The sequence below is a fragment of the Alosa alosa genome, chromosome 1, assembly GCF_017589495.1.
Source record: "Alosa alosa isolate M-15738 ecotype Scorff River chromosome 1, AALO_Geno_1.1, whole genome shotgun sequence".
Lineage (NCBI taxonomy): Eukaryota > Metazoa > Chordata > Actinopteri > Clupeiformes > Clupeidae > Alosa > Alosa alosa.
In genome coordinates, this window is record NC_063189.1 from 35,181,862 (window position 1) to 35,302,530 (window position 120,669).

Here is a 120,669-nt window from a genome sequence, read left to right on the forward strand (position 1 = left end):
GGGTACCATGATCAATGCCAAGCTGACCTTCTCTGACCATGTATCCTCTGTCTCCCGGTCATACTGCCTCACACTATTCAATATAAGAAAAATCAGGTCGTGCCTAACTAAACATGCCACCCACAGCTCTTGGTCCTGACCATATGACCTACTGGAGTCATATGACAAAGGTCTTGATTCTAGGGTGCTGGACTACGCCACCTGGGGGCTTTCACACCAAGATGTACTTTAGCTAGACCTCCAATACCTTAATTAAGACAAGAGGGCCCTCACACACACATACTTGAGTAAGAGTAAGACAGAGACGTGGTATTTCAGTATAAAAGTAAACAATATTTATTAATGAATAGTTCAATAAAAATGCAAGCTTTGGTTTGCTTCTCAGGATATTGCCAAATGATATATCCCAATAGGCCAGCAAGAAGAAGGTAATGGCTGCCACCAGGACTACCAGAATTTAATTAGTTATTGGTTTAGATGGATCAGCTGTTCGGGAGGAGTTACCTGTCCTGGAGGAGGAGTGAGACCAACACACCACCCGTGCTCCTAATTCTGCCTAGTCACACACACACACACTCATAGGCACAGGTACTGCAAAGAGTGATCACTGCAAATAGTGAGGTGCACATTACCACTACAAATACTGTGTGCAACACGCGAAGAAGAGGACTCAGATCCGGCGACCTGCCCTGCGGTACAACGGCAACACTCTGTTTCTCTGGAGGGGAGAGGGAAGGATAGAGTTGCTATTAGCACTAGCTGGCTGGGTGAGGAATAAGCAAAGCTAGATGTTAACGTTACCACAGCAGAATACTGGGGCAGCCAATACCACACCTATGGCCCCACACCGCGATGGAGAGGGGCAAATAAGTGAACACAGCCACGCCTATGCTTAGGCCCAATCAAATCAACAAACAAAAGGAACGAAATAAAGAAAGCAAAATGAGGCAAGAGTTAGGCTACATTAAAGGAACAAACACAGTTCAAATCCATTGTCCATGGTAAAATACAGCATAAACCAGTATCAATCAATGATAAGTGATAAATACATGTACAATAAACAGGGTTTCATCTTACCTCTATGAATATAACACCCAACATAAATGGAAATGGGACTCCCTGGTATCTCTCCAGTACGCAAACCTACACATCACACACCAGCATAGTTCACATACAAAATAGCCCATCATGCAATAATGTTATTGGCTGGTTAAATCACAAGGACTTACAGACTTCACATTATAGTAGATTCAATAACTAAACATACATGCACATTACAAGGCTAAAATTACTCTATTGCTGTGAGCCATACACCATTACCACAATGGGTCTCCCAGTAAACAGTAGTTAAATAGTTATCTCTCATGTTCTCTCAGATGGTCTCGTCCAGAATGTTCAACCCCATTGTTCATTGATCTCCACTGGTTATCCTCAGCTGCATCCTGCATGCATCAAATTCAAGTCACTAATACCTACCTAAAAAGGGACTGCTGAGTTTGCACCCACTTACTTAAAAATGTTCTCAAGGCTTATGCTACACCTCGACCACTGTGTTTTAACTAGGGACATTGTCTGGCACTGCCACCCCTACACACACGGTAATCCAGACTGTTTTCATGTGTTGTTTCCCTATGGTGACAGGTTGGGTGAAATGACCTCCCAAGTGCCACCAGAGCAGGTCTGGTTGCATTGGCAAAGTAGTATTGGTTGTCATCTTAGTATGGTTGTGTTTGCAAAGTAGTATTTATTTGTTACCTACGCCCTAATTTGCAATGCACCTTGTATGTTATTCCTCATATTGTGAGCTTTTGATAAAAGCATCTGCTAAATTAATCTGTGTAATGTAAATTCAGGAGAGAGAAGCAGTGAGGAGTAGCAGGAGACAGCGAGCTAGGCTAACACACTGACCCAGTGGCACTGGCCTGAGGTCATGGCAGATTACTGCTCGGTGGAGAGCGAGGGGGATTTGAGTGCTTTTGAAAGCAGAGAAAGGAGAGGGATTAATGGAATGAGAGCGAAGTGGGAGAGGGATTACTCTGCTGGGAACAGGATTGTAATGTAATCCATGTGGAATATGGCGCTTTCAGTCCATACAGGGGTCTGAGAGCAGGAGATGGTGCTGAGGAGTATTGCTCAGTCATTCGGCCGACATTTTGTGTTCCCTTGTGTGTGTGTGTGTGTGTGTGTGTGTGTGTGTGTGTGTGTGTGTGTGTGTGTGTGTGTGTGTGTGTGTGTGTGTGTCTATTGGGTCCATTTGTTTCTTTCTTCTCGTCTTTCTGTTTTTCTCATCTGACTGTTTTTCTACTCAGATCAGTCACCTGCTTTTGTATATCTCCTGGCCTTCTCTTATCTTATCTATGCCATTTTTCATTCTCTGCTCAGCGCCTGCAAATTACTCAACAACCACTCTTCCTTTTTATAGTAACGAAAAGCAGCTGCTTATTACCTATTACATTACATGCCTGTTAGTGCTTGCTCTCTCTCTCTTTCTCTCTCTCTCATTTTGCTTCTCTCTATTTCAGTCTGTCAGTGGTTATGTAAGGGTTAGGGTCAAAGTGTCACCATGGTTGCTAGTGGTAACAGTGAGCTGAGAGAGGCTGCAAAGAGGGGAACAAATGATTTAAAAAGAAGCGAGAATGTGTACTCACTGAAATAAAAAACAAAAAAAACAATTTCTTCTGTCTTCTACTGAGACAGAAGAAATTGTTTTGTTTTTACCAGATTCTTTAAAAAAACATACAATGCTTATTTCTCTATTATTCCTTATGAGTTGAGCCGACAGACTTGAAGAGGAGCAAGAAGGGACAGGAACCCAAGAAATGGCCCAATGGATAGACCTTCAAAAATAAACATACCCCGAAGAAATGGAAAGAGAGACAATGGGAAATTATATAACTTAACATGAAGGACACTGTACATGGACAAAAATAATGTTAGGAGGGAAGTCATGGTGTGTGTGTGTGTGTGTGTGTGTGTGTGTGTGTGTGTGTGTGTGTGTGTGTGTGTGTGTGTGTGCGCACGCGCGTGTGTGTGTGCGCGCGTGTGTGTGTGTGCGTGCGCGTGTGCATGCAGGGAGGGCGAGTGTGAGGAAGAGGGAGAGGGGAGGGAGGGACCATAGAATGGGAGTGCTTGGTGTAGCCTGCTGTGTACTCCTTAGCTGCTCTACTAACCTACTTACTGTAATCTCCCCTTCTCCTTGTTTCATAACTCAGTCTGCCAGTGAATTGCATCATTAAATCCCACGACCCGTGGTTGCAGAGTTATCATCTATCACCAAATACAAATCAATGCTGGTTTTCATACTGAAACAAAATAGGAATTTAAATGTGAAATTATAACACTTAGTCACCAAATGAGACTATCCATGGCTACTCCCTTAGCACTAAATCAGATGGGCTACACTGACAGCAGACTGAACAGTCACAAAACGTTTTTTTTTTTTACAAATCAAAACAGTACTGTCATGAGACAATCTGGGTTCCATTCTCCAGATGTCCACACAAGGAGCCAGAAGCACACGTTATATGATTCCAATTCTGATTACATAATCAGTGTTGACAAACACTGATCACTGAAAGCCTTGTATTAATCTACATCGTTAAAACGTAATATTGTAATCCAGATTTATCTACAAAACTATTAATTATTAACCACTTAATAAAAATATTATGGCATTAATTTACACAAGGAGAATTACCCTGCTTACAGACTGTCTTCGGATTTATCTATTTAACTAGGCTATGGTGACATCCAAAAACATTGTTTTTAACTATTTGAAGCCAGATTATGCTCAATTTTGGGCAGCTTTGCGGTGACTATAGAATTATTAGTACACAAAGCAAGAGCATTGGAGCACACTCTTAAGTTATTGTGTTTATTTTTTAGGCATATCGTCTTGCCAAAATGTGGTCTACGCGAAAGCAGAACCTATGCGTAAAACTAGAAAGAACGGATCCACCTTAAGAGCGGGGAAGGATGCGCGTCCCCGTGTGGAGTCTGTATGGGCCAGCAGAGTGAGATCATGTGAGAGTCCACGCGTCGAAAAGTAGGTTAGCAGGGTAGACTGAGAGGAAGGCACAGAGAGGGAAGGATTGACTAGGAAAGGGAGGAGAAATCGGAACGACGACAACGACGTTGCTCTTGAGTGCCGTACATTATAGAAATCGTATATCAAAAGTTGCATGAATTATCTCGACGGCTGAAAAACAAAGATCAGGAGATATTTGCGGTTATATTTACTCTCGATAATGCTCCACTTTGGAGCTAAAAGGTTATATTCTGCTAGCTATCTGAGGCTAGCCACCTAGCTGGCCAACTTGGCATTTTTTTCACATTGAGGAGTTCAACCCAAAGAAACAATCAAAATGAGAGGTGAGTAAATCATTATGATATTTCATGTAAATGGGCCAACAAATATTGTTGAGATATTCAGCTGTGTCTGGTGCATATATTTTTTTATAATCTGTATAGACATTTAATAATAATTATGCATAGCCATTCTGTTCTTTGCATATACATTCAGTTTGCACTGCTAAACATGCACGATGGGTGCAATGTTGAAGTTTCATTTGCAGGAGGACTTACATAATTTTCTGCGTATCACAGTAATCCTCCATTCTATCTCTGTGATGGGCTTGCCAGTTCGCACTGACCATGAGGTGGACTCCTGCACTGCTGAGTAACAGCGAAGTCTAGCCACCTATAGTTTGAATAGGTGTGCAGTAATTTGTCGTGGAGACATGTTCCCCTCAGCATTTGTAGAAATAGTTACGACGTTGTATTTCTATTGCGATTTGCAAACCATAACTGTGACCATATATATTAGGGTATTGTATTTTACAGATTCTTGCCTGTGTTTACGTGTGTGTAGTTTGTTTAAGGTAATCTTTAGAGGACGCCTTATGGTCTGATTTTTATGACAAGGCGTACGTTGTAATGGGAGGGGGGACAATAGACCCACTCTATGTATCTTTAACAATAATCAATGAAATGTTCCTATTGTAGCAATCAATGTTACTTTGTAACAATTCGTCATGTTAAATATGTAGCGTGAATTCTGCCACAATTGTTGCAACTGGTTAGTAGCATAACGGTCATGGTTTCTGTCAAATATTGACAACTTGGCTCAACTGATTGGCCACAATGATATTTCATGGACGAAAACTTGCAGATCTGTTTCCTGTTAATGTCAGTGGTATCAGTCGCGTGTTGTGAGCATGTTGTTGTTTTCAGGTTCCAGCATGGCCGGTTGTGTGAGCTGTAGAGAGTTAACTGTTCTACTGACCTAGTTATGTCACCGAACATTACGCCACACCCGCGGGAGGGGGAGGGGGAGGGGGGCAAGCTAAGAGAGGGAGAGGGGAGGAAAGGGGCGGGTCTTAGGTAGGACGTGTAAACCCACGCGGTTTGTTTGCAAAGTAGCGCTGTTGGTGGTGGGTGTTTGAACTTGAGATACTGACTAGAGGACTACTAAAGAGTTCTTGGATTAAGTTAGGGATAATGTATGGTATAATACTATGTGGATTTTATGCAAATGCATGTTTTCATTTAGACTAGCCTATGTCACCTGATACAATAGATAACATGTTATGTTTGGTTTGTGTGGTTACTATTTTCACATTTGACTGCTGTTGGAATGCTTCCTATAACACTGGTTATTATAGGCCTATTAACATGTCAGCAGCCGAGCCTATTTGTACATTACGTAAGGAAGCAACTAGTTAGTTGTAAAGTTGTGTATTTTCTGTTAGCAGCTGTAAACAGTAAGGCAGTGTGTTTTTTGTTTGAAAAGGATACTGAATGAGACTGGGATTTTTTTTAGATCTGCAGAGTTCAATAAGTTCAGTTGGCCTGTCTCCTAACCCAACTCTTTTCCCCATAGACTTTTCTAGGAAATTACATATCCTCACAACTTGCTGGGATTGCATTTCCAAAGTGTTTCTCAGGAGCACCGATAACAAAGCATGAACTAGAAAGCAGTGTTTCTCCTTAGATATCCCCAATTACAGCATATCTCACAGAAATAAGGAGTCAGCACAAATAATCAGTTCATGTGTAGAGGGAAGATGACCTATAGAAGTTCGGTAGATGATGGATAAAGTTGAAAGTTCCTCATTCGTGAATGTGTGACCTTTGCACGGCACAAGGTGGGGAGCAAAAACGGGTGGTGCAATAATAACGGAACAGGGCTAACTAGTAAAGCTACGTGGACACGATGCACTCTTACAAACAGAGATTAAAAAGCTGGTAGTACTTAACGTGCCTTGCGTTTAATGGGAGCCTGGTTGTGCTTGCTGTTCAGCATTTGGACACCATTACACATAAATCTTGTTTTTCCTGGACATTACTATTGGCTCAGGAACATGCCTGGGCATGCTTATACATCGCATGACATTATGGCAACATGGTTGTGGTTACCCATACTCAAAGTGGCAGAACAAAATAATTAAATCTCAGGTTGTCTTTACCATGGCTGTTAACAGTCTTAAAAATAATCTCTTTAGGTTTTATGAGTTCCATAATGGGTTGTAAAAGTCACCCTTCAATGATAGGTCATTGGCTTTCTGTTCTTTCTACCCCAACAACTGTCTGCCTTAGCTATGACATAACAGGCACTCAGCTAAACTAAACATTTCGATTGGCAGTTCCTTCATTCTGCATGTACTTAGTCATGTAGTGTCTTTGTGTCCATGTGGGCATATAGTGCCTCTCCCTCTGTGCGTCAGTAGAGTTAACGATTGCTTTGTAGTCTGTAGTCAGGTACGTGCCACTGTGTGAATTCATAATTGTAGATTTGTCCACTATAGGAAACCACTATCTGGTTTAATTGTGTTAAAAGTGTTATTGTGACTTGTCTTCTTTGTCTTGTCTTGTAGTTTAATAGTAGGTTTAGGTCCTATGGTCTGTAGCCTAATTCAAGCCAGATGTAATAGACAGTTTATGAACATGCGCATATCCTTATAATGTGTATTAAAGTGTAGTGCTTTGGTTTGTAAAGTGTATAACGGAGTATGTTTTAGGTTGTGTATTAGGCTGACTTGGTATAGGTTTGTTTTATGCATAACCTCAATGCGAAGTCTTTTGCTGTTCCACCTTAAAAGATGAAAAAAGGAAAAGGCTTTGCAAATGGTGAACACTCCGCTGCCTCCCACACCCTCCCCTTTTCAATGGGAAAGTGTGTCAGTAGGACAGCTCATCCAGATGGGCTGACAGCCCAGTCAAGTTAAATGACATTTTGCGCAGCCACTCAGAAATCCACTCACTCTGGAGCCAGCCAATACCTGGTGAAAAGGCGGAGCGGTAGCATTACTAGACTGGCCGCCCCTCAGTGACTGTGTTTGTGGAATGTTAGCAGACGGCAGTTATATAACCAGAGCACAGGAGGGGGAGGGGGAGCGCTTATGGGATTACAGATTTTTCCATTGCATGCCTCAATATATCCTGGTCATTGCTTTCGGCTGACAGAGGGAACGAGGAGTACAAAATGGAGGACAAAGATATTTTTTTCCAGCTATTATCTCTGTGTTATATTGCAGAGAGAGAGAGAGAGCTGTTAAAAGTTAATGCTGATTAATCATCCTGCATGTAGGAAAATGCATGTTCAGCAAACTATTCTGACTAACTTTATTGAGCTAGTTATGTTGTGCGCTTTATGATTGAGCTGCAGATTGAGCTCTATATATTTGTGAATGAGAGAGAGATAGAAAAGTCTTCCTGATTACCTTGTTACCTAACTGGTAGCTCAGCTCTTGATATACAGTACAGTCTGCCGGTGTTAAGGCACAGGATACTGCACTGACTGACACATGACTCCAGGCTATTCCTGTCACAGAGGAAAGGGCACAGTGTCTTCAGTTGGAGCAGCGTAGCACACACACACACACACACACACACACACACACACATACTTAAAAGCAACCAACATAATGCACTCTCCATCTTGATGGGTATAGTTGCATAAGGATAACCTAGTGATCTCATTGTGTTGTTGATTTTCCTTTTGTATGAGAAGATGAGGGGTGCAATATTATTACCTCTTAACATATCACACAATCAAGGTAGAGGGCCTAAGTAAATATTAAAAGTGCTTCACAAAGTATAGCCTTAATGTTTCAATGGTTAATTGCTCCTCCAGAATCACTCAACAATCTCTGTGTAGTGAGTGCACTGCTCATTTGCATAACTTCTACATAAATGGGTGTCTTCTGGAAAGTATTCTGTTTTTGTCACAACCTTATTTGTTGTGCTTCTGTAGTCCTCAAGATTACACCACATGTCTGTCAGGTATGCTTATATTGCGTGAATTGTGTTGTAATGTGTCAAATCTCTGTCTTTGCAGCCCAAATTGAGGTGATACCTTGTAAAATCTGTGGGGACAAATCTTCAGGGATCCACTATGGCGTGATCACATGTGAAGGCTGCAAGGTAAGCAGGAAAAAGCACCTGGCAAACTTATCAAGTGGAGAGGCTTTTGGCAGTTTTGATACCAATTTTGCCATTGGCAGACCGCTTTAAACTCAGTCGGCGCTGTATGAAACTAGACAAAAGAAATTCCAGGCTGACCGTTTGATTAAACATTCATAGAGCAGCACTCCAGTTCCTGGACTAGCTTTCTGAGGCCTTACATAACTCTCTCTTTTCCTTCATTAAAACTCGGCGTCGGTTGATGGCAATACTCTTGGCTCATAATTGTTAGGGGCTTTGAACATGACGCGTGCCCATGCAGCCCTTCTGAATCCACATGGAGGAAACGGCTCACATCTGCTCAGATGATGTCTGTACTATAGCGCTCTAATGAAGAGGCTGAGCCAAGCTGACAGCAGGCCAGTGTTTTATGTCGGCTAACCCACCCCCTCCTCTCTCTCTCCTCTTGCAGGGCTTCTTCCGCCGCAGCCAGCAAAACAATGCCATGTACTCGTGCTCACGGCAGAGGAACTGCCTCATCGACCGCACCAACCGTAACCGCTGCCAGCACTGCCGTTTGCAGAAGTGCCTGACACTGGGCATGAGCCGTGATGGTGAGTACGGGCTGTTGATGTGTCCTTGTGTGTTTGCGTGGTGTCAGAGATATTCTGCACACACTCGTAAATCCAGGGAGATGGTAATATAATGTAACATAATGTAACAATACGTGTGGCCTTTTTTACTCTCAAAGCTAAAGAAGTGGACAGGTCTGATATTACATATACCCCATTATGTAATGCATTTTTAACTAGCATTTTAACATAAGCTATCTATTCAGTCTGTCCATCATTCAAACAATCAATCAAACAATGTTCTCACCTCCTCATCATCTATGCAACCAAGATTAAGTACAATAATATGTAACATTTTTATTTTATAATAATGAAAATTCAGAGATTATATTAGATGAACACAACAAGAGCAGTCAGTTGCCCTGCCACATGCACTGCAACTCTGCCTACATACAGTACAACACAAGCAGGGATTTACCTTAAAGATCTAATCATAACATTTTACCCTCACAGCGGTGAAGTTCGGCCGCATGTCCAAGAAGCAGCGCGACAGCCTGTACGCCGAGGTGCAGAAGCACCAGAAGTCTCAGTCCGAGTGCCTGAGTGGAGGCGCGGTGATGGCGGGCGGCCAGGGGGGCCGCGAGGACAGCGGGGAGGAGGGCGGCAACAGCCGCTCCTACAGCAGTGGAGGCTCCAGCACCACCACCCTCAGCGACCTGGACGACATCGCCGCACTGCCCGACATGCTGTTCGACCTGCCGCTGACGCCCGAGGAGGCCAGCGAGTACTGCAGTGGCCTGGAGATGCTGGGCGGAGGCGGTTACGGAGGAGGAGGAGGGGGCAGCGCTGGCAGCGGCTCCTCCAACCAGAGCTCGCCTGAGCCCAGCAGCATGGACTCGGGAGACGGAGGGAGTCCGCTGGTCAAGCACGAGTACCAGATGCTGGCGGAAACGGGCGTGCTCACACACTCCCCCCTGGGGTCCCTGCCGGACGACTGCTCCCTGCTGGATATAGGTAAGACTGAGAGGGGCCGTGAGACGGGATGGAGGGACTGTAAGGTGTTGGCAGGGCTGATGGGACAGATGGGGCAAAGGTGGTTGGATAGACACCACTGTTGGATAGATGAGTGGACGCCAGGGCAGGTGACTGGATGAGTGGGGATTGGACTGTGAGGAAAATGGATGAATTGAAGGATTGAAGGCACAGTGGAGTTTAGGTTTAGAAATGAGAGTTAATAAACTTGATTGATCAATCTAAGAATTGTAGGAATTGTAGCAGGATATTGTATAATACTGTGGTAATAATTTGTTTGTATGTGTGTGTGTGTTGTTATAGAGCGAATCACACAAAATGTGGTCAAGTCCCACCTGGAAACATGTCAGTACGGCACAGAGGAGCTGAAGAGGCTCACTTGGAGTCAGTACACGCCCGAGGAGACGCGCCACTTCCAGTGCAAGGTGAGCCCCCTAGCTGCCACTCACTCACTCACTTACTCACTTACTCTCACACACACACACACACACACACACACACACACACACACACACACACACATACACGCACGCACTCACTCACTCACACACTCACACACTCACTCACTTACTCACTTACTCTCACACACACACACACACACACACACACACACACACACATACACACACTCACACACTCACTCACTCACTCACTCACTCACTCACTCACTCACTCACTCACGCACGCACGCACGCACGCACGCACGCACGCACTCACTCACTCACTCACAAAAGCACAAGCCCATTTTGCTGTGTGGACATATGAGGAAATGTGTCCCCCCCTCCCGCCCTCCCTCTTCACATGTTTGTTTGTGTGTCTTCCTCCGTCGTGTCCTCAGTCTGCCGAGTGGATGTGGCCCCGCTGTGCCCTGCACATCACCCACGCCGTCCAGTACGTGGTGGAGTTTGCCAAGCGCATCAGCGGCTTCATGGACCTTTGCCAGAACGACCAGATCATCCTACTCAAAGCAGGTCAGTAATCATCACCGTCTCACATGCACAGGCTTATACACACACACACACACACACACACACACACACACACACACACACACACACACACACACACACACTATTACAAAACGAAAGATGACACACTCAGAGGAATGATACCTGTTAGTCTAGTTGTGCACAGACTGGAAAAGCGGGCGTCATATTTGTTCTGGGACTCAACGGGTGTCTCTCTCTGTCACACATCTGAACACGTCAGCAAACAAACATGCATATTTGGGACCAGGGTGCCAGTCTGTGTCTGACCATTTGTAGCTGCCTAACCGGGCAACAGGTAGGTGACAACTACAAATGGAGAAAACATTAGAGCACACACACACACGCATGCACGCGCGCGCACACACACACACACACACACACACACACAACTCCCTCATTCTCTCTCTCTCCCCTCTACATACAGACTTACCAGTATACACTCTCACCTGCGCATATTGACACCAACAGCCTGCTCAGTACTGCATAGCCATTTAATGTAGTTGAACATTTTTGTCTTGTTCATGAGCTAACTTTTTGCTCTTTTGTCCCTTTGTCTCTCCAATCTTCTCTCTCTATGTGCTCTCTGTTGCACTTTTATCAATCTCATAACTAAATCCCTTTGGCGGGATAATCAAACCCAAAATGAACCTAAATCCGTCAAACATTACTCATCAAACAATTCTCTATTTATATAAATTCCTTTTATATAAATATTCAATTTTGTTGAAATATAAATGTTTGGAATGTGTTTTGGTTGAATGCAATTCTGATCTTTATCCTGGTGTTGTTCAAATGACATTCCCTTTGCACATCTACTTGGATCAAAATTGCACCTTGTATGTTATTGCACGGTGGAGCATCTCCCCCCTCCCTCCTCCCTCCCTTCCCCCTTCTTCTCTCTGTTTATGGTCGTCCTCTCCAGGCTGCCTGGAGGTGCTGCTGATCCGTGTGTGTCGTGCATACAACTCCTCTAACAACACTATGTTTTTCGATGGCAAGTTTGCCAGTCCCCAGCTCTTCAAGGCTCTAGGTGAGTGCTCTCCGCCTGAATCTAATAACAACTTAATCAGCTTGATGGGTTGATGGTTCAGGATCTAGTCATCTATTTATATATTTGTGTGGTAACACTTTTATTGAACTCTGTAGCAGTGTAATGTGTTGTGTATTCTGCATAACAATGTCATCCCTTATACATGGGACAACTTTTTGATGAATGTTGCTGGGCAACCACATAACCAATTCCATTTATTCTTGATCATGATGGATCATAATGATTTACCTACTGATGATTAAATTAAAATTTGGAATTCATGCCAGAACCACAATAATGAGGAAAATTGCCCAGCAGCCTTGCTCAAAAAGTTGCCCCAGGTGTCATTAGCTTTAAAAAGGTGTTCTTTATAGTCACCATTGGCTCCCTTCTCTAATACTGCAATATAACCTATGCCCAACTGCACATAGATAGATAGATAGATAGATAGATAGATAGATAGATAGATAGATAGATAGATTGATAGATACTTTGTTGATCCCCAAGGGGAAATTCATACACAGGGAGATTACACTGAGGGGGTTATGCTGTATCTTAGGAAGTCTGTTTACTTTGGCCCACGTTATTACACCTGAGTTGATTTAAAAATACCCGACTAATGTCAACATCTGATAATAGACAGCACACATTTTATTTTGTGGATACCTTGCCAATGGGTTATGCATGAGTCAGTGAATCCATTCAAATTGTTACCTCAGCTATTTGTGTAACAAGTCCTTGTAGCAGAACATCTAGAAGACAGAACACATGCAGAGTTTGTGTTTCTTTTGTGTTGGATGTTAACCTCTTCTGTACTCTCTCTTGCTCTCTCTGTATGTGTGTGTGTGTGTACAGGCTGTGATGACCTTGTAAACGCTGTCTTTGACTTGGCCAAAGGCCTGAGCCGTCTTCAGCTGTCGGAGGAGGAGATGGCGTTGTTTAGTGCTGCTGTTCTGCTATCCCCAGGTTAGTTGCAACAGCCATTTACCTAACAGCTATGCAAGCTTTTGCATTTTGAATGCAATGTACAGCATAGACATCATCATCATCATCATCATCAACCGTTGTTTATTCAGGGGAAATTGACTGAGCATTAAGCTCTTTTACAGCAACGCCCTGAGTTTACAAACAAAGAATCAAACAAAAACAACTATGTGATGGACTTGAGTGCCGTGACTCGCCAGCATACCCAAGACCTAGCACAGACAGACGAACAAACAAATTATACAACAAACAACAAACAAATCATTAATCAAACAAAAATAGGCCAAAAGGAGCGGCACATCTGGCCAGCGTCCCCATTACTAGGCAACCTGACATACAAGACATTGACACACAGAATAAAAGGTGCCGGACGGAGCGGCATAGTCGCCTGCATACCCGCGACACCAAGACATGACAAATATATTTTAAAAAATAACAATAACAAACACAAGACAAAAGATGCCGGACAGAGCGGCGTAGTCGTCAGCGTACCCGTGACACCAAGACATGACAAATATATTTAAAAAACTAGATGTACCGCAGAGCGGTACAAAATATGACCGCTGCCCAGTCCAGCACATTTTTTCCACAAAAATAAATCACGCTGAAAGGCCTATATGGTTCTAACTGTCTCACTAAATTGCATTATCCACACTCAATTCTCACTGGTATCTGCTAGACAACAAGTACCAAAACATGATTAGTTCATAGATTTCACATGTAAAATTCATTTTATACAACCCCATCTTGCTTGTTCATAATTCTGAGAAATTCTTGAATTGTGTGCATGTGTGCGTGTACACGTTTATGTTTATGTGTGTGGGTGTGTGTGTGTGTGTGTATGTGCGTGCTTGTGTGTTTGCCTGCGTATGTGTGTTTGTGCGTACATATGTCTACTGTGTGAGTATGTGTCATACGTATGATTACTGTGAATGTATGTGTGTGCGTGTGTATCTGTTTATGCACATGTGTGCACATGGAATGGGTTAACATGACCCCTGGAGGCAAACATACGGAAAAAAATTGGTCATCCTAGGCCCTCACGGTTCTCAAGATATTCACAGAAAACTGTGTCTGCCCTACCCTCCTTTTCAGGGGGTCCAGTACAGAGGGGGCTACAGATCAAAACGAAAAACGATGGTTCCATGCTATCCATGTGGGGTTACATGCCCACCAAGTTTCGATGTACCCGGTCTTTCAGTGTCCCGAATCCTTGTTGGTATCACGGTCACTAAATGTACACATAAATTATTTTATTGTAAGGCCCCCATGAACGAAAGTTCACAAAACTTGGCATGCATTCGGAGGGTGTCATAATGATCCTACACTTTCAATTTCATTTTTAGTTTTGACCATGTCAGCCAGAGATATTGTGATGAAAACACCTAATTTTTGCTTTTAATTTTTAACTAGGTGGTGATATACATGAAATAAGTGGTAATGGGATGGGTTGACATGCCCCTTAAGACCAACATACAAAAAAAGGTGGACCTCCTAGGCCCCACGGTTCTCGAGATATTCACAGAAAACTGTCTCCGGCCACCTACAGGCCAGTTGGTGTATAGTAACATAAATTAATTTATTGTGTGGCCCCCATGAACGAATTCCACGAAACTTGGCGTGCATTCAGAGGGTGTCATAATGATCCTACACTTCCAATTTCGTGCAGTTTTGACTATGTTAGGTCACAGATACCTCGCGATTACAACACCTCATTTTTACTTTTTGTGTTTAACTAGGTGGCTTTGCTACATGAAATGAGTGGTTATGGAATGGGTTGACATGGCCCCTTGAGATCAACATACAAAAAAAAATGGTCCTCGTAAACCTTACGGTTCTCGAGATATTCACAGAAAACTGTGTCTGCCCTTCCCTCCTTTCGGGGGGTGCAGTCCAGCGGGGGGGCTACAGATCAAAATGAAAAACGATGGTTCCATGCTATCCATATGGGGTTACATGCCCACCCAGTTTCGTCTACCCCGGTCTTTCAGTGTCCCGGGAATCCTTGACGGAAATTTGGACATGCTGCGCGGCGGTTATAATAACAATAACAAACACAAGACAAAAGATGCCGGACAGAGCGGCATAGTCGTCAGCATACCCGTGACACCAAGACATGACAAATATGTGACCCTGTAAGGCGAAACCAGTCGTTTGGCGCACGGTGCTATTTTGAGAAAATCCACGATAAACAAATGTACAGGTTAAAATGTCGAATTTCACGTTTTCGCATAATTAGACAGTATACAGTCTAGACTTTCATTTTGTGAACAAATTTCACGGATAAACATAAGTTTTGACTGTTAAACCCTTACTTTATTTAGGTGAAGATTCAACACATTCCCTTTGTCCACACCGCTATAAGGTTTTACAGTAGGGTACGGTAGAGCTAATTTACTCATTAGGCTACTCATTACTCGTTACTCAATGTGTCAGCTCTATATCGTTCATGGCAGATGTAACCAAATATGAATGTGAAAGACTTGCCTTTCAGGGCACGAACGGTCAAAAGCACGAACTTTTAGAAATATCCTGGCGTCATTTTAGGGACCAGGAGAAGTTTTGCATTGAAGTAGGCTAGCGCATTTTAAAAGTAGGCTAGGCTATACACAATCTGTGTACACAGAACTTCCTCTCCCCTTACTTCCCCCGAAATACATTAATCATATTCTTTAGTGACACCTTATGACCGTCCCAGGTATTAACTACGGGGCAGAAAAAGACTCATTGCACGGTTGAAACTATGGTAGTCAGTCATCCGCTTCAAAGTCACGCTACCGTAAGGCTAATCATAGCTGTGCCCTCACACTATCTCATGCGGATAATTTACTTAAAAGGTGATTTTGTCCTCTTCTGGCGTGCTCGTGACAGGAGAACCATGCCAACTTTGGATCGCGGTTATCTTAGCGATACTTTTTGCAATACATATCGTTGGAAAGCTTAGTTTATGGTCGTTCGTGTGAGTACAATAACTTAATTTTGTAAATTTTACCAAAACGACTGGTTTCGCCTTGCAGGGTCACATATATTTAAAAATAACAATAACAAACAAAGACAAAAGATGCCAGCGGCGTAATCGCCAGCGTACCCGTGACACCAAGACATACAAGACAGACAATGAACAAATAATAAAAAGGAAAAAAGAAAATAAATAGCCAATTATGCCATGCTCATGAGACTATAATGAATGTCATAGCAGCAACGAACTGTTCATGTTTACATATGCTGAATTTGAATGCAGTGTGTGAATATAGCATGTTTGTGTTTTGTAGATCGGCCCTGGCTGACAGACACCCAGCAGGTTCATAAACTGCAGGAGAAAGTTTACCTGGCATTGCAGCACAGTCTACACATGTCCGGAGCATCTGCTGAAAAACTGGATAAGGTATGTGCAGCAACTGGACCATCTCTAGTCTTACTTGAGTCATTCTGTTACTCTTCAGGAAGTAAGAGGCAGGAAGCCTAGAGACTTAGTAGTAAGACTGAAGATAGTAAAGTAGTAGTTACTAGTTACTTACTAGTAACTTAGTAGTAAGACTGAAGATAGTAAAGCTCATTTGACCATTCTGTGGATCTCATGTGTGCATAATTTAAACAAAGAGAGCAAGTGCATCTTTTTGATCATAAGATATGGTAGTGCTTGTCTCATCAAGCTTTGCTAGGTTGATAATGAACTTATGCCTTGCTTGAAACAAAAAAGTACATATTTTCATGTCTTTGAATCATGAGAGCGTGTACTAATTATCCTCTCTCTAACCCCCATCTATATTTCAGATGGTTTCGAAGCTTCCTCAGATGAAGTCGATCTGCAATCTCCACATTGACAAGCTGGAGTTTTTCCGTCTGCTTCACCCTGAGACAGCCCACAGCTTTCCTCCACTCTACCGGGAAGTGTTTGGCAGTGAAATCACCTTTCCCGATTCCACCAACAGCTAAACACAAAGAGAGAAAGAGAGAAAATAAAATAAGAAAGGGAGATAGGGTTAGGAAGGAGAGAGTATGACAGAGAGGTTGTGTTTGGAGGATAGGGGAAATTAAAAGAAAAAAGACTTTAAATTGAGTGAAACTCAGCTAACCAGCAGCAGTTCTGCGACAATCCAGCACTTATTCACTGTCAAGAAGCCCCTTCTTACCATGCCCCTCTTGTCTGTCTGTCCCAGCACCAATCACTGTTGCAAGGGGCCAACACATTATCCATCAATGTTGTGTCTAATAGTTCCATTGACCACACAGGACATTGGACTCTCGCTCCATCAGCACACGCTGACTTGTGTTGTCTAGCCCTTGCATGTTCTTGAGATGCCCAGCTCTCGTGATGGGACAGACCCCAGTTCTCTCGCCTCCCCTGCTCCCCGCTCCTCAGTTTGATCATGAATGTAATCCCCCGGCCGTAGCACTTTCTCCCCAGAGAGGCCGAATGTACAGACTCTACTTTTGGCCCTGCATCGTACTTTATGAACCCTGTCGGCCAGAGTATTTTTAGCAGTTCAGATATCATTGAATTATCTGGGCACAGCACTGGAGCCTAATATTACCGGTGTTAAGGGACCAAGATCAACTCTCAGTATTCCCTTTTTCACAAAATGGACAAACAGACAGGGGTGATGCAGAGCTGAGAGGCTCACTATACACACATTGAGGTGGCACACATCTACAAAATAACAAGAGAAATCCTCATTCTCATACACATACACACACACACACACACACACACATTCAAATATTGCTCCCGTGTTTAAAGCACTTATAACTCATGTCGTGTACTTGTTTGTACAGGCACTTGTTTATTCAGTGTTTGGTGCTGTTACTATGTTTCTTTTTAATGCAATGTAAAACCTCAGTCCCATATCCCTTTCCCCTCAAAATGCCACTTAGAGAAAGAGTGAGAAATGACTATGTTTGTTTAATTTATACATACATTTATACATGATTATTTTAAAGAATGTATATAAATAAATATATATTAGGAGATACACAGAGAGAGAGAAAGCAACAGAGAGAGAGAGAAAGAAAGAAAGGAAGAGTCATTGAGGTAAAATGGAGGACAGCTGGTCAGTTTTTGAGAGAAATACCAAGAGAGACAGATCCAAATCAGGGTGGTCACCTGTCAATTGGCCTCCGGTTCCAGGGAAATGATGTACAAATGAGGCATGACAGCACAGACAAACTAAAGATGTGGAAACTGTCCAAAGAGGCTTCCGACGACCTCTTGGGAAAGTTGTGATTTTCGTCGCCATGTTGAACTTGGCTCTCAGGGTTTTCCTCTCTACAGTGTGCAGACTCCACCCTCCAGAACCCTCCAGAGAGACTCTGTAGCAGAGTCACTTCCAGGGCCAAATGGGGACGGAGTTTTACGTCTTGAGCAGAACTCCTCTGTTGAACGTTTTTTTTTACATGAAGGCGAAGGGGTCAGTGCTGCTTGAGTCTGTGTATGGACCTATCAGAAGCCCAAATGAAGGGCCCCAGACCTCACAGCCTGACCCTGTTGGACAATCCTGAGATGATCTGAGCGGAAGAGGAACTCTGCTAGGAGAAGAAGCATTTATATTAGTTTGTGTTCTCAGAAACAATGTTATACTAACCTTCGATCTGCAGGAATTGGACACAGATATACTCCTGTACAGTCTCCACCATCAGACTTGGACAGGACACACCCAATGTAAAAACACTGCAGGATTTTCAATGTAATATTTTGTAAATTGAGGCTCCTTTCTCCTTTAGCTTGTTTGACCACTTCCTGTCCTTCCGTCCTGTTGTTCTTTTATATGTACTTCGGCACAACTCAAGAGTTGACAGAGATCTCAGCTACCCCCCTGATTTTGCATTCGCAATTCCATCAGCAGCACTCTACGGAACATGTAACAGCACTGTTTAAATATAGGGGATAGCTGTAGGCCATAACAGCTTTTGATACGGATGTATTGGTGCAGTACATTATGTTTCCCGTGTTATGCCCGACATAGGATAGAGAACAGTTAAATTATCATTGGAATTATTTAACAAAAATCTCCACAGTATCTCTAAGTAACGCTAAAGTACCTGAATCTGATTGTATATACTTACAGTGCAATTGCCATTACTTTATATTATCCATCTAACAATCTGCCACGGGCCTTGGACGTTTGCTCTCTGACAGTCTCAGTAAGAACACAGCACAGCCTGTCCGACGCCTCAGTTTCTCCATAGAGCACCTTGTTTTTTGTTTGTTTCTTTGTTTGTTTTTGTTTTGTTTTTAATCTGAATATTCTGGATGCATCAAGTAAAGCATCAACCAAACGTAGACACTCAGGGAGATAGCTGGTCTCTGTCTCACCAGGCTTCACGTAGTCTACTCCACACTTTGCACCGAGTAGGAGACCCTTTATCCTTGATCACTGTGTCCAGTAGCTAGATATATATATATATATATATATATATTTTTTGTGAATGTCAATCACAAAGTGTCAAAGACCTTTCCTCTTTTCTCTGCATATATTACAGGATCTTTGAGCCTGAATTATATAAGACATAGGATACTTTAAAACAAATAAAAAAATAAATGAATAAAATTTAATGAAATTGTGAGTTTTATTGAAATTAAATGTTGGGTTTATCATGAGTTAATTTTTATCTACACAAAGTGCATCCTTTACATCGAGTCTGATTACGATGAAGCTGGTTATTATTATTATTATTATTAGGCTATTATTATTATTATTATTATTAGGCTATTATTATTATTATTATTATTATTATTATAGTCTAGTTGCAGTAGACTAGGTCCATATCCTTTTGAAATTTCAGTGTAGGCAATGGCATACCTACACCCATTTGGATTTTTGTTTTTTAGTAAATGTTATAAACTACAGAATTTATTTGAACGAACACAATACATATTGTGAAATTGGTTGTCACATGTAGCCAGAAAAAACAAAATCATTTAGGCCAAGTGACCCGGAAGTGTCTTCTGTTTCGGAACCGTAACTTATTTGCCTGGCGCTGAAGTTGAAGACGCGGAGACTAGACACTAGTGCGGTGGTGAAGAAGTGGGAAAATTATCGGAAACATTGTGGAAGTTGAAAAACAATCTGCCTATCAGGCGCAGTCTTGGCTTTATAGACTAGGCTACAAGTTATCTGAGCTACGCATACAGAGAAGTTAAACAAAACTTTGGCGAAGATGTCTGTGGCTGGCTTTAAGAAACAGTTTTATAAAGCAAGTCAGGTAAGAAAAATCACTTTTCAATGTTACGTCGCAATATGTAGCTAAGCAAACTTCAACATAATGTAGGCTATTGGCACACATTAGGCCTACGTTTGTCAACTTCTCACGCTTTAATTTCTACTTTTTTTACATTAATTAAATGGTCAATCCACAGGCATACGTGTCTGATTAGTTGTGAAAATGTTAACGGTATGGCAACCGTGCAGGATTTTTTTGTCAAAAACTGAATGTTTCAAAGTAGCGTTAGCCTATCACCCTTACCCGTAACACCCCCAATTACCACTTTTGTTCAGAACTTCTAAAACAACGATGTTTTTAACACTTCAGAATAACATTTGCTAAATTAACCTTACATTTTTCAGTAGCCATAGGTGTGTAGATTTGAACAAAATCTGGTTTGGTTCTTAACGGGAGCATTTACTGCCTGAAATATCCGATTTTGTTTACCACGCTCAGAGTTATAGTGCTGGCCTGATGGGTCGCCTATTTACGCCGTTTCAATGGCACATGAACGGTTAGACCGAGTATTCTCGTCATGAAATTAAAGTTCCACTGGAGCTCCAACCGGTTGTGTACACGCAGCCTTACAACACTGTTTACAGCTCTTCGAGTCACGGTAAAATGTAATTTTTGGTACATAGCTAATTTTGATACAACTATGGTGTGGGTGGTTGCGTTTCTTTAGGGGTCCGCCGTCTTGGTTTGTATAGAAATGGATATTAAGTGACACATACACGGAAGACGGCGGAAATACGGGACCGACGGTAATAGGGGGAGTTCCGGATAATACTTTGCGACCGAAATGTCCACTTGCGCAAGTCCTTAGAATTGTTTGTCGTTCTTATGCAGACTTAACGCGATTTTGGGTAGCTCTTGGTTTCATCGCTTATGTAGACACCCACCGTCCTGGCGATGTTGTAGCTAGTGAGGTGAACATGTCATATGATTATCGATAACTTGCACTGATTAAACGTTGTTTGTGTTGTCCCTGTATAGCTTGGTAGTGCATGCTCTGTTAATGCTTTGGGTTCTATCCTCTAGTCACCTCTACCACATGGAAGTAGTCCACACAGCAGTAGCCTATTCTAGCTTTGCCTACAGTAGGTACAGAAGGCTGCCAACATACTGGACCACCACAATAATGTTGAGAGTGGCTATGATTAAACATGAAGGCACATTATATCACAGTTTTTGTCAACATTACATTAACACATAGGGTGACCGTTTGGACGTGTAGCCTATGAGATCAGTCTGACAAGAAAGTTGTGTAACTGATGTTTTGCCCCCCTGTGTTGATTTGTGCGCTTGTCATGCAATAGGGGTCTGTTTGGGAAAAACAAAGGTAGAGGATAGTAAGCACAGAACAAAGTGTGGGCTATCCAATGCATTGTCCCTCCCTGGTCTCTGTGCTGTGTCTTTAACCTGGGTGTTGGTCCATAGGGTTAGGGACACATTGAAATGTCAAAGTTGTCAAACCAGATTCCGATATAAAGCAGTAGGCTACCTGCCTGGTTAGGAGAGATATTAGTCAACATTCTCTCTCGCTCTCTATTTCACCTATGCACTCACTTACACACACACACACACACACACACATACACACACACACACACACACAAATCTTGACAATTCTCTGTAGCCTAGCCTCTGGGAGAACTAGGATTGCTTGTTAACACAAAGGGCCAACAATCATGCACATCCTTAAATAGAAATTCATCATTTTTTTAGGTGTATAAACACCACTAGACCATAGTGCCCCTATGAAATAGTTTTGAGTTGTTTTTGTGAAACAATCTATTTGCACATAGCCAGTCAGGGGCCTGCTGGACAGCTGCACTGAGTTACACTGTGAGGCGTTACACAATGGAGTCAGTGTTTCAGTCCGATCTTCAGTCAAGTGCATATGAGCAACTGTACTCCCCAGATTGAGTGTCAGTGTGGGGCTGTTGGCCAGAACAGTGCCAGGTAGATCGGCTGTGCAAATAAACAGACGTCTGCACAGCCTCACCACCATCAGGCCCAGTTCTCCTGCGCTGCTTCCTCTGGGTCTCATGGCTGATTTCGATCACTTGCACTGCTTCTATAAAAGGCTTGTGTTCAGATCAATGTTTGAAGATGATGTTTGCAAACAAAAAAATACTGTTCATATTGGACAGAGTGGATAGTCACTAGGCTCGCCTGGTAGAGAGGAAGCGCTATGCTTCCTTTAGTGTGTGTGTGTGTGTGTGTGTGTGTGTGTGTGTGTGTGTGTGTGTGTGTGTGTGAGAGAGAAAGAGAGGGAGAGGGGAGTAAGGGCCTATGCGAGTCAGTTCTGCTGATCCGAGGGAAATTTTTCTGATGAGATCTGGGGAAAGAAAATGAGAACTACGCAGAGGGAGCCATCTCAATTTTTCTAGCAGAACTGTTCCCCTTGGCAAACTTGGCGCATATAGTTATATTGTAGTTCAGAGATTTTTAGTGCCATATCCTCACCATTTTGGCCTATTTGAAATGCTATGATGAGGTACAGTCTATTCTTTTCAGAATGTCAAACTTGTTTTCAGAGCTCTTCTCCATCATGGTGTAGTGGATGGAGTATTTAAAGGCACACTATGCAGGTTTTTTAGCTTAATATGCAAGTTTTTTCGCTTAATTTACCCTCATTTAACAGCTTCAGAGTCATTGGAATGGTTATATGACTTTTTTTTTCGAGTTGAATGGTGGCCGTCTCGCTTCCCCCTAGCGCCTGTGAGCGGAAAAACCACCCTTGTAACTGTCGGCCGGCGGGCCGACGGCCTCAGTGTCAGGAAATATAACGAGTGTAACGAATTGCTTTACTGCATTCAAATACACATACACGCCAGGCACCGGCTAGAAAAAGGTAGCGATGGAGTTTCTCAGACATTTGCCATGACAAAGCCAGCGAAAAAGAAGCAAAAACCGAGAAAACAGTAAGGAAATTGCCAATACTGCATAGTTTACCTTTAAAGAGCAACTTGCAGGTTAACAACCACTTTTGATGCACGGTGTTGCACTATGCACATTTACATTTATTTGAGTTGAACTGCGTTTATGAACATTCCAAAACAGAATTAGGCCATGATGAAAGAGAGCCTAGCTAAGGCAGGTCAATTGAAACAATAAGGAATGATTGATCATAGCAACAGTTTTGACACTGGTGAGGAGGAATGTAAATTCACAGGCATGTGGCTTACCTCAGCCCTGTAATTACACTACTCACAAAAAGTCAGGGGTATTTGGATTTTGGGTGAAATTTCAGAATGAACCTAAAATCCACTATAACCTTTATAGGTGAACTTGAGACCTTATCTAAACTTTTGAATGCACATGACCAACAGTTCAGTGTTTCAGTACTTTCTGTACTGAAACATTAAATTTCACCCGAAAGCCAGATATCCCTTACTTTTTGTGAGTAGTGTATGTCCTGTCTGATATCAAAGAGGAAAAGAGTAATGCCTGTCAGTTAGAAATGAAGTTATAAAGGAGTGGAGTGGGTATGTGTCTTGGTGAGTATACAGTTATAGAATCACCATGGAATTGTGTGGAATTGTGACATATGGATATTTATTATTCATATTATTTATTTATTTATTTATTATTCATATGTCTATATTCAATGCCATTTAAAGCTGGTCTTACATTGTATGATTTTGGTGTGATTTCACAGTCGGCGACCAAATTTTTGTCCAAGTCGGACAGAAATTATGGGAGTTGTGGCGCGCTCCCGCTAACTAGATCGGTTTTAGGCCTGTTTCACACCGGGAACGTAGCGTGAACGTTGCGTGGCGTTTATCTTTTTTCACTGTTTTGAGTGGAAACGCTTCCAACACGCTTGCGTGTGGCGTCAAAAATAGGCGAGTCCTATTCCTAGCGTTCACACATTTTCGGCGCGGCTCATGAAACGTGCGTGTCACGCAGGCGGTGTGCAAGGTCTAACCTGTTAACATGGGAGTCGAAATAAAAATGGACACGCTACGCAGCTGACACACTCACACCACGCACCCGGTGTGAAACAGGCCTTAGACGGGGATCACACTGGCCAGCGGCAAGCGGCAGGTTTCCTATTGTTCTCTATGGTTTGTCAGCGGATGGTGGCAGCGCTAGCGTAACGCTAGCGTTGAAGAAGCTGAGCGTTAAACTTGGTTCAACTTTCAAAGCGCAACGCGAGTGTACTCAATTGTCAGTTTAGGCAAACCGTTTCTGTTACTTAGGAACGAGATAAAACTTATTATGGTCTGAGCGTTGCGTTACGCTTAGGCGGGGATCACATTGGCCAGCGGCAAGCGTAATGCAAGTCAGTCTTTTTCTAGTTTTGCCGTTAAGACAATTGTTTTGCAAGTGTTTTAGTTGTCGCTCATGCAAATAGAGACGTAAACAATATAAAAACCAATAGTGACCTCGATCCAACACCAAACAGGAAGGGATAAAGTAGGCGACAGCCAGGGGCACTAGACCCTTATTACTGGGGTCTCAAGTCCAGGTTCACCTAATTGCTCGTGGAGTACTCGTCAGACAGATATACAGATACCACATGAACAAGCGGAATCTAAGCTTCCCAATGATATTAGCGCCATTATAGTTGCTGTGATAAATGGTTCACAAGAAAATTACCATTGAATTAACATTGAACCCATTACTCTCGGTGAAATATCTCACGAACTCTTCACTCAACGCATGGCAAACTATGTGCATGTATCTGTACAGCAAGCAGTTCCCGAGTAATCCGGTTTTGAAATTGCAACAAATTTCTACATGGTCTCCAACTTTGGGCCGAAATTATAATGTATTCTCATCTAAACTATTTATGTCAGTATAATATAATATATTGCTTCCTAGTGACATTAATGCAAAAAATATGAAGAAAAAAATAATGAAACACAAATGTTTTTTTCTTGATCATAAAGGCTGACATAAGACATATTACATAAGACAAATATTATATAAATTATTACTTTGCCCAGATATAGGTAGCCCAGGCTGTCCTGAAAAAGGAAGATATAGCATGTATAGATGGCCATTACAATGACTAATATAACTCAATGACCAATATAACTAGCTTGTCTTAGATTAACTAGCTGAACAGCACAGGTGACCACTAGGCTATACTGCATAATTTCATGGAGTGCTGAAATGTACACTATTTTTGACCATTTCTGAATTGTGAAACTCAGCAAATGCTTTGTGGTTGTGGACTTATTGCAGTATCATCATAACTAGTCCACCTGTGTGTGCACAGTTAAAATTCTGAAGCGCAAAATAATTTAGGCTACAGCACAAATATTTCCATCCATATATAAAAAAATAATTAAGGCTAAACTTTGAATTTCTTTTCAAAGTGCACCAGATTAATGCATTTAAATGTTAAAATATACAAAATCTTCTTACAGGGGAGCATGCCCCCCGACACCCCAAAGGTGCTTGTGCCCCAGTGCAGCTCTAGATCTAGTGACGCCCCTGGTGACGGCTGTAACCTATTCAGGGGTTTCATCAGGTCCCTTGCCACAGGTGCATTAATCAAGCACCATGCAGTCTGCATTCATAATCTAGGGAATTGATGAAACCCATGAATATGATAATTTGTTATTTTGTTTTTTATAAATTAGTCGGCTATTCCACATGATAGGACAAATCTATATTGGTTAGGGATGTCACGCAGAAACACAAAAATGTTTTCTTATTATTTATCATTTGAGTTCCTATGGATATCTATTGCACGATGGGAAATATTTTTTTGCAGTTAGTTGCAGTCTAGGGTCTAGACCCTGCAAGATCCCTAGTCGTTGGAAAATCATAGTCTGTGACTTAAAACTTTAGATGTGAGAAGGTCTGAAACTGTAGTCTTTCAAAAATGTTTTCAAATCTTTAATAAGTCTTTCAGTGTAAGGAGGGCTTTAAAAAATAGGCAGTATAGGTCATGATCCTAGCCTATCAACAATGTTACATAGTGCAATATCAAGTGTTCCGGGCATGTTTTGGCAATGTTAGAGACTTTATTCTCTGTAATACAAGTTATTGTAGCATCAAAGTGAGTTTAAAGCCTTTATTGTAAGGTAAAAGAATTGTGTTGCTTTATGGCATCATCCTTGCAAATTATTCTTGTTAATTCACCACTTGTGCTAACATATGGAAGATGGCATATTTATCATGCATTACTTACTTATGTTAACAAGAAGAGATTGGGAGCTGTAACCTGCTTTTGCTTTTGGCATGAAAGACTTGAAAAACATGCTGTCTTTCATTCCAATCCATATTGGATCAGAGACCCATTTGTTAAATTGCCAAGTGGTTTCAGCAATCAACAATCTTACACTGTGTTTTGTTTCTCTCTCTCTCTCTCTCTCTCTCTCTCTCTCTCTCTCTCTCTCTCTCTCTCTCTCTCTCTCTCTCTCTCTCTCTCTCTCTCTCTCTCTCTCTCTCTCTCTCTCTCTCTCTCTCTCTCTCTCTTTGTCTCTCTCTCTCTCTCTCTTTGTCTCTCTCTCTGAACTTATGTAGAAGGTCAGTGAGAAAGTGGGGACTGCAGAAGGAACCAAACTCGATGAAGACTTCAAAGACCTTGAGCGTGTACGTGGTGACCCATGACCAACACTTGATAACACTGTCTTTCCCAGATGATGTTGCTAATCGTAGCAGCCTAGAGCCACTAAACAGAATCAAATTTGAACATTCCCTAAACATTTTAATATGTTACTATAATATTCTAATATTTACTTTCATATTGTATAGATATCAAGTGGATGCACACATTACTTGAATTCATTCATCTGCTATTTAATTAAGAGAGCTGCTGTTGATAGCTGTATTGACCAGTGACATCCATGGCAGCTTTGTAGATGGATAATCAAATGTAATCATATTTCTGCCATTTAGAATTGGGTTTCAGAATGGAAATTGAGAAATTGCTTAACTCTTTGTACTCGTTTAACAGAAGGCAGACATCACAAGCAAAGCCATACAGGATGTCCTCGCTAAAACCACAGAGTTCCTCCAGCCGAACCCAGGTGAAATGCACTCCTGTTGCCTTCTTACGCTCTCCGCTCTGATCTCCCATCCTCTGTCCTGCATCCTCTGACCCCTGATTGTCTTGTGCCGCAGCATCTCGGGCGAAGCTTTCCATGATGACCTCGGTTTCAAAAATCCGGGGCCAGGCCCGCAGCACAGGCTACCCACAGGCAGAGGGGCTTCTGGGAGAATGTATGATGAAGTACGGCACTGAGATGGGAGCCAGCACCAACTTTGGTAAGGGGACAGAGAGAGAGAGACTGAGACTGTGACTGTGACCCATCTATACCAAGTAATGGCAAATGTTTTGTATCGGTTCTCTTTTGCGCTCAAGCATGAAGATGATTGGGGATTGGATTTGGACAGAGGGCAGGCATGATTTCAGACAGTAGTGTCTGTAGCATTGAAGCTATGAGCGCCAACCCTACAGGGCCTCAATGCCATCACAGTCTTTTTTTCTGAGCTGCAGCTTGCTCTCTTTTAAATGCCCCACATTTTTGTTCCGAGACATTATATGCTTGAATGGAATTGATGTCATGATGTACAGTATATCAAATGGCTTTTCTGCAGCTCTGTCACAAGATTAAATGAGTTGAAGTGAAGTTTCTTAACTTCATTAACAACCCAGCCTTGCTGTATTAATAGGATATTATGTTGTCTTTGCCTCATGTATCTTAGGGGGTGCTCTCCTTGAGGTTGGCGAGTCAATGAGGAGATTGGCTGAGGTGAAGGACTCTTTGGATATTGATGTCAAGCAGAACTTCATTGACCCGTTCCAGACCCTAGTGGACAAAGACCTGAAAGACATTCAGGTGCAGAGTTGGGATTGAGTCTTTGTACTTTTATTGACTGTTCATGTCCATCTTTGTGTAAATCTCAGGGGAGGAAAAAAAAAGTAGATGCGAGTACAATTGACTAGCTGTCCGGCTCTGTTTACTGCTCATGTCCTCACAGCATCACCTGAAGAAGATGGAGAGCAGGCGGCTGGACTATGATTACAAGAAAAAGCGCCAAGGGAAGATCCCGGACGAGGAGCTCCGTCAGGCAATGGAGAAGTTTGAGGAGTCCCGCGAGGCAGCAGAGAGCAGCATGCACAACCTGCTGGAGACTGACGTAAACACACACACACACACACACACACACACACACACACAGAGAGAGAATATGTATGTATCAATTGCATTGGACGTTAATATTTGTTCATGTAAATCACTGACGTGACCTGCCAAGCCTTCTGAGGAATGATCCTAGACTTCCACAAATCTGTGTTTAGCTTCATGTGGACTTGGACCGAAGGATCATGATGCTGTCCTCAGAGCACATAGGGCACATTTCCTCTACGGGGTAAACCCCCAGTGCGTCTAGTCTGTTTAAAAATACTCTGACACACTGACACTGCGTCCATTCTGAATTGGAGGGGCAGCCGTGGCCTACTGGTTAGGGCTTCAGGCTTGTAACCGAAGGGTTGCCGGTTCGATCCCTGATCAGTAGGAAAAATGTCGGCGGGGGAAGTGGTTGAGCACTGCTCTCCCATGCCCACATCCACAGCTGAAGTGTGAAGTGAAGCTGTGCACCTTGAGCAAGGCACCTAACCCCTCACTGCTCCCTGAGCGCTGCTGTAGCAGGCAGCTCACTGCTCTGGGTTAGTGTGTGCTTCACCTCACTGTGTGTTCACTGTGTGCTGTGTGTGCTTCACTAATTCACGGATTGGGATAAATGCAGAGACCAAATTTCCCTCATGGGATCAAAAGAGTATATATACTTATACTTATACTTAATTGTTCTGTGAAGTTTCACGTGAGCGTATGCAGTCCATACAAGACCTGCTGCAGTGGGTGCACGAGAGCGCTGGGAAACAGAGCCACTTTGGAAATGTAAGGTTGTTTGATGGTCGTAAGCTTAATGAATGACCAGTACGCTTTTGCATGGTCCAGTTCTTTTGTCAATTTCCTCCTCATCTGGTCTAATGAAAATCAATTGGTTTCAGTTAGTTGATTGCTATACCTTGGAGTGAGTATGTATAATTAATGTGGAAGGTCCTTGATCGTTCCCTCCCCAGTGCCTTCATATTTGATGGAGGATGGAGTAGTAGTAGCCAGTCCAAATTGTGACTGCTGTTTCTGAGAATCCACATAGCCAGCCTGACATAGCCAGCCTGATTTGTATTTACATGTGGGACTCAGAGTGTTCGTTTTCACAAAACAATTTTGAATAAAGATACACAAATAGCTTTCACGTCAGCAGTTTGATTTGTGATGTGGGGAAGAGGTTATGTATTGTGTGTGTTTTTTAATAATGTGTGTGTGTGTGTGTGTGTGTGTGTGTAGTCTGAACAGGTCAGTCAGCTGGCAGCCCTGGTGGATTCCCAGCTGCAGTATCACAAACAAGCCACTCAAGTCCTGGAGGAGCTTACTGAAAGGATGAGGGAAAGGTAAGAATCCTCTCTCTCCCTGTCACCAAGTCACTGTTTGGCAAGTCACAAGTAAGTCCCAAGTCTTAGCAGTCAAGTCCAAGTCAAGTCCGAAGTAAAGACAGAGAAGGGCAAGTCAAGTCCAAGTCCAAGTCACATCAAAGTCCAAGTCCAAGTCCCAATCTTTTGTCCTGAACAAGTCCAAGTCCCAATCTTTTGTCCTGAACAAGTCATCAGGTACTCTTCACTTAATGTCATTGTTAGACTATCGGCCATAATTATCAATCTAATCTACAGTATTTTTAAAATGCAGATTAAAATATGTTCAATGTTTCTGTCTTGAAATCTTTTACGATATATGCATGCCCACACCTGTGAAATATACGCATGAGTATACCTGAGTAATCTGTACGAAACGGATAGCTACATGACACTCAGCACAGCAGCAAATATATATTGTTTTTCCAAATTGCGGCGTCCACTGTAAGGATGAGTAATAATTTGACTGATGGCATTTCACTGCGCTAGGCCACAGATTTGCCTGCAAACAATATATTAGGCTGTCTGCCAGTGGCGACTCATAAGCTAAGCTAAGGTCATGGTTAATGATTACAATAAATGGTGACGAGAAGAATCGTCACATAGGCTACATTAGTAAATTGCTGCGGTTAAATATTTTATGTTTTTATTAGGGCAATCAAACGATTAAAAAAATAACTAATTAATCTCATATTTTGAAATGAATTAATCTAGATTAATTGTGATTTAAAAAGTAAAAAGCTTCTTATATGGCATTTTAAATACGGCATAAGTCACAAAATTACTGAGTAACCAACCACAAAGGTAAAAGTAAAACACTTCTATATTATTTAAATGATAATAATGACACAGTAATTTTGTTTTAAAGTATTATTTTTTTAAGTACTACACATGTGATGCTGTTTAACTCATTTGTAAATGGTGCACTGTCACTTTAAGCCCATTGTGTGCCACTGTCCACATGTTCTCCTAATGATCTTTTTTTACCAGCTCCATTCAAATATAGCCTATGGCTAGTCCACAAACTGTAGCACAATGTTAACAATGATAAGCAGGATATTAATTTGGCACAAAAAGCTTTCATTCCTTTGGAAATAAAAGCATGTAATGACATGATGCTTGCTAGACATTTTCTGTTTGCAATTAAAAGTGAATTATGAGCCTGGTAGCCAGTAGCCACCTAGCTAAGTGGAATGCGTTTCAATCAGCATAATGTCATGTGCTTCATGTAAACGAACTATTGAAGACTCACCAGTTCCATTACACAAAGGCAAAGACAACTCATATTCTTGTCCATTTTCCATCACAGTCAGTGCAGCCTATGTCAAAGTGCCCTGGCTCTCACAGTTTATAACAGTAGTAACAGTAGATAAATCCGCAATTTCCTCTAATCTCGTCTTTGTTGCCTTCATGATTTCCTTTTATACGTTTTTTTATATTTAAAAGGAGATATCAATCATCATCAACAATGACAAGCCAGCTGAAACCTGCCACTCTTTTCTCTCCCTTTTGTGCGTGCTGATACGCATTCTCAATTAGTATAAGTATAAGTATATATCTTTTTTTGATCCCGTGAGGGAAATTTAGTCTCTGCATTTAACCCAATCGGTGAATTAGTGAAACACAAACAGCACACAGTGATCACACAGTGAGGTGAAGCACACACTTATCCCGGCGCAGTGAGCTGCCTGCTACAACGGCGGCGCTCGGGGAGCAGTGAGGTGCCTTGCTCAAGGGCACTTCAGCCACGGCCCACTGGTCGGGGCTCGAACTGGCAACCCTCCGGGTACAAGTCCAGAGTGCTAACCACATGCTGTTGGGGCATTTTGACATTGTAAACGTTCTCTAACAAGAATGCAAATCAGTTTGCAGTAAAGCTACTATTTATTTAATGTTGGCCCTTTCTCTGTCTCTTGGTGCCCTACACAGTGTGTGATGCATGTGGTGGTAACAGCAGCAGTGATCACTGTGCTCTGCCCGTTTGTGTCCACTATGTGTGTTGTTTTTTTCGTCACGGAAGTGAAAGCATCTTTGGGGTGACTGGTCCACGATCAGGACATTTATTTTTTGACTCGAGACATGTCAAGTCATTACAAGACAAAGAGGCAAAGTCCGAGTCAAGTCTCGAGTGAATAGTATTCAAGTCCAAGTCGAGTCGCAAGTCATGCTGAATTTTATCAAATCAAGTCTGAAGTCATTAAAATCATGACTCGCGTCTGACTCGAGTCCAAGTCATGTGACTCAAGTCCACATGTCTGACACACATACACACACACGCACACACACACACACACACAGTCTGACCGGGAGAACCACAACAAAATACACAAAACAAGTGTGTGTGTGTGTGTGTGTGTGTGTGTGTGTGTGTGTGTGTGTGTGTGTGTGTGTGTGTGTGTGGCAGGGTGAACGAGGCGCAGTCCCAGCCCCGTCAGCCCCGTGCTGTGCGGCCCAGGCTGGCCTACAGCTACTCAGAAGAGGATACCTCCAACGGGGGCTACGCCCCCACGGCTGCACCGCCCACTTACGCTCCAGGTAACCATCCGCAGCAGCCACTCTCTCCTACTGTCTCTCACACACGTCTCTCATGCTCGTTCAGTAAGACTGAGTCCGCAGGGCATTAACCATTGGGGAATTGGTGGACAGCTGGACCCTCATTCCCTGCCTGGCTGTATTGCATTCTTATACAACTCTATTTCCAGGTTGCGATTCTCACTGATCAAAACAAGCTGTTTAAAGTGTACATTTTCCATAATGCTACTTTGAGTTGCTTTTAGCTTTCATTTTATATGTTCATAACTGTTATAAGTAGGGGTCTGATGGGTCACCCTTTTTATTTTCATTCAACTGTGGTGACTTGAATAGCATTAAAAGGCTTCCTTTGAAGATTAGCATACAGGTCACATGTTGTTCTCTCCATAAAAAGAAACTCTTTCTGAATGCCTTAGCTCTGATGGGGACATAAACGTGAGTTGAGGTGTTGTGTTTGGCAGCACATTTGTGTATGTGTTAATGTGTTTCCCCCCTCCATGGGCACAGGGTACATGGGGGCAGCACCTCCCTCCTTCAACAGAAGCTCTGTGCGCCAGCGCTGTGAGTGCCCCACACCGGCCCACGATGACCACGAAAGGACTGCAGGTTCTCATCAGACAGGCAGTGACACAGGCTTTATCATTCACAGTCGATTGGCTACAGCAATAAAAATAATAAAATGATTCATCAATTGTCAGAAAGGATAGCCAAATTGCAATGGGGACGAGTTATTGGTTTTACAGAGGTGAGAACCTTTTAAACCTTTAAAATATCTTCCAGAATGAAGCCAAATTCCACTTGCCTGTCTGATTCAGACCTGATGCAGCAGTCCGGTGAAAAGGATTAGAAAGGACTCTCTCTCTCTCTCTCTGTGTGCGTGTGTGTGTGAACTTGCAGCATTACATAATTGACATTTTCATTTCATTGCATGACAAAGCTGCTATGTTATATCTGGTTCACACACACACACACACACACACACACACAGGTGAATAGTACTGCTGTGGGAGTGGCTACCACCTCTCTGTTATTCTTTCACTGGTATGCAAACCATCTGACCGGACTCCCCCCTGGGGCCTGCCTGCCCTGGGACATCAGGAACTCATTACGAAGGCTGCAGCAGTTGCATGGAGTCAAACGACTCATCTCGCACATCAAACCCCCAATGGTATCTACACCTCAAAGATAGAGCTGTAGTTCTTGCTGTTATGGAGATAGGCCACTGATGACTATTAATCATAGTTTTCATATGCTCCATGAAGTTGCATTATTTGAACTACTTGTTCAGAAGAAAGAATGAAGGCCAACTGATTTTAAGTTCTAACAGCCGGGCTACACCAGATGCACAATTAAAGCACTCTGTTCGTAAAAATAGTTTTAGAAGACGGGTCTAATTTCTTTGAATGTTTGTGCCGCTATCACATCTGGTGTAGCATGCCTGCGCTGGTGTAGCATGCCTGTGAGTTTCAGGCTTTTCCACATGGGAAGGGTGGAGACAGTTTGACAAATTGCAGGAAAAGAAAATGGAGGGGAAAGGAAAAAAGAGGAGAGGAAACATAAGGCTTACAGAGCAAGACCATTCTATTCACTCCGTTTTCCATTGGGCCCAAAGAAACTTGAGCTCTAGGAATTTTAAAGCCAGACTGTAGACATTATCCACATATCTGAACATCTTTACAGTAGGCTATAAAACAGTGGAGTCTGCAAGCGTGTGTGTGTGTGCTACTGTTTTGCATGTGGACTGGACACACTCTGGCCGTTTTATAGCAGGCTTTGTGAAGAGACCATGTGTGTCACTTGTCACACCCCAGCATGACTGATTGACATTTAAATGCTGGAGGGGTCTCAGTCACTGGCTTTATAGACCTGAGCTGTCATTCGGATTGGCTAAGCTCTTTCCAATCACGCTTGCTGTCCATCACACTGCTGTGTCTGGTCACCTGCAATAGCGAAAGGAGGAAACAGAGATTCAAGTGACTGAATGACCTCCTCATTGTTATGGATTGTTGCCTTTTCTCTTACCCATAGCTGCTCATATCTGTGCTGTAATGTCATAAATGTGGGCATGAAAAAAGGTTCTAAAATAGGTTCCATCCCAGAGCAACACCCCTGTTCTAAAATACATTGTTGGTGATGGCCGGTGTGGGCGAACGTTAAACTGTCTTGACTCCTTTTATTCCTTTAATCCAGCCTAGTTGGAGAAAGGGCTTCAGCACCCTCCCATATTCCAGTTGTGTTTTTCTGTCTCCTCTCTCCTGCTGTGCCCCTCCCTCACCTCTCCTCCTCTCCTCTCCTCTCCTCTCCACCCCTCCATCATGTCCGCTCTCACTGTGTCGTTTTGTGTCCTCCCCTCTTGTCTCTTATAGCGACAGAGCCGCCATGCTGCAAGGCCCTGTATGACTTTGAGCCAGAGAATGCCGGCGAGCTGGCCTTCCAGGAGGGGGACGTCATAACGCTGACCAATCAGATCGACGAGAACTGGTTCGAGGGCTTGTTGCGTGGCCAGTCAGGTTTCTTCCCCTGCAACTATGTGGAGGTGGTGGTGCCTCTGCCACGCTAATGGAGAGAGAGTGGCGGAGGAGGGGAGTGGGAGGAGGAGTGGAGGTTGGAGGTGTACATCCTATTATATCTGCACTTTGCCACTTCAAAGACAAAACATTACAATCCCAAAAAATATCTAACTATTGGTGTCTTTTCATGAACAAAATGTCGTTTGGTGTTTTTAGTGACGTGGGTGAGGGTATTCTGCACCAATGTTAACCAATATTAAGTGTCACCTGAAATGTTCAGCAATATTTTACCATTGATTACTTTTACATGCTGCTATTATTTCTTGCGAGTTGGCTTATCATTCTTTATTTACACTCTTGTTTTTTTTTTTTTTTCAAAAACACTTTTAGTATTTATCTAATTTCTAACTCACACCTGCACTACTGTTCATCCTCTCATCCTTTTTTGCAAACGACTACCTCCCTCTAGTGGCCAAATTTAAAAGTGCAGCAGGGACGTAGACTCACAACAGGAAAACAATGAGCAGCTGTCTAATAATTTACTCATTCACATGACTCTACCACTCTGCATCTCCGTACACTGTACAGTTGTTACAGATTTTGTGACACAACTCTGTATTGCAGATTTTATCTTATATAGAGAGTCAGATGCGTGTTTGGTGTATTTTTTTTAAAAAATAGTTAGTCTTGAAAGCGAAGGAACACTACTTCAGAATTGGTTAGGAAATGATAACCTGGTTAAATGTAGTCTCTGTTACCTTGAGTCGGTCAGTTAGACAGTGGTGGGAATGAGTCTGTCCTTCTCAGCCGGAGTGACTCACGCCCCTCTGGGTGCTGCAGTGTTTGACTGCGTCTAGCCCGGCGTGGCCTGCGCCTGCTGCTCCTGCTGCTGCAAGACTGCAGCCTCACAGGCCAGCTCCTATCAGAATGCAAGCAGGCTGAGTCACAGCAGAGCAGCTGCTGTAGTTTAATTTCTCTCTCTCTCTCTTTCACACTTTGCCTGTACTCTCTCTTTTTTGCTCTTGTGTGCTTTTTTGAGCAAGGAGGCAAAGCACACAAAACAAGTGGATAAAAGCAAAACAGAAAGGAGATGGTGGAAATGGTTTATGCAGCTTTTTTTTTGACAATCCATATCAGCATTTTTATGAAGGGACTAAGAGGACAGAGCTTAGGTAGATTGAGAAAGCAGAACAAGCTTTTTGGAGAGCCATGATTTCGGGCTGTTTGAATGAATCCCATGCGTGATCAGTCAGCCCCCTCTGCTCCAGGTCCCCTGTTTTTAATATGAATATGAGCTTCTCTCCTGCCCTGCTCTCTGTTCATGGCCAAATAAGCTTCATTGGCGTAGCTTTCCCACAGCACTGCCAGTGGCCTTGTGAAAATGATAATTTGATACTCAAATAATATGTTGGTGAATGACAATAGAAAGGGAATAGGAAGCAAGGCAGAGCCTCTGTTTCGGCTATTTAGCCCTCTCATTTCTGAACATTTTGAGCTTTAGAACATTTGTCTTATCAATAGGGACACACTTAACCTAACCTAAATGTTTACATATGTCCCTATTGTTATTTATGCTGTGTGTGTGTGCGTGCGTGCATGCACGTTTGTTTGTTTGTTTGATTTGTGTGTGTGTGTGTTTGTTTTCTGTGTTTTTTTCTGAAGTGATCAATATCATCTCAGAGCTTGCTCAGCATGTAGTTGGCTTTTAAATCCACCTTGCAGTTTATGCTTGCCTGCATGTTTCTGCATGTATCTGCAAGGCCTTTGGCATGCGTCTGTTTCAGCAGTTGTGCTGTTCTTCTCAGTAATGCCATAAAACCATAGGGAAGTGCAGATGATGGGTCTCACTCTGGTTATTTGGTACACCGCTCTTTATATTAGCAGGAAATCAGCTTAAAGGGTCCTGGGTTGAAGGTTGTTTTCATTATGCTGTAGACTTTTCAGATGTCTTATAATGTGAAAAAACTGAAAACCACTCATGATTTACATGTATGACCACACTAAACCCAAGTACTTGCATGCTGATACTAGGGTAATGTTATAGGTATTACACTTTTGTGGGGACCATAACATTTTATTAAACAGTTAAACAACATCCAAATGTTGTGTGTATTTAGCATTCCTAGATACTCTATTAATGACAATGTTACATAGAAAATGTTATTCATGTTACTAATGATTTTCACTATAGCTGTGGTGTGTTTTGGTTGCACAGATATTTGTAGGCTACAATCTGTGAAATGTTTTTATTTACACATTGTATAGGGGCAATTGAATCATGAAATAAATACAGATGTACTTAAATGTCTTGATTATACTTAACTTGTTAGTTTATTCTGTCCAGGCTGTCACTAAATTAAATGTTTTGTTAAGAAATAAGAAAATCTCATTTCTATGATTTAAGAAACGCTCAGGTATACTGTAGGCTACGCGCAAGGTGTTGTCCATACTGCCTTTTACGAATACCTTTTTATGCATTAAACTGATACCCATTGAACCCTATTACTATCGCTGTGCCGAGACGTGGGTATAGGACCCCGTTCGGAATACTATTCACGGATATCCCCAGTGATCTCTCATCAGAAAAAGGCGTGTCATTTCCCAAATCACTGTAGCAGCCTCTTTGTCCTGTTAATCCGTTGCTGGCGGTACATATGGCGGCTGCTCCAGTCAAGCAGCGTACCGGTGGATCCAGAGCGCAACTGCCGCCGTGTTATTACGAGGGATACCTCGAAAAAAGAGGGCCGAAAGAGAAGGTGAGCCACTTCAGTCGTGCATTTCTTCTGTCTACATAGACAATAAATATAGTTGATGGGCTACTCCCGGAATGCTGAGTATTAATTCCACATGGTTTCTATAAGTAACCATGGGTAGCCTGAGAGTTCACTGCATGGGCGAGGCGGGCTTTAAATCCCCTGCTTTTTACAGATGAATGCAATATTAAGTCCATCCCTGTTATCCTAATGATAATGTTGCTTCAATTAAACACTTTTTTTCTTATCGAGGAAAATGCAACATTCGTCTCTGGCACTGGCAGAAGCACTTGCTATTTAGGCTAGACCATTTTCGAACACCTTTCGGTCTTTGTAAGTGCGGCACTACTCGTTAATTCAATTATTTTTTTAAATAATTATTATTATTTGATTGGTGCAATTAATTGATGTCGAATTGCAATCGGTCACATTCGCTGTCGTTCATTCCTTGCCATTCCAGTGACTTTGCCAGTGAGAAGACGCCACTGTCTCCGACTCCGCGTCAATGGAACAATCGGACGCATTGTAGCCTATATTATCTACTGCCAAGAGAATTTGGTGTTGTCATCCTTAAAACGATCCCACATTTCCTGACATGCCTATATAGGCTATGTGTGTGTCTTAGTGCCCTATTCAGCGCTAAAACATTCTACAGACTATATAAGGAGACGCTGACATGATTGTATCATCTTTATCTGAACATACCCAAGTGTCATGGACTGCGTTACACGCGGGATCAATGTGTAATATTACAGCTACTGTAAACATTTTCTATACGTAGTGTCATGACTGTCTTAACTGACAGACTGAGCGCGTTTAGCTAAAGGCATGGCAAGGACGTCCATTTCACAAAAACAGCTGATATTGGGCCAAAGGGGGTTCAGGTGCAGGATGTGTAAGGAGGCTGGGCCTGGGTCAGATTGGGAACAGCTGTGGCCCAGCGACGAGTGTGCTCGGAGCCCCTAAGGGAGCTGTTTGGGCCTTTTGTCCAAGAGAGATGCAGATTACAGAGAGCTTCATGGGACTGGAGGAGATGATTTATGATTGGGTGCTTTAGATATTTACAGCGTTTTAGCTAGCTTTGGAGTGTGTGACCGTCAATGTAACTCTGCAAACGCATTTAACCCTTAATGTTATGTAGCACATACTATGATTCAAGCAAACAAAGTTAGGACGTAATACGCCTATAAACATCTGGTCAGTGTCAGTTGTTTTATTTATTTACTTAGTATGCCACTTTTTGTAGTGACTCGGCAGAAGTGATGGCTCTCGCAGATAGGCTAGGTAATGCCCTCACCATCTCTCTCTCTCTCTCTCTCTCTCTCTCTCTCTCTCTCTCTCTCTCTCTCTCTCTCTCTCTCTCTCTCTCGCTCTGTATAACAGGGCCATAGTCATGATGTCAACATTGCGGGGGTCTGGGAGACCCCCAAACAGAATTTCAATACATTTCCTGCTATGCAAAATAATGACTAAAAACCACAAGTTAAGTTAGTCCACGCCGCTAACAAAAAATGCAAAACCACCAGGACAGGCTATGCATGGGGTGAGGTGAGGCAGAAAGAAGAGGTGCCTGTCTTAGTAGTCTATTCCTGAATCCTGTCCCTTTCAAACTATGTTAAAATTGTGTGATTAGCTAGCCTAGAAACCTAGACGCACGCTAGCGGCAGCCAGGGCTAGTCTAGCAACTCTCCGTTGGCTTGTGAGGTTGGAAAATTAAACTTCTATCAGGCCAATCAAATCGTGTATAGAGTCGTTAGGCGGGCTTAACATAATGATTGATGGCAGAGTTGCAACGGTTTGGCTTGAATTCCCTGCTACTTGAAAACAAATAATATAATGTTGCTGTTGGCAAACAGTGTGACATGAGTTAATCTTTTATTAAGTTGGCAAAAGTTTGAACTAGCCAACTAGCTCTGGTGGGAAACGCATGGGACTCCTCGCGCTGTCCTATTGCCTGCTGAGGGAATTTGAAAGACAACTGATTATCCCGCCCCTCGCACTGAGCACTGCGAACGGTGAGTGCCCAGACCCTACATTTTAATGTGGGTCTGGCTCGTCAGGCTAGTGATTAGCCGCATGCACAATACAATCAAAATAGGCCTACAAATACAAATCTTATAGACTACAGGTCCAAACCGTCTTAGTTAAAAAAAAAGAAGTAATTAGTCAAAGAGCCATTGCATGTAATGTGTGTGTGTGTGTGTATGTGTAATATAGAGGTTAACAAAGATACTCTAGTTTGTCATTTATTTTAAGATATACATTTTGGAGACAAATGGAGTCATACCATAGGTTTACTGTATATCCAGGGATGGATTACTGAATGGGCCTACTGGGCCCAAGGGCTCAGGGGGCCCTGAAGCCCAAGCCTCTGCGTGAAGTTGCTTCTTCTCCACCCTTCTCTTCTCTTCCACAAAACTCACAAGAAGTCATCATTTTAAAGGGTAATTTTTCTAATTAAAAATGTTCTGGGGGAGCATGCCCCGGACCCCCTTACATCTTAACTGGGGGGCCTTTTTGCATCTGTGCCCAGGGGTTCATAATCTATCCATGCCTATGTCTGTCAAAAGTTTGGAATACCCTAATTGACTTAACAATTGATTTGTGGTTTTTAGTAATGATTTTGCATGGCAAGAAATGTATTGAAATTCTGTTTGGGGGTCTCCCAAACCCCACCACAGCTTTGGTCCCCCCGAAAGGACTACGGCCTTGCTGTGCTACACCTTTCAAACAAGTTTTGTGAGAACTGTACCGGTAGCTTTTGCGATATTGTTGACAAGCCTACCGCACCACAGGCGTATGGTGCAGATGGAAGCTTTTGATAGCGCACATCAACTAACGACTACGGGCCTGCTGTATAAAAGGGATTGTGTTGTGCAAGTCAGCTAATAGACTGCTGGATGAAATGTTGAAAATATGACTGACAGTTCTCAGATGATGAGGTATTTTGCTTATTGTTGAATCTGTCTGTTGTCATGCAGGTGTCTCGACGGCTGTGGACATGTCTGTGTGGAAATTCACTGTATTTCTTCAACAACACCAAGGACACACATGTGAGTTAGAGAGGGTGTCCAAAACAGGTCTTAAAGAGTGCAATGGCTTTTACCAGGGTCTCAAACTTTTTTAGCATTATTGCAGCTGCATTGGTAGGAATTCGGAAAGGCCACTTTTCATTTACCTGTTCATATGTGATTTAAATCTATGATTATGTATCTCGGCGCATAATTATATGCCTCTCTGTGTGAAATAGTATGTGGAGAAGCTGGACCTGAGTGGCTTTATCTCATTAGCGGATGACTGTGGTCGGGACAGAAACCTGGAAGCAGCGCGCCTCAGTCTGCGCTTGAAGGATGGAGAGACCAAACTGACAGTAAGGCTCTGATCCATCAGGACTGATTACCACTCTGGTGCAGGGATGAGAGAAGACATGCCATCATACCATTGCCAAGGGCTCTCTCTCTTTTTCACTCTCACTCACTCACTCACTCTCTCACTTTCTGTCTTTGTCTCTCACACACTTTGTCTTTGTCTCTCTCTCTCTCACTCACTCACTCACTCACTCACTCACTTACTTTCTGTCTTTGTCTCTCACTCACTCATTCACTCACTCACTCTCACTCACTCTGTCTTTCTCTCTCCCTCTCTACTTCCACTCATAGCTCTTTGTGTTGTGTTTTGTCTCCTCACATGAAACCCATAAATGTATCTTTCATGTAGCAATCCTTACTTAATGTCTCTTTGTTTTGTCTTTCCCTAATATCCTCTGTCACAGGCATCAAATCTGGAAGCACGTGAGCTCTGGAAGGGATTCCTCTATGCAGTTGTGGAGGTCAGTAAATGCTTACTCTGTTTTCAAATACCTTCAGATATTTTAGTTGCTCAAAAGTTTGTACTTTTAATAGTTGTTGCGATTTTGGAAGTGGAAGTAGTATAGAATTGTTATTTTTTTGGAATATTTAAAGACATGAGAGTATTAGGGCCACACATGAAGGAAAAAAAGAATTGTGCCATGACGAGATTAAACTCAACATGTCGACTTTACAGTTGACATGTCGACATTAAATTCAAAATTTCGAGAAAAATCATGTCAATTTTAATCTCGATGTATCAACATTAAACTCGAAATTTCAAGAATAAAGTTGACATCATATTTAATCTCGACATTTCATCTTGACATGTCCATCAAAACTAGTTTGGAGAGAGAGCGACCGTTCCAAAATCCACTCCACTGAATCCGGACTGTCAGTCTCAGACTCAACAAAATGCCTTGTGTAGCCCAGATGATTTTGGTGAAATTGTACCAGAATTGTTCCGGGTTTAGCAACAACTATACTAACTATTTTTGAATGTCGGGAATAATGACAAAATGATATTTCAACTTTATTCTCAATTTCGAATTTAATGTTGACATGTTTAATCTTGTCATGGCAAAAATATTTTTTTCTTCATGTGTGGCCCTAATACTCCGTCGGAGTATTTGGCCTTGGTCAAACATTGTAACATTTTTTATTCTAGCTTGAGGTTGGGTGTGTAGCTTCTCTAGTGATGTTCAGGGTTAAGCCTCTTGCCCTGTGCCAGAAATGAATTTGCCAACTGGTAGTAAACATGTTTTTTTTTATGGGCAGTCATGGGGACAGCCTCTATTCTCTGATATTGCTCTGTTGACATTCTGGTATTGGGCTTGACTAATCTACATCAGACGAGCTTTTCATCCTCTATTATGACTTTGCAAGCCATTCAATCAGCTTTTTTCTCTCTCTCTCTCTCTCTCTAGCTTTCTATACCCAGCTCTCTGACTCTTCTTCCCGGCCAGCTGCACATGCTGAAGGAGGTGGTGGAGAAGGAGAAGCTCCGGCGAAAGACACGCTCCCTCTCCCGTGCGCCCTCCTCCCCCCTCTCCCTGCCCCTGGTGGGGGAGATCCCTCCGTGAGTCTGCTCTCACCCTCATCTCCTTAGCCTCCTCAGGGTGTGTGTGAGACTATGGTACTCTGAGAGCTTTCCAGAAGCGCTTACTAGAAAAACGGTTTGTTACGGTCATATATCACTGTTTTATTGCATTTGAAACCAGCATGCTGGCTTATCATTCACCCATAGCACGTGAACTTTGTCTCACGTTGCGGTTGTGACTGACTGTGTGCGAGCGCGCGCATGTGTGTGTGAGTGCACATGCGCGCATGTGCGTTTTGTGTTTTGAGTGTAGATGCAGCTCAAAATAAAACTAACAGGGCACTCAGGCTCTAAGCACTTATAAAACACAAAGTTGTTTTATTATTGACCCAGTCCAATGTGCCTGCTGTATTGACATCAGTGTCTGATTGTACATGCAGCAGCATGTCTGTCTGTCTGTCTGTCTGTGTGTGTGTGTGTTATATTGTAGACTGTAGAGGAGCTGTCGTGCATGTGTGGTGGTGAGGTTGTGTGACAGCTGTGTGCTGCCTAGGTGTTTTCGGCCTGTGTCGCGTGTGGAGGCAGAGGTTTTGCTGGAGAGGTACCCTGACTGTGGGAACATGGTGCTCAGACCGGGTCGAGACGGAACCTCACTGGCTGTCACCACTAGACAAGATCTCAACGGGTAATGCCCTCACCATTTCTCTCTCTCTTTCTTTCTTTCTTTCTTTCTTTCTTTCTTTCTTTCTTTCTTTCTTTCTCTCTCTCTCTCTCTCTCTCTCTCTCTCTCTCTCTCTCTCTCTCTCTCTCTCTCTCTCTCTCTCAGCTGCAGTCTCTTAATTCTATTTGGTTATATCTATAATGCATTTTATCAATCATTTTGTCAAATTTACCACAATATATTTTGCGGCCATTTCCTCATATCATCATATCAACAGTGACTTAATTATATACTGAGACAGACCAGAGTGTTGGCCTCTCCTCCTGGTCTCATTTTCTCGTGGCTTCCTCCCCTAGGTCTGTCTTCAGGCACTATCGGGTTACTCAGAAGCAGCAGGGAGGATATGTAATTGATGTGGAGAATCCGGTATGTGCGGTTGTTTCACCCGAGTTGTATGCAAATAGTATCAAATCATCTTCTTGACTATATTGCTGTTGTAGACAAAGACCATATTTTCTGATTAGGTTACACTGCTGTCCATTTTTTAACCCTTTCAACTGATTATTGACATTATTTAGATAATGCTTTGTAGGTTACTTCATAGAATAGGTAATGTTGTTGAAGCTATCATTAGACACTAATGTGTAGTTATGGATTATTTACTATGCATGACATCTTCGCTCCATAATATCATTTAGGCTAACTAATTCTCTGTTTTCTTAGATCCCGTGTGAAACACTCTATGATGTTATAAACGCTCTTGTGGAGAAAACATCAGGGACCCTGCAGCCATTCCTACTGGAGGAGCCTTACGAAGAGAATATCAGTAAGCCACAATACATATGCACCAATGCAGATCTCATTCTACACAGAGTACATTCATACATGCACACAATTGCATGTGCATTTCTGGATCCTCCTTTTTGCATTTAGTTGCATTCTGTACATTAAATCATATAAACCATTAATCATGCAAAACTGTGGATCCATGTTGTTTTAACGTGTTCTTTACAACTAAGCAACATGCCCCTTTTTTGTCCTTCAGCATTTGTGTCATCTAATGATGAGAATGGGGAACGAACACTTCACTGTGTGCGCGGTGGGCCACCCTATCGAGGCCCTGCTCTGCCACCGAAACAAGGTAAGCATATAATGATGATCAATGTTACCAGCCTCAATATGCATATTAGTGTATGTGTGTCTCTGTATGTTTGCATAAGCTTCTGCACGTGTGTTTGTGATGCTGCATGACTGTTTATGGTCGAGTATTTACGAATGGCCGAGGCAGCTCGCAAAGATGAGAGTAGGAATGGGGACAGAAAGAGTCTCAACAACTGAAGCATTCACAGGGGGCCAAGTCTGTTACTGAGCCAAGGCTCAGGAGGAAATGAATGAAACCAAAAGTTTGTTTTGGCATTTTGGCACAGCGGTGGGCTTCCTGTGTGATATCTCATTAGCCTTTTCCACTCACTCCTTTCATTCCAAGCAGACTTTCTTTCTTCCTTCTTCTCTCCTCTGTGTTCTGACTGCTTGCTCTCCCACCTTTAATTCAGCAGGGACAGACAAATGGTCGCCGCGGCACCAGGCGCTCTCCCAGAGTGCGTCTCCCCGCTCCTTCTCCCCCACAGAGACGCCGCTGAGCCCCATGAAGCGCCTCACCCTCTCGCCTTCTCCTCTCGCACAAAGTAGGTCATGGACATGGACACTGGTTTTGCCTTTCACAAGGAATAAGTCACACATAAATATAAACAAACACACGCACACACTCTCAGTCTCTGTCTCACATACACACACACACACACACACACACGCACACACGCACACATGCAGTATCCTTGACTCACTCAGACCTTAAGACCTCATCGACATATGCTATTGTTAACTCTTTGTACACAAACAATGTCCGGTCTTGCCTAGAGTGCCTATACACTCAGTTACACCCTCTTTCCTTACTCAGACAGACTGTAAACACACACAGACACACACACACACACACATACATACTCGCCCGCTCACTCACCCACTCCAAATGAATAGGGGCACAATGGAAGCCTTGTGGCCTAGTTTCTGAAACAATCCGGGGGCAGGACGAGACTGTCAGCACAGGCAGACGTCTCATTCATGCTGCCTAAGGGCCTACTTCCTCATCCCCAGTCAAGACTCAGTCTTCCTCTCTTCCTCTCCCCTTCTCTGCCCTCCTCTCCTCTCCTCTCCTCTCCTCCACTCCACAGGCTTCACAGAGGAGCTCAAAATGAAGCTGGAGAAGAGACAGAAAACCAATCAGGAGTGAGCTGTCCCAGCTGGCCCCGCCCCTAGCTGCTGCTGCTGTGCCACTCAGCTCTCCTCTCTCTGCCAGTGCCTTCTGTTATCACTCTGTGTCAACGGGATTTCGTCAGACGTGGTGCATTCTGGTGAACTCTAATTCAAACTGTGGTGCGGTCTCTTTGGAGGTTCGGATAACAACTACAACAAAGACGATAACTACAGCCAAATACCATTTGTGAGATCTGGTCAACAGAGCTCCCCCAGGTGTTGGAGAAGATCACTCAAATTCAGCAGGTTTACTACAGGTCAAAGCTCTACCAGCAGCCACTACTCTGCAATATATACCTCTCACTGTAAAATCTTTTCTGTCTGAACAGTGACCTGTCCACCTGGCATTCAGGATGAACTCCGGATGCCCATGATGACACCTCTGGGACAGAACTGGGCACCGTGTCTGTGATCTGACGATAGAAACTGCCACTCTGCAGAAAAGGGCAAACGTTGTTTATTTTGTCTTTGGTAAAGGTCTGGACAGAAAAAAAGAAGCACACAGAGAACCAATCAGCAGCATGTGGCCTCATTTGATTAACCACTGAAGTGACTGCTACTAACCACATCTTCCATCGTGACCCTCTAACTAACTATGAACCACAAGATACCTTAAAAGGATAGTACTTAGTCGTGTTCGTCCATTACATTTGTGTTGATGCCCAAGCTCCTCTCTGGTTGTGGAGTTTTGTCTGATGTTTGTGTTTGACTGTCTACCTGTGCATGATCCTGTCTTTTGCATACATTTGCTTCTTTTTGTCCTTGTTTTTGTATTATTTATAAAAAAACAGTGTTATTTATAATGTCAAATTTATGGTTGAATTAAAAAAAGGTTTTCGCATGGGCAGCTGTCAAATCTTTATGTTTTTACTATGGACTCCAAAGATCAGAGCAAATCTACCATCTCATTGTCATGTAAGAAAGTTTACTTGGGTACATTTCAATACATGTGTGAAGACATTAGGTTCACTTGAGCACATTTTTGTGAACTAATTAACATTGTGCATTTTCAGATAATTCCTTTATAAGTGACTCTCTTCTAAATCCACAAACTTACTTGCTGTAGGCCTATATCTAATGATGTTAAGAAATCTGGTATGGAAGTGTAGCCTGTAATTTTGCTACTCCATATTTACCTGCAGGGGGAGACAGAGTGCATAAAATAATTATTGTTCCCCAGATGGTTGGAGGATAAAAGTGATGTATTATCTCTCTATCTCCTCAGCATGTCTGCACCAGTCTATGGTCTGCACCCATCTATCTGTCCCATCTTGTTATCTCTACATTTTTCAGAGTCAGAGAGACACTTTCTTCACCAGCAGCTATCAATACAATATTAACCTGTATCCTATCAAATTGTGCGATTATGCAGATTATGCTGTTTTAGGTCAAATGGGGGCAAAATTAGATTGTCCTAAACCATGTTCAGCCTGAGCGTCACATGTGACAGTGTCATTGTCTGGTACCTAATCACTCTTCCCGGCACTGGTTTATGATACGTGTGTAGACATTTGATCTTATTCCAGGCACTCTGTGGCCATTGAGCCACAGCTATTGAGCATTAGCACCTAGCAGCATTTGGATTCCTTTCCATACCCACAGAGGCCCCTGAACATGTTGTCAGTCCCTGGAGAACTGTGGAAAGCCCTCTGTACTTGTCATTGTCTAATTAGTCTTTTCAGCGGTGAGACAAAGCCCCCTCTACCCCTTATGTGTTGCAGACTGAGCAGGACCTGTGTAACTTTGGCGGGAAATCAACAGCTCAAGTGAACAGACTGGAGTGGGCGTGTTCTTCGACTGGATAACATTTAACAAGTGTCTCTCATTCATTTTCTCTATATTCCTTTCTTTCTTTCTATCTTTCTTTCTTTTGTTCTCTCCCTCTATCTACTCTTTGTCTTACTCTTACTCTTTCCCTCAGCAATACTACCATAAACACACCCATGCAGGTACTTGCACTTGTCGGGGTGCCTGTCTCTGCATGTTGTTTGGTTGTTGCCGACTGGTGAGTGTTGAGAGGCTGAGTGGCCCCTCCTCTTGTGCTCCACTCCGCTCCATTCAGAGCCCAAGCATACCAACGCAGCACAGGCACTCTCAAAGGGCGTTCCTGTGCTAATGATTGCAAGATTTCTTGCAAAGCCAGCAGAAGTAGGAGGTTGGGTCATTTGTTTTGAACCACATTTTTTGACAGCCGGACTAACCTGATTCTACGTTTCTCTGCAGATGATAAAGAATGGGCAGGTCAGTACATTCTGTTTTCCTCTATCATTGTGTCCTTTTTTAGTATTTAAATTTTATTTTATTCTATACTTATTTTACACCTGTACACACAAATTAGAGGAAGGTTCTTATGTCAAGGTGTGTCTACTTCCGGAGGCTTGAAGTCACGGAAGTCACGGCACTCTAACCAAATTCTGCACATTTGGTTAAATAACATTTACTGGACTGGCATTTACTAGACTGAATTACTGAATGGGTTTCAGGCATGCTTACACAGCTACTTCAGTTAAATGAATACTTTAAGATGAACAACAGCTTTAACTCTTATTGTTTGAGAAACAAATACGTTTCAAGTAGTTGTCTCTATAAACATGTCACTGCACTTTATGCTCTAAATTAAATATAGACTGTACTCTGTACAGTCTGTGGACTGTAGACTGAGCATATAAGGGTTGTAGTAGCCTCAGTACACAATCTTGGTAATGAACCTGCACAACAGTTGCCTTTTTTCCAGGTGTGTCAAGTATGTGGTAACCACTTATGCCATTTTTAAAATCTGGATTGCTGTTAGTGAGCTTGTGTGAGTGTGGCCCCTCCTAGCCCAAGGCGAGAGAGATGTGAATGAGGCATGTTATCATGTCAGGGGCGCAGCCTGCATTCTTGGACATGATGGAGCTCATTTCTGCTATGCAGCTCTGCGGGGATGTGGATCCAGGCAGAGGGAGAGGCTGGATGCAGAAGAAGTCGCTGTAGTGTTGGGCAGAGGGGCAGAGAATCCCAGATCTCCAATTAGAAAGTCACACAACCATTGAAATGGCCCTGCCTTAAAAACCAAAAGGCAACAATTTTATCAGCAAAATTCTGTAGCTGATGTTTTCAGTAAGGTCCCACCTTTGAAGGTTTTAGAATTTCTTACTAGCATAGATTTTTAAAAACATATTTAAGCTTCTATAACACACAATGCTCTGGCCATTAAACAGCCTGAAATTTGTTTGCTGAAACAAACAAACAAACAAATATACATTGACAAAACATCTCCAAAAGTACATAGAGATATTTATTCTGTTCATGACCTGTTTAGCTCTATTGAACTGTACAGTGGAGTAAGTTGTAGTTCTGTACTGTTAGCAGTTAAGTGAACAGGATGTGAGTTTGCCACATTCTGTTCCATTGCATTAACCACGACTGCTAAAAGTGTCTCTACAAGACAAATGTCTCACACTTATATTTAGCAGTGACAGACACATCAACTATATTGAGTTGGACTCCATCTGGAGAAAATCAATAATAGTTTAAAAGGTGACATGAAAAATTGATACTTGTATTGCTGATGCTCCTCACAGTTTTCATGCAGGAGAGTAGTGCATGTGTTGATGTTTCTAAATGAGTGGAGACCACTGTCTCTGTGGCTTACAGTCTCAGCAGGTGTTAGGGATTTGTCTCCTGCTAGACAGAGAAGGTGCAATGCACACCTTTGTGCAAAAGAACTAAAGTTACCTGGCAACGTGTAATCACCTTACAGTGGCAACCAGCACATTATTTACCAATCATAAAATGCTCTTCATATCCACCTCTAGTGATGCAGCAAGGATTCTTTACTTGTGTTTTGAAATGTGTTGTTTGCAGCTCATAGATTGTTCAAGAGACTCTCCTTTGAGCAGCTTCATCACATACCGAGGTGCCTGGCAGGCTGAAATCAAAGTCCTCCTCGCACCCCATGAACAGCTCTCTGACCTCTCATTTACATCTCTATAGCGCTGACAGATATACTGCTGTTAGGACCGAGACTCCTTCAGCGTCCTTTCATTGCCTTTTCTCCGACTCTCCCTCTCTCTCTCCGTCTCTTTCTCTCAGATGGGCTTACACAGGTCCCAGGCCTTTGAAGCTGTGTCTCTCTCCTCTCAGCTGTATATTTTACCATGGCTTGTCTTCTGAGCGGCTGTAGTGGAGGAGTCGACTGCCTGCGTCGTGCCCTGAATCACTGCTTTATCCGGAGCCACAGCTTGCCGACGGCTCCCAGGACTTTCACTGTGCCTTTGTCCTGGACTCACTAATGCTGCCAAGCCATGTACGTCCTGGCCGCTCTGTTTGTCCTCTACCTCTTCTGTTCAGCTCTGACGTCCAGCCAAGGCTGGCCCTTGGACTGTACTCCCCGAAAGACCGTCCCTTACCACAGTAAGTGCTGAATTAAGTTTCTGGTGTTCGTAGTTTCTCACATTTTCCCAAACTGACTTCAAGTGGTCCATGGACATTAGTTGTTATTGACACTGCTGTACAACCGGTTGGTGGATATGTTTCCCTCACGGGATCAAAAGAGTATATATACTTACTTAGATGGCTTCAGCTGCCATATCCCGGGCAAGTAAATCAGCACTGACTGATGGGTTTTTTGTGTAACTAGGTGACAATGGGAAACTGTTCAGGGAGAATGACGTGTGGAACTATACCACGATGGCCCTCAGAGAGGACCTGGGTCTGATCTTTCTGGGAACCAGAGGAGCCATTTTTGCCCTAGACATTAACAACATCAACAATAAGAAGGCCTCAGTAAGACCATCTGAGAACTACACTGGCATCAACACTGAATAAAGAAAAAAAGAATGAGTCTATGTTTTGATCACCTGTAATTTGCCTGTGTGTGTGCCCTGTGCTGTCTGGGTCTTCTTGCCTATCCAGTGCTTAACACCTATGGCGTTGCTTTGCCTTTATTTGGCTGAAGTGGTTTTGTTGACTACAGGCTCTGACTGAAATTCATTACCTTACATGGTCATATCTGAGATAACTTATTTTTTTGGTGTTAACTGACAAGGTATGATTGGATAATAGGATACTGAGGAATATGAATTGGAATATGAAGCATCCCTTTCTAAACCATTGTAAACCATCTGTAAACCGTCTTTGCTTCTTCAAAATAATGGGATTTGTGCTTTTGCCCTGTTAAATAATTCCAGAATCCACAAGATTTTTTTGTTAAACACCTCTGACTGTATGAGGGAATTATAGCTGAAATCTAGGCTGTGGTTATGATGTAACAGATCTAGAGCATCTTTTGTGGTCACTGTGCAGGTGAGATGGGGTGTGACCGAAAAACAGCAGAAAGAATGCACATATAAAGGAAAGGACCCAGAAGTAAGTGGTTGCTGTAACAAAATTCTATGAAACAGTCCTACTGGAAAAGGCAAACGCCTAGTTTCTGATTGTCTATTATGTGCATCGTCTTCACCAGATAGATTGCCAGAATTACATCCGCATTCTGCATGGGACAGAGGATGGCAGGATGTATGTGTGTGGAACCAATGCCTTCCATCCAATGTGTGATTACATGGTGAGTTCACACACACAAGAAACATGGGGATGTGAGAGTTTAATGGTTTAGTCTCATAGTTCTCACTTCTCAAGTAGCACAGTTTTCATCACTATTGTTAGCACTATTGGTAGCACATTTAAAGCAGCCTACCTCTTGTTTCCTGTTACATTTCACATGTGAAAAAGGGGAGAGGGGCGATATTTAAAAAAATGGTCAGTTTAGATATCTATTTTCTTCTGTTTCTGTGTACAGAAACCGTACATTGACAGCACATGGGTTTGACAGAGTACCCATTAGTTTTCCCCTGAAATCTGGGATGCATGCCGTAGATATATTACTGCCTCAGGGTCCATCTGAAATGCGTTTCACATGCAGGCCAATGTTCCCACTGTCATTTGATTCTTTTTTCCAGAACTACACAGATGGGCAGTTGATAATGCATAATAACCAAGAGGATGGGAAAGGGAAATGCCCCTTTGATCCCTTCCAGAGGTACTCCTCAGTGTGGGTTGGTGAGTACAGATGGCCCCGCCGTCCACAAATGCCCTGAAATATCTCTCAAGACCTTTAAGAGCTCATAAAACCACCCCCTCTCTTTCTCCCTCTCTCTCTCTCTCTCTCTCTCTCTCTCTCTCTCTCTCTGGTCTGTCAGATGGAGAGCTGTACTCAGCCACCTCCATGAACTTCCTGGGCTCTGAGCCTGTGGTGATGCGCAGTTCTGAAGACCCCATCCGCACTGACTTCAAAAGCTCCTGGCTCAATGGTGAGATGGAGCACCTTTCTGAGCAATGTTGCTGAGCAACCACATAAGCATGCGATCTGATTGGATGGTCATGATATTTTGCCCACTGATGATTAAAATACTCAGGAAAAATATGCCCAATATCAATGGGAATGTACCCAAACAACAACAAATAAGAGAGAAGAGTGAATATTCAACCGATTATTTGTCTGTGTGTCAGTGCTGATATGAAGACAACATGCATGCGAGGAGAGTCCCTGATAAGATCATTGTTTTATGTTCTGTTTTTTTAGCCACAAAGTTTCATCACAGCTCTGTCAGACCCATTTCTCTATAGGCTACCAAAGAACTGACAGGAATACCAGTAAATGCATGATCAGAGACTTAACCTCAAGCTTCTCCTGGTTGCAGAGCCTAACTTCATCTACATGGACCATATCCCCGAGAGTGAGAATAGCCCTGATGGAGATGATGACAAGGTCTATCTGTTCTTCAGTGAGACCGCTGTGGAGTATGACTTCTACCATAAGCTGGCTGTGTCTCGGGTAGCAAGGGTCTGTAAGGTACTTCCCGCACAAGCTGTAATGGCCTACTACTGAAATAAACTGTGGTCAAACAGTTCCTTGTTACACATATTTCCACGATTACACCGTTGCACCGTTACCCTTTAAACAACAAAGTGTGCAGTCTGTGATTCTGGCAAGAGGTTTTTGATATTTAAGTGAAATAATCTAATTGCCCTTCCTTTTTGTGCTCCTGCAGCAACATGTTGATTGGCTGGAGTAGTGTATGTTTTTGTCTGAGCCACTTTGTTTGTTTCCAATTCATGCGAGGACTATTTATGAGCATTGGTATTTTTTGAGTGTAAACACAAAACACGAGCAATTTACTGAATTTGACAACACAAATGTATCGAATTAGAATAATATGAAATACAGTTCCAGTGAATTGTATTAATGACAAGTCAGTTGAATGGTTATTTAAAACAAAAAAGTTTTTGCAATTTGGCCTGACATGCTTACAGACCCGTTTCCTCTCTTTCCCATAGGGAGACTTGGGTGGACAAAGAACCCTTCAGAGGAAATGGACATCTTTTGTAAAAGCACGTCTGGAATGCCCTGTCCTGAAGTCCCAGTTGCCTTACTTAGTGCAGGATGTTTTTCGCGTGTGTCCTGCTGGCTGGACTACATGTGTATTCTACGCTATCTTCACCCCTCAGATGTACGTGGGCCGTTTCAGTTTGTTATTGTTGACGTCTGAGTAACAAATAAGAGTCATCGTCAATTCACTGAATGCATGCCTCCCCATGTCTACCACTAACCGTAACGTATTCCCATCAGTTTGATGGAGGGCTGCTTTATAAGCAGTCTTGCGGACAGTCTCTCACACTGTTGAAATAGAGCTGAAGAACTGTTAAGTGGTTTCGGTGGTAAAGACAAATGAATTGTTTTTGTTTTGGCAGGCACTTTTCAGACCACTCAGCTGTGTGTGCCTACAGCATGCATGATATAAAACAAGTGTTTACTGAGGGAAAGTTCAAAACGCCTGTTACCGTGGAAACCTCTTTTGTGAAGTGGGTGATGTTCAGCGGCGATCTGCCCACCCCTCGACCAGGAGCGGTGAGGCTCGCTCGCCTGATACGTTGCCATTCCCCAACCATCCCTGTCCTTCTGATTTAGACCTATTTTTTTTTGCACTGAATGTTCTTTTATGTTAAAATTGTCACCCTAAATCATTCCACATTTTTATGCTCCATAAAAGGCTGACTACTAGATTGCTCTGCCCCTGAAAATGCACCCCTGATGTATTGTCAATATATCTCACTGTATTCATGTGAATGGTTGTAGTGTATCAATGGAGCAGCACGTAAGCAGGGCATTACTAGCTCTCTGGATCTGCCAGACAAGACCCTGCAGTTCATTCGAGACCGTCCGCTGATGGACCAAGTGATAGAGCCGATGAACAACCGCCCACTACTGGTCAAGAAAGGAGCCGCGTTCACTCGCATTGTAGTAGCCAGTGTAGTGGCTTTGGATGGAGCTACTTACCACGTCATGTTTATTGGCACAGGTGTAGATATCCACATACACATTGTATTTTTCTGTTTAGAAGTTTGGAAGTCATATTTACTTTAATGCCTTGTGTATTGGGTGTTAATGTGATATGTGTGGAGATTATATTATGATACCACTGTGTGCATATGTTATAATATTTTATTATATTGTCATTATTATTAATATTATTATTATCAAATATAAATGTTAAATGCTTCTACTACACCACCTGGAGTTTACTTTCTGTCCCATAATCTGTTAAGAGAACAGGGTTGCTGTGGCCAAGTTAATAAGAAATGTGATCTCTTACAGCGACTGGCTCTGTGCTCAAGGCTGTTAATTATGCTGAGGACAACACTGAAGAGACGTCCATCATCGAAGAGCTGCAGCTCTTTCAGTCCTCGGAGGCAATCAAGATCATACGTCTCTCCAAGAGCACGGTACTACATAGCTACTGCCTTACAATGATACACGGTACTACTGCCTTACATAATAACGATACACAGTACTACATAGCTACTGCCTTACATAATAATTAATGTATACAGTATGCATGGGTGGGTGCACAATGTATCTTAATTTTGGTGACAAATTCGAAAAAAATATGTTTAATCCAAATGATTTTGAATGTCAAGTAAAAAAACAACAGCAAAAAAGCACTTAGATGTTATTATTTGTATGATTATGATCCGATGTTTGTGACAGTGTGATGTACCAGTAACTCTGATTTTCACTGCATGTTCAGGGCCATCTGTTTGCGGGCTCTGAGGTAGGCGTGGTGCAGATGCCCTTGAGTTCCTGCGGGCGCTACACGTCCTGTGGGGACTGCGTCCATGCCCGGGACCCGTTCTGTGCATGGGACCTCGCTGCAGCGCAGTGCATCTCCCTCAGCCCAGTGGCCACTCAAGCAGACAGGTACCAGCTGCCAGCAGACACACAACACACATTTCCCCATGTCTGTTGTGGGACTTGCACACTGCTTCCTTACGCTGCATTTAATCAAGCTCATTCTCCCTCTCTGATTCTGTCCCTCAGTAAGCTGATTCAGAATCTGCAGAATGGAGATGCCTCTGGCTGCCCCCCTCCAGGTAGTATACTTAGTCTGCCGTTGATCTTCATTACTTTATTAAACCAGCAATTAAGCTCCATGATAATTCTGATAAGAACACGCTCAAAGTAACTTAAAGTGTGATTGACAATACATTTGTGGGAATGGTTTTTCAACAGTGATGCGAGTATAAAAGTGTATGCCCGGCTAGAAAGACCAGAACATGTGAAATGTCTTGTTTTGGACCAGTGTCTTGGGCCCGTGTCCATTTAAACAAGCAGCTAGTGGACGAGCTGATATGTACTCCATTTTCTGAGAGCCATTATGTATTGTGGCTTTTCACCTTTGCAACTGAAGGAGGGAAAGATGCCTGTTCTAGATTTCACTAATGATGCATCATGGACACTTCCTCCTTGTCCTTTCACAGAGATGGCCAAACTGGTGACCCGCACCTTTGTGCCAGGCAACAACGTGAAGCTGGAGTGTGAGCCCATCTCTAACCTGGCAAAGCAGGACTGGTATTTGGGCGATAAAACCCTGGTGCTCTCGGACAAGTACAAAGTCCACAACGACAGCCTGATGATCCTCAACGCCAGCGCGGCCGACGCGGCCAACTACTCCTGCTGGTCAGTGGAACGCTCCCATGAGCATGAGTACAGGTGGCAGAAGGCCAAGTACCAGCTCACCCTGGGGACCAATGGGGACGGACGATGGGTGCTCCCCACCTCCCCTCAGGCCCAGTCCAGCCGCCAGCATCTGGTCAGCTTGCAGATCTTGGTGGTCTTACTGTCCGTCATGCTGGCTTTACTAGTTGCATGGAATTTCTACAAAGGCCATTTGACACTGCCCTGTAAGATGGGACGAGGACAGGCTCACACGAACAGCAGCAGAGGTGAAGTGGCCAACACACAGCAGCCATTGCAGCATACCGAGGAGAAAACCTCAGCCCCGGCGGGTAACCGTAACAACAACCACGCCAACCTGGAGAACACCATCTCAATGGATGGCCATGATGACGTGTCTGTTATTTAAGTTCTGGGGGGAATTCACTCATCCCACATACATTTTTATAAAAAAAAAAAAAAAAAAAAAATGTTGAGTCCAACAAAAAGGGGCCTTTTGATTTTTTTTACTTTTTCGTACATTACTTTTTGATTTTTGCTAGATTAGATGAGGGTGTGCATTTGTTCAAGAACTTTCATGTTGGAAAAAAAAAAAACTTTACAATTTCACCATGGACATTATCTTTGAGCGGTATAAAATTACTGACTTCTGTAGGGAAAACAATATATAATCATTGCATTTGTAAATGGATTGTTTCTTTTTTTCTGGTAAGATATGTTTTGTTATAAGGTGGGTTGAGTGTGGTGGTGAATTGTGAAGTCAATGCTGTGAATGGTTAAACAAGACTTAAATTATTTGAATCATTTGTCTGAACTTGTCACTCTAATTTTGTAAAATATAAAGCAACTCTACAAAAATCCATAAATTCCAAGTGCCAGCACCACACATTTTGTTCTGTGTCTTATTTCAAAAACACTTCAACTTGGATAAGAGATTTATGACCGAAATCTGCAGAGGTGCAACACATATAAGGACAGGCCTCGAAAAGATTTACAAGTGAAAATTTTAATTACAAATTTAGAAAACATAAGTATTACAATGTGGAGGAAAGGAGCGAGATATGGGGCACTAGAAGCAGAGCTGTACCCCCTCTTGGTGTTGCCATAATGCTTTACTTTACCCATGAATTGTGACTAAAGGCAATGAGGATCTAGCTGCAAAGGTAGCAGGTACAGTATGCTGCCCAGCACTGCATTGCATCTGAGCAGAGGCCAGTTTTAGAATTTCAAAGCCACCTGAGAGGTTGACTGCTGATCAAAGCCATATTTTGCAAAGAGGACATTTGAACAAAACATAACTACTGTGCTGAACATTCTAATGTTTTGCATCCTCTGTCCCTTCAGATACATACAATACTTCCTATCACATAGAAGGACTGAGTCACAAACAGAGCCAGCCTTAAGTTTATTACCGCTGCAACATAAAATACAGTCTCGTGGTCCACATGATCTATCTCCTGTAACGGTACCTTTTGAAGTGGAACCATAGCTGGAATATCCCATTGGCAAACTGGCATCGGAAACCGTGGCGATGCGAGTACTCCCACTCACGGTTGACAATCTTGAAGGCAATGTCCTCATACGGGGGTCCAGCGTGGAAACGGAGGATGCCAAAGTCCTTGTTGTCAGGGCTGGGCTCCAGGAAGTACTGCGGTGTGGACCGCTTGTCGATGAGGTCCGGGTAGAAGATGTTGAACTTGTAGCCCTGCACAATCTTGGGCGGCGGGTTGTCAAAGTCGTAATGGGTCTGGTTGTATTTGTTCCACTCGAAGCCGGTGTGCACGCGGTTGAAGAAGCGCGGTTTGCGCGGCCGGTACTTGTCTGCCCAGAGGTACATCTTGCCCGTGAGCGGCAGCTCCACGCTGAACTGGGCCTCGTCCGCTCCCATGCCCTCTTTAGCACGGCGCACAAACGCATCCTCAGCACTCTCACTGGCATCACCTGACACAGGACACAGACAGGAGACATGATCGGGGTTAAAATAGATACAGGGATGTACAGGCTAACTGATGAGCAAGTTGTCATCATTGTTAAAGGCCCCCTTGGTAGGATTAGCTATATTTCCCCCTCTGCTGGAGCAGTTGTGCATTTCAAACTGTGGAAAAAAAGTAACGATAAAGCACATGGATTTGTTTACAAGCTAGCAAAACGGTTGGCAGAACAATGTGGATGTTACAAGGTAAGAAACGTTCAAAAAAGTTCAAACTTTTATTTGGGAGCAAAATTGTGTTAATCGTGTTTGATTTCTTGCAGCGTTACGCAGATCTGGTTAAACTTGATACATGTTTGTATTGTAAACATGCATCACCTTCAGCCAGATATGTGCAGCACTTCAAGAGGTCAAACTTGATATATACTGTAAGCATGATGTATGTACGACTCAGAGTATGTTATATTTATGATATATGCTGTAGGCATGATGTATGTATGACTGAAAGTATGTTATATGTATGATAAACACTGATGTATCGACGGAGAGTATGTTATATCAGTGTTTCCCATACATTGACTTATTTGTGGCGGCCCACCACAATATCAACATTGACCACCACACATTGATTTTCCAGGTTTTACTAAATTGTGCTTAAATCTGGTTAGCATCATAACAACGCTGTGCTAATTTGTTAAAAACTGTTGCATTTAAGTTAATTCCAACCACCTACCACCACAAATAGAATTTAATTATGTGGGAAACACTGTATATGTATGATATATATTGATGTATCGACTGAGAGTATGTTATATGAATGATATATTCTTTTTTTATTGTGACTTAATTAAATTACTGGACAAAATCCAGTGATTTAATTAAGTCACAATAAAAAAAGAAGCATCCTAATACAGAACTCATATTTACCTATATATATATATATGATTATATTGTATATGATATGTACTGTAAGTATGATGGATGTACGACTGAGAGTATGTTATATTTATGATATATACTGATGTATCGACTGAGAGTATGTTATATGAATGATATATACTGATGTATGTACGACTGAGAGTATGTTGTATGCATGATATATGCTGTAGGCATGATGTATGTACGACTGAGAGTGAACATGTGAGCTGCACAGGTACACCCACCTGTGACCTGTAACTGGCGGCGGGCGAGATGGAGGCGATGCAGGTCCTCGTCCAGCTCGATGACGTGAGCGTCCAGCGGCAGCTCAGAGTTCTGCAGCAGCACCGGGCTGTAGCGGCCCGAGTCGTATTCCGCCTGGCTCTGTTGGATGAGGTCGTCCTCTGTGAGCACTGACTCAGTCGCTCCACCCTCCTCTCCCTCGCCCTCCTTCGCTGTTGATGTGGATGGCCCGTCCTCCGCCTCCTTCTCACTCCTCGGAGCTCCCTTGTCCCCCTCCTGGTCCTCGTCGGAGGCCCCGGGCTGCGAGCTGCGGGACGGCCCCGCCTCGGCTGATGCCGCTGGCTGATCCTCTTGCATTCTGGGAACCCAACAGACAAAAACATGTCTTACACAAGAACAGGCAGTCTGCAGAGACACGGAAGCATAAGAAACACATCAACTGTGTGTATCGGTACGCAGTTTTCATCCTCTTCCAGTTTCAAGTCCTTATATGCTTGTTATGGTGTAGGAAGAAAGACAGTGAGAGAGATCGAAAAACAAAGAGAGAAGCCAGCTCACTCTTGATCATCTGGCTCCTCTTTGATGATGGGGAAGAGCGGCTCACTCTCCACTCCTTGCTCCTGTTTGAGTTTGTACAGCTTCTGCCTCAGCACCTCCTGATGGCGCTCCCTCAGCCTGCAGACACCACAAAACACACTCACACTCATTTTCACACACGGACTTACACACTTCCCATAGCACTGTGGGCATGTGTTCGTAGCCAAATTCACTGACCAATCTTCTTACGAGGAGCAAAAGTAAACATACTTTTTGAGACGACTGAAATCATGATTACATAATTGAGATTGATAGAACTAAAACACGTGTGTGCTTCCTCGATCATACCAGTACCTGTTATATACCCATTACACAATATTATACTAGTCAATTGCACTTGTCAGTTCATAACAGATACATGCCACATAGACATGATAGGACTAAGCTTAAAGGTGGCCTTTGTGAGACCAAGCATGATGTCCCCCGGTGTGAATGCATGTCACTCACCTGGCACGAGCCATGTAGACGCGCACCTGCTGCAGCAGGCTCTCCCAGTAGCCAATGTCCAGGTTGGAGCCGCCGGCGTGGATCTTGGTCTCAATGTTCAGGTGCAGGGCCTGCAGCTGGCTGTAAGTCTTCCCCCTGAACACCAGCTGGACGTCTGTGCTGACTGACGTGTTGATACCTTCGCGGCGGTCCCCTGGGAGAGGGTATGACACAATGGCTTAGAAACAACAATGCAAAACCTTTTACCGAAATATAACACGTACTATCTTGTGAATTATGTTTAATAACATTACAAGTACTTTTACATAAAGAACATTTTCCATATATAATGTGTCGGAATATTAAATGGGTTAGCCTTTATGTGCTGATGTTGACAGTACCAGGTCCTTTGCCTGAAGCTTCTAATTTGCGAAGTTTGCTGATTTCATCTTCTGTGATGGTGGTCATGTCCCTCCAGAAATCCACATTCTTGCCTTGCTCCAGCTCCATGTAAATCTGTAAAATCACATGGAAACCAGATGATAATCATTTCATATGAGCGCCTGCTACACATACACGAGACCACTGTGTACATCTCTGTAAAACCACGGGCAAATAAGTGGGCAGGTCAAAGACAGATGAACCAAGAACCCCCTGATGCCATTCACAGAGACCTGATTCATGACGGCCTCAACAGCATAAGCTATATACAGACACACACCTTTATGTCCTCCAACAGGTCATCCATGTCGGTGACGGTGAGGCCGTTAAGGAAGGTGTATGGTTCGTGCATCTCCACAGCCAGATCGTCGTCCTCGGCACTGATATATTTGGCCAGCAAGTCGATGGGCTTCGCCCGACCATCCCGGATGCGGATCTTAGACCTGCATGCACATCAATGCCCCAACATGCGTATAACAGTCAGTCTCAGGCAAGTTATTGATTTTGATAGGATTGAGCGTAGTGAGGTTCCAGGGCAGTGGGTGGCTTACCGGAGCTTGGCCTGGTGCAGGTGGAAGTTGTCCTCCTGCTCGGCCCACGTTTTGAAGTGCTCTGCCTCCTTCTCTCTCTGCAGCATCTCCAGCTCCTGCTCACGCATGGCCTTCTCGCGTTCCCGCTCCAGACGCAGCTGCTTCACCTGCAACATGCGCACCCCAAACACACCACTTCAGACCCTCAGACTGAACACACCACTGACACATTATACACAAACAAGGTTGCACATTCTAAAGTAACTTCCTCAGTATTCATGAGTAACAATACAGCAACAACAATAGTTGCAAATGATATTACGTGCAAATTACCATCACATATAAAAATGCATTAGACTAGGTTAATCATTTGCATCAAGTTTGCAAACCTTTTGAAGCTCTCTGCGATTGTCCTCTTGGATGCGTTTGTTTCTGTCCTTCAGCTCTTTCTCCTTCAAGTGTGATATTCCTTTCAACTCCAAAGCCTAATTAAGAAATCAAAAAGAAGCTTGATGTCAAGCAACACAGTGCAGTTCTTTTACCTCAAAAGAATGGCTTCAAACTGATTCTGATGCTACAATGACTATATGCCAAATCAATTCTCTGACATTGCCAATCCAATGATCAGGTAGGATTATGAACCTTTTAGTTGGTTTTGGACTGTCTTCGCACTAAAAGGCTTTGATTATTGACGACACACCAAAGAGCATAGATATCAATTTGTTCACAGTGTTGCTGTACTATTTAAAAGAGCTTTGAAACCACTCCTCTTCAAACACATTCTTTATATTGCTGCCTTGAAACAATAAAAAAGGACATCAATTGTTATATGTGACTCACTGAATACTTAATATGATTACCAGTAAATCTACAAACTATAGGTGAAATCAAATACCTTTTGCCATTTGAAAGTTCCCAACAAGTTGTTGTCACCAAAAGGATTGTCAGCATTTGTATAGCCCATGTACTCCTCACTCCAACCCATCTTCTCTCGTTTCTTCCTCTCTTTAGCTTCTTTCTTAGCCAAGCGTCTGGCCCTTTTCTCCTCAGGCGTTTCAAGAGCTTTCATCAATTCTCTCTGTTTTCTGTTCTCTTCCTTTGCACTTTGGGCCTGAGACTCCGACTTGCCACCCCTGTTGGATTCATCGGAGGATGAAGAAGAACCCGACACGGATCGTTCCCGATGATCCTCTCTGTCACGACTTCTGCCATCTCCTTTCCGGCCTCTGTCCTGCCTTTTGTCTTTGGTACTAGAGTCGTCGCTCCTGTGCCCTCTTCCTCTATCGGGACTTCTCCTCTCTCGGTCTCTGTTCCCCCACTGTCGCTCTCTGCTGGGAGATCTGCTGTCTCTATTGGCACGCCTCTTGTCATGACTACTTCCTTCACGGTGTCGTGGTCTGTCCACGCTAGAATCTGACCCAGATGGAGATACACTTCTGCTTCGTCGGGCATCTCTACTAGACTTCTTCTTGTTCTTCTTCCTCTCCTTTTTGTTCTTTCCCCTGTGGTCATTTGACTCTGCACTATGAGTAGATTGAAAACGGGGGTTAGCTGAAATTTATATTAGTTAAATGTTTCAAGTTTATTGCCATGTTCTCGATAATGCCACATCATTTATCAGTAGGCCGAATTAAACTCAAATTAGACTCTAAGGAATCTCACATTTATAGAGTGAAGTCTGAAGTGAAAAAGTGAAAATGAATAATTTTGCTCTGGTATAATAGTCAAGCACTGACTCTCTCTTATCTTCACAGAGAGGTAAAATCCAGAGGCAGGCCTGGGAAGCAATAAGACACACCAGCAACAATGTTCTCAAAAGCTTCAAAGTGTATTACAGGCATCACCAAGTGTATATCAGAGTAAAAAGTTTGTTTTGGTGCACTGGTGACAGTCAGGATAATATCTAACTAGCTAACTAGTAATGTTCAGGAGGTACTTGATGAACGGATAAATGTCCCCGAACATTATTAAGGTAAGATTATAAGATCATTAAGCTTTAGGTGACTGTGTTTGCTGGATTGCTGACTAACGGCATAAGTTACTAGCAAGCTAGTTACAACTACGTCTGTTAAACGTACCAGTTGCGTTTTTTTTGCTTTTGAATTTATTGCTAACATTAGCTATTGATAGGTGTAAACTATGGCTAACATCGTGAAATTAATGTCACTTCTCTAAGGTGCGCCGTGCTTGGCTGTCACCCGTCAAACGTGTCAAAATAAGTTATAATCTGATATTATTCGCTATCCGATTTTATGGACAATATGTGCACACCTCTTGATATTATTTTGGACAGTCCCGCATTTGATTAAAATCTGCACCCTCAGAAAAGCAAGCACGAATTGGCAAACGAAAAATCTCCGTGGAAATATCTTTTTCCCTGCAGTAAAACCCTTCAATGCAATTCATACTTTAACGTTTTTCCTTAACTAAGGAAATCATTTAAGGTATTCTGTGCAACATCCTCAGATAACAATAAACAACGCTCGATAGCTGAGAATTTAACGTTAACCTTACCTGCTTCTGTTTTTAGATCTTGGGCTTGGACTTCTCTGCCTTCTACCGCTGTAGCGGCCTGCGGACCCACTGCTGCTTTGCGAACTGTCGCTCTTGGACCGCACTCGTCTTCTGGTGTCTTTGCCCACTGAGGAATTTCTTCTTGACCTTTCATCTGAAGATTTAGATCTACTGTGAGATCTTTTCCGCTCTTTATCAGTAGAACGAGACCGTGGTCTTGATCTACGACGGCTGGACTCCATTGCTTGGCTTCCTCGAGCGCTTTTGGGTCCTTAAAGATCTATCGTCGCGTAAATAGGTTGCCTATAGTTGCATAGAAAGATATTCCGAATTTCTTGTGGTGTATATGGTATTTGAGTGGTAACATTAATTCTAGTATAGTCTAGATTTCATTTAAAAAGAGTGTTTTAATCATTACTAAGGCCATTACTGAATTCGTCTGTACCAGGAGACCTGATTTCAATCAGGCATATATGTGGTTTTCCACAATGGGACTTGAACCAGCACTGGACGCGGTAGACAATAGACATTATCTTGCTTTAGCCGATTTGTCTACTGTCTATGGATTTGGCCTGTTAAATAGGGAAATTTTAGAATGTAATGCTAAAAAGTACACTGAACATCCTATTTAACTTAAATAATTATGCAAACATGGATGCTATCTCAGAACAACGGAGGAACTAGGAAAAAAGAACATACGGAGCACGGGAGAGGACATGGTGATCATGTGCGAACAAAAATAAAATAATCGTTCGCATGTTTAAAATAAATCGTTAACACGTTAGTGTGGCTATCACAACCTCCAGTTAAGTAGCACCAGAGAGGGTTAAAGTTAGTAATCAAGGATCTTTGGTAGCACTGTAATAAATACGTAGTAGGCCTAAGGAGGCTACTCCTGAGACAAATGGGGATAGGGACAGGAAGTTAGTCTGCTTGTGTAGTAGGCTAGGCTACGTTTCCTTGATGAGCCTGTCACCCGACTGAAGTGATAGGCTAATAATATAGGCTATGAATGGGTGAACAAGATTGTGAAATTGTCCCTTCGAAAATTAATCTAGGTGTAGGCCTACCACACCACCTGAACATTCAAAATGCCAAAAATAGGTCAAAGAGATGTAGGCTAACATGATTCAGATCCCAATCACAATTTCTGTTCCTTGGTCTAGCCTTTTCTTAAGAAGAACACATTTGTTAACCCTGCAATGCATGGAATGGCAGAGGAGAACATGTCCTTATAAAACATGCATCTCCCAACACAAGTAGGCCTACTGTATTTATAAACACCCTCCAGTAATAGGTAGCACGGGATCACAATTTTCAAACAGTAACATGTGGTCTGTTAATAGGTCCAGGGTCACAGAGTTTGACCAAAACCTGTAAAATTGATTAAAAAAAAAAACATTAAAAATGAATTTTCCTTTTTCTACGTGCAAGTGGCTAAATTTTGTTCAGCAGGTCCGGAAGCTTAGGACCTCAGGTCCTACAGGTAGACAGGTCAGTACTTAGTTTGCTTACATACAAAGTGATTGCTGGGTCTGCACCCACTTTATTAAATGCTTTAATAAAGGCTTATGTTACCCCCGGCTGCTGCACTCGTCGTATGGCACTGCCACACCCACGGCAATCCAGACTTTAAAAAAAATATATATCTGTGGTCCCCCGATGGTGGAACAATCTGCTAAGTCTCATCAGAGCAGGGGCGTCCCTCTCTGTCCTCAAAAAAACTCTTGAATACACAACTTCCAAGAATACCTCCTCTCCTAGCACTTCCTACAACCTCACACACCTGAGACAAACTCTTCCCTCCTCTACCTCCGTCCTCTCCACTTATGTCTCTTCCCTTCTCTACCTCCTCTTCTACCACTTCTCCTACCACACTTGACTAGTACTTAATACAGTACAGTATGTGGCCACCCCTATCCTCTACTGACAGATGCAGTGGTAATTCCTAGCTACATGTACTCTCCTCTGAATTGTAGCTTAAATGTTATTCTATTGCTGTAGCTAAGTGGTTATGGGTCATTCTTGGCAAATGGTGCCATTTGAGGATGTAAAGTAATGTTAAAAAGTAAAAAGTTTAAAAGTGTGTGTGTGTGGGGGGGTACTGAAAGTAGAAGTACAAAATACTAGTAAAAGCTTCGAGGCCAAGTGCGATGACAACCCCCTCCCATAGCTTCCCAAGCTCACCTTATCCGGCCACAACATCCACCTCTCATCCTCAGTCACAAACCTCGGTGTCAGAATGGACCCTCACCTGACTTTTTAGGCCCACATTAAACATCTTTGCAATACCTTCTTCTTCCACCTCAGGAACATTGCAAAACTCCACCCCATACTCACTCTCCCCGATGCCGAAAAACTTTCCTGTCCACTGTCCACGCCTTTGTCTCCTCCAGGCTGGACTACTGCAACGCACTCCTCATCGGGATCCCCAGCAAAAACATCCAGCAGCTACAGTACATCCAGAACTGTGCTGCCAGGATCCTGATGGGAGTGCGGAAGTACCACCACATCACGTCCATCCTCAAATTCCTCCACTAGCTTCCTGTCCAGTACAGGATTGAATTCAAAGTTTCCCTTCTGTCCCACCAGTCCCCCCCATTCCTCCTCACGCCATCTCCGCTCTGGACAGGCCAACCTCCTCCAGCCTCTGAGGACAAGGCATCAACTATGGGCGACCGCGCCTTCTGTTCAGCTGCAGCCAGTCTGTGGAATGCTCTCCCTGTCCATCTAAGGGCCCTACAGACTGTGTTTTAAAAAAGGCCTTAAATTCTTATGCATAAGCCCCATTTTGAGTATTTTGCCCGACATTGTACATCATCTACTTAGGAGATCATTGCTCCTACATACTTTGGCCTATAATCAAATGCCTGACCTCTTTGGGAAGTTTAGGGTGTGTTCGAAACGGGTAAAGTTGCTACCTTTTAAGATATCTAACTGGGGAGCAAGGCAGCAAGTGCGGTTCGAAACCGAAAAACTGTAGTTTCTCGGACAACGATCAGAACTGTGTGATGTACTGACACAGAGTTACAGAGGCTAGAATATTATTTTCTCATTCTGCCGGATAACAAGCATCTCTGAACTGACCACATTTCAGCCCTCTAGGTCACTTGAGATGAATTATGTGCAAACGTAGATCAATGAAAACTACTCATTTTAGACCATTATTTTTTTTTTGTAAAATGCCCTATGGAAACTCCCCATAGGACTTTTGGTTATCCAAAATGCATACTGGACAATCAAATGCTTACTGCATATGAACCCCTTTGTAGAAGCATAATCTTGGTCTCAAATGAAAGGTAATACATTGAAGTTTCATGCTTGCATTTTGATTATACTTCAGGGGTTCTGATATGGAATGACTACACTAAATATGGAATAATTACAAAAAATTATAAATCTTTATAATTTCTATTTTTAATTAAATTGGTGGATACATCTGCATAACTAATATTGGATCAAATGACATGAATATTTAATTTCTATGGATTCTTGTGAATATTTCAAGACCCAATATGCTATATCTAGCATATTGTTAAAACCCATCTTTTTAGAAAAGTCTAAGAGTGAGTGGAAGGCAAAAGACCAGATATAAAAGGACTTCGAGGAAAGAGAAAAGCCCCAAAATGTTCGTCTTCTAACTCCGAGCCTGTAGGTGGCAACTATTGTATCCCTGTTGGTCTGCATCAAGGCAGCTATAGTTAGAGTAAGAACTGAAGGAGTCCAGTGTTATTAGGTGAGCCTAGATCAGGAAACATCACTAGTGCTGTCATCACATTTATCAAAGAAACACAATTAGCAAATAGGATTTAGTTGTTTTTTTTTTTTTGTTTTTTTTTTTTTGATATTTATTTATTTATTTTTTATTATTATTTATTTTATTTTATTTTTTAATGATTTTCCTTGAAATAACATCCAATTGATTGCATCTCAGTCCAGTAGATGGCGGTAATACACTTTGCCTGTAAACTGCCATAAAACCTGACAGAAGAAGAAGAAGGAGTCCAGTGAACGACAGATATGTAGCATAACCTTAGACAGGTAAACAATTCATACAGAGTAACGTTTTTATATTGTTTGATCAGCGTTGTTTATGCTGCAATGGTTGTAACACAGTGTAGTTGAACAACAGGAAAGTGGATCGATTAGCCATCATACTTGATAGCAAGTACACAGCATAATCTGGTCAAATTGTGGAAAGATGTCGGCAGTACAATCCCACGTTGCTCTTATTTTGGATGACTTGGCCAAAAAGGCTGTTGCTGAAATCATTACATTGTTTGATAACACTTTTGCTGCATTCATCGAAGAACTTTGTAAGAAACAGAATGAAATCGATCACCTTAAAAAAAAGTTGGTGTCACCGCAAGATGTGAACACGGCGGGAAACATCGTGCATGAGAAGCCTTCCGTGTTGTCTTATGGGGAATTTTCAGTCAATCTCCAAACGCCGAATGAACAAACTGATTTGGAGCCGAAATCTAGTTCTACCGTAGTCACTCAGTGGGACTTCCCTGATGAACAACAATATGATTTTGAAGGTAAGGAGTTTAGGTAAGCCATAGTCTAACGCTACGCTTTGGCTATTGTTTTTTTTTCTGGTAGCAGAGACAGAGAAGTCACACACAGAGCAGTCCAATGTTCATCATTTCAGCATAAAATACATTTTTTAATTAGAAGCATGACATGAAAAAGTACCACTCTAAGGTTTTATTCAAATTAACTTCACATGATGTGTGATTGTACTGCAGGGGTCAATGATGATAGTGAAACATCTCCGTTGACTGAGGAAGAGGTGGATGACACAGCAACAGTGTACTCGAGGGATCCTGTTGATTGCACCAGGTCTGAGTATGGGGATGGTGAATTTGGTGAGCTGGAGTTTGAATTGAAAGCAGCTGAGGTGGACCGATTAACAGAAGAAGCAGAGTCGGGTACGCTGGTGTTGCGCCATAGTCCAACCTCTAACATTCATCACCACAATGCAAATTCATCAATACCAAGAAAGAAAAAGGTTGGAAGACCAAGGAAGTCGCCCAAAATAGGTGTTGGAAGACCAAGAAAGTTGCCCAAAATTGCTGTTGCAGAGACCACAGAAACAACTATAGCAGAGACACAAGAAGTTGAGAGAATCCCAGCTAAGGATATCAGAAGAAGGAGAAAAGTAAAAGTAACCTCCACCATGACTTGCCAAGAGTGCAAGCAGGTTTTTTACCGTCCAAAGGATTTCATCAAGCACCGTTTTAGTCACAAACAGAAGCAGCTACTGACCTGTGAGTGGTGTGGGATCACCTTCCCTTTCCAGAGCCAAATGCAGAATCATATTCGTATTCATACAGGAGAGAGGCCTTTCACCTGTAATGTGTGCGACAAATCCTTTATTAGCAAAGGCCAGCTTAAATCACACATGTGGTACCACAAGTCAAAGGAAAAAGGGGAATCCTGCAGCCTGTGTGGGGCAGATTCCTTAGAATCACTTGAAGGCTACACACTTAGAAGACGTTCCACAAGACCATGTGCCAAGTGTGGCAAGGCCAAATCTGTGATTTGAGAAAGATTTGGTGAGTTGGTTATCCGGACCTCCAAAAATCCCATTATCCACTGAAGCTTGATAAATAACTGAAACGTGTAAATGAATTGTGTGTATCTTTCCATTTCTTAGTAATTTCCTTGAGACAATTGCTGCAAAATGAATTGATTTGATACTTTGTTCACTCATTCATTTATTTTTTATGAATTTCTTTCCGTCGTTTTCACAGGTGTGTTAACATTGACTGTAAGCTCAAGAGATCTTTCTTTCTCATCTAAATTCATATTAAACTAGAATGAAACTCTTGTTATGTTTGTTTACTTTCTGCAAAGATGTATTGTCTAATCAGTATATCAGCTGTCTAAGAAATGTTAATTATTCATCTCTTCTGTTTACCCATGTACAGTACATAATGAATTGTCAGCTTCCCTGATGGCAACCTAACTACAGTATTGCAAAAGGAACATAACCTTCAGCAAGAACTAGATAGCAAATCATTATTGCTAACCAGTGCTACACTTGGGTAAGGTTATACGAGAGTCATTCCGTCTCCTTTCACCCAATGCCTCTCACCTGACCATCTCAGAATTTCCTGAAAAAATTCTAGTAAAAAGATACACTTTTTAATAAGAAAAATCCAAAATATTAACTATTAGTCTACTGTTAATAGTTTTCTCATTAAAAAAAATATTGAATGAGGGGCATTTTTTTGGCATCATACTCTGAAAAGCCCTTTTTAAACAGCAATATCTGGAAAACTATCTCACCTGTAGCCTTCACAATGTCTACAGTCAATATCTGTTACTAATAGCATCCAGACATGGAATGTCAGGGGTGCAGCTCAAGTATAACCTAGAATGGTAGGCACTCTTAACTTCTTCCAAAATTTGGCTTGGTGAAATAAAATAGCACATTTGAAGAGTTGTTGAGCCCCCAGTTTTTCAGATAGAATACTTAGATTTTACAGTAAGCGTCCCTGGTACCCGGTTAAACACTACACAATTTGGTCTCTTAGATGATGATAAGTTTCACAGATATTAAGGCTCAAAAATGAAAAAAAAAAAAACCTCTTTGCCCAACTTCAGAGCCATAGTCCAAAAAACTGACAACAGGTATCAGGTCCAAACATACTTTTTTGAATGATCAAAGTCTCGTTTTTCGAAAAAGTTTAAGTGCCCACCATTCTAGGTTATACTTGATCTACACCCCTGACATTCCATGTCTGGATGCTATCAGTAACAGATATTGACTGTAAATTTGAAGGCTACAGGTGAGAGAGCTTTCCAGATGTTGCTGTTTAAAAATGGCTTTTCAGAGTATGATGTCAAAAAAATGACCCACATCCAACTACGACAGCTAGATTTGGTTAAATTCCTGTAGCTGAAGTGACAACGGCACACAGTGCATGGAATTGTTTCAGCATTAAATAGCTTGTTAGAAGTGTAACAACGTGGAATGAAATTGTGTTTCTTCAAGGTCAATGAGCAAATATAAACATAAAAAGTATTCACCCCCTGGGATATTTCCCCTTTTTCCTGCTTTTGTAAATGTAATCTTGATTTTTTTTTTTTTTTTACCATACTTTGCTATTACAGGGTGGTAGTCATCAAGTGTTGATGCGCATGATTTATTTGGCAGTCATAGTGGCTTTGAAGCATGGGGTATATGGCTTGGCTATTATACATAATCCAAGGATTTCAGTTTTCCTCCCATATAAACACTCCTCATTTTGAAATAAGGCTTGCCTACTTATGTTTTGATACTGACATGAATATTCCTATTCATTCATTAATATGATACTTAATCCCCTTTAATGATGGAAGCCATTTGAAGATAGTGTACCAGACATCCATCTTTATTGAACAACTTTTCATTCAATTTTTCACTCAATTAACAACCATGCATGCCATTCATTTCACATGAATATCATGTAAAATAATTTACAATTTTAAGTGTTCAACATACCATCAATGTTACCTTTGACATTCATAAATCAAATAGAAAGAATAGGAGTGTACGTAACACCTAACAGCTAAATACATAGTTTGTGGTCAGCTTTCGGTAGAATTTCCTGGTCCTGTAGTGGTATTCATACATCTTGGGGCCACTGTAGAGGTATGCATAACCTGCAAAATATTTAGTTGGAAAAGGTTGAAGAATTCTGAAGTTATGATCTTAGGCTAATCAACATCTGCAGGGTAACTTGTAAGACCGTTGTATTAATCCAATTCTTGCATACCTTTGAACATGAAAGCAGCAGTCACTTTTCCAGTCATCCTACGAAAACTAGCTGCCACCAGTTTAGGATATCCCTCATCCATTTTCTTCTGTATTTCATCATAGCTGCAGAGCAGAGCCAGTTGTCAGGATACAGCACAACTAATAGTCACTTTGTACTTGGAATACGTTTGATATGTTGCATATACCTGTAGTAGTGCTTGTCAACAAAGAACAATGTCTTGCTGGTGACAGGATCATGAAGTGCAGCAGTGATGTACTTCACAGAGTTTGGTAAACCCATGCTGGTTATGCTCTTGGGATATCCCTTTTCAAGGACCTGTCCATTCAGCGACCAAACCTTTTGACCTGGAGATATGTAAAGAGTTTCTATAAGCGACACTTGTTGGAGAGAGAGGTATAAACAGAAACTGTTAATGACACTGCATTGTAGCATGTAGTTTGCACCTTTGAAAATGAACACTGTCTGAGATTGTGGATTTTCGTAGGCTGCATCAATATTCTCTGGGACATCAGGGAAGTAGTTACTCATTAGGGTTAGTTGAGGATTTGGTCTCAGTGGATAACTCCGCCAGATGAATCTTCAAAAGGATTAATAAACACTTTTGTTTATGTTATGGTGTACCAAGTTTATAGACATCAGATTGGATAGGTTGATGTAGTCTAAGTCAATCTCAGTACCTGTCCTTGAAGAATATCATCTCTCCACGCAAAGTTGTGACTGCATCAAGCACCATCTTAGGATCACAGGCGTTAGGTGTAGTGGGAGGCTTAGGATCAGGGTCTTCAGGGTTCACATCGATGTTTGGGCCTGTTCCCAAGAGAGTAAACTTGTGTGTTAAGACACCGGATTGTGAGAAAACAAAATCCTAGCTAAACTGTGAGGGCTCCAAATCAATGCTTACCATAAAGAGACTGTATCCCCGTGACGTCATCTGCTGACAACACAAAATTGTCAGGATCTCTGTCAATGTACATCGGATACATGAGGGCACCAAGGTCCTGTGAATGGCCCAAGCCCAACGAGTGACCAAACTCATGGGCAGCCACCAAGAACAATATGTAACCTATGGTAAAGATACAAAGGAACATTAAACATGTTTGTTTCACAAGTTAAGTGTTCAGCAAATATAACGAGAAAAAATCTTAGGCAATAAATTATTATATAGTTATATGTAAAAGAATTTACCACGAGAGGAACGGTAAGTGAAAGTCTCATCATCATCAAAATGTGCATCGCCTCCAGTTCCAGCAGATGGTGCAAATGCATGAGCTAAAGTATTACCTGGCCCATCGAAAGGGTAGAAATCACCATGATCTGAAAGCAGAATAGGAGGCAGAGAATCAACATTTTGCTGACCCTGTGTCAGTTCAAGATGCTACACAATATTGACTGTTGTCAATAGCCTATGTGATGAATGCATATGATCTGATTATCTGATCATTGTTCACACATATTTTAAGCAAAGTTGTAGGTGTGTTAATGTTAATTTAAGTAATTTTCTACATACAATGTGTTCATGCCAGCTAATTTAGCTTTTTAGGTAATTTATCCAGAAGGGTGTGGAAAATCATCTGGGGTGTTATTGATGTTATAAAAAACATGTTTTACCTCTTTTACCAAAGGACACCATGATATCCGCTATGCCACTGTGGATGCGGGTAAATCTCAGGGGGGTAACTTTTGCCCACACTTGTAGTGCTCTTTCAATGGTGTCATCCACTTCAGCCACAGTCATATCAGGTGTGTAGTTTTCAATTCTAAAAACAATCAATGCATTAAGGGTCACCATACATTCAGTGCTGTTATATGAACAAACCAGCTATTTTCAAATGCATTTCACCTGTATGTTAACTTGTTGGAGTTCCATTTGAGCCCTTCACCAAAAATGGAATATTCAGCAACATCAGGAACTCCACAGCGAGGCTTTTTCATGGCCTCCAGAGTTTCAGAGTTCAGCTTTCCCGTCACACGGAGTCCAAGAAACTGTTGCATCTCACGTAGTTTCAGTTCCTGCAGGTTTGTTTTGTGCCAGGGAACTGGATCTTCTGGCTCTTGCAAGTCATAGAATCGTTTCAGGTACCTCTGTAAAAGAGACAGAAAAATGTCAACTATCAAAAGTTGTCAGTGCTTTTGACTGTTGCCAGCCTTCACAGAACTTTCTGCATACTGCACCTCTGCCATGTCCTCATCTTGCTTGTTAAGAGCTGTTGATATTGGACTGGAGTGAGCTGCAATCACCAGACTGAGCAGGACACACAGAGTGGGATTCTTCATGGTGCTTTGGTCTTCCACAGGTTACTGCTGCTCTTGTTTTTCTGCCAGGTTTTTATACACTTGAGCAGGAACTATTAAGCCACTCTGTGGGTTTGTGTCACATGAATAGCCTTTAGTCATCAGCATCCTGTCTAACAACACACCCACCTAATAAAGGTTTGTGACAAAATGATATCTGCCAAAATGCTATTTGTCAGAAACGGAAATATCAAATATGGGCATACTCTGACCTATAACCAAGATGAAGTCTCACAATAGGTAATTTCATAACAATATATTACAATATAACACATTTTCTATACATTCAACAATAAAAAAAAACAACTAACCACATGGAAATGCCTATTTCTTACATTTTGAATTATACTTGACAAATGGACTAAAATTCAAAGAGAATCCCACAGACGGCAGTAAAATAATCAAGAAAACTTGGATGTCAATTACTTTGTTTTGTCAAAGTCCAGATGCAAGCAATTCAGGTAGCACCACATCATTGAAGAAAGGGCCAGTTAGTATTAGGGGTTTTTGATGTTCATTTGTGGACAACAAGGATTAATCAAAGAATTGTGAAACAATCAATACCTATGTCTTGTGGTGAGGAAAATTAGGGGCTAATCATTGGTGAGGAATTATCACGATATACAGAGCCCTATTTCTCATTTTCACTGGCTTACTAAGGCACTGCACCTTGGTTTTCAGATGTCAGTGGTGGTGTCACACAGTGTAAGAAGTGTTTATACCTCTAGAACTTGATGATAGTGTTATGATACGTTATATCTCTGGGAATCTCCCTCTACTCCCAACCCACAAGATCTCGCACTCCTACTTTATGTCATAGTGAATCACCCGTCAAGTCCACAGTATGTTTACTCATGATAAAGAGGAAGTATATGACAGCATATCAGACCAGGGCTGTCTGTGATATACTAATGGACACACTGATTCAACTGTGTTCACCATTGCCTTGCACTACAGTGCCTATAAATGGAATCTTTGGCCTTTTTTTACAATATTTTACAAAAATCTGGGTACTGCATGCAATTTTACTCCATTTTTCTTTGCAAAACTGCTTAAGCCAAAAAAAAAGTTGGAAGGGGATCAGCCAATTTTCGCCAGAGTTACACTTTAACAGGGGTGACTATTTATGAAATAACTTATTTTTGCATTATATATTTTTTAATTAATTAACATTACTTTGTAGAAATCTGCTTTCACTTTGACATTAAAGAGGATATCTTTGTAAATTATTGTAAAAAGTGGCAAATTAAATTCCATTTATTAAAGCAATAAAAGGGGAAATATCCAAGAGGGGTGAATACTTTTTATAGGCACTGTATATGAAACAAACTAACAACCAATGTAGTGCATATGCTAAACTTTTATACCATGGGAGCAAGTTGCCATGCATTGTAATAAAATAAACAAAATAACGTTTATCTCCGCTTTGTTTATTTGTGACAGGAAGCGTGATATTGTGTGATGACGTTTGTTAATAGTGGAAATTCCAAATGCACTTCCCACAAGTGACTGCAACAGTCACTGAAAATAGAAGCATTTACAGCCAAAAGACCTATTATTGGCCCATGCAAGTTCATTTACAGCCAAAAGACCTATTATTGGCCCATGCAAGTTCTTGCTTGGTATACGTAACTACAGCCGTGGCCAGATTTGTACCCTACATTTTTCTAATTTGAAACTTTTTACTCTTAATTTAACAGAAGATTTTAGATAATAAAATAAAGTGAAAATGGCACGAACAAAAATTATGGTAGGCTACCCTTTACCTAATTGTTATGACCCCCTGTGCCCTATTCAGGCCTGTGCACCAATGACTCACACCTGGTTAGAGGGTTTGGCTATATAAGGGGTTGTCTGTCTCTGTCTCTCATATTGCTCAACTGTTTCTATTTCCTCTGAGGCTCTCCCACAGACATCAGCACTCTTTCTTAATCTCTTACTCGTATCTCAGCATATACTGGCACTTGCATTACCTAAATCATCATATTCTCCCCCTAGACATCTTATTCTTCACCACAGTTCTTTAACATGTTTTTATACTTTCAAATATATTTTGGTTAACTTTATTACTGTTGTCTGCATTACTTTTATGCTATTATGAACAATCCATGACAAGTGTGTTGGATAGTATTCAGAGACATTGCCAAAAACTGTTTTCTGTAGTTTCTAATGAAATTTCTATATTTATCAACAGGTAGTTTGACCCATCTTTCTGAGCTGTTTCAACTCTCAAGGTTAAAGGGTGCCTTCTTCAAACAACATGTTTAAGCTCTTTGTTCAATAGTAAGGTTCATATGGTTTTTTCTTAGCCATTCCTGCATGCTTAGTTGTGTATTTTGTGTCATTATCCTGTTGGAGGACCCATAACTTGAGGCCTAGCTTTCTGACATTGAGCAGTGTTTCACTCCAGGATGCCTTGAGTCTTGTGATTTTATTGTTCCAAACACAAATGATGGCACCCTGTGCCAGATGCAGCAAAGCATCCTTCAGCAGTGGAGCATCTTTCAGCAGTGCTGTATCTTGACCTAGAATTAAGCTTGGACTTTGGACTTTGGCTTGGATTATTTTGCTGTTTGTGTAACATTATACCACTATACTTCTTTGCAATCGGGGGTTGATTTTCTTTTTGTGGCCGCATCCAGGGAGGATGGCTAAATCAGCCCGAAACCAAAGTCCCTCAACTCAGCGGCCATATTGCAACGGATTTTGGGCACTTATTTCGGGCAGAACTGCACGTGCGCAAGGCTTCACGAAACCAACCTTGCTCCAGCGGCACATGATTGTCACAATGTATTCACATGTCGACTTTTTTGCCGCGCAAGGGGCGGGATATATTTAGACAACTGCCATATTGGCATTACAAATTAACCCCATGCATTTTTATGGAGGATTTTTTGAGTGCCGTGTCTCCTCATTAGAAAGTCTCTTCTTAAACTTCATAATATTTGCAACAATACTCACAATAACATCAAGCTGCTAGTTTACCTTCAACATGCTGGTCTATATTTTTTCTCCTCAGACAACTCCGCTTTCTTTTTTCAGAAGTGTTACAACGATACCAAGAGACCACATTTTCCATTCAAATAGGCTGAAAAACTGAATACAACATCGAATACATGACAATTAAGGTGAAACAGTTTGTTTGAAACATCATATGATCCAATGACTTGTAATCTGGCCTTTGTAAAATTATACAATATATTGCCTAAACAATATATTTTCATGATTTCTTTGTTTTACATAAGTGTGCAAGTATGAGAAAATTGCTTTTCATTTCATCACTTTTTATGAGTTGTTTCTTACAGCCTCACAGCATGTTTGTTAGTGAATATTCAAGCAAACCATGTTAATATTTAGTCTTAAACGAATGTGTAACTGTAAGGCATGATTAATACAATAATTGTGACACAGAGGGAAAACAAAGATTGCAAAAGAACAAACAGTGGAATAATTCCAGAGGGAATTCAATCCCTATTAATTATAGGCTAAACAAATAGGCAAAACAACGCATATAAGTGTGAATAATTGGAACAAACTACCATTAATTTTCAAGAAAATGCAAGATGTGAGATGTGTTTTGGGCAGGTGGAAGAGCTGGGGATGGGACAGGTGAATAATTGTAAACACTGGTGTCAATCAATGAAATCATCTGTTAGAGGTGTGTAATAAGCCCAGTGGTTACAGTGATTTTAGAATAGCTAAGGGGGCTTAAGGCAAAAAGCAAAGTCCCTACTCTCACTGTTTTTTGTGACCTATATGTCCTTGTAGGGCCATTTGCATTAATAAAAGCATTATCATGTATATGTCATGAAGTTAATGCTTAGAAATTTCAGTGGACTTTGTTTTTTTCTGTCAGGATTTATAAGTGTGTAGTAGCCTACGCACTTTAAAAGATAAGGAGACTTGACATTCCATTATATCTGACATTTGCTAATTTCTTTTGATGATGATTGATCAGTACTGTCTTGTCAGATTGATCATATTGTTTGAGCATATCTGTTTGTTCTTCTCTACTGTGACAGTATGAGTAACATCAAGCTAAGACAGGTCAGAGTAGAATATAATTTCCAACAAATGGGCCTACTGAGGATTCTTGCAAATTAGATCTAAGTGATTTTCTTCCATTCCAATAGATGGCAATATGTAGCCATCCTGGTGATGTTGCTGTCCACGGAAACGCCAAGGAAATCAACATCAACATAGGCTACGCATTTCTTAGCAAATTTTCTGAATTTAAGTGTCTGGAAATAAAGGACGACGTCTGATGAAAACAGTTCAAGAAAGTCGAAAATGTCTGCCAGTACTACTTTCCAGACACAGATAACTGCTATAATGGAGGTTCTAGCAAAAGCCGCTATAGCAGAAATAAGCAAACTTGTAGAGGATGACCATGTAGTAATAAGACTGGAGATGTGTCGGAGAGAAAATGAGATTGAGACTCTGAAGAAAAGATTATTTTTCACAGAAAGAGACCTTAGGAAAGCCCAGCGAGCTGCCATACGCGTGATTCCTGAACGGGTGTCTGTCGGTATCCAGGTAGAAAGACCTGGCGATGGTAAGATGAACTGTTACAGAGTAGCTAGCTAACGTTGCTATTGTATTATTAGTGCGTGTTGTATTGTTATAGGCCTAGCCCACTATGCTGCTACATAAAGCATTATTGATGATTAAGTTGTTTTTAGCGTTTTTTCATAGATGGTAATGCCTGTGTTTTGTGCGTTCCTTTAGAATATCCTGTTGTGAATTCTTACACAGTTACGCAAGAGACCGTTCCAAAAGAAGAGGGGAAAACATCAATAGAAGATCAAATGACACCATTTATACATGATGGGGACAGAGAGGTGTTGCATAATCTGCCTCAGCTAACACACAACAGTGGGGATATCATAGTGTCGGATTTTACATTGAAAAGAGAGCCAGAGGAAGTTCAAGTAGGCCAGACACCCAGTCTTTCAGACTGTGAACATAGGTCTAAGGGCATACAGTCTGATGGTGGAGCAATAGACACACTGGCACAGTCTTGGCCATCCTTTGATGAAACACACTGTCAGGTGGAAGATGAGGATCCAGGCTGCTCTTACAACACTGAGCAGAACAGTTCCTCTGAAGCACACCTGTTCGCTGTAGGCCCCGAGGATGGCTCAGGGGATTTCCCAGAGGATTTACACCTTGATCTGTTTAATTCAGTGTCTGTGAAAGAAGAGGGTGGTTGCATGTCTATCTCTCAAAACTTCCCAGAGACTGTTGTTCAAAGTAAAGATGGACACCCCAAAGAGACAGTGGACATGGCAGCAGTCCAGCCACAGGCACACTCAGTCCCAAGAACAGACAAGGGAAGCACTTCTTTTTCACTCAACATGGCCACACATCTCACAGTGGCTTCACATGGGAGACCCACATTCATACCCACTGACTCACAAACACACACCACACATGCAGCCTTGGGCTCACACATACACACCTCACAGATCTCCTCTCATTCACAGGCCCCCACCAATTCACACACTCCCTCTCCATACACACACAGCCTCCCGCCCAGTCGCCACCTGGTCATGAGACCCAGGACGCCTGGCCTGATGCACCGGCGAAGCAGCATCGGCATGAACGCCAGCTCCCACCACCGCGTTTTCATCTGCTCGCTGTGCGGCAAGAGCTACCCCCGCTTCTGCCAGCTGGAGGCGCACCAGCGCAGCCACACCGGCGTCAAGCCCTACCGCTGCACGGAGTGCGGCAAGCGCTTCACGCAGAAGACGCGCCTGAAGACGCACCAGAGTGTCCACACGGGCGAGCGGCCCTTCAGCTGCAGGCTGTGTGGGAAGAGGTTCAACCGGCAGGACAACTGCCTGAGGCATGAGAGATTCCACAGAGCCAAGAACCCTTCCTCCAGACTCGGCATGGGAAGAGGCTTGTCCAGCTGAAACACACTGTTGACATAGAAGCTGATTTTTTATTATTATTTTCTAAGCATAGGTCTGACTTGACTTAACCAAAATATTTGGTGCAAAAACTCGTTTTGTTCTTTGGTTAGGGGGAGGCTGATGCCCCAAAGGGATATAAGTGGACAAAATCTTACCAGCCTGCAATCCAATAGTAAAGTGCTTAATTGAACAAGAAACATTTTCAGCATTTATAATGGGTGCTTACCACAGGTTTAGAAGTTGTGTGATCTCAGATGTAACAATGAATTGATATTGTAAAGAATAACAGACATATGGGTCAGTCGTTTTTGTTGTGAACATGGAAATGCTTCTAGACCTTCTATAATAGCATATTTTAAGAGCAGTGTTCCTGTGTGTGTGGATATTGATAACTTAGGGGTGTTTGTTCAGAATTTAGAGAGCCTGACATGTTTAAAGCTGCAGTTGGCAAGTATGACAGATTGAGGGGACTTAGCCAACATTTTTTATGTTTACAACTCCCATGCCCCACTACCACGGAGCACCCTCTCATCGAGTTTGTGCTCATCAGTGCGCACCAGACTGTCAGATGTCACACAGCCCTGCTCTGATTGGACCAGAAGAACCGGGAGCTGTGGATTTTTACAAAACAAATAACAGGCTCTAGGTGGAGGTAGAAGTGCGTTTTTTTTTTAAAACCGGCTGATTTATGTTGTTCTGTCGGAGCATAGTGCCGGTTTCAGTGAATATGATCAAAAAAATCTTGCCAACTGTAGCTTTAACAGACAAGAAAGGGGTGAAATGTTTGTACAGTGCATAGTAATTCAGGAACACTGTTTACTTATCATGCCTTTGGAGGTATATTTTCAATTTAAGCCAAGAAGCATGTTATTAATTTTTTGTCAACAAAATCATTTCTACACGTTGAAGGTTGTCAGGTTTCAATAATGAATAATATAAATAAACTAATTTCTGGGTGAAACCCTGTGTGCCTGTATAAGTAGAGGTCATTTTGTAATTCAGCTGTCAGAACAAGACAGAAACAGTGCCTTGGTAAATATAAACGTCCAATATTTTCCCTGCATGAAGACATTTCTGTGCATGTTACTGAATAAAAAAGGTATAAAGAATAAGAGATAGGTGTGTAAGGACGTTTTAGAAAAATTAAAGTCCAGATGAGGACATGTGGGTCAAGACTGAAACAGATGTTTGTGATGTCAGAGCCTTTAATTAAGATGTGGTGTTTCATGAGGGTGCAGTTGATACATAGCTAGAAGTTGTGTTCTGTGCTTTTTAATTAAATCATTGTATCCAGTACATTTCAGATCAGGAGTCCAGGGGAGGGATTGGGAGAGTTGGGGGTAACTCGTCGAGTATGAACCCAGATAGGTGAGCGTAGGATTTGGATACAAACCAGGGCAATGGTGTCTGTTGTGTTGCACACCATAGAACTGCACAGCTCAATCTCAGTCCCCTGGATACTGATTGCGTTACTACTGTGCCATCTGAGAATTTTTGGATGTGATGGCTGTTATAAGAGAAGTTTGCCATGTACAGGGCAGTTTCCTGTGGAGCACCTCTACTGTGTTGTGCTGTCACTCTGGTCTGTTGGTGGGATGTTCAGGATGCTGATCCACCCTCATTTTCTTATTGAAATCACTGGAGAAACAAAACATGATTCTCACATTGCTTTAGTTTTCCAAGGTGGGACATGTATCATTGCTCATGTAGAGGACTGCATTGTCCACCCCAACGCTTGGTTGGTGGGTGACCTGTGGAGGGCCCATAGAATTTAGCAGGTGCCTGAGGTGTGCAAGAATAAGCCTTCCCAGTGTCATAGATGTGATATCCGAGTTGGTCTGTGATCATTCAGTTCCATTGGGTGCACAGACTTACCTAATCCTATTTACCATCAAAAACAAAATGACAAACGAAATGGCAACCTTTTTGTGCAAAAAACATTCCTAACAGATCAGCCTCCGTGAGCATTTCACTGGGGTCATCAAGCAGCCATCTTCCTTCATTGATGTTTCTGTTGAATTATGCCTACAATACCTCCAGAAGGCTCAACAGTGATGTCTGGTGTCCCAGACCCACCCCCCTCCACACTCATAATGGGTTATGGCCATTTATGATGCTATCAGCAACTAGTCAAACCGCAAGCTTTTGATACAGGCAAGTTATGTTATTAGCTTAAAGGTGGATTATGGTGATGCAATTGGCTAGACTACCAAATAAAACGTTTGATTAGTCAACAAGGGATGGGGGTAAATGTCTGGGATCTCAAAATCCTCTTTCCGCATACTGTAGGCTCATAGGGTCTATGCAAATTGATTCAGCCTTGCATCGGACAGATAGAGACAAGGTCAACCCATGTTCAATAGCTGCAGTAGGAGGGAGGAGATATGGAGAAACACTGGGTTTGCTAACAAGCAGGTTGGTTCACAGAGTTAGTTACAGTTACAAACTTTGAGTTAAGTTTCTCACTGGAACGGAAAGCTTGGAGTTTCCCCTATCTCACTGTTAACAAACTCAGATTTTTTAACAATACCCTCTTTCTGGAATACTGCCCAGGTCTTCCATAAAACTGAGAAAACAACACAATATTTAATGTCAGTCAATATTTAATGTCACTTTTTACAAATGTTTCTTCATCATCAAAAGTGCTAAATATGGCTAAAGAGTGTAAAAGTTAGCCTCCCCATTTATGAAATGTTTTGTAACACTTTGTGTTCCCTTTGCCTTTATAACCTCATCAAATCTCTTTGTGTGCCATCTGTGCAGCTGTTTTTTTTTATCTTCTTTCAGCCCATTCCTTGCAGCATATTTGTCCCAAATTTACCAGTTTGCTTGCAATGAATCACATACAGCCTTCTTCAAATACTGACTTGTGTCGAGAGGCATAGATACATGTGGCAAGAAAAGCACTGGCTTTGGTAAATTAATTTAAAGGAAAGGCTTCTACCATCAGTGAAAAGGTCTCAACTCCTTCAACAAGACAATAATCTGAAACACTAAACAAGGTCAACTGAGTTGAAAAAGAATAAAGTGAAAGTTTTGCAATGGCCTTCCCAGTCTCCAAACTTGAATATCACTGCACCTGCTCAGATATTTGCATGGGAGATTTGGGACAAATATACCAGGAAGAAAAGTACACTTTTTCCCCTAGTATTAAGGTTTTGCACCTACGTCATAATGTCATGTGACCGTTTGTTTACAACTAGAGTGGTAGGCAAGAATGGTAGGCAAGGCACTGCAGAGAGTGGTAGGCAAAGATTCTAGAACAGAGCAAGATAGATCAGTTACGTCATAGGCATGAAGTACGCTCTGAGCCCGACAGGGCGCCATTTTGGTAAGCTCAGCGCAACATTTCATATACAGTTCCAATTCTATGAGCCCACCTGAACAGCTGTTTTTAACGTTGCCAGCTGTTTTTTTTTTTACTCGGTAATGAACTGCAAGAACTGACAGTGTGAAAGGCCTGATTTATCTTTTTCCAAGTTTACACTGAATAAGGATAGGTAAATAGGCCTATTATTTAGACAGAAGTAGCTATTCCACTGGTAAATAGATCACATAAATTCCCATTGAGAGACTATAGCCTACTGATAAGCTAGCTAGCAGGCAAACTAACTTAGCTAACATTATATTATCACCATTGTTCTTTTTTCTACCTGTAGGCTATACGTTAACCCTTTGTTCACGGCCTGCTTAAACACAGAGCATAGGCATAGGCTATTATTATCAATCACTAATAAGGTCAAGATTTCACTCAAGCGTCTGATGTAACTTAAATAAATGCAAATAGTTGGCCTAGGCTAAACACAACCGTGCTTGACACTAATTATTATCGTTTCCATGCAGTCAAAAACTCCCAAATTGTCCTGCTTGCCTATGTGAAATGCATATGACCACAGAAGTTCGTTTTAAAAATCATTAGCCTATACAGGCTGGAGCCAAATTAAAACATGTCTTTGTAAATGGCTTTGTAAATTAGGCTACGTTTAATTAAAAAGTGTTTCTTGCGTGCGTTCATTCTCTCATTACCTCTCCAAAATGTTCCTGTTCTAGGCTGGCCAAGTGCATGAACCCAGCATCGGTGCGCGCGTCACATGAAACACAATTGAGACAATAGATTGACCATATTGTACAACTGCAAAGCCTTATCATAGGCATGTTATATTCATGACATGAAAAGTGGAACTTATAGAACGAAAATGAGAAATTGCGCAGTCGGCTAAACGTTTTAAACTTGCGCAAAACTGATGAACCCAGCATCGGTGCGTCGCATAAATTAAAACACAAATTGAAGCCGCACAGCTTGACCATTGGACAATCCTACCACAAAACCTTTCCATAGGCATGCAACGTTTATGACATAAAAATTGGAATATGAACGCATTTCATCACACCTGACAAATAAACAGGGCTGTGGCCGCGATTTGACTGATTTATTGAGCTCTCAGCGCAGTGCTGACTTGCGCGTCTTTGATGAGCGTATACAAAGGAAAGCCCTCTAATCGGACGGGCAAGACTGACAAGGAGGCCAGCCCGTGGCTACGCGTAGCCTATGTCAAACAGGTGCTTTAATCTCTTCGACCTCCACAAATTAAGCTACAGTTAACTCCGTAGTCGTTTGAATAAGTTTACGATTGACAACGCGACTGACAACGTTGTGATAAATAGGCATTCTAACTTTTGCAAAGTCAACTTGAATGCATCAATTTTGAACAAAGTTGTGTAGGCTACACCGCGCCAGTTGTAGTCTGCATGAAGTTCTTGCACAAGCCACCGTTTTGTTTTCCGTAGGGGAGATGCGGGCTGAACCCGCTTGAGGGAGAGAGGTGCAGGGAGAGAATGGGTGCTCTACACTACGCACATCTCTATGAAATAATGTAGCCTAGACTAATCCATATTTTAAATATTTTAAAAACAATCATGGAAACCATGTCAATAGGCTAGACAGATATTGTGAGTAGGCCTAATGCAGGAATGGACGTTACAGTTATTCAGTAACTATAACGACTTACTGAAATTTAAATTGTAATGTGTTACCTTTAGATTACTTCGTTTCCCAATAAAGTAACGAAATTACAGTAACACGTTACCCCCAACACTGGCCTATTGAACTTTGGTGGAATGATGGACAGATGTCAGTGCCCTAGCCTAATTTACCCTCGAAATAATTCTACATTGTCTTTATACAATATACTTAACTGGTCTAGACATGGTGTGGTCTATTGGGTTTCCGCGTAATTTCAACATACAGCTTTACAGAATAAATATTGTTAACATGTTAGGATCAGCCATAGGATTCCCACGGTAGCCAGCGTCTGTGGCGACACCTGAGCTTACCAAAATGGCCCATAGAGTCATAGAACGTGCTTCAACGTATCCAACGTATTCTCCTGCCAGTAATCTATCTTGCTCTGTTCTAGAATCTTTGGTGGTAGGCAAGCCTACAACAGTCGGGTTGCATAGGCTACACATAGTTACAAATAGCTTCAAAATTGAAATTTTAATATCAAATTTTGACCGGGATGCCGACCACTTATGTAGGCCCTAACAGTTGGTTTTACAATAAGAAGCAAAAAAGGCTGACGAACGACCGTTTAGCCTACCTATCCTCCGTGGTTGTGGAGGATGATCGTTAGCAGCTGTGAAGTCTTTTATTCTCAAGATAGCCTAATGGTGTAGCCTACTGTCTACGAAGATGTAGGCTAAAATACAACTATCTACAGTCATCCAAATTCTCAAGATAGCCTACTGTCTACGAAGACGTAGGCTAAAATACAACTATCTACAGTCATCCAAAATGAATTGCCAGAGACAGGCTATGAAGGGAAAAAGTGCAGCATTTTAAACATGGCAAGATTATTTTTACCGGAACAGTTTGCTCTAATTTGTCTCGTGAAATTCGTGCTTGTGGACATCAATCACCTATCTTCTGTCCTTCTATTTCAAGTTATCATGTGTGTCATTTGATTATATAATCACAACAAATGCTAATAAATGAAAACAGAATAGGCTTTTGTGCTATAGGCTAACGTTACAGGTCACTCAGGCTAACTCCCCGTTATGTCAAAATAAACTGATTTGATCCTAATAGTTTAGCGATCACACACAACAACTTAACACAGCAACCTCAAACACCACTGTTGAACCTAGGCTACTGCTTCAGTCATGTAAGAAATAAGCAGTTTATGAATTATCTTTACCCGTTTAATCAAGTCTACATGACCAAAATAACAACATATTTAAAGGCTGAGCTAGCATAACAGCCTAATATAGGCGATGCTGCAATGGATAACTAATAAAGTTTCACACAATTAATGAACTTTATCACTCACATTCTGAGTTTTTCTGGGTGGTTATATATCCATGCAGATCGTCTTGGAATAAGCCATCGCTGTTATATGATATAATATGTTACAGGATTCATGACTAATGCCATTAATGTTATGATGCTGACTGACGCTGGCTATAACAGTAGCTTCTAGGCTACCATTTTAAAGTCTGCTGAGTCTACTGCCTACCAAAACCTGTAAGCTGTTCAGTTGAAGTTAAATGATCAAATATTGTTTGATTTTGTGTCAGCTTTCAGAAGGAAGACATGTTCCTTTCTGGTCAAATTTCACCGCTTCTAAGAAAGGCTATCGTCTTCGTGTAAACCGAGTTTTGAACAGAGAAAAAAAGTTAGGCTACCATTAGGCTACATGCAGGTTCTCCGATACAGATCAATGCACCAAATCAGGGCGATTTTAGCGAAACAACGTTCCTGTGACAGGCTATCAAATATTGAACAATGGGATAACGTTTCATCATCACCTTTATTGATGCCTGAAATGTTGACATTGCTGAAATACAGAGATGTAGCCTACTGAGAGGCAGCTGCAGACAACGATGTTCAATGGGTTCAACTTGTCCCTTGCCTACCAGCTGGATGTAAACAAAGCTATAGAACCTAGAATACGTCACATGAAAAACGTTAATAATTGTCCCAAATATTCCCAGTACATATTTCTTCCTGGAATCTTTGTCCCAAATCTTCCAGTTTGCTTGACTGTCAAACATGCAAATATCGGAACAGGTTTTCGGTTAGGGCCCTATCTTACACCCGGCGCATCATCATCAAGTCTTGTTCCTATCTTACACCCAAGCCAGTGATGAATTTTTCGGCAAGCATTGGAGTTCACCAGTTGTCAATTAAAAATTGCGCCCACGCAGGGATGGATTACTGAACAGGCCTGTCGTGAGAGGGCCACAAGATGGTGCTGAATTGAACTCAGTCCTTACTGTAAGAGTACTAGTGTTGGAGGAGTCAATTAAAGTGACACAACACCTGTAGAAGCCAAACACAGATGTTGGTCCTGCACCCGAGTGTCATCCTGCAGCCCTCCACTGATAAGCCAGAATTCCAAGAAGTGACTGAAACCGTGTTCTATTATGATGGCCCAACCAATGCTTCTGAATATTATGAATATGCTGAATTGGTTGGCAGAATGTCCATCAAATAAAGATAAGAATTAATACTGTGATTAACATGCATATAAGAAGGATATACAGTATATCGTTTATAGTTAAATGTTACAATGCTGGTAAGAAATTAGTACAAATTGAAATTGGCAGAGTAATTGTGACTTAAGAGAGAATTAAAGTATTGTTAAAGATATATAGCCTGACGAGCCAGACCCACATTAAAATATAGGGTCTGGGCACTCACCGTTGGCAGTGCTCAGTCCGAGGGGCGGGATAATCGGTTGTCATTCAAATTCCCTTTGCAGGCAATAGGACAGCGGTATGAGTCCCATGCGTTTCATGCTAATTGTCTAGTTGCCAACTTAAAAAAAGCTTGTGTCGTGCTCGTGTCACGCTCTTCGCCAACATCCATCCATCTTCTTTGTTTTCAAGTAGCAGGGAAATTCAAGCCAAACCATTGCAACTCTGCCATCAATTATTATGTTAAGCCTGCCTAACGTCACTATACACGATTTGATTGGCCCGATAGAAGTTTCATTTTTCCAGCTCACGAGTTGCTAGACTAGCCCTGGCAAATGTAATTTGCTGCCACTAGGGTGCGTCTAGATTTCTAGGCTAAAAGATATATGGTGTGATTGGAAAATCTAATAATGTTAATTATGATGTGTTACTGTTGAATGAGACTCATAAACATTGTAATGCACCTTGAGGGGGGTTAGATCAGGGGATTCTCAAGTTGGGGAGGTAATGAAACTTGTCAGTGGCACTAAGCCCTTCTTGGATTCCCCTTGAACGGGTCAGCAGGAAACAACTTAAGCAAGCTGAGATCTTAGGTAATTCTAGGACCAAAATATTCATTTATTAGTCATTCGATAGAGCTTAGTGTATCTTCTTCATGTGATGTTGATTTTTGTTAATTTGATTAATGAAGGCACATTTGTAAAAACTGACCATGCATTAAAGGTGAAGTCAGTGATCATTATTTCAAGTCCATAACATGTTTTGCCATATTTAGCAATCATCTCCTCACAACCTGCTAGCCCATTCCGTCAGTACATTGTTTAAAAAAAAATTGGGTGTAGGTGGGCCCAGGCTCTGAATACTGGAAACAAAGGTGGGGACTTTTGCACTTAAATGTAAATATAATATCTTAGAAAGTATGCTCAATCCCTGGAATATGAGTTATTAGGTGTTTGTTTTTAGAACATAACATGAAATAGGAAATACACTTATTCAATAGGTTTTACTTTTCTTACAACCACAAATTGGTGCCGACACATAGCAGTTCTGAAATTGAAGGGGGAAAAAAAGATTGGCTTGCCTACTCGTCCTACAAGAAAGCTTATAGTATGTCTGTATATCTAGTACGTTTCCCTTATTTATGCCTCACCGATGATAACCTTGCAAGACATTCCAAGGATGAGGACTGTTCTGATGATGCACTTAGTGCTCTTATCATATCACTGTCCTGCATCTTAAGAAAAACGTTTCAGTCTGTTTATAACAAAGCTATTCGGCACCTGCTTTATTAGTTTATAGCATCGTTACTGATAACAGAAATGGAAAGAAAAACTAAAATAATGTTTTGACTTCAGTTCTAAATTAGGGTATATAAAAATCAGCTCTACGATAACAAATAAAAAGTTTAGCTACTAACACATTTACTTATGTACATTTCTTCCACAGTGCTGAACAGTACAAGGAACTGGGGGTGTGGAGTGTACACAGCCATTCTACAAAAGAGTTGGCGATAAGCAAAGATTTGCAGCACACACATTCATTTAGTGTCACACAAGCAGCATTCCCAGGTCCACCTACAAAGGAAAACATGTATCACTTTATGTGCACACCGTCAGCACCAAACCAAACAAAACATTTTTTCACATTCAAATGGTAAGCTTACTTACAGAGCTTGATATAGGGAAAATTCTTATTGATTGCCATGTTCGAAGAACATGAAATCCTGAAAGATAAGCAAGAGGCAAGACGTTAGGTACAGGTAAACACAAACCAGACAAACAAGTATAAATGGCCTGATGTCAGCAATATGCTTTGCTTACGATGAGAAAACAGGCCCCAAATAAGACAGCCTTTATTTTCACATCCAGGTCCAAGGGGAACTTAATTCCAAAATTGTCTGCATCAGTGAAGGCTTCTTGCATCAGACCAGTCCATTGTTTAGAGACGTTGCCAACTTGTGTGAGTTCATCCAAAGACACAACCTAACGAGTCATAAAAGTGTCATGCAGAATTGAGATGTTAAAATGGTTATACAATAAATAATGTGTTGCAGATTATTGTATAAAAGACAGGCTCTCTAAAGATGCACATAAATTACATTGTCTGGTCATGGTTGATTGATTAGTTGATTAAATAATATTTGCTGTGGTGACATGGAACTAACGTGTTATGAATGCACTTTGGCTGTTCTACCTGAAAATCCACATCTGCACAGCATTTGCATGGACAACATGGGCCCACAATTTTCAAGACGTCCTCCCTTTTCTCATTTTGAATGGTCAGCTTGGGTAGGTAGGGATGCCAGTTCTGAATGATATATCCAATAGGGTTTCCGGGTGGTGCTTGTACTTCCAGCTGTAAGAGATGCAAGACAAAAAACATAGTTAACTTACAACCCCAACAAGTGGTCATTCTCTTTCTCTGACAAAACATACCGCACCTCCTGGAGACAGCAGGGAAAGCAGCACAAGGAGCACTTCAATGGCCGCTTTAGGGTGATCACTTCAAGGCCGTGATTATCCTGAATATGTAAGACGAAGGAGCGCATAGGTCCGCAGCACTGCCTGTTACAGCAGTCATTCTCCTCAGCCGCATAGAACACCTGCTGACCCATGATGTTCTTCACCACATACTTATTATTGGTCTCCCATCCCAATATTGCTGCATGACAGAAATGAAAGGCAAGTTTAAATTAATGCCAATTTACTCATAACATCAGAATTGAGGAAACAGCTCAGTAAATTGATGACAGCGTGGGTGTGTACGTATGTATGGGAGAAATGCTTGTTGTTACCTTCAGCTAACTCCACTTTCTGATGAACAAGAAGCTGATCAATCTGTAATAGGTACAAAATCAATACAAAACCATGTTACCTCAACATAATATGCATGTAAATAACAAGAAAAAAAATCTCCAAATTGTCTTCAAAATGTCTTTTTTCCCCTGAAATACAGTGTCAGTGAATAGACACGTTACTCAAAAGATTTTTTACTTGTATCACAAGAAATAAACAGTCTTTTTTTTAGATCTCACCTGTTTCTCCTAAGGGACCGTTTGAGAAATAAAGCAAGATAAGGACAGATTAAAGGGCCGTTCACACCAGGAACAATAACTATAACACTGATGTGTGTGCGGCACTGAGCAGGACACACATCGTAAGGCTGCTGGTCCTAATGGTATCCCCGGAACTCAGGCCCTGTGCTGTACAGCTGACTGAGGTTTGGACTGACATATTTAATCTGTCACTACCCCAGGCAGCTGTCCTTGCGTGCTTTAAACCACCTCCATCGTGCCGGTGCCACACGCCAAACACGCCTTAATGACCTCGTCAGTAGCTTGCTTAGGGTCCCTACACATAAAACGAAGCACCAACAACCTAGTTAGCGAACCCGGAGTTTATTACAGAAGACTGTTAAGAACACTTACCAACTGTCCATCTACCAGCACCGCAGTCACGCTATGCAGAGAAATTCTTTGGTCACATGTATTAACAATTTACAGCTCCCTTTGACTTCCATTCAACACATGTAAACAATGGGGGAGCCGGAAATCGTTAATAGAGGTGACCAAAGAATTTCTCCGGATAGCGTGACAGTTGGTAAATGTTGTTAACCCTTAGAACCCTAAGCTGTTTTTAGGGCCTTTTCACTACCTTTATTCATATGGATTTATTCTGGTCATTGTAAGTGCCACACACACATATTATATATTGTTTTTTTCAGCAGAGTCTAGGCTATCCAGATCATGTCATCATGTCATGTGTTAGTACTAGCATTGATTTTATTTTGATTTTTAAAGAATTAAAATATAAAAAGCGTATTACAAAAATGATTATATTTTGACATGTATCTCACCACAGCACGCTCATAGCTCTACATGCATTTCATGTGTGTGTAGGGCAGACTGTCCTGAATCTGGCAATATAATTGCCATGTTGGAGGGATACTCTGGGGCTGAGCAATTTACAGAAATATGTAGTGTGTGATTTACGGAAATAAATGCCATTTTTTATTTAGTGAGGAAAAATGACCTTTCTGCGCTCCATATCTGTGATACGAACTGATCTGACCTGACTTGACCCGAGTTTGCGTGTTAGCCTGCGTGTGCGCACTCATAATGATTCTCAACTTTTTACTGCATTGCCATGAACAAAGTAAAGGCAAAAAGGTGTTTCTTTGTTGAACAAATTGGGATGCAATGTGAGCCTTGAATTGGATGCCATGCAGGAATTTGCTAGGATCTCAAAACCGGATTATGAACATGCTTTTGCCATAGAGAAACACACGATAGCGTTGGATTATAAACATGCTTTGCCACAAAAACAGTCAAAAATGTGGGGTAAGTACAGCTATATGAAATTATTATTTTGCTGTCGCTTTGTCTGTTTTATAACCCAGAAGGATGTACTTGGTATCAAATGATAGCTCCGAGTCTCCTCTTTCATCTGACATGCGTTGCATATATATCCGATTACGGGTCCGCGAGTAATTCAAACGAGATGGGTGTGCAGTGGTTTGTGTACATGACATTATTTTGCAGTCACTTCGTCTGTTTTTATAAGCCCGAAGGATCAATATACATGGTACCAATGGATAGCACTGTGTCTCCTCTTTCATCTGATATGCTTGCCATATCTATGCGATCACGGGTTCACGAGTAATTCAAACGAGAGTTGTGTGTAGTCTCGTTGGAAACAAGGGCGCACACCCCCTGCTGGCAGGAGATAGATTTTTTTTAAATATTATATACATGTTTAAATATTACTAATTTGCTGTCAGACATTATTTATATTTTAGTATGTGAAATGATGAGTCAAATAACAAAAAAGGGTTATGGATAGGTTCGAATATAGGCTACTAAAAATGAACAGTTATAGAGATCAACGTGAACGTGAGTCAGTTACTGTAAGAACCGTAGCGTGGTTTCAGCTAGGCCTATGTGATAGCGATCTACGGTTGATATAGGTCTACATATTCTATGCGATTTACACGTTCAAAAAAGCATGGATAAGCTGAAAGAAAATTTAATTGTGTTTTACAGTTTTGCAAAATGAATAAATGTATAGCTAGTGAAATCATTTCACTATCCTAGTCGCTAAGATATAAATTATTAGGACACTTGCTGTGGAGACGACACACTTTAGGCTATTCAGATATTATTTGCGAGATCATTGCAGCATGATTATTAGCCTATATTTAAAGCCAAACATCTCTGGTGTGGTTTTGACGATCAGAAAGTAATTTTCCTTAGCTATACTGAAATAGGCTAATGATGTCAAGTGCGCTTCTGTGGGGTTAGGGTGGGCGAGGTGGCTTCGGATTGCTGTCGCGGAACATTGGAATTTGTGGCTGCCCAGGACTTTTCTAAAACGTCTCTCTATCACCCGCACACCGCGCTAAAATGACGTATTTAGCAGTCAAAATCCGAAACATGTCCAGGAGGGGAGAAATCGTCGGACATCCATTATTTTTGTTATTCAGCACCCCTGGTCAAAAATAGGTTCCCGCGCGCCTGGTTAGAAAGCCCCGCTTCTGCTCTGTCACGCAATAAAGGTTTCATCTCGCTGTGATGAACAGTTCCGGAGCAATTTAACAGAGAAGAAAGGGTGTGTTTTTTGACGCACTTTGCGTCAATCGGTTTCTTAGGGTTAACAGTCTTCTGTATTAAACTCCTGGTTCCCTAACTAGGTTGTTGGTGCCTCGTTTTATGTGTAGAGACCATAAGCAAGCTACTGACGAGGTTTGGTGCTGTTTTGAACAATATTACTGGTTAAAAAATGTTATTTGAGAAGTGTTTAGCTTACTGCCCTTAGCTAATCCACTGCTTGCGATTTGGGGCTATAGCATATACCAGGCCAAGCTCTGCAGTGGTTGATCACCGAAAATTACTGTCTACATGGCTTATTTGATGTGTTTTAATGCAGAAAATTACACATTCCAAAAATAATTCCGTGGAAATGCATGGATTCCAGTTGCTTCCAGTAGCAGCAACTGGAATCCATGCATTTCCACAGAATTATTTTTGGAATCTGATCCCTTATCATACCTGTTCATTTGTACTCGTCGCTCGACTTATCGTGACTAAATTCAAGATGCCTGCAAACGGTAAACTTCCTGAAGGTACTGTCTGTATAAATCGTCTTGTAAATAAACTACCGGTCCTTTTTAAAGTTCTCAATGTCTCGTTTTAAATGTCAGGGCCCTCGAAAGTCTACCAATGAAGTGTGGAGATACTTTGAGCCTCGTAAATGGTCTAAAACAGTGATTTATTTGCATGGCTAGGCCGATTCCCGAGGCACCCCCATTGAAAAAGCTTTTGGTAGCATCGGCTAATTAGCGCCAGATTTCGGAGTGCAGGGGACAAGCCGAGATGAGCTATGAGACATACGTTCACACTCGGTATCATGTTTAAACACACTTTATGTCAATATCACACCGAAATTCTCCTTTAAGATCTCAAAATACTTTATTTTTCTTCTCAATCTATTCATATCTTATTATTTCTGCTAAGGGTCCCTTTGAAGAAATCTGTTTGACTTCATTTCAAATTTTGCTTTCCTATGGGAAGGTATATGAACAAATATGAGCCTAAATAAAAGAGCACATCAAAAGCAATAGCCTACAGTGTTGGTGAAACACCTTACTTGAGTAAGATATTCCAGGCCCGGAGGGCAGTTTACAGGTCTCTGTGGATTGGGCATCAATCCCATCTGAGGAGGCACATAATCTGAGGACGACAAGGAATTGAAGAAGTTACCTATATCCACATAATTTTCTAGAAAGTGCCCCCCCCCCCCCTTAGGCATTTGCTCACCAGGTGGCACTTTTCCATCAGGAATGGCTGAGAAAACGTTTCTCTGTGGTTGAATGTTGATGGCATTACCTATGTAAGTAAAAGAAAGACCAGTAAAGTCTGTTAGATCAGGCAAATAGGTTAGGCTATAGCCCATTGAAGCTTTTTTAGCTTATTTATATTGTTTCCACTGCCATTTATGATGGCAGTGGATACAATATAAATTGTATCCAGGTGAAAAAACACCCAGAACAAAAGAAAGGAGTGAAATGAAAGCTGTCAAATTCAGCCTACCTCCAGCAGCCATGAAGCCAGCGTTTCTTATCCATAGGAAACATGGAAATAAACCAGACAAACAAGTTTTTTTTCCATTACCCTGCACATGTGCTGATCCTTTAAAATGACAAGTACAACTGAAGTAGCCTACTGAGAGGGACACTCAAATTAGGTATTGTAGGCTAAGTGCAGAAGTACGGCATTTGAGACACAATGTAGACCTAGGCCAAATATGTAGCCTATTATTGTTGGTATAATAACAGGCCTAATAATTTCTAAAACGGTTACTACATTGGCAAGATTTCATAAAATAAAATGGCACAGCAACGAGAAATGTAACGATTTATTCATAGATAGCCTACAATGGAGTATTAGGGCCACAAATATTTTTGCCATGACGAGATTAAACTAGACATGTCAACATTAAACTCGAAATTTTGAGAATAAAGTTGAACTATCATGTTGCCTTACAATTACATATTGTATACAATACAATATAATTAAGTGGTGGTATGAGCGTTCATTCAATGCATGCATATGCGCATTTGGCGAGAGAAACTGAAACCACTCGATAATGTTGGTGGGTCATTCCGTGTCAAATCAGACAAAATCCAGGAAAATGGTTGCAGCACCGACTCCGATTTTCTTCAAAGTTTGTCTACACAATGTTTAGGTTCCATAACTAAAACCTGTAAAATATTTTTGTTCAATTCTATTGTTGTTTCCATAGACTTTTTGCCCTTAATTGTTTACACTCTAAAAGGCCTTATCTTGGAGGCCATGTTTGAACATTCATATCTTAAACAGTATTATCCCTAGCCTAGTTTATTTATATAGCACATTTCATACACAGAGGTCATTCAATGTGCTTTACATAAACAAAACCAAACAATAATAACAAATAAAAGCATAGAAGGGCAATAGTCAAAGAATAGTTCAAAAGGTAAAGATCATAACAAAAAGAAAACATAAAAAAACACAAGGTAAAATCATTTCAAAATAAAGAATAATTAGTAAGCAAAAACAAAGGCAAAAGTAGTAAAAAAGTAATAAAATACAAGGTAGAATAATTATCAAGGCAGATTCAGAATTTGTAACTCGGTGCAGTTCGCAGAAAGCATTTGAGAACAGTTTGGTCTTCTTAAGTCTATAAAACTGGCTACAGTTGGGGCCTTTTTGATGTCATCCGAAAGTTGGTTCCAGAGCTGAGGTTCTAACAGTAGGTTTTACTAACAGGTTTTTCACCTGGGACCTGAGAGGAGTGTACTGCTGAAGCATGTCTGATAGGTATTTAGGTCCTGCTCCATTTACTGATTTATAAACAAGCAATAGTGCTTTAAAGTCAATTCTGTGACTTACTGGAAGCCAGTGCAGGGTACAAGGCATTCTGTCAGATCATGAATTTTATTAAGTCCCGTCAATTAAACTCACAATTGTTTGGTGTCCTCTGTCAAGAGAGGGCTCGGCGCATTACAAAATCCTGTTGCACACAGAGGTGCACTGGCCTTCCAGAGGGAGAGTGTTACAGCGCTTGTATGAGCTGCGCGAAGAAGTCAAATTGTTTTTAACTGAAATTAAATCAGAACTGGCGAAGCACCTCGACGACACTGTGGTTAGCTTCTCTGTCGTATTTGGTCGATATATTTGACAGAGTGGATGCGTTCATTCAAAAACTTGCCCTCTGGCATGACCGCATCAATAACGGAAACTGTGAAATGTTCCTGAGCCTTGCTGAGTTCATCAATGATGCACGTGGCACTGATTTCTCCTCTCTCCTCCAATCAGCTCTAGATCACCTGTCTGCGCTGATGAACCAGTTTGCATCCTATTTCAAGGAGGACTACCGCTCATTTTTGTGGGTTCGGGATCCATTTACCTGCACAGCAAATGAGCTGTCGCTGCAAATGCAGGAACTGCTTATTGAGCTGAAGAGTGACAGTAGGTTAAAGCACCTCTTCACCACCTGTCATCTTGCATCCTTCTAGATAGCAGTGATGCAGGAACACCCCCAACTCTCCAACGTAGCCTTAAAAATTCTCCTTCCTTTTGCATTGACATACCTGTGTGAGGCAGGTTTTTCAAAACGGACTGCGCTCAAAACTAAATATCGCAGCCACGCACAGATCGAGGATGACCTGAGGCTATAATCTAAAATTAAGCCAAGAATTAAAGATCTCTGCAAAGAAAAGCAGGCCCACGTCTCACATTGCCAACATACAAAGTTTTGACAAAGATTACAGCGGGGAAAATAAGTATTGAACACGTCAACATTTTTTTCAGTAAGTATTCTTCCAGTGATGCTATTCGCATGAAATTTTCACCGGACATGAGTATTAACTTAGGTAATCCACACATATATAAAAATCCAAACATTAATGTCTAAAAGTAGTGTTATGAGTAAAAAAGTGGAATGGAACAGGGAAAAAGTATTGAACACGCTAAGAAAAAGCAGTACACAAACGCAAAGAATGGCAAGGAACAAACTGGAATCTATAAGTAGTTAGAAAAATTATCCCTCCTATCTGTACAAATTGATATAAGCTGGGTTAGTACATACTGGTGGGCTATAAAAATGTTTTTTGTTAGCAAGGTGTCACACAAGAAACATTTCATGATGGGTAAAAGTAAAGAGCCCTCCCAAGATCTTTGCAACCTTATTGTTGCAAAACATATTAATGGAACTGGTTACAGATGCACTTCAAAACTTCAGAATCATCCAGCAAGCAGTATTGGAGCCATTATTTTGCAAGTGGAAGAAACATCACTACATCATCAACTGGCCATGCACAGGATCTCCTTGCAAGATTTCTGACCAGGAAGTCAGAAGGATAGTCAGAAGAGTAGCCCAAGAGCCAAGGGCCACTCTGAGAAAGCTCCAGAAAGATTTGGAGGCAGCAGGTACAATTGTTACAGAGAAAATCATAGGTAATGCACTCCACCGCCATGGCCTCTATGCACGCTCATCCCGCATGACTCTATTGCTGAAGAAAAACATGTCAAAGCTCGTTGAAAGTTTGCTACACAACATTTGAACAATCCTATGAAATACTGAGAGAATGTATTGTGGTTGAAAATGTAACTTTTCGGTTGTCATACTACACACCATATTTGGAGGAGAAATGGCACTGTGCATCACCCTAAAAATACCATACCAACAGTGAGGTTTGGAGGTGGTGGCATCATGGTGTGGGCTGTTTTTCATCTCATGGTACTAGCAGACTTCATACAGTTGAAGGAATGATGAATGGAGTCATTTTGTTCTGGGAGAAACTTTACATCCACCAGGATGATGAGGATGAGACATGGCTAGACCTTCCAGCAGGACAATGATCCAAACCATTCAGTAAAGGAAACTCTCAATTGGTTTCAGAGAAAGGAAATCAAGGCCCTGACTTCAATTCAATTGAACAGTTTTGGAAGTTAACTAAAGATCAGGATTCACAACAGGGACCCCTGAAATCTTCAATATTAAAGGACTATCTGTTTAAAAGAATGTGCCAAACTCACACCAGAATACTGTGACTGATTAGTTTCATCATACAGGAAATGACTTAAAGCTGTCATTACGAATAAAGGCTTTTCCACAAAGTATTTAAGAAATTTCAGCAGGCGTGTTTAATACTTTTTTCCTGTGTCATTCCACTTTATTGCACATAACTCTACCTATGGACTTTAATGTTTGAATTTTTTTATATGGGTGGATTATCTGAGTTAATACTAAATGTCTGGTGAAAATTTCATGCAAATAGCCTCATTGGAAGTATTACTGAAAAAAATGTTGACGTGTTCAATACTTATTTTCCCCGCTGTATAACAGAGGCTAATAATAATAATAATAATAATAATAATAATAATAATAATGATAACTAGACTGCATTTCCGGTGGGAACTGCGAAAGTGTGCTTGCCCTGGTCCGGTCACCAACGTGAGCAGACAGTGACATACGCTATGCTGAACCTGGCTTGATCCAAGCATTCTAACAGTGCCTTTCAGTGTTGGAGCAGTGGCAATACCTCAAAAGCTCTATTCAACTATTGCCTTGCAGGGTGAATGCGGTTCGTTGGATTTTACCTGTGGCCTGCCTTCGAATTTAGCTTCTATGACTAAAATCAAATCAATAAAATAAAACAACAGCAGTGATTGGCTGCACAAATAAATAATGTCACGCGTCTTGCACCTCTCAAACTGGGCTATCAGGTAACCTAGAGAAAAATTTGAAATTATGAAATATGACTAAGGCATTAAAATGCTGCTAGTTTGTCAGGATACTTTTTCACTGATTTATTTTAAAAATATGAGCTATGAGTGTGAATGTTATATATTCCATCCCCTAATTCTGTTTTACTGGTTTATTTGACAAATAATCTATATGGATTTGCTCTATAAAGACCTTATGTCTGTTTGGGATTGTTTTGAGAGCCTATTAATGTATCTCAGAATAAAGGAATGTCCACAACATTAGTGATGTTTTTTGTGTGTGTGAATATTTTACTTAACTCATTGAATGTAGCTGGATACTCATGAACGCATGTCTCCAATAGCCACAATAGGAGTAATTTTAGCACCACCGTATTTTGTGTGGCCCATAACGACCCAGTGGATCATGAAAATGTGCCAAAATTCACATTCCTTGCTTGTTGTTGGTACATTAATCCCATTCAGATTGCCACTTATCTGAGATGTAAGAGTTCAGTATAGGTTTAAGGTCTGGGGCAGGGATTTGACATTCTGTGACTTCTTCATTGAGGGCTTGCTTAGCAGCACTGTCCGGTTTCTCATTTCCCCTCAGACCAACATGGCCTGGGACCCAGCAAAAAACTACACTCAAGTTCTGGTTCTTTAGACGTTCTAGGTGATCAAGCTTAGCTTTGGTTGTACTTTTTGCGTGACATTAAAGCCTACTGGAAAGATTTTTAATCGCAATTTAATTGAATGCAATTTACTTTTACGATTAAATAAAATTAATTTATCCCTCTCCCCCATAGTTTTCTATTTATTTACAAATGTACATAGACCTACTGCAATTACATTTATACATAGTTATTCTACTGATCTTTATACTATTCATCCTGCACATAGACTTATTCTTACTACTTTTATAATGTTGTTTCTGCACTACAATGACACTGTTTCCAAACTGCACATAGATGTATGTTATGTACATATCTGTTATATATTTGTCATATTGAATATCCAGATTTATTCTGTTTTATTATATTCTGTTAATACACTGCATATATCTATATTATTATTTCTACTATTATAATGTTACTGCTACATCTACACACATTATTCTACTTATTGTATGAGATAACTGCTAATACACTGCACATATTTATATTTAATTCATATTACTCTAAACCACCTTCTGTAAATCAACTGTATACTACTGTCTACATTGCACTATATTTCTTGACCTGTCTCTGTATATTTCATCACCTTTCTATACTTTGCATCGCATTGCATGCATACTGTAGCTACATGAATCACAGCTAAGATCCTTGGTTGCTATGAAGGCCAGTCGTTCTAAATGGATGGTTGCTATGGCCAAAGGCCAGTTATCTCTGCCGTTGTCAAGCGGGCATATCCTAACTTTATCTTATTTAAAACATCTCTATTTTACTTAGCCTACTTCCATACAGTGAGTCCCATTAAGAAGTGGCCACTTCATTCGCGCTTACCGTGATTCACGCAGCAACATTATTAAATTAATCTGTCACCATATGCCTATGCCAACATTTGCAAAGAGGAGAATCTTTTCATTTGATTCACAATGAAACGTTACATTTAATGTACATGTAAACAATGAGTAGGCTAGTTTTGGTTGTTGTTGGTGGTGTTACTGCATCCCTTAGTTATGCCTACAATGCAAAATTGTTCCCTTGTGATTGTTAGACGCATTTCAAAACATCGCGACGTGAAATGCCACCACAAAACATTGTTTGTGAATCGGTCTTATTAGGAGTTCTCGCTTAAGCTGTCACAGACTCAGGCGCTACTTTTATGGCTAAAATGTTTCCTGAATTACTCTTAGTAAAAAAAAAATAGGAGTCCTAAAGTTACGAGTGACGAAGTTACGAGTACAAGAATCTCATTTCAAACTAGAAATGCAATTCCAAGGAATTACCAGTGCATGAAAATGCTAAAGTTGTGATGTAAAATATCATGTATAGTTAAAACAGATAATACAGAGATGGTTACTACGGGGATGCTAGGATAGACATGGTGGTTGCATAGCTTAATAAAAGTTGATAGTTTAAAAGTAGACTGTTTAAAAGCTGAATGTAGACAGTTTAACCCTTTGCAGACGCACGTTCTAATTTCGGTACCCCAGTACCGATGACGTTCAGTCTAATAACTCCGCCATACCCCAACCAATTTTATCAATGAAAACTTCCTCAAAAACGTCACATCATAGGCTTTCTGGCGATATGATTAGTTAAGGGATTTGTGGCGCGAATTACTTTTACTACGTGAAGGAAAAATCAAGAGTTGACGTCTCCCTCCACTAGAGGAAAAACAGCAGGAAGCACTATGCATCGTTGATCTTCACGTCGTCCAAAGGAGAAACTACTGGATCATCTGAGGTAAAAACAAGTCTTTTCATGTTATTACTACTTGTTATCCATGTTATTACTTCAAAATCGTTTTTAAAAGTTATTTTTCCTGGTAATTACACCTTGTATGCATGGCCGTAACATAATGCGTGTGCGTGTCAGCTGATATGACAGCTTGTATTTTAGCACACCGTAATCTTTAGTAAACTCATTATTTTCAGTCATTTTTGGGGGTTACTATATGTCAACCAAGATTACAGACCTACTAGGACTGAAACTTTAACGATTTGTTCTATTTTGAACGATTGCTTGCTTGTCATCTGATGATACAGAAAACTAGCTAAGTTAGGAAACGTTAGCATCAGGAGAGGCTGCAACATGTCCTTGACGCGTAGTCGTGATAAAGTTCACTCCCCTGCTTCATGACTGGCAACTTTATGTCAAGTACACCTAATCTGTATTTTATTGTCAAATAAACCTTTCATTCCTTCGTAATATGTATAGCACAATTTACAGTTGTTTGTAGCCAAGTTGCTTAGCTTACTTAGATAGAAACATCTGACATGAATGACAACGTTAATGTTATGTTACCGACGTGAGTGTGTTGATCACCAATGGTGTAACGTAAGGATTTTATTCATTGACTGCTGTTTTCATCAATACATGACTGAAGATTTGTTAGAAATGTGTCTTAGTATTGTTTAACTTTTAGGCTGTAAAGTTGGCTGCTACAATTATGAGGTTTTTGGTTGGCTAACTATGATGGGAGCTCATCCACCCAAGCCTACTCGTCGACATATAATTTTCTAAGGGGGTGTTTTGTCTTTACGCAACTGCAGTAGCCTATGTACGGTGTGTATGTGTATGCATACGCTGTTTTAGATGTTTTCTGTCATATCTCCTGATTCATGTTCATGAATCAATGTTTGCTTGTAAGCTGGTATGCTATGTATAGTTTAGCCAAGGCAATAACACTTATAGTGAGCTCTGAGACTAATGTTACCTCTCCAAGCAATATTGGAGTCCTTTAGTGACAAAAAATACTTTTAGTGAAAAAGAGTCATGGTTGGTGGTGATTAAGATTATGTGGAAGTAATGTAAAATAAAACTAAACAACCTATTCACTATCAGACCTGTGATTTTTTGTTATTTTAGATGGAGGGAGAGAAGTACGTGCAACTGAAGTGAAAGCAGCCGACTGCTGATGGCAAACATGACCCCAAGGACCACGATGGCACGATGGCATGGACGGGTAGTTTCTGGATGAAGAGGAAGACAATGATGTGCTAGAGGAGGAGAGTAATCTCCCATCATCCTCAGATGGGTAAGGATGTTTGTGTGTGTGTGTGTGTGTGTGTGTGTGTGTGTGTGTTCGCCCAACTGGGCGTATGCACATTGTGATAAGAATCCCATAACAATAATGACAGGGATTATAGTGATAATAGTTTGCTTAGATTTGTAATTCAATTTCTAATTTTCTTATCTGACAATTTCTTTATTTTGAGCTTGGTCAAGTCCCATGTCAGGTAGAAAGCATACACTTTGCCTATCCTTCTAACACAGACAGGGACACCAACTCCAGTAGCATTTACACCTCATCGTCTGCTAGGCTTAGATGGACAGACACACACACACACACACACACACACACACACACACACACACAGCCACAGCTGTGACAACACACACACCACAGATCTGGTGGGAATGCGGCGTTAGTGTATCACCTTATGTGTAGGGCAAATGATATCGATAATTATATATTGTATCGAAATATCTGCTGTATGGTTGTTAAATGTATTGAATTTCTTCTAATGTTTTAATTGTTTATATGTGTGAATGTGAATTGATGCTTTGTTATGCTATAATATGAATCGATGCTTTGTTCATCATGTTAAAGTATTTTGTTGATCTTTGTTATACTGTTGTCTTGTCATTCTTGTAGTTCTAATAGTTACTGCTTGTTTGTAAACATATGTTTATGTTATTTACCTGAAGTTGTTGTTCCTGATTATTTAATGAAATTGTTAAAGACTTATCTAAATAAAATGATTTATTTCCTCTTTTCAGAACCTAACACATGTGCCAGTGTCTCTTATTCTTGTTTTCATAGTAGAATGAAGCACACGGAGAAGCAGTTACCACCTGCCTAGTCTTTATTTCAGCCTTTATCTTTCCTCCCCACAATTGATTTTGCCTCCTCAGAGTACAGTAAGACATCCTATATTTAGCTATGCATCTTGTTTTATGGTAAAACATCTTATATTTGTTACATGACCATTATATCTGTGTATTTTTGGTCAGATGTCAAACCAGGAAAGGAAAACATCCTACTCTTTAAAAATTCTACTTGTTACTGCGACTTGCAGTTATGAGTAAATAAATCATAACTTCTGAACCAAAGGTGATAAATTGATTCTGTTTTTTTCACTGAGGATAACACAACACTGTCTATCTTTCACACACTATATCTACAATAGACATTAGGTGAAAAGTAAGATTCATCTTGACAAATTGATATTTTCGTGTTTTTTGATGTTGAATTTTGAAGGTATTGTTTAAAAACAATGTGTGTTACCCTCAAACTTATTAACTATGATATGTACCATTTTAAAGGGCTAGTTCTCCTGATTACAATGGTGGGTATATCTTATCTCTGTCATGTAGCATGGCCACACAATAAGCCTTTTTGTCTCACAAGGGCATCAAGTATAAAAAAACGGAATGTTTCGTGCCGTCTGCAAAGGTCTAATAAATTTATCATAACTTTTGAACAAAAGGTGATACATTGATTCTGTTTTTATCACTGAGTAGAGGACAAAATTGTGAATCTCCCATACACTCTAAGTTTTTCTCTATCTACAACAGAAATTGGGGGAAAAATTAGATTAATCTTGACAAACTGATAGTTTTGTGTTTTTTGGATTTTGGAAGATATTTTTTAAATAATATGTGTGTTCTCCTCAAAATTATTAATTATATTTTATACCATTGAAAATCATTTCTCCTGATTATAATGGTGGGTAAATTATATCTCTGGCATGTAGCATAACCACACAATAAGCCTTTTTGTGCCATAAGGCCATCGAGTATGAAAAAATGGAATGTTCGGCGCGGTCTGCAAAGGGTTAAAAGTTGTTGATAGACAGTAGATAGTTTAAAAGTTGTTGATAGACAGCTAGTTTAATAGATAGTTTAATGATAGTTTAAAAGTAGACTGTTTAAAAGTTGAAGGTAAATAGTTTCAAAGTTGTTGACAGACTGGAAGTTGAATGAATGTTGATATTCAAATAGTTTAATGGCTGTGTATAGGTAGATATTTGACGATAACTGAAAGTTGGAATGGCTCTAATGTTTGCTAGCAGTTATGCTAAGATTTTTAACTATGCTAACCATCTTTACTTAGCTAATGTTTTATAGCAGTGCTAGCAATGCTAACCTGCTAACCATCTTTACTTAGCTAACGTTTTCTAGCAGTTTAATGAATGTTGATATTCAAATAGTTTAATGGTGATAACTGAAAGTTGGAATGGCTCTAATGTTTACTAGCAGTTATGCTAAGATTTTTTAATTCTGCTAACCATGCCCTTAGCTAATGTTTTATAGCAGTGCTTGCAATCTTAACATCTTAACCATCTTTTAGCTAACTTAACTAACATTTTCTAGCAGTTTTGCTAAACATGCTAACTATGTTAGCAATGCTAACATGCTAACTATGTTAACCATGTTACTTAGCTAACTTAGCTAATCATTTTTAACAGTTATGCTAACTATGCTAACTAGCACGCTAACATGCTAGCATGCTAACTATGCTAACCATGTTACTTTAGCTAACCTAGCTAATAATTTTTAGCAGTTTTGCTAAAAATGCTAACTAACATGCTAACTATGCTAACCATGTGACTTAGCTAACCTAGCTAATCATTTTTAGCAGTTTTGCTAAAAATGCAAACTAACATGCTAACTATGCTAACCATGTGACTTAGCTAACCTAGCTAATCATTTTTAGCAGTTTTGTTAAAAATGTTAACAATGTTAGCAATCTTAACATCTTAACTTTCTTAACCATGCTAACTAGCTACAGTGGGTAGGAGTCATAGTTGATGAAAAGTGTTGACATAGTTGATGACAAGTTAAAAGTTGTTGATAGACAGCTAGTGAATGTAGATAGTTTAAAAGTTGTTGATAGACAGCTAGTTTAATAGATAGATAGTTTAAAAGTAGACCGTTTAAAAGTTGAATGTAAAAAGTTCAGTAGTTTAATGGGTTACATTGTTTAACAGTGGATTATTGTAGTGAGGACTTTTATTTTGAAACAGTTTTGGGCAGAGGAAACAGTTGAATAGGATGTGTAGTCTTAATTGACCCAGATTGTATGCTTAAAGCCTGAGGCTGCAGGTGGCCTGAACACCTGCCATAGGATTCTAATTGCTTAACGGCCGTATTATGATGTCACAATCGGCAATGTTAAGTCTATGGGGATTTTAAAAAAGTTTTTCTTTAATAGTTTAAAAAGTATAAAAGTTTCAAAGTTGAAAAGTCATACCAACCCGATCGGTTTGAAGACCTACGTAACAAAGTTTGAATGAAGTTTCTAAGTTAAACTGTTCAAGAGAAATAGCGTACGGAAAAAGTGGTAAGCGGAATAAGAAGAAGAAGAAGAAGTTGCCTAGGAAGAACAGTACAGTGCATTTTCATGCACTGTAATGACCATGGCATTACGCTAAGCAACATAAATCCCATAACGTTACAGCAACATCTCCTCTCTATGACATAGCTAGCTAGCTTCTAGCCACACAAGAAATGAATGATGTCATTCTAATAACAGAAGGGGCACATTTATGTGGACCACTACAACATGACTCATTATGTCTGTAACTCTATAAAACACTTACTTTCATAAAGGAAGCACACCATCCAGCACATACACATGGAAACCGATATTTTAGGTACTTGGCCACGAACTCAAAACGTGTCTCTCTGAAGCTCTGTTCTAGAATCTTTGCTCTGAACACTGAGTTGCTAGGCAACATCAAATAAACGAAATGAGAATCTTTTCAAGGTATTAAAAGTGTACGTGTGATTACGAATGGATGTGTGTGGTTTGCAATTAGAATAAACAAGAAATCACATTTCCAATAATTTCCCATGATAAATTACACAATATTTGCACCTTCCTTACTTCACCACACCGTATTTCAAGTACACTAGTGAAATGTAATACAATGTTGCCACCTAGCGTTCAGATGTAGGCTTTATTTAACATTAACGTGACATTGCTTGCTTATTCTTTCGTCAACTCCATGCTTTTAGGAAAACAATCTTTTTATCATAGTTCCCTCTTCAATGAGCGATTACCAGCTCGTTTTTCTAACAGAGATAGCTGTTTATTGTCCCTAGGTTTACAGAAACACCTATTCATATTAATAATGTAGCCTATGGAGTGCTGCCGACCACTGTTCATTACATGGCCCAGAATGCCTTGCATGTCTTTACAACAAAACAACACAGTAAAACCTAAATGCCCGTAAACATATGCATTTGCATACTTGTAACATTTTTAATAATACTCTCCCATCATGATATTTAACAATAATGAAAAATTTAATTTGAACACCGTCAATGTGAAAATAACTGCACTACGTCAGCAATAAATAGCTAATGTCATCCTTACCATTTCAGTTCGTAAGTCCATACTATCCCATGGCAGAGCAAGGATTTCATGATTGGGCTAGGTTGTCTGGAAGTGTTGTGGACGCCAGGTGGGCGTGTCGTTCGTCCGCCATATTGGATTGAACAGAAAGCGAAACTAAATTTTCACAGGTCACAAATTTGGTTCGAACGCCACGAAACTTGACGTACATTATCCTTGGACCAAGCCTCACAAAAGTTACCAGAAGGATTTTTTATTTTTTTGAAAGCGTTTGCCCATCACAGCCAAACGAAATCGGTGGCGAAGCTCCGAAACAGGAAGTCGTCCATATCTCAGGAACACTGTCACATATCGATACCAAATTTTGTATTTGAACTCGGGACTCCAATGTGAGGGTACATAAGCTAAAAAAAAAAAGAAAACATTTCCAAAAGTTTCCAGCATTTGGCAAACCACCCATCCATATTTGGTAACTATCACCTTACACATTTGCAGTTGTACAGGTACATCTATCACAATGCCTTCCAAGTATGCACAATGTCTCCGGGCAACCTTGCCCAATTATGAAATCCTTGCTCTGCCATGGGATAGTATGGACTTACAAACTGAAATGGTGAGGAGAACATTAGCTTTTTATTGCTGACGTAGTACAGTTATTTTCACATTGACGGTATTCAAATTAAATTTTTAATTATTGTTAAATATCATGATGGGAGAGTATTATTAAAAATGTTACAAGTATGCAAATGCATATGTTTACGGGCATTTAGGTTTTACTGTGTTGTTTTGTTGTAAAGACATGCAAGGCATTCTGGGCCATGTAATGAACAGTGGTCGGCAGCACTCCATAGGCTACGTATTACAGTTTTTTTCAGTCGCTAACAAGCGTTTGTCCAACCAGTTGTCACATTTTCAAAACTCTAAATACAATTAGCACAGCATCGGTCTTTTGTGGCCATACCATTCACACATTTCATGTCGTTTGCACACGATATGCAGTCAGTGAACTCATTTCCACAATGCTTACATTTTCTTAACAGACAAGCTATACCTCCCAACAAAATTATGGATTGTTTTTGCAGTATTTACGAATGTTAACACACAACATCCCACAATAGCAAAGACAATATTCCAAACCTTAGATACAGTATAAAAACTTCTGCTTCTGCAATGATCAGTTCAAAAACAATATATCTCAGCTGATAATAAATAAACAATTGAATAATTGACACACAACTGATTTATGTTGGGTAAATTGGGCCAACCACAGCTGATTCCAGTCTGGCTTAGACTCAGTGGTAGGGTTTTTTTTCCCTATTACATTGACATGAAAAGGAGGACTTTGAGGTAGAAACAGAAAAAGAAAAAGACAAACACTGTAATGTCTGGATGAGGAAGAGGAAGAGCAGGGGGGCCAGGGAGAAGAGCAGGCCCAGTGAGAGGTGCAGTGGGAGGTGCAGGAGCAGTGAGAGATGCAGGAGCAGTGAGAGGAGCAGGAGCAGTGAGAGATGCAGTGAGAGGTGCAGGAGCAGTGAGAGGAGCAGGGTCAGGGAGAAGAGCAGGCCCAAAGAGAGGGCAGGGTAGAAGTATTAGAATGCATGGTGGTGGCATTCCAAAGACTGCAAGAACAGTTGTCAGTAATGAAATTCGTGCCACTATCATTGACCATGTAATCAATGCGATGTTGATGAAAACATGTGGCCTAACCCTGAAGATCGCAGAGATTAGATACAGTAATTTTGTGCTTTTTATTTTTTATTTGTTTAGTTTTCCCCCCCTTTTTATCTGCCTTTTTTGCCGTTGTTTTTTTGTTCAGAATGCTCTTGTGTGTTTCATGGATATTTTGTTCACTGTAAGCAATACTGTAAAACCTTTTCTGTTATATTTTACTGTAAACAGTATTTATACTGTACCTCCTGTAGTAAACAGTATAAAGGGAAAAAAACTGATTTGCTTTTTACTGGAATGCTTTTGAATGTGAACATCACATGTAGACATACAGTTCCCAACAAAGAAATTTAGTGTAAAAATGGCATGCAAATACCTGTAAAACTGAAACATAAAAAGTCTATGCCGTTTTTGTAATGTCAAAAATAGCCAGTATTTTGAAACCTGGTGTACTTTGATTGACTGCATGTACCTTGTGAAGTGAAAACAAGTGTTATTCTTTGACAGAATAATTTAATTTTGAGTCAGATTTCCAGTGTTTTGGTAAAGTTAGTGTGTGCAGAGAAAGATGTGTTAGTAGTATATTTAACAAAATGTGTTTTTGAAAAGAAAATTATCCATTTGGCCAGTTGTGTTTTGTAGGTGTGAGTCTGTGTTTAGAAAAAGTATCTGAAGTATGGGTAAGCGCTTGTTAGCGATTGAAAAAAACTGTAATATGAATAGGTGTTTCTGTAAACCTAGGGACAATAAACAGCTATCTCTGTTACAAAAACGAGCTGGTAATCGCTCATTGACGAGGGAACTATGATAAAAAGATTGTTTTCCTAAAAGCATGGAGTTGACGAAAGAATAAGCCAGCAATGTCACGTTAATGTTAAATAGCCTACATCTGAACGCTAGGTGGCAACGTTGTATTACATTTCACTAGTGTACTTGAAATACGGTGTGAGCTTCACAAGTAAGGAAGGTGCAAATATTATGTAATTTATCATGGGAAATTATTGGAAATGTTATTTCTTGTTTATTCTAATTGCAAACTGCACACATCCATTCGTAATCACACGTACACTTTATATACCTTGAAAAGACTCTCATTTTGTTTATTTGATGTTGCCTAGCAACGGGAACAGCCTTCAGAGCAAAGATTCTAGAACAGAGCTTCAGAGAGACACGTTTTGAGTTCGTGGCCAAGTACCTAAAATATTGGTTTCCATGTGTATACATGCTGGATGGTGTGCTTCCTTTATGAAAGTAAGTGTTTTATACAGTTAACTTTACAGACATAATGAGTCATGTTGTAGTGGTCCACATAAATGTGCCCCTTCTGTTTTTAGAATGCTAAGCGGAGATTTTAACATCATTCATTTCTTGTGTGGCTAGAAGCTAGCTAGCTAGGTCATAGGGAGGAGATGTTGCTGTAACGTTATGGGATTTATGTTGCTTAGCGTATTGCCATGGTCATTTGATATGAGATGCTTGTACTCGTAACTTCGTCACTCGTAACTTTAGGATGCCTATTTTTTTTTCTAAGAGTAATTCAGGAAGCATTTTAGCCCTAAAAGTAAAATTCAATTTTAGCCACAGGTAAAATTCAATGAACCGCATTCACCCCGCAAGGCAATAGTTGAATAGAGCTTTTGAGGTATTGCCACTGCTCCAACACTGAAAGGCACTGTTAGAATGCTTGGATCAAGCCAGGTTCAGCATAGCATATGTCACTGTCTGCTCACGTTGGTGACCGGACCAGGGCAAGCACACTTTCGCAGTTCCCGCCGGAAATGCAGTCTAGTTATTAAACTTCTCACATAGGCACTAGGCAATAGGTTGAAGCTGGTGTTGAAAATTCGTTACAAAGATGGCAATTATGCTAAATCCTCTTGCTGCATGTATGATGACCAGTCAGTCTTATGTGTGTATAATTTACTTGATCAGTTTATTTTATCTAAATAAGATTTATGTATGAGTAGTATGTTGTTCATGTTGCAATAATTATTTGGACCAATTCAACTATGAACCATAAACTGTGTGTTTAGATTGGGTATGTGCAGCAAACAAGTGACTCTCTTACTCTTCCATTGACTTCCATTGTATTAAAAGAGCACCACATGTGGTGCAAAGTGGTACTGCAAATAAAGTACAAATTCAGTGGATTTATAGACAATATTTTTCAAAAATCTCAATAAAGAAACTCGGCAACAAACCCACATTTTGGGCAGATAATCCTCACATACAGAATGATATATGGTAAAATTTTAAAAAATCCTGTTAACTGTCCACGTGGTGAAATGAGAAGATGGAAATGGGCTTTTTGAAAATCAAGCCCAATTTTAAAAAAATGCTCTGACAATATGATAATGATAACAACCAAAGTTAATGCATGGAATTACACAAGATACACCTGATTTGATTGGATATTTTAATTTAACAGGAAAATATACTTCTATTCACATAGTTTCACTAATGTGTGTGAAATACCAAAAGAGCCAATAATGTTGGAAGTTGACAAAAAGGATTTGAAGGATGAAACTTCAAAGCATGGGCGTAGATTTAGGACGGGACGCTAAGGACTAGTCCTAGTCAACATTTTAAGATGACAAAATTGTCCCCACCAATATTTTAGCGAACTCATTGCTGCTGATCATTCCGACAGCCAGCACGACGGTACAAGAAACGTCATTTGATTGAATGAAAAACCGAGGGGGAGGGGGAAAGTTATCTGACACGCACGCTATACGCATGGAGAGTGTCAAAGCACAGGCTACTTTGCACTGGCAGCCAAGCGAGCGGGTGTGTCAATGACAAAGGTAAGTTACTGCCAACACATACCCCATAAAAGGCCAGAGTAAAACATTTTGATATTCCCTTTGCCCTTCATATGTACATGTTTGCCCCTTTTTGTGGTTTGTAGATTTGTAGCTTGAATTTTCCCTTGGGTATCAATAAAGTAGGCTATCTATCTATCTATCTATCTATCTATCTATCTAGATCAGTTATGCCACCCAAAAAGAAGAAAGGGGACATAATACGCTTTTTCATTATGCAGAGTCTAAGTAGGCAAAATAACTAGCCATACAAACTGGCAACTGGTGACCAGGCTTTCATTTTACTGTGTAAAATAGCATTAGCTGTTAGGATATTACCCAGGATGCACGGATAGTCGCATATCACAGAATATAACTCACCATCACTGACTGTTTATGGGGCTACCAATCTTGCAGTCGCAATAAACAATGGATCCAAGACACATATCCTTGCGAAAACTATTTTTCACTAGCCTAAAACCGTGAGACTGAAAGCTAATTGCATTCACGTTAAAGTGCCTACATACCACAAATTATGAGATTAAAGACAAGTGTAGCCTAATAATTTAAATATCAATGTGATGTATTCAAATTACTAAATATGTTTAGCTATTAATAATTATGCAGATCATAAAATACTATAAATAATTAACAATATAAAGTTGAATTAGAAATAGAAACCTATGACAACCATCACTTTCTGTGTGTGTGTGTGTGTGTGTGTGGAGGGTCAATCAAATTCTATGATTGCCACTGATATGAATGATCTCACAAATCACACAAACCAAATCAAATGTTAAAAAATCCCAAAAGTATCGAAATTGAGATTCTTCACTTACTATTGGTAGCCTATTGAAACAATAATGTTGGTATAGTGACAACAGGAGTTGGGGATGTGAGTTTGGGGATGTGTCCCCACCAAAGCTGAGACCAAACCTACGCCCTTGCTTAAAAGGGCTGTAGTTTTGGAACCATTAGTGATACAGATATACTATTAACGATTTATGCATAGGTTTGGTCTACAAACACCTGTGATTTTTTTTTTTTTTTTTTTGGAGGGTGACCTGACACGGAATGACCCATAGGTTTACATTTATTCATCTGGGAGATTACATTACATTACATTACATTACATTTAGCAGACACTTCTTGACCGAAGTGACTTGCATATGTCAGCTATATTACAAGGGATCACATTGTCCCCGGAGCAACTTGGGGTTAAGTGCCTTGCTCAAGGGCACAACGGTGGAAGCCGGGAATTGAACCGACAACTTTCAGGCTACTGCACGCTAGCCCAGCTCCTTAACCACTACACTACCAAAACCAAAATTGTTTCCGTGGTTCATCAACTCATAACAGGGTGAACGGCACTTCTGCATTCGCTTCGCGGCCCATATCGGCTATACGCACTATGTAAGTTTGCCAGATCGGGTAGCGGATCTGTAGTTCGATAGAATGAGACATAAGAAACTACAAATTTGACTTGAAAAATGTCGCAATACATCGTAATTTCATGCAACATATTCTACCTTTATGGACATCGTTATTTGCAAAGCCGTTGCTGGATAAACAAATAGTGTGCATGCGACAGAGGAAAAGTTCTTTGGTGTTGCTTTGTGCAGTCTGCGATTTTACGCGATTTCAAGCTCATAACATTGTTTGTCACATTCAGCAATCTCCTCGACCACCTATGCCAATTCCGTGAGCACACTCAGACAGCCTGTAATGGCCATAAACGAAACCTTAAAACTTAGCCTACGTAGCCTTGAGTTTCTGTGGGAATACTGAGGGTAGGGTGATCTACCACTCTGGCGTGTTTTGTTTGATCCTAATTGTATCAAATATAAGTGACGTTATTTTACTGTAGCCTACATATTTATATAAAAAACTTCCTGCATGCGGATTGTACTCCACCTTTAAGAACTAGAAGCAAGTAACAGCCAGAAACTCTTCACTCGACAAATCTCTAGAGCTACAGTAGATTACACACAGTAGTGCTAGCCTACAACTTCAAAATATGAAGCTACGACATAATCACCGACTGCCAGGAAGCTAATAAATACATGTTTTGCAATGCATATTCAGTGGATTGCCAAACGTTATAACCTGTCATTTTGATAAAGATCAGCACCAAAACCAGGCTGTGAATAGTTTGGTTTACTTATGAACCTGTGGAGTCAAAGTAGCCTAATGAAAGGCCAATATGTAAAATCGTCTAAAAAACAAAACAAACTTACCACTTGTAAAGCCAATCTGTCGTCTTCCTGAAATGAAACTGATGCCAAACTAACGTTAGCACTTGCAGGAAATAGTCATATGATGAACCGGTTGCTAGAGGCAACACCCAGATAGTATCACCTACACACAGTTAGTAATAATAGGGGATTCGTCTTGAACCGTGGTAAAGTTGGTTTTATATTGGAAGTTGGATATTCGACACATTCGAAAAATCTATTTAGCACTGACTATGAGGGTCGAGTTTGTGTCAAACCAACTTTAATGTGTTTGAACAATGCCTGCCTATATTACACAAACCTTATTTTGTCCAAAACCCCATGCTTTGATTTTATGATTTTTTTTATGCTAATAAAAGATTTCAATCTATTATGCGGCTTCAGCTTTTGATAGAGCAGTAATCCAAGTTCACCAGATGTGTTTTGACATGGGTAGGTCAAAAAGGCAAGCCGCATAATAGATTTGAAACATTTAACATTAAAAATTGTATAAAATCAAAGAGTAGGTTTTTAGGGGAAAGGAAGCTTATCCTAGAGGGCAGTAAGCCGAGTTCAGGAGATGTGTTTTAGTATGGGTAAGTCAAAAGGTGAAGCCGCATAATAGATTGAAATTCTTTTATCAGCATAAAAAAATCTTAAAATCAAAACATGGGTTTTTGGACAAAATAAGCTTTGTGTAATATAGGCAGACCTTGTTTAAACACATTAAAGTTGGTTTGACACAAACTCGACCATCGTAGTCAGTGCTAAATAGATTTTTCGAATGTGTCGAATATCCAACGTCCAATATAAAACCAACTTTACCACGGTTCGACTTGATAGCCGCAGCAGAAAGCAGTCTTTTCTGAGATGAATATGTTTTCAACCCGAAACTGTGTATAGGCCTTGGCCTACAGCATGTACAGACCGCTGCAGGCAGCTACATCAAGTCAAATCCCCTTAATGCCATGCCAGAACCACGGATGCGTCTGCGGCTGTAGCTGACGCTTTTATCAGCGCATCAAGGTAGCAGCCTGCAATAAGCAAAGCAGTGCCAGTGTAACCTGCGTTGTGTTGAACTTGCGCGATTCAGCCCTGCACACGCCCGGACTCGAACCCGCGAACAGCAGCACCTCGGATCGGGAGGGCGAGCGCGCTAACAATTGAGCCCAGGCTACTGGCTCGCATGCCAGCAGCACTCTTGAGGCGTCGGGGAGTGAGGTTTACCAACGTTCCACAAGCAACGCTTAGCTAGCTGGCATCCGTTACACATTGTTAGTGTAGCAATAAGTAGGCTAGCCTACTACTCACATAATCAAATAACAGTTAGAACGCCTAAAGCGAAGTCAAGGGAGGGAGAAAAGGGATATACAGGGAAGAAGATAGTCAGTGGAAGGCTAATTGGTGTTAGATAAAGCATGTCCAGCTGTTAGTAGGTTAGTGCTAAGACACTGTCAACATTTAGCTTTCCAAAAACGGGAGATTTTTTTTTTTTTCGGGGGTCAGTGTTTATACCGGATCTGTGTTTGCATATTTAATAGCCTACGTTTCATACACGTGTTTCAACACTGCATTTCGGTCGTTGCTTTTACCTTACCATTAGGCCTATCTTACGCATGCCAGTTATGTATCCACCAGTTGCCTGCCTAGAACCCGATTGATGCAAAGTGCGTCAAAAAACACACCCTTTATTCTCTGTTACATTGCTCCGCAACTGTTCATCGCAGCGAGATGAATCCGTTATTGCGTGACAGAGCAGAAGTGGGGCTTTCCAATGAGGAAACGTCTGTACGTTAAAGTATGAAAAATAAAATCATGAAATTAAATCAAATTGCATCCTATTTACAGTCTATACTTCTCTGCATTCACCTACGCACCCATTAGTCTCGTTTGAATTAGGCTACTCGCGAACCCGTGAACGCATAGACATGGAAAGCATATCAGATGAAAGAGGAGACACAGGGCTACCCATTGGCACCAAGTATGTCGATCTTTCTGGCTTATGAAAACAGACGAAGTGACTGCAAAATAATAACGTCATGTACAAAAACCAGCGCTGCACACACTCTCGTCTGAATTACTCGCGGACCTGTGATCGCATATGCATGTCAGATGAAAGAGGAGACACAGGGCTATCATTTGATACCAAGTACATCCTTCTGGGTTAGCCTATACAACAGACGAAGTGGCAGCAAAATAATAACTTCATATAGCTCGACTTACCTCGCGTTTTTGTCTGCTTTTGTGGCAAAGCATGTTTATAATCCAACGCTATTGTGTTTCTCTATGGCAAATAATGTTCATAATCCGGTTTTGAGATCCTAGCAAATTCCTGCATGGCATCCAATTCAAAGCTCACATTGCATCCCAATTTCTTCGACAAAAAACACCTTTTTTGCCTTTACTTTGTTCATGGCAATGCAGTAAAAAGTTGTAGAGAATCATAGGTGCAGCCAGACACCATAGGCACACCACAGGCTCGGGTCAAGTCAGGTCAGATCAGTTCTGTCACAGATATGGAGCGCAGAAAGGTCATTTTTAATTTTTAATCACTAAATAAAAAATGCCATTTATTTCTGTAAGGCGCACACCACATATGTCTGTAAATTGCTCAGCCCAACAGATCCCTCCACCATGGCAATGATATTGCCAGATTCAGGACAGTCTGCCCTACACACACATGAAATGCACATAAAGCTGTAAAGCTATGTGCTTGCTGTGGTGAGATACATGTCAAAATATAAGAATTTTTATAATACGCTTTTTATATTTTAATTCTTTAAAAATCAAAATAAAATCAATTCTAGTACTTAAACATAAAAAAATAAAATATACATATATTTAAAAAGTAGAATCCAAGCAAAAATACTTTAAAAACAATTATTTAATAAATATTTCAGGAAAAAATAAGTTTATAAAATGAATTTTATATTTCAGCAGGCTGTTCAATTTTATTATCCTAAATCATCACTACTTACAGCTACCATGACAGAATGACTGACCCAACCGTGGATCTAGCAGGCAAGTTCTTTGATTTTTATGGCGATTTGCCCATACATCTAATGCCCTGGGAGCTTTTCAGGGAGGACGAAGAGGATGGAGGAGCGAGTGAGGACGACTGGTCCTCTGAGGAGGACTGGCCAGGTCCCTCTACACCTCCAGTCCAGGCTCCCCAACTCTCTGCAGTCCCCGCTCCAGTCCCAGCTCCCCAACGCCCAGTCCCGATTCCGGCTCCAACTCCAGTGCCGATTCTGACCCTTGCTCCGGCTCCCGCTCCTGCTCCTGCTCCTGCTCCGACTCCAACTCCAGCTCCAGTCCCGAGTTCGACTCCAGCTCCAGCTCCAGTCCCGAGTTCAACTCCTGATCCAGTCCCGAGTTCGACTCTGGCTCCTGATCCAGTTCTGAGTTCGACTCCGGCTCCAGCTCCAGTCACGAGTTCGGCTCCAGCTCCAGTCCCGAGTTCGACTCCAGCTCCAGTCACGAGTTCGACTCCAGCTCCAGCTCCAGTCCCGAGTTCAACTCCGACTCCAGCTCCAGTCTCGAGTTCGACTCCAGCTCCAGTCCCGAGTTCGACTCCGACTCCAGCTCCAGTCACGAGTTCGACTCCAGCTCCAGCTCCAGTCCCGAGTTCGACTCCGACTCCAGCTCCAGTCACGAGTTCAACTCCGGCTCCTGATCCAGTGCCGAGTTCGACTCCGGCTCCTGATCTAGTCCCGCATCAGACTCCTGCGCCGGCTCTGGCTCCTGATCCTGCTCCGGGCCGCCCGCCTGACCGGCCTGACCTGACTGGCCGTCCCCCTGACCCTCCGTCCCCCTGACCCGCCGTCCCCCTGACCCGCTGTCCCTGTCCGGCCCTCCGCTGTCCCTGTCCGGCCCTCCACTATAAGATATATAGTTTTCTGAAAAAAAGAGGTTTTGTGGTACAACTTGCCCCCGGTGCAGGGTAAGTTGTGCTTTTGGAGAGAATGCATTGGGTTAAATTGTGCCATTGATTACTGAAGTAAAACAGTACATTTTGATCACCACTAAACCACTAAAAATAAGTACACATACACATAGAGATGGCTTGTCATATGGGATACAAAATACTTTGCCGCAGATACCAGGCCTTTTCTATAAATTTTGCCAAAGCAAAAACATAATTTTCAAACATCCAGCACAAAATCTCCCCTTCATATTTCCAAAATATATCAGGATTTTTTAACTGAATTGATTCAAAAAGAGAGTTCCTTAAGTCACAGTATAGTATAGTAGACAATAAAAAACAAAATGAAATTCATCTTCCACAACCTGAAGATCACAGAATTCACACAAACGTAAGTGTTCAGGTGTACCTTTAAATCGACAAACTTCCACTGCCAGAGGTAAGGTATTAGTTCTCAATTGAGCACAGAGGGACCTCTGCCTTCTCTTTAGATTAAGGAAAATATAAGGTTCTGTAACATAATCATTCTTAAACTGAATGGCTTCTTCCATATGTCCTTTTTCCATTAATCTTCATATTTACTTAACAGTCTTTGTCTGACAACATTTATATTACATTGCAAATTATTTTGGTACATTATATGCAAGTCAGACGCAGACAGTATTATTGAAACCCCTCCAGACCAGGGGTGATGCTTTGCTCTTTCCCAATTAAAAATGTTCCTAGTTAGCCTTTTCTCTGGCAGACTGACAAGGCGGTTCCACAATCGCACCATTTCACACATTTGTTTTACAATACATGGATCCCATCCTGCATCCCCATTAACAGGTACCTTTGCTGCATATTTATGCACACCAAGAAAACACCTTAAAGCACGGTTTTGAACAGAGCAGTCAAAAACCTCTTCAAAGCTCCAAACTCCTGCAGCATAAAACAAAACTGAGTCAACCAAAGATTTATACAGTTGTGTAAATGTAGAAAAACCAAGATCTGTACATAGTTTCATTTTACTCAACACAGAACCTAATGCTCTTCCAGCAGACTCTGCTAATACTTTCCTTCCCTCTGTAAATTTCATATTTTCATCAAAAACAAAACCAAGATATTTATAATCACGAGTATACTTTAAGGGCACAGGGCCAAACTAAAATGTATAAATACTCTGTAGTTCACATTTTTTCCTAAAATGAACAACTTGTGTTTTTTCGCTATTAATAGTAAGACGCCATTTACTACACCATGAACTCATAATATTCAGCATATTTTGTAAATTCACTTCTTTTTCAGCTATCAAAACAATGTCATCTGCATAAAGCAGAATACTTAAATTAATGTCCTCAATTGGCACACCAAGATTACCCTGCTTAATTTCTTGAGCTAAATCATTTATATAAAAAGCAAATAAGGAAGGGGAGAGAGGAGGGAAGTCTCCCTGCTTCACCCCAAAAGGCGTTGGGAACCAATCCGTTCTTAAATTATTTATTTGTACACAAGCAATGGGGTCTTTAAAAAGGGCTTTTATAGTATTAGAGAATTTTCCATTGATACCAGATGAAAGTAATGTAAACAGCAAAAGGTCCCGGTTAACACAATCAAACGCGTTTTTGAAGTCAACAAAGCAGGCAAAAGTACTTTTACCAAATGAGCTCTCACCACAGAGGACAACACATAAATATGATCAATACAGGCCCTGTTTTTCCTAAAACCATTCTGTTCATCTACCAACCCTCCATTAACCTCCAAAAAAGTGTTAAGTCTGTTAAGGACTCCTGAGTAAATTTTATAAACTGTGCTGATCAAACTAATCCCTCTATAAAAAGTCAAAGTCAAAGTCAAAGGGACTTTCTACATGGGTACAAAGAGATCTTTTTCTCATAGATTTTTACCAATTTTAAGGATGGGATTGATAATTGATCTATTCCACTCTAGATGGGATGGGAAAATTGATCTATTCCACTCATTTTAAAAAAACATATGTGACACAAACAATGTAGGACATTACACAAGTTAGGGTTCTTCAGTACCTCGTTAGGGAGATCTTCAATGCCCACAGCTTTGGCTTTGTCTAGCACTTTAAGTACCAAATCTAATGTAATATCACTAAATAAGCGTTGGTTTAAAAGGAACTAGATGTACTGCAAAGGGGTACAAAATATGATCACCGTTCAGTCCTGCATATTCTCTCCACAAAAATATATCACATTGGTCAATTTGTCCTCGCAACTTTTGCAACTTTTGTGTAAATGAGTGTGTGCATGTGTGCTTCTTTGTGTGTGTGTTTTCCCTTGTGAGTGTGTGTGTGTGTGTGTGTGTGTGTGGGGGGGGGGGGGTAATGGGGTGTGTGTGTGCCTGCATGTGTGTGTTTGTGTTTGTGTGTGCTTGTGTGTTTGTGTGTGTGTGTGTGCTTGTGTGTGTGTATGCATGTGAATCTGTGTGTGTGTGCATGTGTGTGTGTGCGTACGTATGCCTACATGTCTACTGTGTGTGTGTGTGTGTGTGTGTGTCTTTATGTGTGTGTGTCTTTATGTGTGTGTGTCTTTATGTGTGTGTGTCTTTGTGTGTGTTTTTATGTGTGTGTGTGTGCAAACCTGAATGTGTGTGTGTGTGTGTGTGTCGTGTGTGTGTTTATGTGTGTTAATGTGTGTGCCTGCATGTGTGTGTATCTTTATGTGTGTGTTTGCGTGTGTTCATGAGTATGTGTGTGTGTGCAGTCACTAGTCACTAAATGTACACATATAAATGTATTGTATGGTCCCCCATGAACGTCGGGGGCGGCGGCGGCGGCGGCGGATCAAAGCGAAAAACAATGGTTCCGTGTCATCCTTGTGGGACTACACGCCCACCAGGTTTCGTGCACCCCGGTCTTTCAGTGTCCCGGGAATCGTTGACACAATCCTACTCCATCCCCTACTTTTGTGTATGTAAATGAGTGTGCGCATAGTGTGTGTTTGTTTTAGTGTATGAGTGCTTCTGTGTATGTGGACCACAGGAGTGGCATAGCCAGTCACCCAACAGCAATGTGAAAGACTGGAGAGCGTACCAAGACACATAAAAGCTGTGATTGACAATCAGGGTTAAAACATTATTGTGTTGTTTATAAATGAATATGAACTTGTTTTCTTTGCATTATTTGAGGTCTGAAAACACTGCGGCTTTTTTGTTATTTTGACCATTTGTCATTTTCTGCAAATAAATGCTCTAAAGGACAATATTTTTATTTTGAATTTTGGAGAAATGTTGTCAGTTGATATAATAAAACAAAACTGTTCATTTTACTCAAACACATACCTATAAATAGTAACATCAGAAACTGATTTTGCAGTGGTGTCTTTCCAGAGCTGTATATACTATACACTTACAAGTTTACTATTATAAACTAAAAAGTGGGAAAAAATTATCTGAAGAAGTATTAAAATAGTACACTTACAAGTATACCACAAGTACTAGTAAACTTACTAAATAAAGTAAACTTGGGAATTACACTTCAACTCCACTTAAGAGTATACCTAATAAAAGGAACTTTAAGTGTACTTTTTTGGTGAGATTCCACGTGAGAGAAAGTGGAATAGAACATTATGTCCAATATTCCAATAAATGGTTTAATGTTCTGCATTATGTCCAATATTTCAATATGTTCTGCATTTCTCATTAGTGGGTCACTCTGATACTAAAAGTATGATTCTATGACTGTATGATATCTGTACTGTCCCTGTGTATATCTGTGTGTGACTTTATTTAGAGATAAGCGGGAATATTATGACTTTGCAGTGTTTTACTGTTATGCATGGCTGTCAGTAGCTATCTGCTACGGATTGCCAGGTTGCCACTAATCAGAGTCTGATTCCGTGTAGTCCACATGAGATGGGATGACCAACACCATCTCCCGTCAGCCTGGAAGGATATACTTAAACCCTAACTATTTCCTTGTCTAGTTAGAGCAGCTGATGGATCTTTAGGTGAAGTCATGCTGTCTCTCCCTTGATGCGCATCATTGTAAATAAACTCTGTTCCTGACTTTTCATACTATTGGTCTGACTGGGTCTCTATTAAATCTATGGTATCAAAATTACCATCACACGTGACAGGTTCACTCTATAGCCCAGTGACCTGCTAGAAAATACTTCTACGGATCTAAACACTTCACCTGCTCATGCATATAGAGACGTAACGTGATCTGATTTGATGTTGTTATA

The 120,669-nt window shown here is 41.2% G+C and overlaps 9 protein-coding genes across 12 annotated transcripts; 6 read left to right on the forward strand and 3 right to left on the reverse strand.

Annotated features, from left to right (window-relative positions):
- Positions 1-4,022: 4,022 nt before the first annotated feature.
- Positions 4,023-19,568, forward strand: rorcb (RAR-related orphan receptor C b). The gene is made up of 10 exons (XM_048241032.1): positions 4,023-4,371; positions 8,339-8,424; positions 8,876-9,017; positions 9,489-9,989; positions 10,311-10,432; positions 10,846-10,978; positions 11,919-12,026; positions 12,882-12,992; positions 16,283-16,395; positions 16,785-19,568. The coding sequence occupies exons 1-10, from the start codon at positions 4,365-4,367 to the stop codon at positions 16,944-16,946; spliced, it is 1,485 nt and encodes a 494-aa protein (XP_048096989.1). The 5' UTR covers positions 4,023-4,364; the 3' UTR covers positions 16,947-19,568.
- Positions 19,569-19,973: 405 nt separating this feature from the next.
- On the forward strand, positions 19,974-37,020 carry sh3gl1a (SH3-domain GRB2-like 1a). Of its 2 annotated transcripts, XM_048241046.1 has the most exons (10): positions 19,974-20,213; positions 26,706-26,774; positions 27,139-27,211; positions 27,306-27,449; positions 27,891-28,024; positions 28,167-28,325; positions 29,540-29,643; positions 32,066-32,196; positions 32,701-32,754; positions 34,560-37,020. In XM_048241046.1, the coding sequence occupies exons 1-10, from the start codon at positions 20,169-20,171 to the stop codon at positions 34,751-34,753; spliced, it is 1,107 nt and encodes a 368-aa protein (XP_048097003.1). In that variant the 5' UTR covers positions 19,974-20,168; the 3' UTR covers positions 34,754-37,020. The 2 variants fall into 2 exon arrangements, with proteins under 2 accessions (XP_048097003.1, XP_048097013.1); XM_048241056.1 differs by lacking the exon at positions 32,701-32,754.
- A 247-nt stretch (positions 37,021-37,267) lies between these two features.
- stap2a (signal transducing adaptor family member 2a) lies at positions 37,268-46,158 on the forward strand. The gene is made up of 11 exons (XM_048245489.1): positions 37,268-37,459; positions 40,438-40,509; positions 40,707-40,826; positions 41,229-41,285; positions 42,231-42,382; positions 42,897-43,028; positions 43,361-43,430; positions 43,728-43,830; positions 44,050-44,145; positions 44,558-44,689; positions 45,236-46,158. The coding sequence occupies exons 1-11, from the start codon at positions 37,358-37,360 to the stop codon at positions 45,292-45,294; spliced, it is 1,095 nt and encodes a 364-aa protein (XP_048101446.1). The 5' UTR covers positions 37,268-37,357; the 3' UTR covers positions 45,295-46,158.
- A 1,120-nt stretch (positions 46,159-47,278) lies between these two features.
- Positions 47,279-56,197, forward strand: sema4e (semaphorin 4e). Its single transcript, XM_048245479.1, has 15 exons — positions 47,279-47,558; positions 49,392-49,712; positions 49,939-50,084; positions 50,604-50,666; positions 50,764-50,862; positions 51,257-51,356; positions 51,497-51,607; positions 51,998-52,149; positions 52,635-52,807; positions 53,049-53,205; positions 53,434-53,656; positions 53,953-54,080; positions 54,386-54,555; positions 54,676-54,728; positions 55,116-56,197. Exons 2-15 carry the CDS (start codon positions 49,604-49,606, stop codon positions 55,718-55,720), a joined length of 2,289 nt encoding a protein of 762 aa, XP_048101436.1. The 5' UTR covers positions 47,279-47,558; positions 49,392-49,603; the 3' UTR covers positions 55,721-56,197.
- Positions 56,198-56,301: 104 nt separating this feature from the next.
- cactin lies at positions 56,302-63,171 on the reverse strand. Its single transcript, XM_048245470.1, has 10 exons — positions 62,911-63,171; positions 61,292-61,919; positions 60,786-60,881; positions 60,418-60,563; positions 60,147-60,309; positions 59,827-59,941; positions 59,447-59,639; positions 58,961-59,077; positions 58,405-58,760; positions 56,302-57,252 (listed from the first exon to the last, which is right to left on the reverse strand). The coding sequence occupies exons 1-10, from the start codon at positions 63,150-63,152 to the stop codon at positions 56,762-56,764; spliced, it is 2,547 nt and encodes an 848-aa protein (XP_048101427.1). The 5' UTR covers positions 63,153-63,171; the 3' UTR covers positions 56,302-56,761.
- Positions 63,172-66,880: 3,709 nt separating this feature from the next.
- LOC125301278 (zinc finger protein 200-like) lies at positions 66,881-68,746 on the forward strand. Its single transcript, XM_048253739.1, has 2 exons — positions 66,881-67,451; positions 67,662-68,746. Exons 1-2 carry the CDS (start codon positions 67,112-67,114, stop codon positions 68,459-68,461), a joined length of 1,140 nt encoding a protein of 379 aa, XP_048109696.1. The 5' UTR covers positions 66,881-67,111; the 3' UTR covers positions 68,462-68,746.
- A 1,553-nt stretch (positions 68,747-70,299) lies between these two features.
- Positions 70,300-73,059, reverse strand: LOC125300628 (collagenase 3-like). 2 transcript variants are annotated; one of them, XM_048252685.1, is made up of 10 exons: positions 72,855-73,055; positions 72,523-72,764; positions 72,291-72,439; positions 71,868-71,996; positions 71,584-71,745; positions 71,360-71,489; positions 71,126-71,259; positions 70,867-71,026; positions 70,680-70,783; positions 70,300-70,566 (listed from the first exon to the last, which is right to left on the reverse strand). In XM_048252685.1, the coding sequence occupies exons 1-10, from the start codon at positions 72,954-72,956 to the stop codon at positions 70,466-70,468; spliced, it is 1,413 nt and encodes a 470-aa protein (XP_048108642.1). In that variant the 5' UTR covers positions 72,957-73,055; the 3' UTR covers positions 70,300-70,465. The 2 variants fall into 2 exon arrangements, with proteins under 2 accessions (XP_048108642.1, XP_048108649.1); XM_048252692.1 differs by having other exon boundaries at positions 70,450-70,566; positions 70,680-70,767; positions 72,855-73,059.
- Positions 73,060-77,157: 4,098 nt separating this feature from the next.
- On the forward strand, positions 77,158-79,169 carry LOC125293373 (zinc finger protein 691-like). 2 transcript variants are annotated; one of them, XM_048241635.1, is made up of 2 exons: positions 77,158-77,529; positions 77,703-79,169. In XM_048241635.1, the coding sequence occupies exons 1-2, from the start codon at positions 77,265-77,267 to the stop codon at positions 78,890-78,892; spliced, it is 1,455 nt and encodes a 484-aa protein (XP_048097592.1). In that variant the 5' UTR covers positions 77,158-77,264; the 3' UTR covers positions 78,893-79,169. The 2 variants fall into 2 exon arrangements, with proteins under 2 accessions (XP_048097592.1, XP_048098388.1); XM_048242431.1 differs by having other exon boundaries at positions 77,730-79,169.
- Positions 79,170-87,847: 8,678 nt separating this feature from the next.
- On the reverse strand, positions 87,848-114,792 carry LOC125303362 (phospholipid scramblase 1-like). The gene is made up of 11 exons (XM_048257081.1): positions 114,775-114,792; positions 112,576-112,613; positions 93,678-93,703; positions 93,405-93,473; positions 93,235-93,317; positions 89,385-89,427; positions 89,031-89,251; positions 88,784-88,945; positions 88,411-88,572; positions 88,258-88,313; positions 87,848-88,164 (listed from the first exon to the last, which is right to left on the reverse strand). The coding sequence occupies exons 3-10, from the start codon at positions 93,688-93,690 to the stop codon at positions 88,281-88,283; spliced, it is 786 nt and encodes a 261-aa protein (XP_048113038.1). The 5' UTR covers positions 93,691-93,703; positions 112,576-112,613; positions 114,775-114,792; the 3' UTR covers positions 87,848-88,164; positions 88,258-88,280.
- Positions 114,793-120,669: the final 5,877 nt, after the last annotated feature.

Coding starts and splice junctions, on each gene's coding strand:
- stap2a (XM_048245489.1), top strand. CDS start 37,358: ATGGCGGCTGCTCCAGTCAAGCAGCGTACCGGTGGATCCAGAGCGCAA. Junction 40,827..41,228: donor ATGGAGAGACCAAACTGACA/GTAAGGCTCTGA, acceptor CCTCTGTCACAG/GCATCAAATCTGGAAGCACG. Junction 43,831..44,049: donor GCCTTACGAAGAGAATATCA/GTAAGCCACAAT, acceptor TTTGTCCTTCAG/CATTTGTGTCATCTAATGAT.
- LOC125303362 (XM_048257081.1), bottom strand. Junction 88,946..89,030: donor TTCCCTGCTGTCTCCAGGAG/GTGCGGTATGTT, acceptor CATCTCTTACAG/CTGGAAGTACAAGCACCACC. Junction 88,573..88,783: donor GTGCAGATGTGGATTTTCAG/GTAGAACAGCCA, acceptor ATGACTCGTTAG/GTTGTGTCTTTGGATGAACT.
- rorcb (XM_048241032.1), top strand. Junction 10,433..10,845: donor CGCGCCACTTCCAGTGCAAG/GTGAGCCCCCTA, acceptor TCGTGTCCTCAG/TCTGCCGAGTGGATGTGGCC. Junction 12,993..16,282: donor TGCTGTTCTGCTATCCCCAG/GTTAGTTGCAAC, acceptor TGTGTTTTGTAG/ATCGGCCCTGGCTGACAGAC.
- LOC125301278 (XM_048253739.1), top strand. CDS start 67,112: ATGTCGGCAGTACAATCCCACGTTGCTCTTATTTTGGATGACTTGGCC. Junction 67,452..67,661: donor ACAACAATATGATTTTGAAG/GTAAGGAGTTTA, acceptor ATTGTACTGCAG/GGGTCAATGATGATAGTGAA.
- sh3gl1a (XM_048241046.1), top strand. CDS start 20,169: ATGTCTGTGGCTGGCTTTAAGAAACAGTTTTATAAAGCAAGTCAG. Junction 20,214..26,705: donor AGTTTTATAAAGCAAGTCAG/GTAAGAAAAATC, acceptor GAACTTATGTAG/AAGGTCAGTGAGAAAGTGGG. Junction 29,644..32,065: donor ACTGAAAGGATGAGGGAAAG/GTAAGAATCCTC, acceptor TGTGTGTGGCAG/GGTGAACGAGGCGCAGTCCC.
- cactin (XM_048245470.1), bottom strand. CDS start 63,152: ATGGAGTCCAGCCGTCGTAGATCAAGACCACGGTCTCGTTCTACTGAT. Junction 60,310..60,417: donor CTGCACCAGGCCAAGCTCCG/GTAAGCCACCCA, acceptor ATGTGCATGCAG/GTCTAAGATCCGCATCCGGG. Junction 59,640..59,826: donor AGCTTCAGGCAAAGGACCTG/GTACTGTCAACA, acceptor ACCCTCTCCCAG/GGGACCGCCGCGAAGGTATC.
- LOC125293373 (XM_048241635.1), top strand. CDS start 77,265: ATGTCTGCCAGTACTACTTTCCAGACACAGATAACTGCTATAATGGAG. Junction 77,530..77,702: donor GGTAGAAAGACCTGGCGATG/GTAAGATGAACT, acceptor GCGTTCCTTTAG/AATATCCTGTTGTGAATTCT.
- LOC125300628 (XM_048252685.1), bottom strand. CDS start 72,956: ATGAAGAATCCCACTCTGTGTGTCCTGCTCAGTCTGGTGATTGCAGCT. Junction 71,997..72,290: donor GGTGTCCTTTGGTAAAAGAG/GTAAAACATGTT, acceptor TTCTGCTTTCAG/ATCATGGTGATTTCTACCCT. Junction 70,567..70,679: donor TGCTGCTTTCATGTTCAAAG/GTATGCAAGAAT, acceptor AATATTTTGCAG/GTTATGCATACCTCTACAGT.
- sema4e (XM_048245479.1), top strand. CDS start 49,604: ATGTACGTCCTGGCCGCTCTGTTTGTCCTCTACCTCTTCTGTTCAGCT. Junction 53,206..53,433: donor CCACCCCTCGACCAGGAGCG/GTGAGGCTCGCT, acceptor GAATGGTTGTAG/TGTATCAATGGAGCAGCACG. Junction 54,081..54,385: donor TACGTCTCTCCAAGAGCACG/GTACTACATAGC, acceptor CTGCATGTTCAG/GGCCATCTGTTTGCGGGCTC.